Source organism: Camelus bactrianus, chromosome 16 (genome assembly GCF_048773025.1).
Source record: "Camelus bactrianus isolate YW-2024 breed Bactrian camel chromosome 16, ASM4877302v1, whole genome shotgun sequence".
NCBI lineage: Eukaryota > Metazoa > Chordata > Mammalia > Artiodactyla > Camelidae > Camelus > Camelus bactrianus.
Window position 1 is genome coordinate 1564953 of NC_133554.1, and position 114609 is coordinate 1679561.

At 47.8% G+C, this 114609-nt stretch overlaps 2 protein-coding genes across 11 annotated transcripts; both read right to left on the minus strand.

The window, feature by feature from the left end:
- Positions 1–1483: 1483 nt before the first annotated feature.
- On the minus strand, positions 1484–25922 carry ALDH3A1 (aldehyde dehydrogenase 3 family member A1). 4 transcript variants are annotated; one of them, XM_074342055.1, is made up of 13 exons: positions 21269–25922; positions 19203–19316; positions 9908–10112; positions 7440–7603; positions 5836–6067; positions 5295–5380; positions 4872–5080; positions 4036–4153; positions 3402–3543; positions 2653–2819; positions 2305–2404; positions 1784–1914; positions 1485–1704 (listed from the first exon to the last, which is right to left on the minus strand). In XM_074342055.1, exons 2-13 carry the CDS (start codon positions 19239–19241, stop codon positions 1690–1692), a joined length of 1608 nt encoding a protein of 535 aa, XP_074198156.1. In that variant the 5' UTR covers positions 19242–19316; positions 21269–25922; the 3' UTR covers positions 1485–1689. The 4 variants fall into 4 exon arrangements, with proteins under 4 accessions (XP_074198153.1, XP_074198156.1, XP_010944063.2 ...); XM_074342052.1 differs by having other exon boundaries at positions 1484–1704; positions 19203–25922; XM_010945761.3 differs by lacking the exons at positions 9908–10112; positions 19203–19316.
- A 145-nt stretch (positions 25923–26067) lies between these two features.
- Positions 26068–98061, minus strand: ULK2 (unc-51 like autophagy activating kinase 2). 7 transcript variants are annotated; one of them, XR_012499345.1, is made up of 27 exons: positions 97504–98060; positions 96478–96570; positions 95330–95371; positions 85340–85372; positions 84973–85009; positions 80857–81030; positions 79832–79905; positions 78020–78121; positions 76492–76550; positions 75047–75129; positions 71820–71867; positions 71402–71490; positions 66361–66529; positions 59118–59178; positions 55298–55435; positions 52095–52240; positions 48165–48451; positions 47133–47320; positions 46661–46764; positions 42638–42784; positions 41143–41333; positions 39338–39516; positions 38820–38938; positions 38311–38468; positions 29101–29236; positions 27350–28297; positions 26068–26671 (listed from the first exon to the last, which is right to left on the minus strand). XR_012499345.1 is itself a non-coding variant. In XM_074342048.1 (27 exons), exons 1-26 carry the CDS (start codon positions 97591–97593, stop codon positions 28239–28241), a joined length of 3006 nt encoding a protein of 1001 aa, XP_074198149.1. In that variant the 5' UTR covers positions 97594–98061; the 3' UTR covers positions 26068–26671; positions 28194–28238. The 7 variants fall into 7 exon arrangements, 6 of the variants coding, with proteins under 6 accessions (XP_074198149.1, XP_074198148.1, XP_074198152.1 ...); XM_074342048.1 differs by having other exon boundaries at positions 28194–28297; positions 97504–98061; XM_074342047.1 differs by having other exon boundaries at positions 26068–28027; positions 28194–28297; positions 97504–98061.
- Positions 98062–114609: the final 16548 nt, after the last annotated feature.

Here is a 114609-nt window from a genome sequence, read left to right on the forward strand (position 1 = left end):
AGCCACCTTGGGAAGGGATCGCTTCGAGGGGAGAATCAGGGGTTCTGCTTTGGGCTGCGTTCAGTTTCTGTGGAGAGGCCGAGTTCATGTGTCAAGTCGGCAGCTGGACGTCAAGGAGGCAGGGACCTGTCGCCTAGAGATTTCTTTAAAAGTTTGAAAATGAACCTGTTTGAAATTCACGTCTAGTTGGCCTCAGGGGACACTTCAGCTCAAGTGACAGAAAAAGCCACCCTGGAGGAAGGACCACATAGTTCAGGGTCCCTGGTCGCACGATCTTGTTTTTGCAGAGTGATGGGTCCACGGAGCAGAACAAGCTGGAAAGCAAGTGGGAAAAAGTAGCCAGTGGAAAGAGGACAAGACGCACCAACGGAGACAGATGGAAGGACCCCGCCGGCCGGGGGGGCCCCCACAGCGGGAGTTCTTACATCAGGCCCCCTGGGCTCACGTCTGCCCCCCTCAAGCGTCTTTCCCTTTTTCCCTTTTTCTGTTCAGGAAAGCAGCTTTCACTCTGCCTCTTTGCCTCTGCTGTGAATTCCTTCACGGCCAGAAGACAAGAACCCACTCTTTGGGGTTCTCCCCCTTTTAGGGGGCTTCTCTGCCCCCTAACAAATGCGTGAGTCAGGAGCTCAGGGCTGGGGCCAGAGGCTTCCACTGGGAGGAGAAGGAACTGGGGATGCAGAGGAACGGAAGCTCGGGGTCCCAGGAGCCCAGAGATGAGGGGTGGTGCTGGAAGGAGGGGTGGCTGGGCAGGGGACTGGGGAGGCTGACGCCGAGATGGGCCCGCCCACACAGGGTCTGCGCCCGGACAAAAGCGGGTCCAGCAATGGGGCTCACCCAGAGGGTGAGGAGGGGAGGAGGGGTCTCTCGCTGGGAGGGAGGGAGGGAGGGAAATGAGGCACAGGTGGCCGGTCTTTAGAAGATTTTGATTTTATCCAATTCGTTGGATATTTGCAAAATAAGTAACGGGCACATGGTGGACATCCTGTGACACAGAACCTTTCACTCTCGACCTGGCCCCCTCCCCTCCCCCTCCTAGAGGGGAGGAAGCACAGGTAACAGCTTAAGGGCTTTGGGGGCTGCACTTTGGCTCTGGGGGATGGGGTTAAGTAAGATGTGAGATAGACTAGGACCGGTCCAGCACAGAAGGGACTGAGGATGGAGGAGGGGCGGTCATGGGGGTGAAGGTCTGGAGCAGGTGGGGCTGGGGGCAGCGACACAGGGGGGGTGGGGGGCGGGGAGGGTCCCGAGGCTGGGGCTGGTGCGCCTGGGCCGGCAGCCTGGGGGCCGGCAGCCTGGGGGCTGGCCGTGCTCTCACAGTGAAGTCTCCCGCAAGCGCCCTCCAGAATGGAGCTGATGTCCCCAAGCCTAGGGGCTCTGGAGGCTACGTGAGCCTTAGGGGAGATCTTTACTGCTGGCCCGCTGATAGGGGGCGCGGTTGGGGGGACAGTGGGCTAGGACTGGAGGGGAGTGGGGTGCAGGGCTGCAGAAGACACACACATTCCTTTGCTGCTTGGAAGCTTTTATTGGTCTCTATGTCTAGCTCAGGGTGGGGCTCCGGGAGGCGAGGCCCCCGCCATGGGAGCAGGGGCTGCACTGATGCACACAGAGCAAGGAGGGGGGACCCAGGAGTGACCATTCGAGGGCTGGCGTGCGGGCGAGGGTGCAGTTCGGCAAGGCCACGGCAGAGTTTCAGTGACGGGGCATCTGCGAGGGGACACGAGGGGCAGTGAGGCCCTTGCCCTGCGGGCCCGGCAGCTCCCAGGAGCCCCAGCCCGCCTCTCACCTTGGCCGGGCTCGGTGGGTATCTGGCTTTGAGGGACTCCTCGTTCAGCAGAGGCCTCACCAGGCAGGAGCGGCGGTGGGAGAAGGTCTTGAAGCTCTCCCAGCCGCGGTAGGACCCCATGCCACTGCTCCCTGCGGGAGAAGCCGGCTCAGGCCCGGGGTCCCTGAGACCCCAGACCTGCCTGGCAACACCCTGCACCCCTTCTCCGATCCCAGGGGTGTCTGCCGGGGCAGCCATGCCCGGAAGGACAGAGGAAGTTTCGTCCCAGCTCTGCCACTAGATGGCTCGTGACCTCTGCCCTCTGGCCTCTCTCAGGGCCTCCGTGAAGCAGGCCCCATGCTCCAGGTGACCTTAGGGAACCCTCTGGGGTCTCGAAGTTACAAGTGGCTGAGGGACGTGCCAGTCGGGAGAGGGTGGGGGAGTCTGAGGCCCAAGGCTGCTCTGGCCCCTCCTCAATTCCCGGCCCAGGGGTCGGGGCACCTGCTGGGGGCAGTAGGTGGTGAGCTCAGCCCCAGACTCACCCACGCCCCCGTAGGGCAGAGAGTGCACGGTGCTGTGGACCATGATGTCGTTGGCTGTCACCCCACCACTGGATGTCTCTGCGATCATCTTCTTAATCACCTGCAACGGCCCGTGGCCCACCTCAGTCTCCAGCCCCAGGACAGGCCGGCCCCTCCCCACCCTGCCTGGGGCATCCTGGGTCCTCAAGGACAACAGAGCCCTGGCCTCCGTCTGCTCCCCTGAGCCCCAGTCTGGGTGTCCTGCTCCCCCTGAGAATCAAGGACTTTTTGGGAAATGGCCACAGCAGCAGGCCCCACCCCAGTGCAGTCCTGTTTGCCCCAGGCCCCTGGAGGGGCCGCCGGGCCCACCTTGTCGTTCAGGGAGAACACGTAGAGGGCCAGGGCCTTCTCGCGCTGGTTGATGAACTGGATGGCCTCCTCCAGGCCGCGCACACACACGATGGGCATTATGGGCCCGAAGACCTCCTCCTGCATCACCTGGGACTGCGGGTCCACATCCATGAGGATGGTGGGGGCTGAGGCGGGAAGAACCAGGTCAGCCAGCCCCGAGACCCCGCCCGCTGGCACGTCCAGGCGTCTGCTTTCTCCTCCAGCTCCTTCACAGCGCAGCCAGGGTCAGGCACAAGGCCCTCTCGCCTGGGCTCCATCTTGGCAGATCATGAGGGGAGCCCAGGGTCCACCCTTCAGGGGCAGGCACTCGCCCCGCCAGCCCCCGAGCCCTGCTGCATGGAGCTCTTCAGCCTCCTGGCAAACTGGGGGCCAAGTGGGCCCCGTCGGCTGACCCTCAAGCCCAGGCTGGGGGCTCCTCCAGCCCGGCACCCCTGGGCTCCCGTGGTCTCTGCCGCTTCATCCCCTGCGGATGCTGCAGGGGTGTGGCGGAGGAGAAGCCCCTCTATGGGCCTGCTGGGGAGAGGGGCTTCCGGGCTGGGGAGGGGCTTCCCAGACCCCGCCCACCAGGAGCCCGCGAGCCAACCCTGCGGCCACTGGTGAAGGGGCTTCACAGCCACCACAGGGCCTGTCTGCTCATTAAGCCCCCGTACTCACTCTGCCGCCAGCTCGTGGGGAGCCGGGCGGCCCCCGAGGGCCAGCGCACGCACCTATGTACCGGGTGGCCGCATCCCCGGCGCCTCCGTGGGCGACCTTCTGGCCCTCCATCAAGCCCATGATCCTCTGGAAGTGCTGGCAGTTAATGATTCTCCCGTAGTCGCGGGACTTCTTGGCGTCCTCCCCATAGAACTCCTGCGGAGGAGAGACACGGGCTCCAGGTATGGACGGGGCCCCTCGTCACGGCCAAGGCTGCGAGGCGGCCCCGCGACCCCCAGCTGCCGACCCTGGGGCGCCCGCGGGCATCGCCCGGCCGAGTGGTGGACAGCGTCACAGCGACAGCGAGACCCGTGGGGCCGCCACACGTCTGGGCGCCCCACCACCTCCGGGCACATGGAGGCTGCGAGACAGCCTTGTCTGAAAGGAACACACGCGCGGCCGTCTAGACGCCGTGTACGGGACAAACAAGAGGGCAAACGGGGGGCACAGCAAGTTAGCTGCGACCGTCTTTAGGTGGTGGGGTTCCGGATGGAGCTTTTTCTCTTCTTTCTAATTTTTAATCTTTTCCCAATTATCGACAGTGAGGGTGGATTACTTTCACAATCAGAAAAAAAATCCAGTATTTTCTGAAGGCCACACCCACCTCACTGCCCTACAGCCTCATTCAGCCCAGGGGCCAACACTTACTTTCAGGGACTTTTTGAGCTTCTCCACGATTTGGTTCTGGATGGAGGGGTCACAGAGGATGTAGTCGGGGCCCACGCAGTTCTGGCCGCTGTTCATGAATTTCCCCCAGGCGATACGTCTGTGGAGAGCCCAGATTAGGCTGCACTCCGGGAGACGCCTGGGAAGCGCTCTGTTAGCCCGGGGTCAAGGCATAAGGGGCCGGGCGCTGGAGAAACCGGGGCTGTGCTTTCCCCGGGAGCAGGGGTCCCCTGAGCGCCCCACTGGTTTCTTCACGACCCTGGACACAATCACGGGCTGCGGACTGCGTGGCCTCACCGCATCGCTGACTGGCAGGGGCTGGCAGGGGGTGTCTGGGGGTGGGCGGCCTTCGTACCCTTCTTTTCGCACCCTTGAGCCCTGCACCACCGGGTGTCACTGTGCTCGGGGGTCCTCACCCCCTAGACGGCCACGTACGCACGTGGGATGTGAAGGCGGACAGAAAGCGGGGGAGGGTACTGCTCATCGGCAGAGCGCGTGCTTAGCATGCGTGAGGTCCTGGGTTCAACCCCCAGGCCCTCTGTTGAAAACATAAAGAAATGAAACTTATTTCCTTACTCCCCCCCACCAAAAAAAAACCCCTGCAGGAAAGAAAGTGGACAGAGCCTGGCTAGACCGTTTCCCTGCAGGAAGCCTCTCCTGTGCCCCTTTGTGAATGTGGTCCCCCCTCCCCAGTCCCTGCCCAGGACTGCAGGTGCCCCGAGGGCAGGAGATGTCTGAGTCACTCGTGAACCCCGGTCCTCCCGGGCTGGGAGGCAGCCTGCACAGCCACTTGGTGCAGACGGGCTGAGCCCCCTTACCTGCAGGCAATGTCCAGGTCACAGTCCTTGTCCACGTAGCAGGGGTTCTTCCCCCCCAGCCCCAGTGTGACGGGGGTCAGGTGCTTGGCCGCAGCCGCCATGACGATCTTCCCCACTGCAGTGCTCCCGGTGCACAGGATGTGGTCGAACCTCTCCTTGAGCACCTCTGTGGTCTCGGGGACGCCCCCGCAGATGACCGCGTACAGATCCTTCCACGCGAGGACAGAGGTGAGGCTCAGAGAGGGCCATGGCCCCTCCTCCCCACCACCCGGACAGCTGCCACCCAGCGGGCCCCCACTGCTGGCCCGGGGGCTGCGTTCACACCGACAGGAGAAGCCCGCTGCCCTCACCCCTGGCTGCAAGAATCCACTGCTTCTCACCTGGCCCCAGCCAGCTCTCCCTGTGCCCTGCACCGCATCTCACCTTGTCCAGGTACTGCGGGATGACGGCGGCCAGCAGGCTCGCCGTGTTCTCACTCAGCTCCGAGGGCTTGATGAGCACCGCGTTCCCTGCCGAGCACACAGGGTCAGGGCTCCTCCAGAGGCCACCCCAGTGCTCTGCCCGCCCAGTGACCAAGCCTGGGGCCTCCCTCCATCTCCCGTGTCCTCGGAGGGGTGGACAGAAGAGCCGCCGTTGCTGAGATGGGCGGGGAGGAGGGGAGAAGACGGGGCGGAGGAGGAGCTCGGGGCTGGTGGGAGTGCAGAGCTGCCCCGCCTGGTAAGGAAGCCCTGCTACGTCTTAGCTGAGAGCGACCCAGCCCTAGACACACAGGCAGGCTGCGTGGACGTGTGAGCTCGGCTGGGCCTCAGGCACCTGGCTAAACACTTCGGTCCTTGCAGCCTGCTGTGAAAGACAGACCCACCAAACCTGACCCCAGGCCCTGTCTTCTCCCAGGCCTGAGCCCCCGACCCCCAGCCCACAGTGATCCCTCGTGCTCCCTGCCCTGGAACAGCGCCTGCGGTACCTGCAGCAATGGCGCCCACCATGGGCTGGATGGTGAGGCTGAAGGGGTAGTTCCAGGCGCCGATGACAAGAACCACGCCCAGGGGCTCCGAGTGGATGTAGGGCTCATCCTGCTGGGTCTGGGGCGTCTTCTCCACGGGCTCGTCTGCAGCCCACTCGGGGAGCTTCTGGATCACATAGTCGATCTCCTCCAGGATGTACACAATCTCCTCGTAGTAGGCGTTCCACTCGTTCTAGGGCAAGAGGGTTCCCTGTGACTTGCTGGCCCCAGGGTGAGGGCCGCGCAGCCAGGGCTCCGAGCAGAGTCACCAGGGCTGGCGGTGGGTCCTGGCTCGCTGCTTCCTAGCTTTGTGACCCTGAATGAGCTTCCAACCCTTGGTCACCCGATCTGTGAAATAGGAGCATGATCTGTATTGCAAAGATCGTCAGCGCTCCGGGAGGGCACGCTGGACAGAGCCGTTCACCTTGGTCTCCCTAGTCCAGGGGGCTGGTCCAGGGAAGGCACTTGGCGGGCAGAGCTGAGGATGAACCTTTGGGGGCTGGGTCTGCAGTGGCCCCTTTCTACCAGTGCTGGATGCCCAGGCAGGTTGGGTATGTCGAGTTCAAGGTGCCGGAGCGGGTCTCAGACCCGGGCAGTGATGTGAGGGTCATTAGTGAGTGAGGGGAACAGAGGATGTCTGGGAAGGCTTATAGATTAAAATGAGACTTGAACCCAGGACAGAGCCCTAAGAGGACCACCCTGAAGAAGTGGGTACAGGAAAGAGGCCACCAAAGAGAGTCAGAAGAAAACGCAGGAGACCCTCGGTGAGGAGTGGGAGGGAGCGGGCAGCAGCGCCCAGGCAGCGGCGGGGAGGAAGCCAGCAAGCCGGGGTGGGGGTGCAGGGAGAGAGGTGCAGACAATGGAATAAGCAGCTCTTCCGTGAACTTTGGCTGCAAAGAGCAAGACAAAAGTTGTGAGGTCAACAGTGGGGTTTCTTGCCTTTCTGTTTTGTTTTAAGATGAGAAATCTTGAGAGATTTAAAAACCAAAAACAAACAAAAAAAACAGCAAAGGGCCAGGAAACAGTAGGGGGTGGGCTCCAGCCCCTCTGTTCCTCTCCCAGGCCAGACAGAAGGGCGGCCACTGTTCCAGGCGACTTGGGGGCAGTGAGGGGAAGGGGCTGAGAATTTGGAAGGGTCACATTTTGCTCTGGGAGAGGGATGGATGTGGAGGGAGGGGGGACACCCTGCAAAGCAGTACCAGGCTGTCCCCTGGTGTGGAGGACCTGGTAGCTGTGTGAGGCTGAAGAAGGGGGACCAGAAGCTCAGGGTGTCATGTTGGCAGGAGATGGCTGAAGCGGTGGCCTCCTGCTCGGGGCTGAGCGGAGGAGAGAGTGAACCCAGGAGCGCGGATGCGGACAGCGGAAAGGGGTCGAGGGCTCTGCGCTGGGGCGCCACGCGGCACAAGGAGAGGCCAGTGCGCCCAGCTCAGTGGCTGCGCCTTCCCCTCCACAGAAGGGTCCCGAGGTGCGCAGTGTGTGGGGGACTAAGCGGGTTCTAGGTAAAGAGCGCGGCGCGGAGCCCCAGGCGCGCAACAGATGCCCCGCGCGCCCGCACCGCACCGCACCTTGTGGAGGTCGGCGGTCAGCGCGCCCACGAGGTCCTTCTCGCGCTCGCGGATCATGCGCCGCAGCCCCTCCAGCTGCTGGATGCGGAACTGCAGCGGGCGAGCCTTGCCCGAGTTGAAGGCGGCTCTGGCCCGCTGCACGACCTCGCTGATGCTCATGGTGCCTGGGGACAGAGAGCTCGTTGGAGCGGAGAGGAGGATGCGCGCTGCCCACCGGCCCCTGGGACCTGGGGGTCCGCGGGCAGCACCCACCCTCAGTGCTCTCCGCGGTGAAGATTTCATAGGAAGAGGAAGATGTCTCCAGGAGCATTGAGCAACGGCATTGTTTTGCCTTCTCAGCTCCCTAACCCTGTTGTCCGGACTCCGGCCGCCGGGACACCCCCGAGCAGACAAGAGACGCCCTAAGTATGTCTACAGCCCCTGATGGTGGGCTCCTGGCAGCGTGCTGGGGCAGGCCCCGGCATCACTCAGCGGCCCCTCCCACCTCCACCTGCAAAGCTGGGATGCTCGCAGGCAAGCACTGCAGGCTCTCTGCACAGTCAGCCAGGCCACCCGCCAGGCCCCCGTGGCGCTCCACACCCATGCCAAATAAAGGAAAGCTGGCGTCAGAATACCTGCGCCGACTTTCTGGCTAAGCCGTCATTCCCCGGAGCACTGGTTGCTTCCCAGACGGAACCGGGCTTGGTTTTTGAACCAGTGTGTGCCTGCGACAACTGAGACACAGGGTGACTCACAGAGCCTCAGCTTCCCGCCTGCAGGTGCAGAGGGGATTCCTGCTGCCCAAACAAGAAAGCAGGCTGGCAGAGTGGGATGGCTCTGCTGAGGGCCTTTGGCCACATCGAGCAAAAGCCTTTAAAGCGTATTTCTCTGTGACGTTGTAGGTCCACCTGCAAGAGCTTATGGACGCTAAAGCGTTCCTAAACATTCATGAATAAGAAAGTTGATCAAGTCTGCGTGTAACAGCGGTGCTGGGAACGTCTTAAAGGGCCGGCAGCAGGAACGATCTCAGTGTGTCAGCTGCACGGTGACGGGCGACCGACCGTACAGTAGCTGGGAGAGAGACGGGGCAGGTGTTTCAGCACCTTTACAAGTTCTCTCTGTGCCAGGTGTGTCCTGGGCACGAGGGATAAGAAAGAAGACAGGTTACAGGACAAGAGACACACTAGGCGTTCAGTGTGTCCGCTCGCGCAGGAGACCTGAGGGGTGGCCGCAGCCTGGTGACCGTTGGTGGGTGTGGAGTGCTTGGCTTCTCTGCAATAAGCTGGCATTTTAAAAAAAAAATGTTAACTTTTTGAATATGTTATACATGCTTTTGGTAGAAAATATAAAAGATACAAGAGGGACACAGGAAAAGTAAGTGTCCCTCCTCCCTTCTCCCCCAGAAATCCCCACTGTCCTCCAGAGATTTCCACACACTTTCAGACAAGGCATAACCTCTGATGTCAGGAAAAAACCACAGTGAGGTTATTTCCATTTTGTGAAAAAATTGAACATACCATATAGATACTATGTATGTAAATATGTGTACATGCGGTATATACAATATATGGTATATGTGCACAAAGAATATATGTGGTTTACACAATTTTTTGCAAAATGGAAACAGCCATTAATACACCTGTGTATATATATATGTGTGTGTGTGTGTGTGTAGATAATCCTGCCTGAATTCCAGCAGGTGTCTCTGATCTCTTCCATTGCCTCCCCTCTCCACGGTGCTGACCCCCGCCCACCCCCACATCGATGATGTTCTGTACAGAGAGGAGGGGCCCTTCAGGCATCCAGGGCGCCCCAAGCCTGGGCTGCAGCGACTCCCTCCTGAGGTCTGACGGGAAGTGGGAGGGAGCCCTCTGGGACCTCTTGGCCCACTGCTGACAGTGACCCCAGCCACACAGCCCCGCAGGAGGTGCCGCTCCCCTCCCCCACCTGTGTGAGCAAAGCGAGGCTGGGGCACCGAGGCCAGGAGCCAGGTGCGAGAGGGACCGGGAGGGCTGGCTGTCAGCTCAGCGCTCAGAGCCTCCACTGTGGGCACTGTTACTGACAGTGTCACTTCACGGTCACTGCAAAGATTAACGGAGCTGCAGAGCATCTTACGCCGCACCTGACACCCCAGGAGCAGCTGGACTTCCTCTCCCAGGACCAGTCCCCCTCCACATCCCTGCGTCCTGCCTGCCACACCTGTGCCCCCCGACATCCCCAGGGGTGGTTCCCCCTCCATCATCCCCTCTGAGCCTCACAATCCTCGCTCTGTAGGGGTGCCCACGAAGAAGGAATTGTTACCAGTCCATTTTACAGATGCAGAAAGAGAGGCCAACAGACATTCAGTGCTCTGTCTTTGGTCTCACAGTTAGCAGGCAGCAAAGTCAGGTTTTGAACCTGCTTCTATCTCTGTCTGCCACTCTAGATTTTAGCTACAGGGCTCTGCTGCCTCCACATGAGGGAATCAGTGATTAGGGCTTCTCACCCACCGTGTCCCCTCGGTCCCCCCGCTCCGAGGATCCCCGGGGCCTCCGCCTCCTGGGGCTGGGGGTGGCAGAGCTGCCAGAGGTGAGCTTCAGACCCTCTGGGCACCCAGCCCCGGAGTCTCGGGAGAAGATGCTTGCCTCCCGGGATGGGAGGACCAGCCACGGAGGTGGACCTGCTTCTAGTCAGGCTGCATCTCCACAGTCCCACCTGCAGGGAAAGAAGAATGGGGAGAGGATTACCTTTGACACAGGCTCTCCTCGCGGCTGGAGCTCCCTGAATGGGCATCAGCCTAGGGGGCACGCATTTAAGGCCCTTCTCCCCGCCCACCGGGCCCTGGGAGCCCTTGCCCAGGAAGTTTGCGTCACAAGAAGGGACCAGCACTCAACCGTGGGTGTAGCAGTTCGGCCCTCCCCTTCCCTCCGTTCAGGGGCCCGGGCCTTGGGCTGTCTGCTTCTGTTCTCTTCTGAAATGCAAGAATGTGTCTGTGGAGGCTTGGGTGGGGCTCAGATCCAGCCTTCCGAAGGAGCCCATGTGTTTGCCCCGGGCGTGGGGGCTACTGATCCACTCAGCCTCACGTGGACTCTTCCAAATTTCCAAAGGGCCCTTGCCAGAGGCTTCCTCCTGACCTCCCTGGTTACATAAGGGCAGTGCGAGTGAGTGTGCACACAGCTCTGTGCCCCAAAAAGGCCCAGTCCCCTCACGTCCGGGGCAGCCTGTGCACACATGTCAGGGCCCCATCGAGGCAAGAGCTCCAAGCCTCGGGAACTGCGGGCCGGGGGCTTTCTACACGAGGCCCCACAGATACATGAGTCTCCCTCGTGTTGAACAGCAGAGAAGAGGGCCACGAATCAGTACTGACTGCCAGGAACCTCCCTGTCGTGATTGCCCAGGGAACCAGAGATGCTCACGCAAAAGGACTCTGGGGATGGAGGCAGGTGTGGAAAACGTATCTGGCCACTTCTCACACCTCCCGTGACACCACGGACTCTGGGCGCCCTCCCCCACCAGCCGCACTGGGGGTCCGCCCACCCCTAGTCCTCCGAGTTGCAGAGATGCGGAGAGGCTGCAGGCTTGCATCCTGGAGGAGTCTGCAGAAGGAGCAAGAGGGAGCTTCCCCAAAGATGCTGCGAAGGTGACCGTCCCCCTGACCCCGACCTTCCCTCTGTGCTGGTCTCCCAGAACGAAGGGCTGCAGCAAAGTGCAAGTCACGGTGAGTTGGGCACCTCTGCCTGGCCTGAACCCCGCCCAGAGCCCCCAGCCTGCTGGAGGGAGACGGCCGGGCAGGCGGAGGGCAGGCCTGGGCCCGCTGCCCGGGCTCCTGCCCCTCGTAGTGTGGGAAGCCGCACCCCGATTACTGACAAACGCATCGTGTGCACCCCATCACACACGGAGTCTGTTTACCTTCGAACGGCAAGGATCCTTGTGTTTTATTTCCGCACAATGCGCACACAGAGACAACTCTGCCAACTTGCATGAGTGTGATGCCTGTTTTTCAGACCAGTCTTTCACACTTACCCGGCCTGCCTCTCCCCTACCCCAGCACCCCGTAAAATTCCAGTGTGCATTACGTGTTTTCCCCAGCATTTGTAAAATATCCAATAAAGCTGAAATGTCCATGACATTTCATGTACGTTTCATGGACACCCGTTGGAGGTGGCTGTTTTCAAAGCAGGGTCTCCTCAAGCACCGTCCCGCACCTTCTGCTGCAGCTCAGGAAGGGGGCACAGTGCCCCTGACCAGGCAGCGGGGGGCAGGGGCCACTCCGTCCACCCCCTGGCTGTTTAGTATTCATATCAACAACGTGTGATGTGTGTGGGGCCATCCTGTCCCTGGTCCATGGGAAGCCACCTTGCTTCTGGTTTTTGACTGATGCTCCCGAAGCTTCCTTGAACTCACTGGTGCCTTTAGGTCTTTGTAATAGACTCCCAGGGGCGTTTGCTCTTCTGACGTGGTACGTGTCACCTGACAGCTTCCTGCAGAGGTGGTCCTCGGGGCCGCAGCCGGTCAGGGCTGGGCTGCTGCCACCTCTCGGCTGTTTCCCAGACCCCCGGGCTGGCCGGGGCACCCTCGCCCCGGCGCTGTCCCCTGGCGGCTTGGGCTCTGCCGTGTTCGCCACGTCCCCGTGTAAGAGCTGTGCTGCTGGGTCACTGGCGGTTTCCTCCATCTGCCCCTTGTCCGTGCGCTGGAGCGGTGGCTTCTTTCACTGTATGCAAGTTTCTGTAAAGCCAACTAGGACTCTTCCGTTTCCATGTGGATGAGGAGGGCCCTCCCCAGTCCTCCTTGGTTCATCTAATCTCCGAATTTCCTTATATGATTTGTACTATTTTATTAACTCTGAGCCCATCAAGACACTATTTTAGTGTCTGGATGTGAGTTCATTTAATCCTCACAACCGCCTGGGAGGGGGGAACTATTGTCCATTTTATAAATGAGGAGATAGAAGCACAGAGAGGCTAAGCAATGGGCCTAAGGTCACAGAGCCGGTTAGCGGCAGGGCCAGGGCTCACCCAGCACCTCCCGTCACGGCCCCCCTGGAGGCCCACACCCTTCCATCTCCTCCAGTCCCTCCAGGCTTTCAGACGTTGGCATCGTGTTGAGTACAGCTTCCTCAGAATGCTTCCATCTCCCTGGCTCCGCAGCCACGTCTCCGGTCTGAATCCAGCCTCGAGCGTCCGTGTCCCGTTCCTCCTTCACAAGGGAAGTGCCGGCCAGGGTGGGCTCGGGCCCTCCAGTCCACTGGCGTTTGTAGGGACCAAGCCACGCGCACCCTCTGACGGAAGCCGGGACGTGGTTTTCTGGCTGCTTCACTTCTGTTCTTGTCTTTCATCGACTCCACCTTCCTACTTTCTCTTGGTGCTTGGACTGAGTAAGCAGGTCCTCTGATTTTTGTCTTCCGACTTCAAGACTGAAGGCCTTTGAGTCTTTTATTTTCCACTGAATGTGGTTTTGCTGTGTCCCTGGGGCTTTGGGAATGAAGCAGCCTTATTTGTGCTGCTCTCCAATTGTTTTTATTAAAACATTTTTTTTCTTTTGAGGGGGGAGATAATTGGGTTTATTTATTTGTTAATGGAGGTGCTGGGGACTGAACCCAGGACCTCATGGGTGCCACTGAGCTGTACCCTCCCCCTCCAGTTGTTTCTAGTTTAACCCCTTCTTGACGTCCCCTCGAATCTAAGTGTTCCCTAGAAGTGCTTCCTCTCCAAGCAGCTGGTCCTGCGCTCACCACACGTGTCTTGACTGCCAGCTTTGTCAGATTGCGGTTAAAGTCACCTTCCTCTTCTTGTCTGTACTATTGCGCAGGTTTTCCTTGTGGTCAGATCATTTCTGTACCAGCTCCAGGGACGCAGGAGTGAGGTGTTCTCTGTCCATAGCTGTAAGAATCACCGCCCGTTAAATCAAAGGCACTGATCACACGTCTGTGCCGTTCCTCTTTATTTCCTTGGTCCGACTCCGAGACGTGTGTTAAAATCTCACTGTAAGCGTGTCTCTGTCCAGCCCCCCTGACAGGCCAGCACCTCCACTTCGTGTATTTAACCACACTTCTCTTTGCTCATGCAGGTTTACGACCGATCTTATCGTTTTTGCCTGTCTCCTTCGCGTTGCCTGTTTCAGCCCTAAAGGCTGGCTTCCCCGATGTTCACGTGGCCGCCCCTGCCTTAGTTGTGTGTGCAGCTGTCTGCACCCGATTACCTCCCGCCCTGGTCATCCTGCTGCTTCACGGGCACCTCCTGGAAACCACACAGAGCGAGGTCAGATCGCGTGCGGTGCGGCTGCCTGCTCTACTCTTAAGGGCTGGAACATTCCATCGGGGTCTCTTCATTTCCTTTGCGTTTACTCCTCACATCCGTCTCTACTCTCAGACGGTCTCTGTCCCCTCCCTCCTGGGAGCTCTTCTCCACCTTCCATGGCCTGACGGCCCCCTCCTCTCCACATATTCCTACAACATTCCAAGTTTCCCACCCTAAGCAGCTCTGCCCCTCCGCTGGCCCAGGAGGAGCTCCAGGACCCTCCCCTAACCCCACCCCGTCCTCCCCCCTCCTCCTCTCCGCTGCCCCCAGTCCTTCCACAGCATCTCCACCCTCTGCCCTTTCCTCTCTCCTTGGAGAGTTCTGTGCTTTTAACTCTGGACAAGCATTTGGACCCAGGGAGGTATGAATACAAAATGGCTTTTTAAATTTGTTTTCAATCCCTGCCTCCAGCTGCGCCTCCTTAAACCCCTCTTTTCTGTCCTCTCAAACACCCCTCCCTGGTCAGCTCCCGGGACCCCAAGCTCAGTCTGGACCAGTTAACGCTTTGCTGCCGCTGCAGGCTCCTCTGCTGGGCTCAGCTCTGGCCTGGAGTCCCCAGGAGGGGGTGGGTCTCACTCCCCACCCCACCATGTCCCTGAACCCCTGGGGCTGGCAGAAGGGACAAGGCAGAGTCTCTTTATGTACCTGGTGGTCCCCCACCTCTGTGGGCTCACAGGGCCCCCAGCCCGGGCGCCCGCCTCGGCCCAGACATAGCTCTCTGGCTCTTTCTGGCTCAGTCTGCTCAGACAACACGGAGGGTGGCTCAGCCAGTCCCCTGCCTAGCAGGTGCCCCGACCAGTCCCCTGCCTAGCAGGTGCCCCGACCTCTACCAGTGGCTCTCTCAGAGCTCCCCGTGGCCGGCTTGGAGAGGTGGGAGCTCCACCTTTTGAGGGAGTTAGGAAAAAGGCCACAGTACCTCCCTGAGGCTCACGACTCCCTCGACTTTTACAAATGCTGCAATTTCTCGTTTCCTGTTGACACGGTGGGGAGATGCTGGAGGAGAAACAAGGGGGGCCAGTTCTGGTGCCCTCACCCTTGATCGAGGTCTCCATGGGGGCGAAGGGCCCTGAGTGAGCGCACAAAGGAAGTGCAGAGCCCGAGGGGGCACTTCCCGCCACGGGGGCCTTGGCGAGCCCCACAGGCGACTCCAGACGGGCGCACACACTGTATCCATCCTGGGGATGCTGGGATACTGGGTGTTCAGAACCACCTGCACAGATGACACAGCGGGAGGTCACCCAGCCCTGAAGAGGGAGGAAATCCTGACACAGGTACAACATGGTTGAACCTGGAGAACGTGGTGCTGGCCCACTTACTGGAGGTCCCTGGAGTCGGCACATTCATAGACACAGAAGGCGGGATGGTGGTTCCAGGGGCTGGGGACGGGGCGTATGGGGAGTGAGGGTTTGATGGGGACAGAATCTCAGTTTGGGAAGATGGAAGAGTTCTGGATGGTGGGGATGTTTGCACAACAATGTGAAAAGAGCTTAATGTCACTGAACCATCCACTTAAAATGGCTAAGACGGTGAATTTCATGTTATGCGTACTTTACCACAACAAAAACATTTTAATCCCATCCACAGGGACCCAGTGAAGTGGCAAATGCATGGACATCTACTGCTCATCCCGCCCCCGCCCCCGGGCGCAGGTGCCCTAGACGTGGTGGGAAAGGGGCAGAGACGGCCCCCGCCCCCACTTCCCACCCCGCGGGGAAGGCAGAGGCTGGCGGGGAACAGGGTGGAGGCCTGCCCGTTACAGAAACCCAAGACGAGACATGCAGGGGGATCAGAGGAAGTGGCCCCAGCACTCATCCAGGTGCAAACCAGCTCCGCTCTAAGTGTGCAAGGCTGGACTTGCTGGAAGACACGCATGGAGCATGTCAGAGTGAAATCAGGACAGCAGTAACCTTTGGGGGCAGGAGGGGGTTAGGTCGGGGGAGAGATGCATGGTTCAATGTAGTTAATTTCTAAAGCTGGGTGGAGGGAACACAGGTGCTTGCTAAGTATCTTTATACACCTTTGTATGCCTGAAAGACTCCATTTAAAAAAAAATTAGGACTATTTTAGAGCACTTCCAGGCACAGCAAAATTGGGGCGAAGGCACAGGGGTTTCCTGTGCACCTCCTGCGCACCTGCCCCCGCACAGCCTTCCCCACCATCAACATCGCCACCAGGTGGTATGCTCGTTACAACCGATGAACCCAAATGGACCCGTCATCATCATCCAGAGTCCAGAGTTTACATGGGGGTCGCTCCCGGTGTTGCATGTTCTGTGGGTTTGGACACATGGAAAATGACACAGACCCACCGTCATAATATCACCCAGAATATTTTTGCTGCTCTAAAGAAGAAAGATGTAGATTTCGAGGTGTCTGCGGGACGTCCAAGCTAAGCGTCTGGTGGATGTGGAGAGTTTGCTGGCTCGGAGCCCCGGCGTCGGTGCGGACGTGGGCTGCCCTGCGGGGCGAGGCTGAGTGCAGCCCGAGAGCCACGGAGGGGAAAGCAGACTGAGTCACGGAAGCCAAGGGTGCGAACAAGGTGGGAGAGAGGTGCTGGGAGAGCGGCTTCAGTGGAGAAGTTTACCTGCTGGAACCGAGGAAGGCAATGACCCGAAGTGCCAGCAGCCTCACTGGGCATCACTGGCGACAAGCCCGGAACTGGAGCAGCCCCCAGGCCCGACAAGTCAGCGCCGGTTAAATGCAGATGAACGGAGGCGCAGCCACTCGCCAAAGAGCTTCGGATCCTTTAACCGTGTGTGTGAAGATGTTCTGAGCGTGTTCATACCCAAGAAAAGCAGGTTTTAAAACAGAGTATTTTCTGTCGTTCTGCTTCTGTAAAAGGTTTTGCTTGCATGGGAAGCAGCCTGGACAGGAAGCACCAAACCCTTACTATGACCCCTGGGGTTCCGGGGGCTTGTTTTCTTCTTGCTTATTTGCATTTGTGAAGGTTTCAGCCACAGACACAAAAAATGTGAAAAGGGGAAGGTCTTCTACGGGGAGGGGAGCTCCTCCGGGCTCCGTGGGTTCCTGGGACGTTGAGAGAGGAGAAGGGGGGCCCAGCAGCAGAGGGTGCTGGGCACTGAGGGCTCCGGGCAGAGTGCGGGCCGGAGGGGGGCCCCGTGGGGCTGCAGCCAAGGGATCGACACTGGCCAAAAGGCATCTGCTGCGCACCCGCCGTGCCTGTGTGCGTGTCCGTCTGCGTGTCCAGCGGCACCAAGTACTTCCCACCCGCAGAACTCTTCTACGAGCTTCACACCCATTAAACACTTGCTCCCCGCCCTCCCTCCGCCCCTGGCCCCCACCCTCCCACCCTCTGTTCTACAGATCTGACTCCAGGGACCTCATGCGAGGGGACCCCCACGTCTTTGTCCCTGTGACCAGCTTATTTCACTCAGCACCCACGTCGGCCAGGTTCATCCATGTTTTATCACGTGTCAGAACTGCCTTCCTTCCTAATTCTGAATAATATTCCATTGGATGGACAGACCACATTCTGCTTATCCATTCGTCTGCGGACGGACACTGGGCAGCTCCCATGTTTGGTGACTGCGAATAGAGCTGTTCTGAACGTGGGTCTAAAAATACATGCAAGTCCCTGCTTTCAGTTCTCTGGGGTGTAAACACAGGAGTGGAGCTGCTGGGTCAAAGGGCAGCTCGAGGTTTCATTTTCGAGGGACCTCCACACAATCTCCCACAGATGACACACCCCTTACATCCTCACCAGTAGTGCACGTGGGTTCCCATTTCTCCACATTCTTGCCAACGTTCGCTGCTTTTCAGGCAGACAACTTACTCATCACAATGGACAATGGGCCTCGTCCCTGCCAAAACCCACCCTTCTCTCCCCTCTGACCTGTGAGGTCGCTCTCCCCGGGTGGGTCCCATGACAGTCCTGATCACTCTGATCATGAATTGACAATCAATTTCAGGCAGTTAGGAAAATACCAGGCCAGGTAACCCTCGGCTTAGTTGTCTGAGGTTATGACAGCAACCCCTGCCCCCCCGCCGCCCTGCCCATCCCAGCAGCTGCAGGACCCAGTGGGGACAGGACAGGCTCTCAGCCTCCCTGCCTTGCTCGTCCCCTCCTCCCCAACACCCTGCTGACCACCAGCCCCCAGGATGGAAAAAAGGAGGCAGGCCAGGGTCCAAGGGATGGTCCTGTTTCTCCCGGGTTGTGGATTTGGGGGAGCTCCACAACCTCTCGATCCCTGGGGTCCCCATCTCTTGGGCAGACGGCTGTGCTCCTCCCCCTGCCCTTCGGCCTCTGACACCTACCCTGCCAGGACCCCAGCCCACCTCTCCACCCCAGACACTCCTGCGCATCCTTTGCAGACACTACAAAGTATTTGAGAGCAGCCGTCCAGATACAAACTCTTGGCTGTTGGGGTTTTCGGGTGTCAGACACCATCCAGAATGCCCCCGGTTAGAAGATGCACATGGAAGTTCCGCCATGCACGAGTCCTGCTGGGGTGGGTGCCTGGCCCTCCATCTCCAGGAAGAGGGGTAGTTCAAAGCACAGTCTTGGCCTCAGGTCCCAAAAGAGCAGAGCCCGAGATAGAGACTCCTGTGCAGGGACTGGGCTGGGGAGTGTGATTCCAGGCGGCCAGGGAGATGGGGAAGGGGCGTCCCAAGGGGGATGGGTGCTGAGCTGGTGACCGCTCCACCCGGACGCCAGCTTTTGCAGGACCACCTGAGGGCCAGCCTGGAGGTCAGTGGTGGGGCTGCTGCAAGCCGGGCATAGTGAAGTCAGCCTGTAGGCCCACAACAGCCTCCAGCGTTGCCACTGGGGCAGGCTGGTTGCGGCTCCTGGTCTAAGCACCAGGGGCCTCTGCACAGAGGCTGGGTGACCCTTGGACAAGTCATCCGTTCACTTGGTTTGTTCAGTGCCCCCTCTGGTGGCCACGGATGGGAACTACAACACTGTGTGCCCCCTCCCTAGGCTGTCCACACGCCTCTGCCCCAAAGGGCCTCAGATCCAACTTCCCACGCCGTCTGTGCAAACCCTTACCCCAGCCTCTCCCCTCCACACAAAGGCAATGACCCACCACAGGCTCAAGACTCTGCCCCTCTTGCCAATGGGGTTTTGCATGTGACCCAGCAGGAGCAAGGGGGCCGCAGGGTCTCCTCTGACACAGGAGTGGTCCCCAGAGCATCAAACCCCCAGAGCAGCAGGGGATGCACGGTTACAGCAGAGCAGGGATGTCCCTCCTGCATCAGTTCTGTGGCCTAATCTGACTTTGTTCCCAGGCCTCCCCGAATTCTTTTTTCACAAATAGTCATTTTATGAATTCCACTCTGCTTACATAAGCCTGAGTCCTTTCCACTTGTGGTAGGCTGTAGAAATGGCAGCAAGGATTCCTCCCACCTGTGTCCACAGGGTTTTGACACAGATCATTGCCACGCTTCCCCGACCCCCACCCCAAGAGGTGTATCTGTATCTTGCGGTGGTGGGTAAGGGCACGGGCTGGGGGCAAGCCTGCCCGAGGTAGAATCCTGTTGTAGGCACTTACCTCCTGTGAGAAATCAGAAAGCTGCTTTAGTCTCCTCATAGGTGGCTGCGAGTTCACACATATGAGATTCTTGGAAGTATGACAGCACAAGAGATGTGCACAATATATGTCCACCTGGGACACAGACAATATCACCGTCACCACCACCACTACCATCATCCTCACCACCACCACCAATATCATCACCATCGTCCTCACCACCACCACCACCACCAATATCACCACTACCATCACCAATATCATCACCGTCACCACCATCACCTTCGCCAGTATCATAACCACCACCATCACCTCCGTCATTATCACCAACATTCTCCTCACCACCACCATCACCATTATCACCACCACCACCATCATCCTCACCACCACCACCATCAGTATCATCACCACCACCACCATCACCAATATCATCACCATCACCATCCTCACCACCACCACCAATATCATCACCGTCACCACCATCACAGTCGCCAGTATCATAACCACCACCACCATCACCTCCATCATTATCATCACCAACATCCTCCTCACCACCACCACCACCATTATCAGTATCATCACCACCACCACCACTGTCACCACCACCACCACCAATATCATCACCATCATCCTCACCACCATCACCAATATCATCACCATCCTCACCACCACCACCAATATCATCACCGTCACCATCACTGTTGCCAGTATCATAACCACCACCACCATCACCTCCATCATTATCATCACCAACATCCTCATCACCACCACCACCATCGCCATTGCCAGTACCATCACCACCACCTCCACCATCATCATCATTTGCCACATTTGTTGAGGACCCACTCTGCCAGGCACTGTCCTAGGAGCTAGGGACAAAATTAACAAGACAGTGAGATCCCTGGTTTGAGAGAGCTGACATTTAGTGAGGTGAGTAGAATAATGAGTAAAAGTATAAACACAGTAACTTCAGAAACTGGCTAATGGGCTACAAAAAGCAAACTGTTGGAAAAGAGAATGACTGTCACATCTTTGTTGCCTCCACTGCTGCGTGTTCCTGCCACGGGGCCTTTGCACATGCTAGTCCCACTCTTAGAATACTCTCCCCTTCTTTCTTAACCTGGTCGATGTCCACGCATCTTTTCCTGACTTTGGCCCTGTCACCCCTGTCACACCACCCCCCACAGCAATAACATTGTTCATCTCTTCTGCAGCACTGATCACACTTGAAGTGTGTTTATCACAATCTTGTCAGCAGTGTACACCCCAAGAGGGCAGGGCCACGCCTCTTCCCCTCACTGCTGTATCCCCAGGGGTCAGCACAGTAACCATGTTCCTGCAGGTGCTTAACAGTCTTGAATAGTGAACAAGGTAGGAGAAAAGACCAAATTTGAAGCCAAACATGAGACAGTTACTTGAAATCGACACATCAGCCTCTGGTCTAGGAAACATCTCACAGGGAAGGAGACTCCTTCCTGAAACCGTCCCACACGAGATCCCCTTCCCGACGCTCCAGGCAGTTACCCCTAAATCCAATCATAGATCAGCTCAGGGGTTTACCTTCTAACTCTGGCTGGCTGGTGGTCTTCCCTTTTCTCCTATAAAAGCCCCTCCAGGGCGTCCTCAACACCAGAGCATGAAGCCCCCAGGGGCAGATAATAGGGAGATTCTAGAGCAGCCTTTCCCCCAGGGGCCCCTCTGTGTCTCCTGGGGGCAGCCCCATCCCCACCCTTCCCAAGGGAAAGGCCCATCTCACCAGCCCCAGAAGGGCTTGGGAGATCTTTAGGGCAGTTTCCCTGGAGGAAGGGGTTGCAGGACCCACCTCCCTGCTTCCCTCTGGACGGAGCCAAGCTTCTGGGGAGCTGGACTCAGACCTCTTTCATGGATGAAGATCATGGAGGCCCAGGAAGGAGAGGTGACCCGCCCAAGGCCATGCACTCAGCACGAGGAAGAAGTGGAGAAACTTGTCTGTCAAAGAACCAGAGAAACAAGTGTTCCCCCGAAAGCTCCAGAGCGAGAAAGGTGCACTCTGCACCACTGCATGCTTATTAACAGTTTAACGAGATATTTAGAAGCAGAACTGTCACCTGGTGAGGCCCGCTGACACCGGTTCACATCCACGGCATCACGGACGGCGAGGAGCGCGCCCCCAGCGGCCAAGGCTCTGCTACCACGTGCACCTGGATGCCGGCCACGTTGCAGCTCATCTGAGGCTCATCCTCCCCATGGGCCCGGTCCGGTCCATGGCCTACAGAATAAGAGTGGTTCTCACATCTTTAAGTAAGCAGAAAAAGTAAAATAAAAAATAAAAAAAAAAGAGTATTTTGTGACACAAAAAAGTTACACGAAACTCAACTTTTACTGTGGGTGACTGCGGTTGTACTGGGACGTGTTCACTGCACTTCCTGCCCAAAGGTCCTGCACGGAGACGGTCAGCACCTGGTGTCGTGGACTGTCCCGTCCGATTTCCTCTCTGACACGTGACAGAGGAGCAGATGATGCTTCCATGACCCCGTGAACGGAAGCGGACATCCTCACCCGTAAACAGGCCGCTTATGTAACGAGCATCTGTTTCCCAAATGTCCCCAGTTTTCATACCCCTTCTGAACTGACATGTGTTTGTCTCACTGCCGGCTCCTTCGCTGGCCAGTTAATAAATGCTGATGTGTGCTCAGGGTCGCTCGTCCAACCAGCACATCCTCAGTGGAAAGGAGGGGTCTTGTCTCCAAAAACCAGACACGACAAGAGAAGGGCAGAAAGACCGTGGCTCTGACTGCCTGGGAGCCGGCAGCCCCCAGCCCCAGGCCCCCTCGCACCACCCGGGCTCAGCCCACCTCTCTGTTCTCAGCCAGTGGCTTACGGATGCTGCTGCCCACACAAGGCTCCGTCTGGACTGGAGAAGGGCTTGGGGGCGGCAGGCTGCCAGGAGGTAAGGGAACTTGCATACTTCCTCCTGGCATTCCCCCACCCTGACTCCCTTCATCTGTTGTTATGTACTGCCAATGCCTTTCCTAGCTGGTTCGCTTTTTAGAGTTTTTCCAATACCTAAAATACTTCCTTACAGATCACTTAATTACATGAGCTCACGGCCCCTGGCAAACCTGGCGGGGGGGGGGGCCCTCCCAGCCAGGAACAGGCAGCTCCCCGCAGGGCAATCTCACCGGCGCACGTGAACACAAACCAACCGGGAAGGTGCAAAGTGCCCACTTCCTGGCGTGTCCCCCGGGCCCCTCCCCTGGGAGTTCTAAGGTGATTTCTGAACCTACTGCTCTTAGGCCCCGGCTCCTGTCCCAAGGGTGGCAGAGCTGCTAACCTCACCCGTGTCTGGGAACTCGCTGCCTCTGCTGGGCAGGCGGGTCCAGTAGGAGACACCCGGACACCAAGTGGCACAGAATTGCCCTCTCTGCCCCTTCCTGTGCATCAGCGGAAGGGGGTCAGAGGAGCGGGGTGAGCAGGGTGGGGCTCCAGGAACACGTGTGTGAGAGAAGCCAGGCCCCGGGCCCAGGCCCACAGCCTAGCGGCCTGGCCATCCAGTACCAGCCCTGGTCTTTCTCTTGGCCTTTCTCTGCTTTTTCCATCTGTGAAATTAGGCAAATAAGGGTTGGTATGAGGATCAAACAAAACAATAAATATGAGGTTGATACCAACCTTTAGTTAAAAGGGCCAGATTGGCCTAAAGAGAAAGCTCATCTGTAAGCAGGTGCCCAGGGGCCGACAGGGAGGGCGCTGGGTCCACTCAGAAGGTGTCCAGCCACAGCAGACGTGGTTCCGGTGAGCCCGAGACCCAGGCCTTGCCCCAGACTAAACAAAACAGCACGGAGCTGCACGCCGCGGGCACTGAGGACGCACACCGCCCGGGGCTTAGAACAGCCTCACGCCTAGTGCCCTGCGTCCCGCTTACCACCTCTGACCAGCTCAGGGCCAGACACGGACAGACTGGAGTGGTCCGGGGAGGAAGGTGTCCCAGGATGTACCACTGTGCCCGGAGAGGTGGAGAACAGCCTTCCACGACCAAGCGCTCAGCTGGCCCCTTGTGACGTGGGCAAGCCCTCAAAGGCCGGATGGCCTTGGGCAGGAGGGTGAGAGGAAGCCCCTGGGCTCAGTCCCACTCCCGGGGGTCATTCAAAGAGAATGCCTAGGAGAGCCTTCCCCCTAGGAGTTTTATAGCATCTGGTCTTACATTTAGGCCTTTAACCCATTTTGAGTTTATTTTTGCATATGGTGTTAGAGAACGCTCTAATCTCAGTCTTTTACAAGTAGCTGTCTGGTTTTCCCAGCACCACTTATGAAGAGATTGTCTTTTCCCCATTGATTATTCTTGCCTCCTTTGCTGTATGTTAACTGACCCGTGTGTGGGTTTACTTCTGGGCTGTCTACCCTGTCCCACTGGTCTGTGTCTGGTTTTGTGCCAGCACCACACTGTTCTGATGCCTGTAGCTTTGTGGTATAGTTTGAAGTCAGGGAGCGTGGCTCCCCCAGCTGTTCCTCCTCATGGTTGTTTTGGCTATTTGGGGTCTTCTGTATTTCCATATATACTTTAAAGTTATTCTAGTTTAAAACTGTTCTAATTTCTAAAGTAAAGGAAATTAAAACAAAAATAAACAAATGGAACCTGACTAAACTTAAAACTTAAAAAGTTTTTGCATGGCAAAAGAAACCACCAACAAAATCAAGACAAGCTACTTACTGGAAGGAAACATCTGCAAATGATACGATCAATAGGAGATTAATATCCAACAATGTAAACAGCTCACACAACTCAACATCAGAAAATGACCTGGCCAGATGTGCTATACCTATACAACAGAATGCTATTCAGCCATGAAAAACAACAACAACGCCATCTGCAGCAACATGGATGTCCCTAGAGAAGGTCATTCTAAGTGAAGTAAGCCAGAAAGAGAAAGTAAAATACCATATGAGATCACTCATACGTGTAATCTAAAAAAAAAAGAAAGAAAAAAAAAGACAAGACAAAGAGAAATGAACATAAATATAAAACAGAAACAGACTCATAGAATACAAACTTGTGGTTGCCAGGGGGGAGGAGGGTGGGGACAAACTGGGAGTTTGAAATTCACAGACACTGACAAGCATATGCAGAACAGATAAACAAGATTATACTGTGTAGCACAGGGAAATATATACAAGATCTTGTGGTAGCTTATGGTGAAAAAGAATGTGACAATGAATATACGTATGTTCATGTATAACTGAAAAATTGCGCTCGACACTGAAAATTGACACAACATTGTAAACTGACTATAATTCAATAATAATAAAAAAAAAAGAATACAACCTGAAAAATGGGCAGAAGACCTGAATAAACATTTTTCCAAAGAGGAAACGCAGATGGCCAACCAGGCACGTGAAAAGGTCCTCAACATTACTAATCATCAGAGAAATGCATTAAAACCACACTGAGCTATCACCTCACACCTGTCAGAATGGCCATCATCAAAAAGACCACAAATAACAAACATCAGCGAGGGTGTGGAGAAAAGGGAACCCTTGTACACTGTTGGTGGGAATGTATATTGGTGCAACTACTATGGAAAACAGCGTGGAGGTTTCTCAAAAAACTAAAAATAGAACCACCATATTACCCAGCAATCCCACTCTTGGGTGTCTATATCTGAAAAAAAACCACTCAACTTGAAAAGACACATGCACCCCAATGTTCACAGCACTATTTACAATAGCCAAGATGTGGAAGCAACCTAAATGTGCATCGACAGAGGACTGGATAAAGAAGTTACGGTGTTATTTATACAATGGAATACTACTCAACCATAAAAAAGAATGAAAATTTGTCATTTGCAACAATAGGGATCGACCTGGAGGGTATCATGCTTAGTGAAATAAGCCAGACAGGGAGAAAGGCAAGTACTGTATGATCCCACGTGTATGTGGAATCTAAATAATACAGCAAACTGGTGAACGTAACAGTGGGAACATGCTAAACGATGACAAAAACCTTCATGGCACGATCAGAACTGCGCTGAGGCTCCTGTGAAAGGGGAACCCAGAGCTGGGCACACTGTTCTGCGGGAGGCTGAGCTGCTGGCAGTCTCCAGAATGGTCTGGGCACTGACTGCACCTTGACCCTTTGCCTCCTTGGCTGGGCCTCCTCCACGAAAGCTGAGACCTCAGGGGCTGACTTCTCCACATGGATCGCTTCTGACGTGGTTTCCCTCCGACTCAGGTGAGGACAACACTGTCTTGGCCCGTCTCCCAAGGAGAGCGTTCTCACCAGAAAAATGAGGAGACTTGGTCCCAGGAGCCTCCACAGCTGGAGACGCGGGTTCCAGGACAGAGGTGGCCATGCCCGGTCTGCAGAGGCGGGCATTGACGCATCCAAGCTGCACCCGTCAGTGGAGGGGAGATGTGAGCTGCGCGGGCAGCAGGCAGTCCCTCTGGAACAACACAGCCTCGCTCTGGTCCAGCGGGAGTGTGAGGTGCTTACGGGAGCTGCTGGGAGCCCTGTGCTCAGCTCGCTGCCCTCACCTCAAGGGTTCTGGAGCTGAGTCAGTGACTTCACATCCACTGCGTCCAGCTCAACTCCCCCCCTCACTACGTGTGGGGACGCAGGTGACGCGGGCTCCCCTCATGGACCCCAGGAGGGCGGAACCATGGCTGGTCCGGTTCTTCCTCCTGAGGAGAGGGAGTTGGGGAGCCATCGGGTCCAGCACAGGCGCATTTAAAGGAAACCCGCACGACAGAAACAGCCACTCAGCAAATTCGAGGATCACTACTCTGTGTGCATCTGTGTGGTCAGTAGCTTCCCAGGTTATGGCCTGAATACAGGTGTCAGCCCATGAGTATGTGGACTGGTCCATTTCTACTTTATGAACTAGATGATACAAAATTAAAAAGTACTCGTGGAAACAGAAAGCATTTGTTTATTATTGCTATAATCAAGGCAAAATCTCTCAAAACAACTGGCCTTGATAATGGAAGTATAATCAGAACCATTATTCCATTACTCATGATTTGCAGTCTGTTGTTCTCTGCTGTTCAGACTTGACAGTTTCACACAGACCACCCTGAACAAGAGGAGGGATTCCCTTGGAGATTGGAGGGCAGGCCTGACTACTTCCCCAGGTTCTGACTTCAGACCAAGCATTTCCTCGCTCTGAACCTGCTTCTCCTGTGTTTAAACGACAGGCAGGAGAGGGGAGAAGGGGCTGGGAAGTACCCCATCCCCAGCAGGACTGACAGGCATACCACGGGTGGTAACTGAGCGAGCACACGTGAACTTGCCGATTACACTCGAGAAAAACCACACTAAACACGGTATCACGAGTAGCAGTGCCCGTCGGCCCACAGGGAGGGTGGGGGTCCTCACCACGCAGTCCATGTCCACGCAGCCGGCACGGCAGTCACAGAGGACCTGAATCCTGCAGCCGGGCAATGGAGACTCGCACTCAAGCCGCCCAGCGCACTGAGGACGGACCTGGCCCGACAAGCCACACGGACCCAGCTTCACCCTAGAAACACGTGGTCAGTTTTATTTACCTTAATATACATCTGTACAGGCAATAACAAAGAGGCTCTTACACAACAATTCAGTGAGTTTTACCTAGTTTCAGGAGTAATGCATGCGGTTACAAATAAGAGGTAGAAACACTGTATTAAAGACCTAAACATACAAACATCATATAAATAAATGTTCAGATTAACTGCTGGGATTTCATACAGATAAATAAGGTAAAAATTACATTACTTTGTCAAAGTAAAGGAAAGCCATGTTCTTGTTTTCACCAGTACACTAAATTAGATGAATGCCAGCGCCTCTGTGTGGCTGGCCAGAGACCAGGTTATACTATCTAGGAGGGTTAAACTAGAGAATGGCTTATTCAAGTATTCAAGCAGGTAAGTAAGAGAAACCAAGTAACACACAAAGAAGGAGCCATTCCTGGAGGGACGCTCGCTGCCCGTGTTCTCACGACCAGCTCTTCAGTGAACTGCCGGGATTAACGTGAAAACACACATTAGGCTGGAGAGAGCGGCCCGTTTTCCTAAGAGAAAACAAACCTCATTTTCCACCAACTTCATGTAAAACTCCACATCACTAACAAGCCTTTAGATCACCGATTCTGTTTTGGCCTACTAAAATTCTTAAGCGTCTCTTGATTGATACTTGTTCTAATTCTGCCCAAACACACCTCGCCTTTAACGAGCTGGACGTCACGGGCATCTGCTCGTTCTGCATGCACAGTAAAAACGCAAACAAAAGCAAAAGCCAGCAACTCAAAATACCACTGAGAAAACCTGTAGGTGTAGATGAATAGGTTAAAAAAATGCAAAGGTTCACATGAACACGTTTTTACCACTTGAAAGTCCAAAAGAGATTACATGAAAATTCTGGAAAGGGTACGTATGTATAATCAAGTAAAATATTTCAAACAAGTCCATTGTGCCTCAGTTAGTTTTAAACTGCAAAATCCAATACATAGTTGTTTTAATAAATTAGTGCAATATGAAAGATTTGGAAGATTATTAATATGTGTCCATATTAGATCAAATTGAGGATTTCACAATTTCTTCCAAGAACCATCTTCCATTTCTTAGGCTATTTCTTCCCAAGCCATTTATGGACACGTGCTCAGATTCAGAGACTCACCCCGAGCATCAAACTGCCTGGACGCGATGCAGTTCTTACTTCTGTGCCCTAGTGAGCACGCGGAACTTCACACTCTGCTCTGGTGAGCGTGTGAAGGGCCACTCTCTGGCTCCCTCTCAATCATCCTTAAGAACAGCTGTGCTGACAACTAGTGCTAAGTAAGGTACGTTTATTTACCAAGTTCAGGCTGCGAGCCAAGTGGATACTCTTGCTTCTGCTTCTACAAAGAAAAAGGGGAGGGGTGACTGCTCCGCTAAGGCAGACTTCCTACAAGTAAGTAGTTTGAGGACTGCTTTTCCTTTTTGAAATCACTGCTTGCTCTTTGGTAGTCACCTACAGCTTCCTGGGGTCGGGGCAACGGGACCCGAGCTGTGCCCCCCACGCACCACTGCACACCCCACCACTGGTCCAGGGGGCAGGCCTGCTGCTGGTCATATGGTCGAGGTGCTGTAGCAGAGTGCCGACAATCTTCTCTCAATACTGGATTTATCTGGAAGTAACATAAATTCATAATACAAATCATTTATAGTTTCCAAACCAAGCAAAGAAGAACTAATGAAAAAAAATCACTCTCTACTGACATCCTCACCCCGAAGTTAATAGTTCTGAATACTGTTTCTCCTTTCCACTCGGTGATTGTTTAGATCTGATTTCTAGCTTAGGGTTGCGCAGTGGTAAACTATCGATTAGCACGTCAAATAAGGAACATTTTGGTTGTAACAGCTGGTTTGCTCACAACTGCAAATTATTTCAGAATTGCTAACTCCTTGTGGCTCTTCTAAATGTGGCATGACCACATCTACCCCAAGAGGTCCACCACCTCCTCCTCAGAACACCTCACCGGGCTTGTATTCGGCAAGTGGGACACCATCCTGGTGCCCGATCAGGCCCCCTCCGCTCTCTGCACCAAATCTGCAGTCCGTGGGGTCTCCACAGGGCGCCTTGGTCACTAAGCCCACAAGGCTTAAAACAGTTCCATCTATTACGTAATAATAAAAACAAAGTTCCCTGCACGCATGAACACACACCCACCACCGGGGACGCGGTGCAGAAGTCTAAGACCAATGACGAAAGTCATCAGCGCCTCACAAGTGTCTCCAGCCCTCACGACAACTCTGCAAAGCAGGGCATGGTCCCTCATCTCGAGGGAGAAGGCCAGAGACACCAGGAAAGGGCCGGGACTTGCCCAAGGTTGGAAAGCCAGGACTCAAGCCCAGGCAGGGTGGGTCCAAGCTCCACGCTCCTCCCACTGCACCAGCAGGAGACATTAAACTGCTTCCTAAGTCAACTTACATTTATGCACGTTCTCAATGTCTGCAGGGTCCTGGAGGATCTTGGTCAGGCCTTCCAGAAGAAGGGCCGCCTTGTGGTAGCGGTACACAACGTCTTCAGTCTGCTGAAACATCTCATCCAGGGCCGCAGCTTGAACCTGGCGCCAGGCGACAAAAACGAGAATAGCCCCAACTTTCCAAGAAAATATGAGTCCATCTGGGCAACAGGGCTTTAATGGAATCTGTCTAAAATCAACAACATTTTGACGAAATCATATAATCTATGAGGTGAGTGAAATAAAGAAAGAGCTTCTTGACAAGAGTTATCCTGCATTCCAACACAGCCTTCTTGAACCTGGAGACTCATAACTTGTAAGATCTGTACTTCCAAACTGGCTCTTCCATGACATCACTAAATAGTTTATTTTAAATATACACTTCCACACTAAGCTGGCATTTCATTCAAGTGGGTTTTGTTACTGTGAAATAGTCAAATGATATTAAAAGCCACTTATCACCTTCATTTAGTCAAAGAATTTCCTGGTGTGTGGGATTCATCATTCAGAGATATTTACTGGGCACCTACTCAGGGCGGCCCCTGAGTATCTGGTGAAGGTGAGCTCACAGTCTGCAGGGAGACATGGGCTGTAAAACTAACCGTCCGATTCCAAGGGACATGTGGAGTTACAGGAGGAAGCCCCAGATGGCACAGAATCCATGTGAGGTGCACCCACGTGACTGCGGGAGGAAGACAGGATTTGGGAAGGCCTCCACGGAGGGCCGTCCAGGTGTCCAGGCTGAGTCAGAAGCAGCAGGAGGGGGCTGGGCGATGGGGAAGGTGGTGGGAGCTTCCCAGAAACTGGGGCAGTGGTACTGTTCACCAGGCACGAGTGTTTGTTCTCCCAACAGCATTCTGATTTCCTCTTTCCTCATTAAATGCAAGACTGTCAGAACCCAGTATCCTAATTTGTCAATACGCTCCGTGTCTTTAAAAAAAATAACAGCACTTCTAACAAGATAAATAAAATGGGTAGAGAAGATCAAAACCCTGAGAAGGCAGGAGGAAGAAATAACTGAACCCAGGCGCAGGGTCCCAGGGCCCTCACTTCCGGGAGAGAAAGCAGCCCCACAACTCCTCGTGAGAGAACTTTCTTCTCGCACAAATTTCTAAAAGAAAATGTGTCACGTGAAGTCTTAATTTGGTACAGAATGATACAATGCGTATTATTCAATAGTTTAGAGCAATATAATGTAAATTATTCTCATCAACAGTTTATATTCCAAGATTATTTTCATATGCTTTTTATTATAATGGCTTCAAAATAAGGCCTGGATGTAATATAACAGTACAGTTCAAAGGAGACAAAACTGGGAGGAGAAGGAAGGCCTATTATCTTCATGTAGTAAAAATTATAAGGGTGCTCAGTAATTAAATTTCTTCCCACTTAATTAACTTCCTTAACAGTCCCTAGTTTCATGTAGACTTCAGAGCAACTTTTCCTCACAAGAGAGAAAACAAATTATTTCCAGTAATATAAGCAGACGGCCAGAAACGCAGGCCTGACTTTGTGTCTCTGCTGAAGTACGGTCAGCAGGACTCTGAGCCCATCAAGTTTCGCAGACTGGCTAACAGAGCAGTAATTTTTCTAATGTGCTATCAAACCAAATTTCTTAAAAAGTAGAAAATGAAGAAACAGGTCCAGCTAAAGCTTTTGGATGTAAACTATTAAAAATATTAGATCACGCCTAATGCTAGCAATTTTTAAGTGGTATATAATAAATGTTGACCAAATGTGGTAACCAGTGGAACTTATGTTGGTTACATATTAAGCCCAGTTCCTCCTTTAAGAAAAGGGAGGAAGACGGAGAAGATGGCGGAGTAGAAGGACGCTCGCAGGTCACCCTCTCCCACAAATACACCAAGACCCACATCTACAGACCCACTCAGCCAACCAGAGCACCTGTGGAACTCCGACAGAACATCGCCCTCTTCAAAAGATAAAGACGCCAAAAATCTGGTAGGAGAAAAGGAAAAAAGAAAGAACAAAAGGCAAAGCAGCGCGGGACGGGTCCCGCGGGGAGGGAGCGGCAAAGGAGGACTGGCACTCGCTCGCTGGGTCTCCCCTCTCCAACTGAGAGGCCAGAGGGACGGAGGGGGAGCCTCCGAGGCTCCGATCTGTACAGAGCAGCCCTTGACTAACAGAACTAAGTTAAAGGGGCACAGAGCATCCCCCCGACACCCAGGCTGAGACGCGGGCGGGCAGCCGCGGGCAGGGCCAGGCTGCCCAAGCCGGGCGGAGGACGGGGGCGGCTGCACGGAGGCAGCCCCCGGGGAACGCAAGGGGCTGCGCGCCGTGGCTGTGGGTGCACAGGGCAGAACAACCTGGGCCCTCCATAAAACAGCAAGGTTGATGTGCTCTCGGGGGAAGGGTGCACACCCCCATCTCTGAAAACCCGCGGAAAGTTTTCGGGGAAGAGAGGCGGGGCTCAGGCACAGCCGCCATATCCTCCGCGCTGAGCACTCAGGCGGGGGCGGGGGCGAAACCTGCATCCGCACCAAAGGGCTTAGCAGCCTCAAAGGCCAGACTGAGACTGGCCTGCAGCCCGGGGCAGACAGGATCCTTCCATCCTGGTCCCTCAGAGAACTTGCTCCACAAAGACAAACAAGGAGCTGGGTGTTGGCTCGGAGCAGGGACAGGGCTGTCCCTCGGTCTTCCCTGAGCCCACCCGCGGAGCGCCGACCAGGGCGGAGCGCCGACCAGGGCTGAGCGCGCAGCCGCACAGAGCAGCGGAGCTACCGGCGGCGCAGGTAGAGGGAGAGCGGCCCCCCACCCCCACCCCCGCCTTTCGGGCAGGAACACAGCCCCCGACCGAGGTGCTGGGAGGGGGCACGACCCGCCCTCCTACCCGGCCAGTCTGCAACATCTGACTGCGGCATCCGGAGGGGCAGCGACCCGCCCGCCCACAGCAGAGGAGAGCTGCACCTGACCCAGTGTTAGGAGGAGGCGCGATCTGCTTGCCGACAGGTGCTGGGAGAAGCACAGAAGAGGGCGCCAACAGAGGGCCTCTGAAAACAGCAAGCTGAGCTTCCAAAACAGGACGAAGACAGAAAGACTTCACAGTAAAAGCACACAGACTCCAGGAGAACACCGTCAAACACCCCCCCCCTTTTTTTTTAAATCTGTTTTTACCTGTTCTACTTTCTATTACTCTCTTAATCTTTACTTCTTAATTCTTAATTCATTTCTATTTCTCTTGGGTTTTGATGTCCTGCTATTGATTAGACACAGGTTTCAAATACATCTATTCATCTCCCCCCCCCTTTTTTGTAAAGGTTTTAAAAGGACGTCTCAACCCGATTAATACTCTGCTTCAACTCACTCTTCTATTATTCATTATACACTGTTTTCAAACCCTCTTTCTCCCTTCTTTTAAAATTCTTTCTCTCTCTCTCTTATGTTTTTTCTTTTTTTCCTAAGTTCTATTCCTAAATAGGCATCAGATAGATAAAATCCTTGAGGACCAAAATAGACAACTGATACTCCATAAACCACAGTGCCAGAGAGGTATGAGCAAGATGAAGAAGCAGAAAAACCTTTCCCAATTAAAAGAACAAGAGAAATCCCCTAAAAGAAAGATCAACAAAATAGACATCGATAGCCTACTAGATCAAGATTTCAAAAAAGGAGTGATCGAATTGCTGAAGGAATTAAAAGAGATAGTGTTTAGAGATATAAAATATGTCAAAAATGAAACTGAAGCTATAAAGAAGAGCCAAGTAGAATGGGTAAACTCATTGACAGAGATGAGGAATGATCTAATAGCTGTGCAAAGCCGACTAGATAATGCAGAGGAACGAGTTAGTGATCTAGAAGACAGGGCAATAGAAAGCACCCATTCAGAAGAACTACAAGAGAAGCAAATAAAAAATAATGAAAATAGCATAAGGGACCTATGGGATAATATAAAGTGTCCCAATCTTCGCATAACAGGGGTCCCAGAAGGAGAAGAAAGATCAAAGGGGATTGAAAAGGTTTTTGAAGAAATCATGACTGAAAACTTCCCAAACTTAAAGAAGGAATCAGATATCCAAGTACAGGAAGCTCAGAGGGTCCCAAACAGGAAGAACCCAAATAGACCCACACCAAGACATATCATAATCAAGATGGCCAGAGTCAAGGATAAAGAAATGATTCTAAAGGCAGCAAGAGAAAAGCAAAGAGTAAGTTACAAGGGAACCCCCATAAGGCTCTCAGCTGATTTCTCTACACAAACACTACAGGCCAAAAGGGAGTGGCAAGATATATTCAAAGCCCTGAATGAAAAAAAAGATGCAGCCTAGGATCCTTTATCCAGCAAGGCTATCCTCGAGGATAGAAGGAGAAATAAAGAGTTTCACAGACAAAAAAAAAAGCTGCAGGAGTTTAGCAACACTAAACCCATGCTAAAAGAAATATTGAAAGGGCTATTCTAAATAGAAAAGCAGCAGGATGCTACAGAAATGAGAAACACACAACTGGAAAGGTGATAACTCATGAATTACAAATAAAGTAAACATGAAATTATAAAAGAAGACATACAAATCACTGAGAGTGGGAGAGGGAGGCAGGGAAATATAGAATATTTTTTTCTTTCTTTTTTAAATTTTTTTAACAGTAGGATGGGTTTGAGATCATGTTACTATCAGTTTAATAAAAACAGTTATAGTAATGGGTTGATAGATTTACAAAAAAGGGTAACCACAAGCCAAAAATTTACAAAGGAGTCACAAAAATTAAATAAAATCCATGATAATACAAAGGAAAATTACCAAACCACAAAAGGAAGAAGAAAGGAACAAAGAGGATATACCAATTCAACTGCAAAGATAAGTTCAAAATGGCAATAAACACACATCTATCATTAATTACTGTAAATGTTAATGGACTAAATGCTCCAGTCAAAAGACACAGAGTGGCAGACTGGATAATAAAGCAAGAACCTTCAATATGCTGCATACAAGAGACCCACTTTAGGGAGAAGGACACATATAGATTGAGAGTGAAAGGATGGAAAAGGATATTCCATGCAAATGGAAAAGCCAAAAAAGCAGGTGTTGCAGTACTGATTTCAGACAAAATATAGACTTTAAAACAAAGGCCATAAAGAAAGATAAAGAAGGACATTTTATAATGATTAAAGGAGTGATACAAGATGAGGATATTACACTCGTTAATATATATGCACCCAATATAGGAGCACCTAAGTACATACAAGAATTACTAACAGAGATAAAGGGGGATATTGATGGGAATACAATCATAGTTGGAGATTTTAACACTGCATTAACATCACTAGACAGATCTTCCAGACAGAAAATAAACAAGGCAACAGAGAAATTAAATACTACAATAGAAAAACTAGATTTGGTGGATATTTTCAGAGCATTACACCCCCAAAAAATAGGATATACATTCTTTTCAAGTGCACATGGAACATTTTCCAGGATCGATCATGTACTTGGGCACAAAAGAAACCTCAACAATTTTAAGAAGATAGAAATTATCTCAAGCATCTTTACTGACCACAATGCCATGAAACTGGAAATCAACAACAGAGAAACAAAGGAGAAAAAAAGGAAAGCATGGAGATTAAACAATATGTTATTGAAAAAACAATGGATCAATGAGGAAATCAAAGCTGAAATTAAAAAATACCTTGAGACAAATGATAATGAAAGCACAACCACTCAAAACCTATGGGACACAGCAAAGGCAGTGCTAAGAGGGAAGTTTATAGCGATACAGGCCTTCCTCAAAAAAGAAGAACAATCTCAAATAAACAATTTAACCCACCACCTGAATGAATTAGAAAAAGAAGAACAAAAAGCCCCAAAAAGCAGCAGAAGGAAGGAAATAATAAAGATCAGAGAGGAATTAAAAACAATAGAGATTAACAAGACCATAGAAAAAAATCAACCAAACCAAAAGCTGGTTTTTTGAAAAAGTAAATAAAATCGACAAACCTCTGGCCAAACTCACAAAGAAGAAAAAAAGAGAGAGCACAAATTAGCAAAATAAGAAAGGAAAATGGAGAAATTACAACAAACAAAATAGAAATACAGAATATCATACGAGAATATTATGAAAAACTATATGGAACCAAACTGGATAACCTAGAGGAGATGGACAAGTTTCTGGAAACATACTGTCCACCAAAACTGAATCAAGAAGAATCTGAACACTTGAACAATCCGATCACTAGAAAGGAAATAGAAATAGCAATTAAAAACCTCCCTACAAATAAAAGTCCAGGACCGGACGGCTTCACCGGGGAATTCTACCAAACATACAAAGAAGAACTCATACCAGTCCTTCTCAAACTCTTCCAGACGATTGAAAAGGAGGGAATAGTCCCAAACTCATTCTATGAAGCCACCATCACCCTGATACCAAAACCAGGCAAAGACACTACAAAAAAAGAGAATTATAGGCCAATATCACTGATGAACATAGACGCCAAAATCCTCACCAAAATTTTAGCAAATAGAATCCAACAACACATAAAAAAGATTATACATCATGACCAAGTGGGGTTCATCCCAGGGACACAAGGCTGGTTCAACATACGCAAATCAATCAGTGTAATACATCACATCAACAAGAGAAAGGACAAAAACCACATGATCATCTCAATCGATGCAGAAAAAGCATTTGATAAAATTCAACACCCATTTATGATAAAAACTCTCGCCAAAGTGGGTATAGAGGGAACATATCTCAACATCATAAAAGCTATATATGACAAACCTACAGCCAGCATAGTACTCAACGGTGAAAAACTCAAAAGCTTCCCACTAAAATCTGGGACAAGACAAGGATGCCCACTATCACCACTCCTATTCAACATAGTCCTGGAAGTCCTAGCCACAGCAGTCAGGCAAGAGAAAGAAATAAAAGGGATCCAAATTGGAAAAGAAGAGGTAAAAGTGTCATTATATGCTGATGACATGCTACTATATATAGAAAACCCTGAAAGGTCCACACAAAAACTAGTAGAAATAATCGAAGAATTCAGCAAGGTAGCAGGTTACAAAATTAACGTTCAAAAATCAGTTGCATTTCTTTACACTAACGATAAATCAACAGAAGAAGAAAGTAAAGAAACAATCCCCTTTAAAATAGCACCCAAAGTAATAAAATATCTGGGAATAAATCTAACCAAGGAGGTGAAAGAATTACACACAGAAAACTATAAACCATTGATGAAGGAAATTAAAGAAGACTTTAAAAAATGGAAAGATATTCCATGCTCTTGGATTGGAAGAATCAATATTGTTAAAATGGTCACACTGCCCAAGGCAATCTACAGATTTAATGCAATCCCTATCCAATTACCCAGGACATATTTCACAGAACTAGAAAAAATCATAATAAAATTCATATGGAACCATCAAAGACCTAGAATTGCCAAAGCATTACTGAAGAGAAAGAAAGAGGCTGGAGGAATAACTCTCCCAGACTTCAGACAATACTATAGAGCTACAGTCATCAAGACAGCATGGTATTGGTACCAAAACAGACATATAGACCAATGGAACAGAATAGAGAGCCCAGAAATGAACCCACAAACTTTTGGTCAACTCATCTTCGACAAAGGAGGCAAGAATATACAATGGAATAAAGACAGTCTCTTCAGCAAATGGTGTTGGGAAAACCGGACAGCAGCATGCAAAACAGTGAAGCTAGAACACTCCCTTACACCATATACAAAAATCAACTCAAAATGGATTAAAGACTTAAACATAAAACAAGATAAAATAAACCTCCTAGAGGAAAACATAGGCAAAACATCTAAAAAATTTTCTCCTAGAAGAAATAAAAGCAAGAATAAATAAATGGGACCTAATGAAACTTACAAGCTTCTGCACAGCAAAGGAAACCAGAAATAAAACAAGAAGAAAACCTACGGAATGGGAGAAAATTTTTGCAAGTGAAACCGACAAAGGCTTGATCTCCAGAATATATAAGCAGCTCATACGACTCAATAAGAAAAAAATAAACAACCCAATCCAAAAATGGGCAGAAGACCTAAACAAGCAATTCTCCAAGGAAAACATACAAATGATAAAAAAGCACACGAAAAAATGCTCAATATCACTAATTATCAGAGAAATGCAAATCAAAACTTCAATGAAGTATCACCTCACATCAGTTAGAATGGCCGTCATTCAAAAATCCACAAATGACAAATACTGGAGAGGCTGTGGAGAAAGGGGAACCCTCCTACACTGCTGGTGGGAATGCAGTTTGGTGCAGCCACTATGGAAAACAGTGTGGAGATTCCTCAAAAGACTAGGAATAGACTTACCATATGACCCAGGAATCCCACTCCTGGGCTCGTATCCAGAAGGAAATCTACTTCAGGATGACACCTGCACCCCAATGTTCATAGCAGCACTATTTACAATAGCCAAAACATGGAAACAGCCTAAATGTCCATCAACAGGTGACTGGATAAAGAAGATGTGGTATATTTATACAATGGAATACTACTCAGCCATAAAAACTGACAACATAATGCCATTTACAGCAACATGGATGCTCCTGGAGAATGTCATTCTAAGTGAAGTAAGCCAGAAAGAGAAAGAAAAATACCATATGAGATCGCTCATATGTGGAATCTAAAAAACAAAAACAAAAACAAACAAACAAACAAAAACAAAGCGTAAATAAAGGACAGAAATAGACTCACAGACAGAGAATACAGACTTGTGGTTACCAGGGGGGTGGAGGGTGGGAAGGGATAGACTGGGATTTCAAAATTGTAGAATAGACTACACTGTATAGCACAGGGAAATGTACACAAAATGTTATGATAACTCACAGAGAAAAAAATGTGCCAATGAGTGTGTATATGTCCATGAATAACTGAAAAATTGTGCTGAACACTGGAATTTGACACAACATTGTAAAATGATTATAAATCAATAAAAAATGTTAAAAAAAAAAAAAAAAGGGAGCCACAAGACTTGGGACCTGGGAGTGGCAGTGCATAAACTCGTTTTGAAAGGACCATGTCAGGTAGGTGTTGAGTTCAAAAGCTGCCCTTAAAGACAAGCACAGTATTAAACCTGAAAGGGGTTGCCATCTCCAGGGCACAGTAATCGATGAAGGGTTACCATCCCTATGGCAGTGACAGGTGATGGGCTACTGTCTCTACAACGCGGTGACAGTAACAGACAAGAGGTTACCGTCTCCACGGCGCAGTGATAGATGAGTGTCTCCGCGGTCACGCTGTTGATCTCATCAATAAACCTCTGCTTGTCAGAGAAGAAGCGATTCAGCTTTTCTGTAAGTTTCTTGCACATGGTGATGCAAAATTTATATCGCTCATTCAGATTTTTGACAACTGGAAAAAAGTTGAGGTGACAATTTTAATTTTTCTCCAGAAACAGTGACAGTGACATGCAACTTTCCTGCTGATTTCAGGCAAGTGACCCTAAATGATCATTGGAAACAATGCCTGGGAGGCACTCCTCCACGTGTGCTCTCTGCCAGTTCATTAAAGATTGAGAACAAAGTTCTTCTGACTGCTCTTCGTATCAATTAAATGCCAAAAACAAAGAACAGAAAAGCCAGCATCTTTTCCCATTTAAGAATATTTAATAGCACAGTGATTTCCCGTCAAAAACGTCCCTCCCAGTGTCATGGGGAAAGGCGCTCTCGAGTCCCCGGGATCCACGCTCTGCTCCACCCATACCTTGTTTCACACCCGCGGACGGGCTCAGCTTCCCGGACTTGATCTGCTCTTTGGCGAGGTGGAGAGAGGCTGCCAGCAGCTGTGCGGCCTTCATGTACAACACCAGCTGCTCCACCCGCCTGTAGGGAGACAAGCTGTCAGTGCGGCACCCTGCGCCCTGCAGACCGCCGCCACCACCACAGCGTGTCCCCGGGAAGCTCATTTCCTTCATGCTTTCAATGCACAAAGAACTCCCAGAGGAAGAAGGTTCAGCATGGAAAAAAAATGTGAGCTTTGAATACAATGGATACACTCAGATAAAAGTAAAATATCTTCAACAGTGTAATTTACAGGAAAGGCAACACCAAGGCTGCAGACTCTCCAAGGCTTGGCTGGCACAGCAGTGTCCAGCATGGTGAGATAAGGAGAGATGCCTTGAAGCTTCTGCTACTGGGACCTGACCTCCAGGGGAGGACGAGGCCGCCAGCTCAGACTCACAGAGTGGGAAGACCCTGGAGATGAACGCCAGGGGCACCTACCCCCAGTCCTTGCTCAGCTGGCTGATCTGGTCCACCACCACACTCTCCTGGATCTGGTACAAGGAAACGGCGGACGTGCAGAGCTCTGGGCTCCCCCCACGCACGGCGGTCAGGTCCAGCACACACTCCGTGAACATGAGCATCATGTTCAGGTGGCGTAAGGTGTCTGTGTGTTCTCGCTGCGGCAAAGTCAGTTTGTCTCAGAAACTTGCTGGTCAAGGAGAGGCGCGTGCTCTGCACACAGACCACGGCCACTGCTAATGTTTTCTATACTTATGAATATGAGAACGCCCAAAGGAGACTGAAATCTTTAAATTCCAGAGAACTAGCGAGAAAATACACACACATGCACCCAGACGAAGGTGTGTCATGCGTGTGTGTGTGGATGTATGAGAGGGCCCACAGAGTTAAGCTTCAAAGGTATGAGGTCACTGTGCTCTCACCGGAAAAAAATGGAACACCAACAATGAAATCAACATACACGAGACAAGCACATGGCAAAACAGACGCTGAGATTATAAGGACCCTCTGTATACTAAACCACACTTCTTGGTAGTTCAGTTAATTCTACTGACTGACCGACAATTTCAGACATGCTTTATTTTAATTTCTGGTGGTTTTTCAGTTAACATTGATTCTTAACACTAAAGCTCTAAATTTTCTGTGGTCTTTTCAGTTAAAGAGGGGAGTAGAGAAAGACATAATAAGTAGCATGCAATAAAAATGGGTATTCTAAAATTAATGTTGTTTTGAGATTTGTTTTTAGCTAAAAATGTATTTTGAAATCTCAAATAAGACTAAGTTTCCCACTCTCCTTTTATGGCTAAAAAGGGATGAGAATCGGCTCAGTTTCCTAGAGACAGGAGAATAAACCAATCAACTTTTGAAAGACTCTCTGCTCTATGACAGCATATTAGACTGGATGTTCCAATACGTATTGGAACATAATTTATGCCTAATTTAATGGAGATTGAAAAAACTCTGAAGATTGCTTTTCCAATCTTAGATTATATTTTCAAAATTATAATTTAAACTTACTACAGAATCACTATTAAAGTTTTACATGTAATATCTCATAATTGCTATTCTCATTCACACAGAACAGAAATATTAGAGGTCCAGCACGGAGAGAGAATTTTTCTTCAGTTGATCTGAAGACTGTTCATTTTAGTCTGAAATGCAGGCTGAGCTGCACCGTGTCAGGGACTAAGGTCCCAGTGGAGCCCCCCAAATGCCATCCTAGAGGTGGTGATGAGGGATGGAGCTGGCCCGGGCTCTGGAATCACAAAATTCTTCTTGTTCTGGATTAGTGCTCAGTACGCTTCACATGACGCTGTGTTTTCCCTGCAGAATTGGCTCTGAGGGGAAGAAGCTGGTCTACACTACAGACAGGAGTGTCCAGTCTGCTGGGCAGGTTTATTCTTCAGCGTTATGGACTAATCTGGCATTATAATTTTTTTAAACCTAAGTTTAAGTGTATCACTTCTGTCTTATGAAAAAAAGTAAGATTTGAGAATAAAAGTTGTGGTTTTAGGACAAAGATTATGCTTTAAAAGTCCTATAAGTAGTAAATAAATTTCAGATAAAAAAACAAAGAACACAAAAATGTTCACATCCCTCCCTACCAACCAGAGTTGTTACGCACGCCACTGTCAACATTATTCTGAAAAGACACCAGCAATGTTTTCCAAATAGAAAATGAAAGGGAAAACCCGCCAGGCCTTGCTATCGGATTCTGCTCTTTTGTCCCCAGACCACTGTCCTCTGCAGCCACGCTAAATGTCACACCACGACAGCTGTCCCACCTCCATCAGCGTCTCCTCAGGCAGTTCAGGGGCTTCAAAGGTGATGAGCCCCTCCAGACTGGGGGGTGAAGCACCATAAGGCATGTGTCTCAGGCCAGGAGCCGCCTCTGCTCCCGGAGGGGAGGCCCCCGAGCAGGGCCCGGGTGGGGAGCCTGTGCACACACGGCCGCACAGGGAGCCTCCAGAGCCGGCTGCGGAGAGAGCACACAGGCGAGTGAGTGCCGGGCCAGGGCACAGAAGGGCCCAGGGGAAAGCCACCGAGCCTGTCCACGCACGTGAAGAGGTTTTATCTTCCCTTTACTCCCTGTCTGCATGTCTGTGTTACAGAAATCACCACAGCTACTTTAAAAATATTCCGTTCTGAAGAAATTTACAGCGTACATGTCTCTCCCTGCTGCTCCACAGTCTTCACAGCTGTAAAACTCTACTTTTGTAAAGCCGCTACAAAGTGGCTCACTAAACTTATATACAGAATGCTTATCTGGAGGCTTTCATGCTATTTCTGATTTTTCATATCACAAGTAACCCTGTGATGAAACCTCCCCGTCTTTTGAGTCATCTACTTGTGATAAACACTCCAAAGCAGTGTATCAAGAGGAGTGGGATGACCACAGATCAAACGCTGCCATGAGCGCATCAGCAGCTCTCTGTAAGCCGCTGCGCCACATTCTGAGCAGTGAGCACAGAGGGCCCACTTAGCTTCAACGGCAGTGCACATTATGGTTTTTAAATCCTGGCTTAGTTAGCAGGTATAAAATGTTATTTTCTTAATACAGTTTTTATTTTCTAATACTTTTAATAATCCCAAAGTCAAGATCATTGGCTCTTTTTCTTCTCTCGTTGACTATTTATAGCTTTTGCTTATCAATCTACTTATTAATCTACTGGTGTCTCAATTAGTAACTGACTGAGCATAAGAGAACTTAGGGGACACCAGGTGCAACATACGGGATGATGTCAGATGATCACTCCTGTCAAGAACAACTGGAAAACACTCGTAGCGTTGGTGTTAACTACCTATCTACAGGGCAGATAAAACCAGGCTACCGGCCTGTACACAGGACTAAGGACAAAGACCAGAGCTCAAAGTAGGAAACTAAAACTTAGAGTTCTTAAAAAAAAAAAAAAAAAAAAAAAGATACAACAGTCTATGATTTTCAAAAAATGTACTGGTGTAGGAGAATAAGCCTTCAGCACAAGCTGTGCAGCACCAACGTGCACAGCTGCCTCACATTTACGTCACAAAGCTACAGCGTTATACACTATTACAAACGTACAATACAGTACCTTTTATGTTATAAACTTTTTCCCACAAAGATTGCCTCATTTACCCTTTATAACCCTTTAAGGTAAAGAAAATCATGATCTCCATGTCAGTGGTAAAGAAACTGAAGTCCAGAGAAGTTACGTGACTTACCTAAGTCACACCACTAAGTCATCATCAGAACCCACACCCCAAGCACAAGCCGAAGACGGTACTAAGACAGCTCCTCACCTGAGGGTCTTGCTCGGAGGACTGTGTGGGCACAAGTGGGGGCTGCAGCACTGTGTGGAGGGGACCCCACGGTGAATAGGACAGCCCTGGAACCTGCCGCCGTTCCCACAGGAGGTGCCAGGGCAACACCACAGGCTCCTGCGGGGGCTGCAATAAGACGTTTATAAAATGTGTTATGCATCTGAGGGTGGGACTACAGGGAGACCTGTATTTTCATACAAGGGGTTTTTTTAAATTAAACAATAAGCGTTTATTACTCTTAAAATCAGAAAATTCAATACAGATCTCCATTAAAAATACTTTATGGTCATCTCTTCACAGCTGTGAATCTTCTCTAACACTAACGCCTAGAATTCAGTTACTTCTGTATACTTCTAAAATATGTGAACTGCAATCACACTTGAGAATAATTTGACAAAGTGGAAACCAAGAACTGGAAATAAACATGTGAGTTAACGACCTGATTAAAAAATGGGCAGAGGACCTGAATAGATATTTTTCCAAAAAAGACATACAGATGGCCAACAGGCACATGAAAAGATGCTCAACACTGCTAATCATCAGGGAGATGCAAACCAAAACCACAAGATACCACCTCACACCTGTCAGAATGGCCATCATCAAAAAGAACACAAGCAACAAAAACTGGTGGGGATGTGGAGAAATGGGAACCCTTATGCACTGTTGGTGGGAATGTAATTTGGTGTAGCCACTGTGGAAAGTATGGAGGTTCCCCAAAATACTAAAAATGGAACTACCGTATAATCCAGCAATTCCACTCCTGGGCATGTATCTGAAGAAAATGAAAATGCTAATTCAAAAAAATACACGCACCTCAATGTTCACAGCAGTATTATTTACAACAGTCAAGACATGGAAACAACCCAAGTGTCCATCAACAGATGACTGGATAAAGAAGACGTGGTGTATATATGTAATACACACACACACACATTGGACTGTTATTCAGCCATAAAAAAGAATGAAATTTTGCCATTTGCAACAATATGGATAGACTTGGAAGGTATTATGCTTAGTGAAATAATTCAGACAGAGAAAGACAAATACTGTTATCATTTACATGTAGAATCAAAAAAAAAAACAAACAAACTAGTGAATATAAGAAAACAGACACAGACTCACAGATACAGAGAACACATGAGCAGTCCCCAGCGGGGGGGGGGGGGGGAGGGGAAGGGGCAAGACAGAGGCAGAGGATTAAGACATACAAACTACTATACACAAAATAAATGAGCTACGAAGGTAGATTACACAGCACAGGGAATATATCCAGTATTTTATAATAATAAATGGAGTATTAGCTATAAATATTTTCTATCGCTGTGTTGTGCACCTGAAACTAATACTGTAAATCAACTGTACTTCAATTTTAAAAAACGTGAGGTAAACTGAAGGGAAATCAGGAGTTTCTCCTCAGCAACAGAGCTTGAGAAAGATACAGAAAGTTGAGTCTAAGTACATATATGCCTTAGAATCACATCTTCACATCTGTCAGGAAGAAAGGGAGGTGGGACAGGGGTCAAAGGGGCCTGAGGGACTGAGCCTGGGCTAAACCAAGAAAAGGTAAAAACACCCCCCCATCCACCAAACAATGCAGAATCAAAGTTGTCCAAAGCTGTTTCAGACTCAAGCGTCACATTACATCACATTACCACAGAATGGAGGCAGGAGTTAACATAAATCATGAATGTAAAACTAGAGAGATACTGAACTAGATGCAGAAAAAATTTACGTCTAAGTGTCCATCTTATCTGCAACAGAACATAACAAACTTAAAACATTTAACAGCAGAAGAGAGCTCACAAAAGTCTTCCAGGGAGCAAGAAACGGCAAGTGGAAGTTGATTAAATAGCACCTGTTGTCACACAAGATGTATCAAATGGCACAGATTGCTCCTTACTTAATATTGTTACGATTTTATTTTAGTAAGTATAAGGAAAGAAGATTGTCATGGGTGTATCTTAAGAGTCAATGACCCTATTTTTTCCCTAAGGTCTTGAGGTTTTATACTATCAACAGTTTTTATTTTCAGACACTGAAACTTCATGATTAGAAAGAGAAATTTGTGACTTCAAATGATGACAATGAAGTTCAAGAGGAAGAGAGAAAAGTAGAAGTGTAAATTATCAAAGATGCATTTTATGCCTAAATGCTCTTTAAGAGAAAAAATCTGGTTTCATATCCATAAACATAAGCTAAATCAACAGCAAGCAGAAGGAAGGTAATAATAAAGTTTAGAGCAGAAATCAATGAAATAAAACAGGAAAACAATAGTGAAAAAAAAACAAAAGTTCATACTCTGAAAAAGATCAAAACTCACAGCCTTTAGCTAGACTGACTAAGAAAAAAAAGAGAAGACTCAAATATTAAAATCAGAAGTGAAAGAGTGGACATCACCACTGCCCTGAGAGAAGTGAAAAAGGAGTTTAAGGGACTACTACGAACCACCGTGTGCCAGCAAACTAGGTAACCTGGACGAAGGGAACACGTTCCCAGAAAGTGACTCAAGAATTTAAGAGCACGAACAGGTGTGCAACAAGTAGAGAGAGTGAGCCAGCAATCAAAACTTCTCACAAGGAAGACCCCAGGCTAAGCTGGCTCAACAGGTGAATCCACCGAACATTTAGAGAAAACCAATTTTTCACAAACTCTTCCAAAAATCTGCACACTTCTCAATTCACTCCATGAGGCTAGTCTTACCATGATACCCAAACCAGACAAGGACATCACAAGAGAAGCACAGGCTCTCGTGACTACAGATGTGAACATCTCAGACACCGTGAATCTGGGTCTGGCAAGAGGACTGTATGCAACATAGCCAGGCGGGATTTGCCCCTAGATTGCATCAGGCTTCTCTGCAGAAACCATGCGAGCAAGATGAGAGTGGAGTGAGGCATGAAGCCCCTAGCACACTCCCTTTGGGTTACAAACTGCACTCAGCTAGACATGTGCTGGTCCAGATCTCTCCTCCTGAGGAGGCTCATGGGAGAGTCAGTAAAGAATTACAGAGAAAATAAGAACACAGAGGTTACGACAGTGACTCAAATGTAAGTGCACATAATAAGCACAAGGGGAGCTTGTTAAAGACCCAGATTCCTATAATCTCCTCCCAGAAAACACGATTAAACATGTCTGGGTTAGGGTCTGGAACCTGCCCTTGGCAATTCTTGACAAGCAGTCCAGAGTAACCGAGATGTGGGTCTGTGGACAGAAAGGTCCCGGAACAACCATGAAAGAGTCGGGATCCCCCAGTGGCCTCCGGTTCTATAGGGAACGGCCTGCTACAAGAAATGCCAGAGTACATGTGTGTTCAGGCTAACTCTGGCCAGTATTAGCCTATGATAAAAACAATTCTGGTCAGAGTTCCTTCTAAACCTCAGGCTGCTGATTATCATGATAAAAAGTCTCTATCTCTCAGCTCTTGAGAAAGAAGGTGAGAGGACAGGGGCTGGATGGAGAAAGCTGGGTCAACAGGTTCCTAAAAGTAGACGAGTGGAGCAATGAGGCCCCAGCCCCAAGCCAAGATATCCACGCCCTAACCCCTGGCACCCTTCCACAGGCTATATGTATCCTACAGGGCAAAGAGGAATTAAAGTTGCAGATGGAACTACTCGATGACTTTAACATAAAGAGATTATCCAGATTATCCAGTGGGTCCAATGTAATCAGAAGGGTCCTTTAAATATAGGCAGAAGGTCCGAGTCTAGACTGGCCATTGCTGGCTTTCAGGATGGAAGAGGCCACGAGCCAAGGAAGGAGGGCCGTCTCTGGGCTGGAAAAGGCATGGAAATGCATGCTGCCCTAGGGCCTCCGGGAGGGGCACGGCCCTGTCAGCACCTTGACTGCAGCCCAGGGAGGCCCATGCTGGACTTCTGACTGCAGAATTATAAAATAATACATCTGTGTTGTTTTAAGTCACCAAGCTTGTGGTAATTTATAGCAGCAACAACAGGAAACCAACAAACAAATAACCTGCCCCAAAAGAAACCAAGTTTCTCTTACCGATATCCATCGGCCGCTCTGCATTTAAACTGTCTGTGCTGCCCTGGTGTCCACCTAAAGGTGCCTTCACTTGCTGATCTGATAACTTCCCAGTACTGACAGATCTAAAAAGAAGAATGATGTTAATAAATGTATACTTTAAAAAAAATCCAGACATTTAAATAACAAGGGTGATTTAAGCCAACCCATAAAAGGGTTAATGGAAAGGCAGTGAACAAGGAGACAAAAAATGGAGACCAAGCAACTCAAGGCAGAGATAAACTTCAACAACCGAAATAAAGCAAAGACAGGAGCAGACAACTCAGGGAGAAGAGCTCTGAACGCACACAGGGATGGGCAGCATCTACGGTCTCCTTAACAGTAACGGATCAGTATCACTGAGCATGAGGCAAAAAGCAGCCACTGAACTATCTCGGTCTGGCTGTTTTTGACGGAAACATGTTGAAGGCTGGAAGGAAACAGGGTTCCGTACCTGCCAAACGGCGCCTTGATCTGCTGCTCCAGCTTCTGCCTCTCACCTCCTTGTGCTGAGAGACAGCGAGAACACCCCCGTGGGTCACTCCCATCCTTAGACTGCCCCTCAGAAGGCCCTGGACGAGTGACCAAGGCTAGCAGGTTGGAAGACGCTTGTGTTTTAGGGATTTTGAAAGGAGCTGTGGTCTAAAGAAACACGTAAGCCAGTTACCAGATGTCGGCAGCGTTCAGAAGCGTGGGGCCGCTCACGGCACGGACACGGGGAAGGGACAGAGACGCAGGCAGACCCGGGTTCCCATCCCGGCTCTTCTGCTTCCTACAAATGACCCTGACGGCTCACTCACGTTGAGCCTCAGCTTCCTTTTTTCAGAACTACACAGGCTACCACACACAAAGCACTCAGCAGGTATCTGCTGTGCCGGCGCACCCCACGTGCCCGTCAAACTGCAGCCCTTCTCCTGAGTCATTCCCACCAAGGGCTCACTACGCTATCTCAGGACCTGCTGTCCCACGGTACTGCTGCCTCCACGCCCACTCTGGCCACATAGTCTGTGGGAACCTTCAACTGGCACCAGCCACTGGACAAGCACGTACCCCAGACGGCCGCCCAGCCACAGGTAAATGGACGTTCCGGATACGACTCCCCACCTGCCCTTGATCTGCAGTCCCCCCGTTTCCCCAGGCCTTCCCCCGTGTGCCCTCAGATCAGACCCTGTGGAGCTCACCAGAACCCCAGTATTCGGTTTGCACTGACCAACCCTGCCTCAGCCCAGGAGCCCCCAAGCACTCCACCCATGGATGCTAATAAGGCACGTGCCCCAGGTCCACACTCTGACCTGATAGCCTGGTGTGGCCCCTTGAGGTGTGCTGGGTCCTTCTTCCGGGACCTGGGCATAATCAACTTCTCTAGTTCAATTTCTCTTGTGGTCTGTTGTTGGACCTCAGCTCACCATCCAGAACAAGATGCCCCGCTTAACAAATGTTAACTTAACAAAGTTGTAACATCCACAAAAGGGTTTAAGAAACACACCTTAGTAGGAGAGCCAATGATTGTTGGTAAAGGAGTTTTAAAGAACCAGTCAGAACTCCGTGGAGAGGACCCCATGTGCTTGGTGGGATAGGTCCCGAGGCTGCCGGGCCGACTGGGCTGAGGTGAGGGGCTGCATGTGGCCCCGGCGTGGGACGGGCACAGGGGGTCAGAGTGCTGCTTTCTGAGCTTCTGCTTGTTCTGGTAGATGTCGGTGAGGGTGGGGGCGCTCTGCAGCCTAGCACCCAACAAGAGAGATTGTGGTGAGGGAGTCTGCGGCCCTGGAGAACCTGCCAAAGAAACAGGCACTGTTCACCAAAGTAGACAAACGCAGGGCACAAGCTGAGGAATTAAGACAGTTCTTAACATGAGAACCCTAATGAATGTCTTGTTTTCCATGAGATATTCCAAAAGTTGTCTACCTGGCAAGAGACAAGTTCTGGCATCTTTTACAAAGCAGTGACAAGCACATGGCTGCTGGTGTCCTCAGGGGACGGAAGTTAAGGAGGATGTAAGTGTCAGCTGTTTTTAACAGCGTCAAGCCAGTAACTCAGAGTAACAAAGGTCTAATTAGCATCAAAGAGAACCAAGTAGCAAATGGTTAAAGTTAACGCAAACAACAAAACCCGACACTGAGCAAGACGACTCCTGCTCTGTACCTGAACACACACCAGTGCATCATCAACATAAATACTCCCTTTTCTCACACAGCAATTTAAAGAAACTTTTCAAACTAACCTAGAATAACCCCTTTTCTTTGCCCCCCACCAAAAATTTTGCAAAGAAAATTAGGAAACTAATATACCTTTCCTGGATTTTATTGTCTAAAGATAACAAACATATGGATATTTATTTTTGTCAGTTTAATGAAGTTCATTTAAAACCTGAAGTATCATATTCTCTAAAAAGAAAACACTTATCCACAGATATTCTTGCCTCTTAAGGGGTCCCCGTATCAAGAACCTGGGAGGGGTGTCCTGACACAGTGCACATTTGGCTACAACAAGGGATTTCCCCACACAAATCCTGTGGTTGCCAACCTAACATTCACTAAGCCTGGCGCTCCAGTTACAAATTCTTCAGAGCAACTTGCAAGCCAAACTACCACCAATAACATTAAAAACACATAAATCTTCTCAATGACTAATAACAATCATCGTTCCAAAAACAGACACCGCTAGGAGCTTTTGCTGCTGACCACTCCCGGCTTAATCTCATCCTAACTCTAGCATATTATTCTTCAGAACTGGGCTCTGCCATATGTATGCCCACACACAATAAACACTGACAACATGTTATGATCTGGGGAAAGTTGTCCAAGCTCTATTGTTAAGGAAACACAAAATTTGGAAAACTAACCCTAAAAAAGAGTTCTTTTCTAAGTAACACAGCTTAAATTCCTTTAATTTTGACAATTAAATTTAACCCAGTTAAAATTCCTTTAACTGGCCAACTCCTCAAATGCACATAAGGCTTATAAAAGTGTGATTTACGCGTATCTTTTCAGGCATATATATTTTATATAATAAAGCAAATAAACATCTCTTTTTTATCTGATGCTAACTGGAAGCTCTTATCAAAAACAGTACTGATCAAAGTAATGAAATTTCATTTTCTGGAGTAATTTTCATTATCTGAGTAACAATAACCAAAATTTAGCTAAGTTACATTAATTCCTAAGTCTTCGTTTCATAAAAGAATCATAAACTCAGAAGATAACTACAATACATAAAACAGATAAACAACAAGTTTATACCGTACAGCACAGGCAACTATATTCAATACCTCGCAGTCACTTATGATTAAAAAGAATATGAAAAGGAATATAAGTATGTTCCTATATGACTGAAGTATTGTGCTGCACACCAGAAATTGACACATCGTAAACTGACTATACTTCAATAAAAACATTAAAAAAAAAACCTGTCAGAAAAAAAAAAAAAAAACTCAGACAATAACTGATTGGCTGTGCTATGCTAGAGCACATTAAACCAAGACCCTAAACAGGATAGCAGAGAAAATATTTCATATAAATTGTTATTTTGTTAAGACTGGAAAAACGTAACTCAAATGTACTTATGGCAGGATCAAAATTATTAAATGGCAAACACGTCTCTGACCTGCCGGGTCTCTGCGCCTGGCCTCGCGGCCCCGAGGGCGCCCACAGCAGCGCCGACTGAGCTGCTCAGGGGTGGTCCCAACTACGAAGAGGGAAACAGCAAGGGACGGGGAAATGGCTCAAAACCAATAAAGGGGGGAAACAGGCAACACGCACAGACCGCACACCTCCGTTCACAAAGCGTAACCAGCGAAACCTGAGCCCAGCTCACGTGTACTAGGCGACCGAGGCGCTGGGTGGGGGCAAGAGGTGGAAGGACCCCAGACCCGGCCCTGAAGCTGAGAGCTGGGGCAGAGCCAGGGAAGCCCGCAGCGCCTGTAAAGGCACGTTGTTAAGGCCGAGAACAGAGACCGTACCGAGGGTCGGGGCCTGCGGAGTGCAGGGCGCAGCCGACCCACAGCCTAGCCGCCGTCCCTCCACCCGCCACGTTCCTGCCGAGCCACGCTCCCCGCTGCGCGCAGCCCTGAGTGTGTGGGTGGGGGGTGGGTGACTTAGTGCTTGGGGACACTCTCTGGGCCAGGCTGAAACGGTCTCAGAACTCACTGCGGTCAGAGTTCTCGCCCATGCCTGCCCTGCCCCCTCTCCATCACAGGAGCTCCCAGCCCCTCTCCCGCACATCACCGCATGGACCTCCTCCGTATGCACCTCCGAGAACCCAACTAACAGGAGGGAGAGTCAGGGAGGCTTCCAGGAGTTCAAGCAGACAAGAGACATGTATCTACAAAAGGAGGCACTGACCAAGTGGTGGGGTCGGTAGGTAAAGACCGGACCCCAAGGAAGGGCCTCTTTCTTGAGAGCAAGGATAAGGTTTGGGCCTCCTCTCTGGAGGCCCTGAAGAGCCTCAGGAGCCGCTGATGGGTGAGGGAGGGCCAAGATTTTGTTTGAAGTCTTTCAGCTAAAAACAACTTCAAAACCATTGCAACAGTGGGAGTGGTTATACAACCTTTGAAAAAAAAATCATCATCCTTGTGGTTTTTGCTTTTTTGAATTGGGGCTCCTGGGCACTACTTCAGCCCTTCTGGCTCTGCCCCCTCCTGAGACGTCTCCCCACTCCCTCCAATTTCTGCTCCAGGGGTTGTGATGGAGGGTGGGGGCCCTGTCCTTTCTGAAGCGTGTGCGTGCGTACGTGCGTTCTGTTTTGCCAGCCTGAGACCTGCCACTGCTGGGCCTCGAGGGCTGCAGTCGGCCTGCGCAGCAGTCCCCCATCGATGCTGCGGGCTGTTTCTCACAGACTCAGCTGAGATGTTGCCACGGCCTCTCTCACACGTGTTCTGCAAGTGGAGCATTTTGTCTTAGTTACACGGAAAATGTGGTTTTAGGTTTGTCTTTCTGTCTGGTTGGGATTTGTTGTTGCTGCTGCTTCTCTGACTTCGGCTGGTTGGCCTGAGAGTCCTCCCTGCTGCTGTGCGGCTTCCGGGAGGTGTAGGGGCCATGCAGTGGGGCAGCACCACCTTCCTCCCGCAGCTGGGAGGCCTGACGGACGGGCCCAGGGCTGAGACTGCTCTGCGGGCCTTCAACCTCCTAAGTCTCAGTGCCAGCAGGGCAAGCATCTTACACATGTTAACCTAGTGCTTCTGACTTTACATTCAGAGCCCAAACCCAATGGAGACACTTTTTATCCATAAGATCCATGTCTACTATCACATTTTCAGTAGAGAGATTCTCAAGAGCCAACGAGGAGCTGGGTGGAGCTGGAAGGTGGGCCATGGCCCCAGGCAGGGAGACTCCCCACCACCGCTAGCCAGTGCTTGTAAAGCCAGTGTCAGGTCAGTCATAATGAAAAAAGCCTGGAAATAACCGCTTTAACTTCTCACCCAAAGGGGAAGGTGAATAAGGCCTGGAAGACCCAGTGGAGAGTCTCCGTCCGACGGTCTGCGCCGTGTCTGCTGGTGCTGGGGAGCAGGATCCCAGCCGGGGGAAGCCCAGGGGGCTGGTGTTGGACCTTCGCACCGCCGCAGATCTACAGAGGAGAACAGCATTACGCCCTTGTTCTCTGGAAGGTTCTAGGGCTCTGTCTTTACTTCTGTCTTTTTTCCTAAAACTTTCTAACAATATGCCACGTGGTAGATTTTTTTTTAAATATAGAACACAGTCACACAGAACAAATATAAAATGGATAAAATTACACAGAGTGAGGTCTCCCTCCCATCCTGGTATCTCAGTCTCAACACTTTCCCAGTCCTACTCAAAAGGTTACCATTCTTTCTGGTTTCTAATGTATCCTTCTAGAGTTCCTTAATTCCAATATAAGCAAAGTAGATAAACCGAATACGTATTATGAATACGTATTATTCTCCTCTTGTTTTGATAAATGTAGTAGATAACATACCAACCACTGTCACATTTTGCTTTTAGGTCCCCTTTATATTATTAAAGTTACTGAAGACCCCAGAGAGTTTTGTTTATTTGACTTACATCTATTGATATTTACTGTATTAAAAGTTAAGACTGAGAAATTTTTGTAATTGTTAATTCACTAAAAATAATAACCTTATATGTAACATAAGATTATGAAAATGATTATTTTCCAAAACACCCCCTAAATTACTGAGAAACGTGACACAGTTTTGCATTTTTTCAAATCTCTAATGTCTAGCTCAGGAGATGACAGACAGTTGGGCACTCAAACTGTTTCTGCATCCAATCCACTATACAACATGCTACTTTGGGTAAAGTAGCTGAAGAAAATCTAGCCTTCAGGTACGTAACTGGAAAAGGGAGGAGTATTCCAATAGCCTTTCCAGACACTTGTCACACTTTTCTTTGCTGCTACACCAACACTCAGCAAGAGGTCATTTCTAAGATTAGCTGCAGTGTGGGATCTGAAACCACATCAGTGAAGTTTGTATTCGGTTCCATTAAACTTCACTCTCTGCAAAGCACCTTGTACCACAAATGGGTCTTAGACTACCACGGATGATTTTTTTTAGTGCTTGGTCCTTTGGAACGCATTGTTGACTGAGCTGTGCAAATGCTGACACATTACAACATCAAAAGGCCCCTTTCATATCAAAATACCACCACCTCGGTTCACTTTCAGCAGAACAGCTGCCAACACCCACAGCCAGCTGGCCAGCGTCCTCTCAAGCACCAGCGGTGCTGCGAAAAGGGGCCAATTCAGCTGGCAGCCACAGCAGCCAGGCCAGGGCTCCCCTGGAGACAGCTGCCCAGCGCGCCCACGTCCACCCAGGGCCAAGACTCTCACAGAGGAGCAACGCTTTCACCGCTTCACTGACGACACTCCTGGGCGCCGCGAGTGTGTGCTGGCGAGGAGACAAGACTAACAGCATAGCTGAAGCTGCCACCCTGATGCGTCCTGAGGCGCCAGAAGCTCCCCCATCGCTGCCTGTGCACCGTCAGTGCACACGTTGTCGCAGTGAAGGGAGCAAACGACACCCTAGGACTATGGTGAAAACGGGTTCGACCTCACGGACCTTCTGAAATGGAGCCACAGACCACACTTAGAGAACCACTGCTAACGCGCTGTTACTCACTTTGCTTTCTTCATTTTATAACATACTTTGGAAATTTTCCTGAGTACACAGAGAGCTTCCTTACTCTTTCTGGAAGGTGTCCTCCTGTCACAGACAGAGCATAATAAACCAGCCTCTTACGGCAGGCACCTGGCTCAGCGCCCAACCTCTGCCATCACGACAGCTGACCTCTCCGCACACACGCAGCGTCACACACAGGCAGGGACTGTGTCTGCAGACCAAGTTACCAGAAGCTGAGTGCTGGGTCACAGGACACTCGCATCACTGATTTTCACACACATTGCCAAATGCCCTTCCTAAAAGTTTTCCTAATGATAGGTGTTTTGCAATGGCCCTATCTCTGTGATGCGTAGGCTTGGCTGCATCGTGTAGTATGGTGTGTGGATGTTTGTCCACAAGTATAATTATATCACATCCTGCGGGACAGTGAGGCTCCTTTTCCATTCACTGAGCTACTCGTTTGGTGGGTCCTTTAACCTACAATCTTGTCTCCTCCAGTTCTGGGAAAACTTCCTTGATTATTTCCTGGAAATTCTCTTCCTTGCTATTCTAATTTTCTCTCTAGCATGCCTGTATCAAATTACCCTGCAAGAGAATTTTTTTATTCGTATTTTCCATCTTCTTTATTTGATTCACCTATTTCAGATATTTCCTCAACTTTGTCTCTTAGCATTTTTTAATTACTATTATTTTTGTAGGTTTTGGGAAGGGGGAATTAAGTTTACTTATTTATTTTTAGAGACAGTACAGGGGACTGAATCCAGGACCCTATGCATTCTAAGCACGTGCTCTACCACTTGAGCTGTACCCTCCCCACTCCAATATTTAGTTTTATTTCAGTTACTATATTGTGTAATGTCCAAGAGGTCTTTTTTGCTTTGGTTGTTTTCAGTAGCATTTCGTTCTCATTTACGGCCGCTCCTCCAGCCTCCCTCTGGGAGCGAGTCCCCTTCTCCCCGCACTCTGGCTGTTTCCTGCAGGCGGTTTTCCCGCGGAGCCGTCTGGCTGCCTCCACACGCCCCACCGAGCTCACTCAGATGCGTCAGCATCTCCGACAGCACGCAGCCCACCCTGCCCGCGACGGCAGGTGGCCCTCTTCCATTCTGTCTGTCTTCCAGAAACATATGGTGTCTCTCACCCACTGAGCATCTGTTCTCGTTTTACTGCCTCTGTGGACTCACACCTTGGCCATGCTTACTACTTTAGTGCGATGCAGAAGGAATAAATCATATGCACGCAGCCTGCTGGTGAGATTTCATCTTTTAACAAGTTCTTCTTCAATTGTTAAATATAATTGTACTTGTGGACAAATATATACAAATCATACTACATGATGCAGTCAAGCTTACACATCACAGAAATAGGGCCATTACAAAATACCTATCATTATTCAAGTTTGCACACCTCCATCAGACACGTACGCTAGACAGTGAGCCAGCCATGGAAAGTCACAGACCTCTCAGTAACGACGACACTTTCAGAGGGAAGGAGAAAGCACCCGGAGAGGATGCGAAGGGGCTCACCTCGGGGAGCCCTGGGGGTGCGTGCCGGAGCCCGCCGCGCCCATGAGGTGCTGCTCCAGGCGCTGGTAGTTCCTTATCTGAGTCGGGACTGGAATGGGCATCGCTTCACTGTGAGGAGACACAGTGGGCTGACATGGCCTGCAGACATAAGTCATCGAAAAGGGAAAGAAATCCAAGTCAGAGTGTTTTCTTTCATTTACCCACTGGTGAGTTTTAGAGAAAATTCCAGAAGCCAAATGATCACTTCTTGTGAATAAGAAATGATCACCTTAAAATACATATAAAGCCAAAGAAATCCCATGTGTCACTGAAGGAGCGCTCCTGGCAGTCACGTGCGTACTGAGACTTGTACAAGGCGCGCCGACGCCCCCTGCAGCAGCAGGAAGAGCCCGCAGGCTGGCCCGACTCCACTGCAGCCCCTCAGCCTGCTCTCCCCGCTCATGGGAGGGAAAAGCGTCTCCAGGAAGGTGCGCTGGGCACAAGAACAGGAAGTTCAAGAGCAAAGATGTCTGGAATATTTACAAAGCTATGACGGCAGGGAGCGTGCCCAGGGATCTCTGACTCGCATGAAGACTGAGAATACACTGTGCAGCTCTCAGAGCGCGCAGCTGAGCTGTGGCCCACACTTGGCAGCCTCCTGGGTTTCTTTCCCTGCTCTTCACAAATTCAGGAACTGTATGTCCTTAGACGATTTTCAATCCAATTTACAACATATCTTCGAACATCAGGGACAATACTGGGCCTTAAGAAAGATGACTTACTTCATTCTTCTGCCCTTCCCTAATTCTAACAAAGCCACAGAATCTCCCACTCTTCCTCAGTACAACATTACAGATAAAGAGGTTATTACATAGTTATCTAAACAGCATTATTATCTTCTAAAGTATCACTTCAGAACTTTTCCAGCCACTAGAGGATTTCATATTGAAATAAAAATAAAATACCATCTGTAGCAAAGATCTTAGTTGCTTTCCCAATATCCACTCAACCACTGTTTCTCACTAGCAGCACTCAAAGGTTATGGGCGGCATGATCCGCCCAGCTGAGCGATGACACAGCCGGACTCCCCGCGGCCCCGAGCCGTCGGAGGTCTTCCTTGGTCATGAGATGTGAGTCTATTCATCCTTCCTCCTACCGGGAGTTGGGGTGCCTACTGCAGACTCAGCGGCTGCCTTGAGACCAGAGTGAAAAGGCAGAAGGCTTGGAGACATTTTCCTTGAGCCCCAGAAATGAAGGTAACGACCAGTACTCTTGACTTCTCTCCACATGCGAAAGCTAAAGCTTTGGTGCCCCACCCACACTTGGTGCACCCCGCTGTCCCCAGCCAAGCGGAGCTCCTCCCTGACACGCCCCCCGGAGCTTCCACAAGCCTAGCGCTCACTGAGATAACTCCAATAAACACAGCGATCTAAGGTTTTAGATTCTGCACCCCTGACTGTGAACTTTGTCTACAACCTGAAACCAAAAAAAAACAAAACAAAAAACTTCCACGACTCAAGACCCAACAGCTGTTCAAGGCTTCCCTCCAGGCAGCCCAGGCGCCCCGTGACAGAACCACCGGCACAGCCACACGCCGCACAGCCTGCAGGACAATGCTGTCTCCCTGCCACTGAGACCTGCTGAGCCATGAATAGGTGGCAGAGCAAGCACTTTTTTAGCCACATATTGTCAAGTTCTAGTATTTTTCCTGAACTTGTTAAATCAGTAAAAGGAAGTTAAGATGCTGGATAAAGATACCCTACGGAGTAAACCTAGCAACCTCCTAACTCAGAGCACTTCTCAGGGGATCCCAAGCAGCCAGCTGGCTTCTCTAAGGACCCGGGGCCTCCCCCGCCGGCACAGCAGGCGACGGCCAGCCATGGCCGATGTCCTGTTAACATGTCTCCGCCGGGCTGTGGCCCGACCTTCCAGCAGGCTTGCTCAGGCCAGAAAGCCTTCCATGGACACAGCCCCAGAGCCCTAGCTAGCTAAGACCGCTGCAGCCACTCTTCCATCTAGCTTTATGCTAACAAGGATATTTAACTATTCCCCGACTCCTCAACTTCCAGGGGAGGAGGGGGAGGGTCTGTGTCTGCCCTGGGCACCCCTTCCTCAGTTCAGGGCGTTCTCTCCTGCACAGAGTACGAAGAAGCCTAGGCAGCTGGCACACACAGTGCCACCGCCACACATCCCTTGTCTGTAGTCACAAATGCTGAGAGGAAGACACGGAAGGGCTGATGACTGGCTGCACGGCGGCTTCCTCAAACTCACAATCTTTACAGCAGGAGATCCTAACTGCTCCCTCTGTTTTAGGAGGACTCGGTGAGAAAATCCTAGGACGTCACACTGATCAGGATGGCATGACTACAGCTAGACTGTGAGGCGAGGACAGAGGGAGATGAGGAAAGGGTCTGTACGGAGCTCCCACGGCGCCCAGGCCCTGCACCTGAACGTGGAGCCGGGCCGCGGGGAGCGAGGGGGCAGAGAAGTAAGGGCTGGCCCGGCCTAGGACCGCAGCTGCAGACAGACAGCACAAGGTGGGTCCAGCCAGAAGGGGTGAGTGCCCATGGAGAGGCAAGGACAAAAGGAATGCACTCAGAGATGACACACCCTAGGGATCATGGGCCGCACACACAACTGGCCTCCATCTACGGCCAGTAACTCCACCTTCAAAGGCTGATATTCTAAAACTACTGAAAAAAAAGAGAAGAAAAGAAAGAAGAAATAACAACAAAAACCAAAGTAAAACCAAAAAACGTTTTTAGTTAAAAAGATGTTCTGATATCCTATCCCCTATGCCTGTGTGTACTTTTGGTCTGGGCGCAGAGAAAATATTTGTAAATCATATATCTGATAAATGGTTAACATCCAAAATATATAAAGAACTTTTACAACCAGCAACAAAAAAATAACCTGATTAAAAATTGAGCAAGGACTTGAACAGATAATTTCTCCAAAGACAATCTACGAATGGCCAACAGGTATACGAAAAAATGCTCAAAACTACACTAGAGAAATGCAAATCAAAACTGCAATGAACTATCACCTCATACCCATTAGACTGCAGTTATCAAAAAACCAGAAACTAACATGTGTTGGTAAAGATGTGGAGAAACTGGATCCCTTGTGCACTACTGGTAGGAATGTAAAATGGTGCAACTGCTATGGAACTCCTCAAAAAGTTAAAACAGAATTACCATATGACCCAGCAGGTCCACTTTTGGGTATTTGTCCAAAAGAACTGAAAGCAGGCTCTTGAACAGATCTTTGCACATTCATTTTTCACAGCAGCATTATTTATAACAGCCAAGAGTCAGACGCAAACCAACAGATGATGGATAAACAATGTAGCATATACATATAATGGGTAGTACTCAGTCTTAGGAAGGAACTCTGACAGGGATGAAACTTGTGGACATTATGCTGAGTGAACAAAGCCAGTCACAAAAAGAAAAACATTGCATGATTCTACTTAAATGAGGTACTCGAAATAGTCAAATTTAGAGACAAAAAACAGTGTGGTGGCTCCCGTGCCTGTGGCTGGGGAGGGGGGAGGGGGTGCTGTTACACAAGAGCACAGAGCTTCAGTTTTGCAGGAGCAACAGTCCTGGAGATCTGGCGCACAGCACTGCGAATACACTTAACACTAGTACTGAACTCAAACTGAAAAATGGTTGCAATGGCAGATTTTATGTGTTTTCTACCACAGTTGAATTTTTTTTAGAAATAGTAAATTGTGAAACAAACTAAATTTTAGAATCAAGAACATAAAGTTCTATAACTTTACTTAAACAAAAAGCAAAGTATGTAAAATCTTTTAGTTAAATATATGCAAACATACCCTCCACACACCAAGAACTCACTGGACGCATGTCTGCCAGCAGCTCCCACTGGCGTATCATCTAAAGGAAAAAGAAAAACAGTCAGTTCTGCTATACCACCTGCTTTAAAATGTACATTGTTCCAACGTGATTATTAGGGAAAACATTTGAGCACAGTACAAATTTATCATTTGATTATCTTGTGTTACAGCAGGTGAACACAGAACACTGCACCCAGCTGAACTCACAGACTACAAGCACCAGGCCTTTCCAAGGTCAACTGTCATCACATTTATGAGGTGTGTACGTATTTCTTCACCGTTTAACGTGTGCGGAATCGGTGCTACCGTTTTTATCATGTTCCTTTTAATATATCACTGACAAAGGTTTTGAGGGTTGTGCCCCGATCCCAATCTGCCCATGAACTCTGGTTTTTACTGAACAATTCTGCAGGGTGTGGTGATCTCTAGGAAGACGTTATGTCACGTTCTAGCATAGCTGCCTGTAAACCGAGTCTCATTCACTCTAACCCTGGGGCACCCCATTCTCCTGCGAGACCCTCTCCTGGGTCCTGCGTGGGTTGCTGAACAAGATGCCATGGAAGCGGGGCCTCTCAGACACAGATGCCCCAGGCCACAGGGCATATTCCTCTGCTCAGACATCATCCGTTTATGGGAACAGCACAGCTCAGAACGCAGGGGCCCTCACCCGGTCACTGCTATACACTAGGTCACAATGCCCTGTGTGGTCCTTAAATGGCTGCAAAGGTATACTCAGTGTGTGTTGATGTGAAAAAGTAGTGTTAATCAAGTAATACAAATTTTAAAAAATAAAATAAACCATGCTAACCTCAAAACACTCAAAAAGGAAAAAACAATCACAAATGTCCCTTTGAATGGGCCCTACGTGAGAAGTGAGAAATGTGTTTACTTTGGCGTACAAGGTCCTTGCTCTCATGAAGCTCACACTCCAGTAGGGAAGGAAGGTAATAACACCAGGGAGTGATGAGATGTAAAAAGGAAAATAAATCAGGGTAAGGGGATGAAGGCAGGAGCAAGGAAGGAGTAATTTTAAAGAAAACAGCTGCCTACGGGGAATGGAGGAGACGGCAGAGTGGCAGGGTTGAGAGTGCCGGCTCACTAAGTGTACCTCTGAGTTTGGAACCATACATCATTATGAAACAAGATTAAATCAAAGGAACAGAACAATCCCTAGGAATCAGAAATAAAATTAAGTGAAGAAACCTCATCACATATGAACTTGGAAGCATGAGCACCGGAGGGGAACACTTTCAAGTGACTTTAAACTGGGCAATGTAATGGGACATCCCTAACGAGAGCATCCAGAAGACAGAGATCTTGCATGGTCGTTAGGGACCCTAGCGTCACCTCCTTACCACACTGTTATCGGAAACTACAGGCCAAGAGGGAAGGAGAGAAAAAAGGCAAAAGAACAGAGAAGTCAACAGCCATGAACACCTGCAAGCTAGAAAGTCGATGCAGGTGCTGTCTGACAGGGCAGGCCCAGGAACACGGGATCCTTAGCCAGCAGAAGGAAAGCTCAGAAGAAAACCAATGTATACCAGAGGTCCCCAAAAAGCTAAGTAATTAGCAGTGCCAGGTAACTTTCAACGTGGCACTGAGCCCAAGACCGAAAGGATTAGGTCAAACTTGGAAGCAGGATTTCTTATCCTTTCTCACCATTTCCGTGCAGACAGGCAATGCCAATCCCCCACTGCAGGAAAAGACGGATGTTTACACTTGGGACGGGGTCTCTGGATTGCGGAATCCTGGCCGAGGTGAAGGCAGTGGTGAACAGGGAGAGGTGGCTGGGGGAGGGGCTGTAAGTGACGGCTTCTTCACACAGACCACTGAGACGTCCAGCCTTCTTCCCCTGCTCGGCCCTCACAGGGAATCAGGTGTATACTCTTCACGCAGAAGACTGGCTGAGTCTTCACTGGGGATCTGAGCAGCCCTCCAGAAAGGAAGCATTCCAATCCAAGACAATCACTCAGCCATGTCACCCAGTGTAGACTGCCATTAGACCCACCTGTACAAAGCTTTCAAATGTTTTAATTGTCCATTCTTAATTATGAGCATCTAACAACCACCAAACATCCAAGGAAAGAATCCAAAATGAAAACCAGACTCCAAAACAAACTGGGGGGTATAAAAAAGAACTAAACAAATATTTTTCAAGGAAAAAATAGAAAAAAAATGTATATATTTAATACCCTTAGAGATAAAACACTGCACCTTGAAATAAAAACAATACTCAGAGGGGGATAAAAAGTGCTTCTGAAAAGTAAAAATATGAGAGCATAAGTGAGAAACTCAATAAAAGAGTGATGAAGTAAAATATATATTTTATGGCAAGATGAGTAAATTTTAAATAAAAATTTCCTCTGCCCATTTGGGCCTCCTCCCCTTTCTAGTGTGTGGTGCATCTGCATTAACCAGACCTCCTTAGGAGATAACCCTCCTCCTAATCTTGTGAAGGGTCACAGTGACCCCTGTTCACTCTGTACGTACAGACCCAGACTGTGCAGTGGTCAGTATGTCGTCTGATGTATAACCCCACATCTCAAAAACTTATACAACTGTGCTTTCACCTCTAATAGGAGGAAAGGTCCTCAGAGCTTCTGAAAGACAATCTCATCAGTTAAAAATCCTCAAGTTGGCACAAATAAAAATTTCCATTTCTTTCTTAGGTTGACTACTGATAACTTTTTTGTCAACAAGAGTTAGAAGAAAACATTAAGGAAGTTTCCCTTAAAGTAGAGCAAAAAGATGGAAAATCAGACAAAAAAGATAAGAAAATCAGGAGTGTACTCAAGTGTTTTCTACTAGCATGTTTTGTACCATGTTGCAAATACCCCTTCTGGGGACTCAGCCCTGGTTTTGCGTGTAAGGAGCGCTGAAGTCGCCATGCCATCCCAGCAGCAAGTGAACAGCGGGACAGACCAGAAAATCCACGGCTCTTCTGGGATCCACAGGAGGGCGGAGGGCAGTGGGCTGACCTCTGCCCCCAAGACCAAAGAGACAGGCAGACAGCAGCTTACCAGAGAGGAGCCGCCGGGGGCCAGGCAGAAGCACTGGAGACAGGACTGACAACTTGCTAGACGCTCAGTGCGCACACCTTTGGGAGTTAAAGGCACCAGGGAGACGCAGTCATAGGAAGGCTCACAAAGCTGTCAGACTGGCCTCCAGGAGCTCATCCCGGCTCCTACAGCTCCCACAGCAAATGCTGGAGAAAACCCTTCCTACTCCGGGCATGGGAGGGGCAAGGAGCACTCCCTTCTGCTTCACAAGGCCCAACCTCAGGGAAAAGGGGTTACCCAGAGCTCAATCTGCTGGGGTGAAACTCAGAGCCTAACTGACCTGGGGGGTGGGATATACCCAACTGCAGCCGCCTCTAGCCATCCTGTTCCACCTAAGGCAGGAGGAAGGAACTGAAACACTGGTGATGGTCACAGCCCAGAATCACCGGGAAGAACAAAGCTGGAGGATGGACACTGCCTGACATCAGGACTGACTGTAAAGCTGTGGTAATCAAGACAGTGCGGAATCGGCAACAGAACAAAGATCAATGGACCAGAACAGGGAGCCCAGAAACAGACCCCCATAAATAGTCAACTGATCTTTGACAGAGAGAACGACAATACAATGGAGCAAATACGGTCTTTTCAACATTCACATGCAAAAACAAAACAAAGCAAAATTAATCTAGACAAAGACCTTACACCCTTCAAAAAAAATTAACTCAAAACAACTCACAGACATAAATGTAAAACAAAAAATTATAAAACTCCTAGGCGGTAACAGGAGAAAACCTAAATGAACCTGGGTATTGTCATGCCAACACCAAAGACACAATCCATGAAAGAAAGAAATTGGTTAATAAGCTAGACTAAATTAAAATTAAAACAACTGCTCTCTGAAAGACAGTATCAAGAGAACTGGAAGAGAAACCACAGACTAGGCAAAAATATTTGCAAAAGACAGAGCTGATAAAGGACTGTCATCCAAAATATGCAAAGAACTCAACAAATTAGGATAAACAATTAAAGACCAGTTAAACCCAATTTAAAAATGGGCCAAAGATCTTAAGAAACACTTCACCAAAGAAGATACGTGGATAGTGAATCAGAGACACGAAAAGTCCGGCGCGAGGCACCACCACGCACTCATTAGAATGGCGGAAACCTGTACCACGGACAGCACTAAGCCGTGCTGAGGGTGCAGAGCAACAGGAACTCTGCTGGTGAGAATGCAACATGGTGCAGCCACTTTGGAAAGCAGTTTGGTGGTTTCTCACAAAACTAAACATAATCTTATCATACCATCCAGAAATCACACTCCTTGGTATTTACCCAAAGGAGCTGAACACTCATATCCACACAAAAATGTGCACATGGATGTGTATAGCAGATTTACTCAAAACTACCAAAACCTGGAAGTAATCAAGATGTTCTTCAGAAGATGGATGGACAAACCATGGTCCATCCAGACAATGGAATATGACTCAGCCCTAAAAAGAAATGCACTGGGAAGAAGGGTACAGCTCAGCAGTAGAGCATGTAGTTAGCATGCATGAGGTTCTGGGTTCAATCTCCAGTACTTATATTTAAAGAAAAAAAAGAAATGAGCTACCAAACCATGAAAAGACATGGAGCAATCTCAAGTGCATATCACAAAGTAAAAGAAGCCAATTCGAAAAGGCTACATATTGTTTAATTCCAACTACATGATATTCTGGAGAAGGCAAAACTGTAGAGACAAAAAAAAAAAAAAAAAAAAAAAAGTGGTTTCCAGAAGAGAGTGGGAGAAAGAGTAGGTAGAACACAGAAGATTTTTAAGGCAGTGAAAAAGCTCTGTTTAACAGTACAATGACGGTTACATGTCACTAGACATTTGTCCAAATGGACAGAATGTACACCAGGAGTGAAGGCTAAACCAAGCACTTCGGGTGATGATGACATGTCAATCAATGCAGGTTCATCCTTGGTAACAAACGTACCACCTGGTGAGTGAGGCTGACAGTGGGGAGGCTCTGCACATAAGGGGTCGGGGTACATGGGAAATCCCTGTGCCTTCCTCTTAGTTTTGTTGTATAACCTAAAACTGCCCTAAAAAAAGTAACACTTTAAACACTATCTCAGGGAAGGGTATAGCTCAAGCGGTAGAGCACATGCTCAGCACCCAAGAGGTCAGGGGTTCAATCCCCGGTACCGCCTCCAAGCGGAACTCAACGAAGAAACCTAATTCCCTCCTTCTCATAAAACAAACAATACAAGCCAAAAACTCTCTCATGTGTATGACACATTTCACAATAACATGTTTTTAATAATTAAATGGAAAGGTGTGGTCAACCCTAACAGATGCTGTGGACACATCAAAATGGACTGAGAAGGGACCCCCAGGATTTGGCAGCACAAAACGACTTCAAGAGGAGTAGTTTTGGGGGAAAAAAAATTTAAGACAACATTTACACAACCACAAAAAGCCAAAAACAAAACAAAACAAAAAAAACAAAGGTAACTAGAATAAAACAAAAGATGTGAAAGTCCTTTATGCAGAAAAGTACTAATATGCATCCAAACACACTGAGGAAGCCTAAATAAAGGGAGAAACACACATTTTTGAGTAGACAATACTGAAAAGATTCTAGTTCTCCCTGAATACAGGGTCAATACAATTCTGATCAAAATCTCCAAATGGTTTTCTGGAGGATCTGTCAACTTGAAATTAAACTGTATGGGGTGGGGATGGGGGGGTGGAGTAGGTAAGGGAAACAGGACCAGGAATAGCCGGTGATTCCAAAGACTTCCAGGATGCCCTTCACCACTGCCTCCCACCCCCACGTCACACAGTAAAACAAATCCTTTATACAAGCCCACAGTGACAAATCTGGAGTTGCACATCTATGACGAAAGGACAGAATATTCAATAAATAATGCTGGGGTAACTAATTCCATCTACAAAAATGAATTCCAGGTAAAGTTAAATACAAAAAAAACCTGAAAAAGATAAAAGTAATTCAAGCCACAATCAAGTTAGGAAATGGATAAAATTACGGTTTAGCTGTACTATAAAATTCATATACTAAAATGAACGAGATACACATCTCGGTATGTATCTAGATACATGGCAAAAATATGAACACAAAAGCAAACTACAGAAACGAACATTCTATAGAACATTTACTTAAAACTGTAAAATCACAAAAATGCTGTATGTTATTTATGGATACGAGCATATCGGAATTATTGTATCTCTGGCAAGAGCAGAATGAGGTGAGGGACTCTGGCTGTACCTGTAGAATTTTATCTTTTAAAAGACAGAAAACATGGCAAAATGTTAACATAAATAAAATTAGCATGGTGGATGATTTGAGTATCTGCTGTATTATTATTTTTAACATTTCACAATTTTTAAAGTTTTAATTACCTTTTTTAGCAAAGTAACTACCACCACCATACAGGACGACTTCTAAAGGCCGCTCCTGAGGATAACCCGCCCTGCTGCGATGCGGTGCGTGCTTCCCCTGCCCCGCCAGCGAGTCCTGAAGTCTGTGGGGTCTGGGGATCGGGCCCGCACAACAACTGCACGGCGGCTGACACGGCAGCCACCACACAGGAGTCTGACAAACGACAGAGGCCCCAACACAACCTTCCCCACCATTTGGACCTGCGCACTGTCAACCTGGTGTTATTCGGTTATTAAAGTAATCAAATTTCCAGCTTTTCCGATCTACTCCGTCTCTTTTTTTGAGGTTTTCCAGTACCCCTCACGATTCCACAAAACCCCAACTGTATTTAGTCAGCATGGATTCTGCATCCTTTATAAACATTCTTCCTGTGTATTTATGAAGCACACTCCTGAACTTAGGCCAGTGCCTCCCATTTTCAAGACCCTTCGACCCCCAGTTTTTTCCAAAAGAGGTCTTCCTTTAATTCATTTCCTTGAATTTAACTCCTCTCATTCTGCTGGCTTCTCTTCTCCTTTCTGTTTGGATACAAAGAGAATCTGAGATCATTTCCTATAGCATTCTCATCTACCTTCAGAACCCAAAGTTACTGTTTTATGGAAAGTGACTGAGCAGATTGCAGGAAGGTAGGTATATAATTCTGGGAATTCCATCAACTAAATAAAATGTCCATTTGAAAAAGTGTCCTACACAAGAGAGCGTGATATAAAAGTTAAAAAATGCTAGTCTAGTAAATTAAGAAATATAACGTGTATAAGCAGAAAAGATTCTCACATGAGTGGTCTGACGAGATGTGTGGAACCAAAACAAAGTCATCCGTGTCACAAGAAGAGTTCTTGCTACTAGTACTGGCAGAATCTTTGGACACTTGTAGGTAGTTGGGAGGACCCAATGGTGGGGAGGATAAGTTTTCTTCCTGAATATGCTGCATATCTGGAAGGGACTAAAATTAACAACATAAAATTAAAAGTGGCCTAATAATAAAATGCAAGTCAGAATAGCCTTTAGACTAAGGAATATTTTCCTCATGAAAGTGGGCATAGAGTTCAATTTCATTTAAAATTTTAAAATATCTCTTTGGAAAAATCTTTCCCTTAGAAAAGCATAGCTTACAGTGTCTTTGCATAATGACTTCTAAAATGATACTTAAAAACATATCACACCACTTATTGCATGTACATGTCTGCCTCTCCTGAAATGTCTGCGGGGGGTTTTCATCATCTCAACGTCCCCTGTTTCAGCTCGTGGCCGAGCAAAGCAGATACTCAATAACTGCTCGCTTAATGACGAAAACAAAATGTCTAGGGACTTTAAATTAGTAACATCCTGCACACACACAGTTTTAAATCTCCAAGGAAGAAAACATTTTAAGAGGGAAAGCAAGAGACCATGTAATACAGAAATGTAAACAGATCAGTAAGGATAGCTGCACGTAAGCCTAGAGACTTACTTACATTCCCAGAAAGAAAGACACAGAAAACCTTGCAGGTGTGGGCAGTGTTCCTTGTGTTTTCTGTTTTGTTGGTGGGGAGTTGGTTTGGGGGAGATGGGACAGGAAGGGAAGAAGAGCATATGAATATACCTGATCAAACACTGGGGCATAAGCAGCTGTGACCCCCTTGATACTCGCCTAGTTCAAGGACACCAGTGACAACTCTAGTTGAATGTACAACGGTGTCCTAAAACAATCAACTTCATAACTTACTGTGTTAGGCTCCCACTGCCCTGTTTAACCTTTGTTTCTATTTAAGAAAAGGAAAAATACTGCATAATGCTCTTTAAACCCAAGTCTGAATGTCACTGCACAGTGAAATCAATCTCAAATCTCCTTATTACTCCTGTGGGTGTGTGTGACATACACATAACATGAAATCGCCTTATCTCTTTTTGAAAAGAATTTATGCAACAGGGTTACAAAGGGAAGAGAAGGTGGAGGGACTAACATTACAGAGCATGGGCCAGGCACTGCTAAGAACTTTCCATGTATTATCTGACTTCAGCCCTATCCTGAAATCCATTTCACATACAAATAAACAAAACTTGGAAGATTAGGAAATTTGCCCAAGATCACACAACTCAAGGGCAGTGGAGCTGGTGGGATTCCAAGTATCTAATCCACAATTTCCTTCCAGGCAGGAGCTCTTTTGGTTTCTTCTTTTGCTCTTTATAAAATCGTCTCCATCCACGACCACTCTGGTGGGGGAGATGCTCCTCGCATTCTAAGCCCGTCTCTCCGCCTGTGCTCTATTTCCACTCTCCCCAGCTCCTAAGGACTCAGATCGACTCCCTCTGCACCTGACACTTTCACCCTCTCCCTTTACTCAGGCTTCTCCGCTCTGCACATCAGCATGGTTAACTCTGCCACATCTCAATTCCCTGCAGCCCTCTCAAGTGCCATCTTCTCACTTCTTCACTTAACAACGTCTCCTGAAATTTCGATCCCCTCTGACCCAGATTCCGCACTGCTGAGAACCCTTAGCCCAGCACAATCCACTTCCTGCCTTCAAGCCTCCACTAAAACTGCCGTTATTGAGGTGACCGATCACTCCCACTGCCCTGTCCCGTGGACACCTCTCTCCGCTCCCCCTACGCGGTGGCTGTTCTTCCCCTGACCTGCGGCCCCTCCGCTCCGGGACCGGCTCTCCTGTCGTCCCTCCTACTTCTCAGTCTCATGTACCCCTCAGAGGAGAGGACTGGAGTATGGATTCCTCAGGGCGCACCCTGGGCCTCCACTCCTCACAGCTTCATCGAAGGCCACCCACTCAGGCAAGCCCCATCAAATCTCCCTCTTCCTTAGGTCCCAAGTTCAAGAAATGTCCAAGCTCCACAAACTGCTACCTTTCTCTTGCCTGGCCCCCCGTCTTTCTCTGCCGTACTGCTGACTTAGTTCAGGCCCTCATTCTCAAAAAAACAAAAACAAGACCAAAAACAAACCAAAAGCTCTGCAGTGGCCACGGCTGATCTCTTTGGTCTACTCGTCTCCAACCTAGCCCTCCCCCTGCTTACAGAAGACTCAGTAACATACAGTGGATCGGAGCATGCCTCCACTTAAAATCATTCAAATGGCTCAGCACGAACGTGTCACCTCCTCTGCTCAGGGCCCAAATTCCACTGAGACGCAGCCTCTCCGGCCCCTCTGGCTCTGTCGTCCCCTCACCCCATCCCAGCACGCCACACACCTGCCAGACTGGACTGCCAGAGATGGACGTCCTGCAGTGACGGGAAAGTTCATACCTGGCTGCCCCGTGTGGCCGCCGCTAGCTACACACGGCTGCTGAGCACCTGAAACGTGGCCCGGGAGACGAAGGAACTGAATCCACATTTCACTTGGTTCTCACAAACTGAAGTGACCAAGGAGGGCTCCAGATTCCTTCAGTGGGTCATGGGTCCACGGGGACTCCTGTGCTTACAACACCATTCTTTGACCAATTCACCTTGCTCTTTCCTCAAAACTCAGCTCAGTGCCCTCTTCTGAGCATGCTTCCAAGTTCTCAGTCTGATTTCAAGTCCTCATCCACACCCCTACAGGCAATAAAGCCATGACTACATATGCTCCTAACAGTGCTGGTCGATCTGCCTCTTCCCCACACAGTTAGATTAAAACCTCAGTGCAAGGGACCCCACCCTCTCTTTCACTGGTATCAGCCAGAACTTCACATAAAGCAGGCATTTAACAAATGTGATTAAACCAATAGCATCCAGAGCCATTACCTAAACAGCACGTGGCCTATGGCCAGTATCGTGACTAAAAGAGTGATGTGAACTTCTGGTTACAGTGGTTTTGCTTCTGCTTGTCAAAGACTTCCCTGGGATAGCAAGCAGTTGGATGCGTGTGCCTGCAGGGACCGGCCCTCAGCAGCAGGGGCTACTCCAGCCCCAGGAAGGGCCGGAACGCATGTAGGAAAGCATCTCACTCTGCAGATTATGGGAAAGGCACGGCTCTCAAACATCCCATTCTCCAGCCTCACCAACTGGAAGTGATACAGAAACATCCTGCTCGCCTTTTGTTTTCACTTCCCTTTTTATTTCCACTTCCCTTTTTATTTCCACTTCAAGCATTAGCTTTTCATAAAGGCCTTCAAAAGAGGCTTTTCCACCAAAGTTCTGAGCATTTAAACATGTCTCCTCCCTCCTCCCAGCAGCAAGCCTCACCCCATCTCCCTCTCCTTTTCAATGTGTGCCCTCCAGTAAAAACCCCAATGTGCTCCCCCATCAAAGCGATCCTCAGGGTGTCTTCCTCATCCCTTGGTCACCCTGCCATCCACGTGGTTCCCACAGTCAGGACCCCCCCCATTCCCCGCTGTCCTTTCTCCAGCAGTCCCTGCTGCCCGTACCACGTGCCAGCTGGTGGCAGGCGCAGGTGTGGCAGGTCACCCTGGCTAGTTTCCCCAGTGCTCACTGTGGTGCACCTTCCACACGCTACTACCTACCCCGCTCCAAACAAAGGCTAATCAGACCTATATGACGATGAGGAAGCCAAGGATCCACTCTGGAACTGTCCTGCCCTAAGTCACAGTGGGCACATGGCAGGGCCAGCACCGAGGCCACTCCTGCCTGGCTTCAGATAAAGCCTAGAGTCTTCCCATATCAGTACACTTCCCTACACCTCTCCCCAGGCACTGTAAGCCCAGTGTTTTTCTATATTCCAGACTGGAACAGGAAATCTGCAACATTCCCTCTTTGTTTTACCCATTCATGGGAACGTAACGTAAGTCTGATTAGTCCATCTGCTTTTTCTGTTTGGTTGTAGTCTGCAGGGCTGTGCAGGAAGGGTTTTTTGCAGGTTTCAGGACTCATCTGTTTACAACAGGCTGCTCTGGCATCTGCTTTAACTGTGGGCTCCTGGGTTTCCCTGGACTGTAATAACAACAGCGCCTACAGCTTACTGAGCGTTTACTATGTGCCAGGCACCGCAGGGCTTTTGCTCATCTATCCTTAAAACCCCTATGAAGCAGGTAAATTATGCTCACTTCATATATGAGAAACAGGCTCAGAGAGGTTAAGTCACTTGTCCTAGTTAATTTGGCAAGTGAGGCTCCCACACCTCATCCTCTGAAGCCTCGACCTGCTAGTCACACAGTCGCCTCCCTTTACAGCTCCCCAACCCTTCTGCCAGTAAACTTCAAGAAGCGCAGCCCTGCCAGGCCGATGTGGAAAATGCCCGCAGCGGCTGACACAAGAGCCCTTGGACTCTGGCCTATGACAACCCTCTCAGGCGGGGAGAGAGGTGGGAAAGTCTAGAAAAGCACAGAACAGGGTGAGGTAAAACCTGGGAGAGAGGAGCAGGAAGAAGTCGTGTCGGAAGCGACCAGGAAGAAGCACTGAGACTGGAGGGAAGATGGTCACGAAGGACACAGCGCAGGAACCCCTGGGGAGGGAAGAGGCTGAGGCCAGCGACCGTGACGCAGGGGGTCTACGGCAGTGAAGTCCAGCCCAGGGCACCCCTCCACCGCTGGGAATTCTGTGTGCGATGCATACCCAGACTGATGTTCGTGACAGTCAGACCCAGGAAACACGGACTACCCAACCCTGTCACAGGGTCACTCTCCCCAGCCGCACGGGCGTGGAAAGGTGAGCGCGCCGTGCTCCCTGCTGAGAGGGGACGGCTCACACAGCCCGTGAGAGCAGAGGCCCACGTCCAGGACCCAGCGGCCCAGCAGAAGCGCTCCTGCCGGCAGCCTCAGCTGCGCCGGCCAACGCCACACACCAGAGGAGCGTCCACACCGCGGCCGGCCGTCTGCGAATGCCCTCAGGCTCTGTGAGCAGGTGCAACAACACAGACTCTAATGTGATTTTTAATAAAACCAGAACTTACTGGTGGAGAGGCAAAACGGCAAGGCGGAGAGCTGCCGCAGGTGCTTCTAGACACAGAGCCGGCGCACGCAGGCACAGGGACCGGGCAGGCTGTGGAAGACACAGCGGCGGAGGGCCGCGGTTAGCGCAGTCACGTGACCTGCCCACCAGAGACCCTGTCGAACCCCCACAGCTTTGTGCTGACCCTCACCTACTGCCTACAGCCACCATGGCTGAAACTAAAAGTGCACCAATGACTGAAACTATTTCAACTTAGATTTAGAAGGAAAAACAAACTGGTATTAAATAAACACAACTACAAGTATTTAAGAAAAGCTCAATGACATTTTGAGAAGTACATAAAAAAGGAATACCAAATACTATTTTTTCCTTAAGCTTGTATTTATTCTTCAAGTAGAAATATAAAAAGTGATACTCACATTTTTTTACCGGAACTTGCTCAAGAAAAGGATGGCTAAAAAACGCCTCTGTAATGGAAAATGAGAATGCAGTCTTTAAAGTGATGTGATTAGCAGACAGGTTAACCCTGTCCATGTAGACAACGTGAGATCATACACAGTTAATATTAACTTCTTTATATAGACTCCATTTCCTTCAAATGTAAAAGCATATTATTTTTATAACTCCTCTGTAAAAATCATCAAGTTATAAGTAATTCTCAATGAAAAATTTAAATGGAGGTGAATTTTCAAAAGGTCCATTACCAACACAGCACCCCCGAGGCGACGTCAGGTGGAGGCGTCCTGGCATGTGCCGTCCCCGGGCAGACAACCGTATGGGGAACTGGGACCAGGCCCTCCACAAGCACATCTGTGAACAGTGGCTGTCACCTGTCCTAACAGGGTATCTCCAGCAGCTGATTTGTGCATCAAATTCCAGCCCTCTATCCCAGAAAAAGTATTCCTATAGCTAAGTTTCTCATTTCTAAGGAAACTATTATTTAATTTCTATCCACCAAGGATAAAACCTACACAATATACATGCTACTTAGATAATGATAAAGAAGTAGGTGAATACATGGCAGTTCATTCCTTTAATCTTTATTTTCTTGTATCTGCAACTTATTTCATTATTTCTTTACAAACCCATGAAGCCCATCTCATTTATCGATGCGTCTCTGACTTGCACGCTGCTCAGTAGCACGGAGTGGACGGATCGGTACAGCACTAGCGTGCAGGCTGACCAGGGGACACAGGCTCAGGAATGAGCCTAACTCAGGTTTCGTCTAAATTACACTTGGAAGGACCCCACGAGTTTCACCAAAACAAATACCCAAAGTCAGAGTAAGCATCAATCACGAGACTTGCTAAGAAACGGAAGTGTGGAGGATTCTGAAGAGAGACCTGAGTTTTCTACCTTAGATCTTTTTTAGAACAAAAGTTAATTTATATATATACAAGATGTTTTTATGCTGACTTTTACAAAGCACATAGAAGGGATGAAACAGAAAAGACAAAAATAAACTAGATTGACTAAATACAAACACTCAGAAACGAGCTTCCGAATCCATCGTCATGGTATGGAAAGTATATAAATATTTAACACAACCGATAATCTTGAAACTGTGAACCTGTACGCGTGTTGTCTCACTACTGGCCCACATTTCTCATGGTACAGAGCAGCTCTCAGTTTAATTTCTCCCTCTGAAAGATAAAAATACTTACCAACTACATGAACTAAAGTTTAATTCCAATCTTTACAAAGCTTTAAGAGGTATATTCAGACTCATCTTTCCCCTGTGCAGAAACTACTAGAGCTGTCTCCACTGAGAACATTTACTGGGACGTCAAGTCCCTGCTCTAGTCCTCACCAACGTCCTGCACCGTATCCCCTTTGTGTATAAGAAAGTTAACCCACATGAGGTCATGTATCCTCCCCAGTGTCAAAGAGCTAATTAGTAAGTTGAGGGCCTAGAATTCAAACCCCAGAATGTCTCATCCATAAACCCATGTGAAATTCTATAATACACATTAACAAGCCAAAATTCTGGAAAAAATTTGTGCAAATCTCTATTATTATTATTACAACTATCACTACAGGAAAAATCACTTTTTTCCCCTAAAAATTTGAGGATGAGGGTTAATTTGATAAACATTTTCATTAAGCATGGTTTACAGTTTTTCTGGCCTGTTATTTTCAAGTCTTGCTGTTTTTATGTAAGATTGATAAGAATAACTTAACAAACTGTGACCCAAGAGAGGAGCTGAGATCCAGTTTCAGGGAGGAATGTTCTTTCAAAACCTTCAAAAACTGGGCAATCCCTACAATATTAAGCATTCCAAGTTCTTTCATTACACATGAAGTAGCAAAATATTACTTGAAGACAGACTGTGCTAAGTTGGAGCACTTAGAGGCAAATTTTTAGCTTTAAGTGCTTATGTTATAAAAGGAGAAAGGCTCGGAATCAGCAATACAAGCTCTCGCCCTGGGAACCGTAAATGCTAAGACACGGCCTCCAAGAACCGCCCACAGCCCACCCTCCTAGTTGTGGTGATCTGCCCCTCCCCAAACCGCATCTTACAGTTATCATTCTTTCTATCAGAATTCTGGGGGGCTTCTCCTCCATTTCTTCCTCCCAGATCCTTCCCCAAATATGTCCCCAGCCTAGACCTCTCTTCTGAAATCCAAGTGCCCTTCTGACATCTACACTGAGATGTCAAATGGGTATCTTAAATGCAGCGTGTCCAATCTAAACTCTCAATCCTGCCTGCTGGCCTGCTTTAGGGCAGGAGGTCTCTCCATCTCTGACGGACAGTCCCACTTCCGCTGGCGCTCAGGCCAAAAGTCTTGGCGTCACCTTTGACTTCTGTTTCTCTCACACCCACATCCAATCCACCCTTAAATGCTGTTGTCTCCACCTCCGAAAAGATGTGGAGTGCAATCACTTCCCGGCACCACCTCCACTGCTGTGCCCAGTCTCTCACCTGGGCCACGGGGCCCCAGCTTGTCGCCCAGCTCCTGACCCCCACCCCAGTGCCCCTCACCACAGTCTGCTCTCAACAAGCAACCAGACTGATCCTTTTTAAAACACTAATCAGGTCATATCAGTCCTCTGCTCAAAGCCCTCCAACGGTTCCCCCCACACTTTGGGCAAAGGCCCGAGTCTTAACTGGCCTCCCAGCTGCTTCTCCAGCTTCTGTGGCATCTCCTGGCTCTGGGCACTTGTACTGGCCTTTCACATGTCCTGAACGCTCTTCCCACAGATAGCCACGGGCTCACAACCTCCACCTGCCAACCAGGTCTCTGTCCAAATGCCATTTGTCAGAAAGGGCCTCACTGACCACCTTATTTAAAATCTCAATCCCCTCCACGCCCATTTCTCCTCCTCCTCCATTTTCCCCACAGGTGATAAATCACCTCCTAATACAGTATGTATTGCAGTTTCTAATTTGTCCCCCCCCTACTAGAATACACGCATCATGAGGACTGAGATTTTGTTTACTTCTCTATCCCCTGCATCTGGAACACAGTAGATACTGAATAAAAGTTTACAAGATATGTGAAAGAAAAAAGAAAAAGAAATAGAAAGAAAAAAGTGAAACTGATATTCATTTTCTTCTGAAACCTCTATAGTATCTCTTTCAAAAAATCTTTTCAGAATACACAAAAATGAAATTAGCATACAAAATTTGGAAACATTACTTACCAAAATCCATTCTATCTTTCTGGTTTCTCTGCAGCAAACCCAAAAGGAGATTAGTCAAATAAGGTGATGTTTCTCTGGGAATGCTGGGGGAAAGAGAAAAAAAAGAACCTAAGTGGTGAGTTGATATGTATTAACTGCACGACTTTTGCCTTCATTATGGTAAATGAAAATGTATATGCAGTTTCACAAATACCACATTTTATACTAAGACGACCATGGTAAAGCCTCATTTTTTAAAGGGGAAAAAAAAACCCCACTAAGCAACTGCCTTTAACGCTGCACCACTTTGGGAAGACTCTCATTTTGTGCTTCTTACTGCTGTTCTGGGAACAGCTGTAGGAATAAAGAACTTCACAAGCACAATCTTGAGTTTTAACACAATTTCAACCTTGCACTAATAGTTGCTACAGAATTCTGTTAGAAAAAGAGCCACCTCCAATTCTGCCTGGAAAGGCAGAGCTTAAATAAATACGTGAGAAATAACACAGCTTCCTGAAATCCAATTTAAAAAAAAAAGGGCAAGGCAATAAAAAATGAGTAACAGGAATACACAGTTCACAGAATAAAAACTATAAAAGGACATTTAACAAATAAGAAACCAACCTCACCGGCAAGGAGAAAAATGCCAGTTAAATTAATGGCTAATGGGCCCTTTCTGTGAGGCATCAAGACTGCTAACAGCCCACGATGGTGAGAATGGGGGAAGGAGCACTCTCTTGCTCTGCTGTGCGAACAGGGACAGTCCATCTTGGGGGGGGTGTATCCTTCAGCCCAGCAATACCACGGCTAGGAGTCCATCCGGCAGAAACGCACGAACGTGTGTATACACACACACAGTCTCTCCACTAAAGCCTGTCTGTAGTACCCAAAACAACGAACACAGGGATCTGTTTACTGATTAAACAAAACACGATGCACCTAACTTTGGGACTCTCTGCAGCCTCGTAAAAGGCTGCAGGAGTTCTCTGCACACTGCCTCCGAACAGCGTCCATGCTACACTGCAGAGAGAAAGAGCTGCACAACAATTCGCAGAGCAGTCTGCCCTGAACTCGTGTGTGTATAAATGTACAATCACTCAAAAGTATTAGAAGAACTCACACAAAACAGATATTGAAAAATACACAGCAAGCTCTTGCCATCCCTAGTGAGCCTGGGGATCTATCTCCTGCTTCATCCCATCTACTCTGCATCTCCCGCCCCTCAAAGAACACACTTAACTTCTGTAGTTTTTTCTTTTAAATATACTTAACATCTTTAAAAAGAAAGAAAATGGTACGGCACACCGGCCTCTATGATGCACTAGTAATTTTCTAACTTCCAGTTATAATGAATTTCCTGTCAACTGAAAAAAGATTCAACAAAAGAAATAGATAAAATGCACAGGATTCAAATAAATAACACCGTATTGACAAATAGTAAAATCCAGTGTAATGAAAAGACATACCTAGGCATTAAGTTCCTGTTTTTTTCATAAAACATCCTTAGGTCTTGAGGACTATTGGCCTGTTTAAAAAAAAAAAAAGGTTTAATTTCCTAAACAACCAGGGGCAAAAATTCCAAATCATTTGCTCGACGTTCATGTTCCTGCTACAGAACACAGACTCTGAACTCGGGAGCCAGGGCCTGCTGTGGGAGCCACAGATGCCCACCGGAACCTACACCACCTGTGTGCGAATTCTGCACATCTGGGCCAAATGCATCTTTCCTGAGGTCAGACTCCCAGACAGGCCTGAAAATTAGGAAAGAGCCACTCTTCTGGAGGTCACACAGCCTACCCAACAGGTCTATTTTTATTATGTAAAATCATGGTGTATTTTACCTTCGGGGGATTCAAAGAAGAAAACTAGGATCACTGCTACTTCTCAGTCCCCCGTCCTAGTCACAAGCAGCACGCAGTCAGAGCTGCGGAATTAGTGAAGCTGCCTCTACATCCAAACCAGATCGGGAAACTGTTTCATCTGGGAGTGTCACCAATTTTTTTTTAATACCATTTTGGGGAAGTAATTTTGCTATTTTAGTTTTCAGATTCAAAAAACTTCTTTGTGGGGAAAGGGGTCAGGGGAAGAAATAAATCGGGGATTTGGGTTTAGATACAAGCTACCATATACAAATTAGATAAACAAGGACCTACTGTACAGCATAGGGAACTATATTCAGTATCTTGTCATAACCTACAATGGAAAAGAGTCTGAAAAAGAGTATGTGTGTGCATGTATGGGTACAACCAAATCCCTTTGCTGTACACCTGAAACCTTGTAAATCTACTATACTTCAATAAAAAATAAAAGACTAAAAAACCTCTCTCTAGCTGGGCAGTATGAACCCGAGAGGAATCACCATGATTCTATTCTAGAAGGCCTCTTCTTGACAGGATGTCTGGGAGAGGAAGACTACTGAAAATAGTTCCCGTAACGCCCGAACAATTAGCTCTCTCATCCAGCAGTGACAGGCGCAGAGCTGGACGCAGTCCCCAGGGACGCTCCCAGGCCAGCCCCAGCCCTCACTTGGACTCCACGTCCCCAAGACCTGGCTGAGCAGGAAGCGCCGACGCCACCATTCACACCTGTTCCCCACCGGCTTGTTACCCTGAGCCTCGCTGGCTGCCACCAGCCTGGAAACCCTAACGGGCCTGCGTGCCAGGTCCAACTACCAAGGGAGGCAGATAACAATGGCAAAGCAAAAGATGTTCTGGCCTATTAGCAAAATCAGAATAAATCACAAAGGAACCAAAACCACTGCCTTCAAAGTACAAGTGACCCTTGGACAACACGGATTTGAACTGTGTGGGTCCACTTGTTTGAGGATTTTTTCAATAAACACATACACAGGATCTGAAGTTGGCTGAATCTGTGGACGTAAAGTTACACTGTGCCCCTAACCCCGACATTGTTCAAGGGTCAACTGCATTCCCAGTTTTATAGGTCAAAGGGGACTGTCCCCAGACTGAGCACATGAGAAAAAAACGGAGGTACCTGAAAAGGTGGTTTTCCCACGAGGCACTGATATATCACTGTCCCGATGCTCCACAAGTCAGCCTTGGCGTCGTAGTGCTGAGACATAATAACCTCCGGGGCCTGGGGTGGGACAGTTCAGGGCACGGCGTTACGTCATTTACATAATTCATACGCACGTGTTAATCAACTGGAAAAGGTCACACTCCTCCCAGAACTACCAAAATAAAAACCACACACTGTGATGGTGCCCAAATCAAACGATACTGCAACAAAGACAGAACTGCATCCTTACACTGAGATATACTGCAAATTTCAAAAGCAACGCTGCATGAAAAGAAGTGAGCTTAGAAACCAGCATTTCTGTATAATATTATGGACACATAAAATACAGAAAGAGTATTAAAATAATAATAAAGGCAAATACACACCAATTACAGGACAGAGATTACGTCCAGAGCATGAGAGGAGGAGAGGGAAACGGGAGAGGGACTACAAAAGGCACGCGGGACTGTCTCTGGAACATTATTTCTTTCTTAAAAAAAAAAAATTAAAGCAAACATGGCAAAATGATTACTTTCTAAAAATGGTGAGTCCATGAGTGTTTGCTATATTATTCATTTTTCTGTCATTAGAAAACATTCAAAATAATGGAAAATCTATTATGCAGAACACAATAATAAAAACTGTCTTAAAAGCAGAAAAAAAATTTCTGTTGCTTTATTACAAGTATTTTCCCACTTCTCATGAGATGCTTTTAAAAAACACCATCAGTCAAGACAATCATTAGATAGAAATGTCAAATGTCCTTAAAGACAGTAAAACTTTATTTTCCAGGCATAACATTTTTATTTATTGTCCCTTGCTTCTTACTGTATCAATTTCCTTTACTAACCAGCCCAAACATTCTATCCTCAAGGCTATTAGTTCAAGGCTAAACTAATTTCATATTCAAGAAGTGCAAAATAGTATTTAAATTCTACTAAATTATAACATTTATTAAATAAGCAAAAAAATTATGATGAAGAAACATCAATCCGGGAGACACTGCTTTGGGAAAGACCCCCAGTGTTCCCCACTACTCGCTGCAATTAATACATCCTTCCTTCTCCTGAAGGAAAAGAAAAAAGAAGAAAAAGTAAATCTAATGGAACAGAAAAACTCTGAACTTTGATTACTAGCCTTGATCTCTAAGTTGAGTTTAGACTAGAGGAAATTCTGCTTGAATATAAACCCATTGTAATCTTAAAATTGAAGTAGTTACATTTATTCAATTTGCAGGGTTCTGAAGTTCCAGAATTAAGATATTTACAGGCCTAATACTTGGCATTAGTTCAGAAGTTGCACAGCCTCACCCTATCACACCTGATAATATCCATATGAGAGGATAAAGGGGAAAACGAAGATTGTTCAGCCTTTAAGGCACTGATGGAAAACTTCTACAATACAGGTATCTTGTTAAAAGAAACAACACGCAACAGGTGACCACATCCTATAGCTGAAGAGGTGACCCCCAAAGTTTTTTCACATACTCCTAAGATCACACATCAGGTACAGCACGACCACACTGCAACACTGTCTATTTTCAGTGTGATCTAAGAGGGGATTTCTACCCTAACAACTAATCATTTAAAAAATAAATGCCAATGGGCAAAGATGACTTTTACAGTCCACTGTGCTAAACTGAAAGATGTCTGTATCAGTAAGATTAATGCTCCTAATAATTCAGTCTAGATATAAAATCACATCTTACTTGGAAACAGGCACTATATTTAAATCCCAATGCTTACAGCGCTGTACCCTACACACATGAGGACGCACACACCTACTCACCATGTACATTGGAGACCCACACAGTGTTGCAGCCATCATGTTACTATGTAGGTAACGAGCAAAACCAAAATCCGCTATTTCACAAAATAAAAAGGAGAAAAGAAAATGATACCTTTGCTCACATTTAACACAGATTATACGATTCTTTAAGATATAAGAGAGCACAAAAGAACTGTGAGAAATTAAAGCTTATTGAATAAGACTGTCTACCAAAGAAAAAAGTAGCTACTTCAACATCAACAAGCTGAGAAATAGCAGTGATCACAAGGCACTGCTCTGCCAGCTCCATAACCAAGATGGGAGAGCCAAGCTTTGCAAGAGACAATGCTAATTACAATAAATGATTCATGAATACTGCTCTCATTAAACATCAATATCAGCTATAGAATCTGAACTGTTTTTGTCCTCCTCTGGATACCAAATGTAACCTATATAATATCAGAGATTTCTTAAAATACTGCTAAAAACTTATTTTTCTACCAAGAGAAGAGCTTTAAAAAAATCTAGCATTACAACCTGTTTCAAATAATCTTGAAAGCTCTAAAAAAAACTGCTGAATAAGAATCCTGAACAACATAATCTCTCAGATCCCTCATGTTAAAACCCCATAAACTGTATTTTTGTGTGTGTGGCAGTACTGGGGACTGAACCCAGGACGTCGTGCACGCTAAGCATGCGGTCCACCACAGAGCTATTACCTCTACCCCTATAAGCTGTAAAGAATAAGGGTTATTAATTTGTTGCCAGCATCCGTAACACATTACCTCCCTCCGAGGAGGAGCAGCAGGCTTTCCCGCTGCGATTCAAGCCAGAGTACCTAGCAGGAGCCCTTTGGCCCTGTCTGAAATTTAGCACCTGCCGCCAGTAATGTAAAGGGTTCCCATATCCATATGTACCTCCCGAACTCAATAAAAATGTCAAAAGCCTATCAACAAAACTCATCATTCTAACAAAGCTGAACTAAAATTATCTAAAAATACAGTCTCAAAAACGTTCTTTGCATGAAATGATACATGGCCATTTACCTATTTTGATGCGAATACCACTGACACTTGACTTCCTGCGATTGGCGTAAGACAGCAAGATGTTCTGCGGTTTGAGATCCCTGTGGATGACGCCCTTGCTGTGCAGGACCCGCATGGCAGAGGCGATCTGATGCAGGAACACTCTGATGGTGTCTTCGCTGAGAGTTCCTTTAGCTGGCGGGAGAGGAGCCACACAAACATTTAACATGCATAGCCAAGTATCACCTGTGTATTCCAGCAACAGAAGCGAGTTGTGAAGGAGAACATGGAGGGAGTAAGGAACTGGGATTCGTATTTTTTCATTGTTTCTAACAATTTAAGTCTATGAAAAGATACCAGATATCTCAAAATTTTTAACCAATCTGTTGTAAAGAGAATGGATTTACATGGGCATCTTTTGTTTTCACTTGTGTTCCTTTTTGGTTTTCCTTTCCCATTTTTACTGGCAAGAATGAGCACACAGGTGCTCCACAAATGTGAGTCTCCTCTACAAGCCAAAAATAAGTCCTCTTCACAGTCAAATACCAGGGATAAAGGTCCAACTGTTACCTGAGCACAAATTAAAAACAGGTGAAATGCTTGGCTGGCACGACTAGGGCAATGCCACCACCTAGACATGTCAGGGGTCCGTGGTCCAACACTGTCTCCTTTAATCTCCCCACTCTGTCCTCCACAGCATCTCTCCTGACCAAAGACACCTGTTAAGAAGACATGTGCCCACCAACACAGAGGCAGCAGGAGCACAACTCGAGGGTGGCCGTTGCTCAGTGAGCAGCAGTGTGCCTACGTGCGCACCAGGGCCTGCAATGGTCAACAGAGCTGGGTCTGTGGTCAGGCTGCCTTTGTTTAAACCCCAGCTCCTGCACCCACCTACTGTGTGACCCTGGAAGATGACCCCTCTGAGCCCACTCCTCAACTATGAAAAGCTGAAAATAGACTAATCACAAGACAGCACATTTAATAAAGACCTTACTAAAAGGCCTGGTACATAATTAGTACTCAGTATATATACACAGTGTACATTTTATTCCAATGGATCTAAAAATCTTGACTCTACATTAGGGACTTAATATCCATGACCCCATTTAAATCCTTTGTGAACACACTTCTGCCCAAACAACTCTAGAATATGCTCTTTATAATCTTTTCAAATGCAATTAAGATTAAGACAGACAGAAATAACATCATCAGTTGGAACAGGTGAAATACTATAGTTTTAAAATCATTTTAACGACCATGAAGTGACATTTTATGTCCTTAACATCGTCAAATAAACTAACTCCCATGGTTTAAAAATTATCAAATACTTTCTTATGTGAGGTCTATTCTTAACTGATTCCCTTTTTTAAAATTCTTTGAGGTTCTTTTCCTGATGCTCACTGTAAAAAAAAAAATCCGAACACACTAAAACATATAAAAAGCGAACTCTTTCATAATCCTACCCCTGGAAATGAGTGAGCATCATCTAACTCTGGAGTATACTTATGTTCTTGCAGATCCACTTTCTTGCAGATGGCAACACAAATTCCTGCACATTAGCAGGTGGGTCAAATCAATAAAACTAAACCTTTATTTTTGCAATGCTTTACTTAAATTCCATTGATATGGATAATACGGATCAAGTGGATAATGTGTTTTCTCCATTTCATTCATTTGCATTTTCATCCTAGGGTTCAAAAGTTTTGCTACTTTAAATGACTGCAGTCACTTAGAATTTGCAGCCTTGCCCTACGACACACTACTGAACTGAACAGAACAGAGTTTATCTGATTCAGAGTCCAAACTCTAACATTGTTCCTGTGGAGAAAAGTAATGATCTAGTTTAGGCTGTTTCTGGATACAAACTGTAGTAAAAATTCACGTTTCTATGAACACGGGATGTATGCTCAACACAATCCCATAAACTGAAATTTTCAAGTTAAAAACTTAATATTTTAAAGGCATAGCTACCATCAAAACTTGTTCAAATGAATGAACAAGTGGGCTGGCTCAGCTGTAGCTGCCACACTCAGTGTGTCTGCTGCAATTAATGCCAAAATACAACCTACCAACTAATTTAGATTTTATTTTAAACTTGCTATTAATAGAATGTTTTCCATTTTTTGAAAATGTGAAAAGCACTGTGTTTACCAAAGCAGATAAGAGAACTAAACAATCGAGCTGTGATATAAGGGCATTGGACCTTCAGGACTGGACGTTCCAGATCTTCCAGACCAGTGCTCTCCAACAGAAATACAACGTGAGCCACGAATGTACTTTAAATTTTCTGATAGTTTACATTTTAAAAAGTGAAAAGAAACAGGTAAAATTAATATTATATATTTAACCTAATACTTTTGAAATATTATTTCAACTTGTAATCAATATAAAAAGCCTAATGAGATATACTCATTCTTTTCTTCCTATGAAGCGTTCAAAATCCAAAGTATGTTCTCCACCACAGAACTTCTCAATTCAGACTAGCCACATTTCAAGAGCTCAACAGCCCTGCGTGGTCAGTGGCTACCACATGGAACAGTCCCGCTCTAGATAACTCCCTGAAGACCAAATTTATTTCACACGTCTTTTCAAGTGGCAGACAGGGACCAGGGGAGGTTAACCAAGTCGACCAAAATCACATAGCAATTAAGTGATCTACACAACGGAACGGTTCAAACCAGCCTGCCTGCCTCCAGCATTCAAGGAAGCCCTTCATTCCTGGTCCCCTGTGCTAACACTGCTGCTCTGGAACATCAAATACGGTGTCCAACCTCATGGACAAAACTGCTGTCGCAGCTACACCTGCGTATCAATGCCTACGTCTTTCTGTTAAAGAGGGAAACTGATATTCCAGTGAGGGCTCTAAACTGATAAGGTGGCCCTCAACCTGACCACAGGGGAAAGGTGCCTTTATCTGGATCACTGCCAACGTAAAGCATCTCAAGGTTCAGAGACTGACTGGAAGGTGGAACAAGGTGTCTTGGAGCTCCAACTCCTGCCCACCCGTAGTGAAGAAAGTGCCTGTCTCTGCATTCCACTAGTAATTGACATTTTGAAGAATCTTTTTACCAAATTAACATAATTTGTTAAAAAAGAATCTCAGGAAAAATACAAACACACGCATGGAATAAACTACCAAATTCAGGATAACGGTTGTCCCCAAGCAGGAGGGACAGGAGCAGGACCTCAGAAGGGCCTACGTGGAGCCTCAGCTTTATGTGGAATTTCTTTTTTAACCTGGAGGGAGGAGTAATACAAGTATTCTTCACATCATTCTCTACACAGCTTTTGAAATCTCCCCAATATTTTATACTGGAAAAGTTTTTAAAACCTCATTTTTAACTGCACTCTCTGATTACCAGGTGAACACTTTAAATACGCTATTCCTCTTCTGTGAGCTGTCCAGACCCTTGGTGGGTGTACCTGGTGATGTCTTAATGTTTTTACCATGAGTTGCCATGATCTATTTCCAGGCTGGGTTATGAACTTTTTACTATTCTTTTTGTCTGTTTCCCTTGCATCTTCAAGGGGCCAGCAAGTAGGTGCTGGCCTCATCCAACATCATTAAAAAAATACTTTTGAGGGACATAACCTGATCTGAATGCTTATTATCCTATGTGGATATACTTACAGATACAGAATTTCAAAGCAGCATCTAGTACTAAAATCTTACCTTTGTGCCACAAAATAATTTGTTACCCTTAATCCTTAAGAACATTTTTAAAAATTACAAAAATCATTCACATTAATAAATACATTCTTAGATACAGTCTTCCATTATGTTTTATTTTTTAATTCTGAAAGAAATGAAAGGACAAAGGTTCACTGATAGCAAGCCACTAGAGTCTTTTGAAGAGAAAGCCTATTGGTTTTTCTCTTTTGGGGAGAGGACCCACCTCTCAAACATTGTGGGAGAGGGGCACACGTACATAAACACTCATACACAATTAAGGCTGAGAAGCAAGACCACAGCAAACAAGAGTCAGTCAGTAAAGTGACCACAGTCAAACAAATACACAAATATTTACTGACTGTTTCTATACAAGTACAGAAAGCAGGGGTAGCATACTTCAGAAGGAACTGGTGATTAAACAGACTACAGTACTATACTAAACACTGGCGAAGACAAAAACTTACCTTGCAAATAATCTGCCAGGTCTCCACCATTGCAATACTGATATATAAAAGAAAAAGTAATTAAAATGAAAATACTGATTAAGATTAATTCAATCCATTATCATTTAATTTTAATTAAGAGTACACTTGCATATAATGTAAATCTGGTCTGAAACAAACCATTTTATAGAATCTACATTTTTAGAAACTACATTATAAAGAATTACAGAATCTACATTTTAAAATTTTATATTCCTTATAAAGTAGGATCTAAATCACTGAATCAACTTTATTAATTCAAATTTTCAAATAACCCAGTCACTTTTAAAGTACATATTAATCAAAAGAAATATGAAGCTAATTAAACAAGAACTTGTATACCACCTACCTCCATCACCAGAAAGACAGAGTTGGGTAATTCCTGAAAAATAAACATATTAAATATGATTTAGATTAGAGAAAAAATTAAGCACAAAATTTAAAAATCACAATAGTTAATAAAAACAGTACTCATGTTCATTTTAAACAAGTAAAGTGAAATCACAAAATCCTTCAGAAGTGAAATTTAAAATCCTCCAACGATATAAACATCTCATCCTCAATGATACAAACATAGTTATCAGGAAGTTCAATTCTGTTCATGGAAAGCACTAAAGAAAGATTCAGCGTTTGGTTATGGTTATGGTAAATTTACTACTTGTGAAAAAAAAGATTCTCTGGCCCTCAGGGAAGGACTCCCAGTTTGAAAAGTTTATGATTTGGAGCAATGACTTGATAAATCCTCCCTGGCAACACTAAATGCACAATCTGATTTCTGGAATACATGCTCTAGGACGCTTAGTTCTTTTGTTTTTCTTGTTTTTATGTGTATTTGGAGGCAATCACATTACTTGGGAATTTCTGGCAAAGGGAAGATTTCTTATCACATGTCTTGGTAGCAAATTGATTTTAAGGAACTGATTTGAGAAATTCTACCCAGTCTCTCAGATTCTTTTAACTCCAGGTCTGTTGCCTGCGTAAGTAATTCAAAGGCTGATTTCTTCAATTTTTATAGTGTTAATTAAAATTTAAACTGGGCTTCCCTACAGCTTAACTTGAGCCGATGTTCAAATGTGATTCAAGAGATAACCCTTCCAGTAGCACTTGGCTTCACCAAGACCCCGAATTCAAGGGTATGGTGTCTTATGGGAAAACACAAGGAGGGGAAGGGCAAAAAGGGGCAGGTCTAGGGCAGTGCTCCTCAGTGTGCAGGTCACGGGCAAGTGCCAGTCAGCACACTATTCTGTACTGGCCACAATGAGATAATTATAGAAATTAGGAGTCAGAACTTTAAAGGGTTTAAAGTAATTTGACAAAGTAATTTTATGTCTGCTGAAACTAATAATAAAAACTCTGGACATCTGTTTATAGGTCCTTTTTTATTGTGTTACTGTGTTTATAACGCTGCATTTTTACTAGATCTTATAAAAGCATCAGTTCACACAGATGAGAGACAAAAGCTGGAGGCTCACAACAGCTTGACAGAGCACATCCTGCAACAAGGAGCAGCATGCAGGGCTGCCACAAAGGACTCGGCACGTTCCCAAAAGTCTGGACCCGAACTGAATTCTGCACGCCAGAAACTTGGCGACTTAGGTGATTCGCTCCACCCATTTCTCCAGAGGACTAGATAAGAAATTAAAACACAGCACGCCCCATCCTCTCACCCCCTCAGAAGAACGGCGGTGCCTTCTGCTCCCTGCCCCAGCAGGACCCAGTGCACGAGAGCCAGGCCGCCTGCTTCAATAGTGGCTCACCTCCCCCCACACTCCCACCAGGAGCCAGGAAAGCAGCAGAGCAGGCAGCGCCCGCAGGCTAGAAGGGCAAGTCTGCCAGAAGTAAATGCTCTTTTCTTTTATCATAAATAAAAATGGGGGTGTGTGTAGCTCAGTGGCAGAGCATGTGCTTAGCATGCACGAGGTCCTGGCTTCAATCCCCAGTCCCTCCACCAAAAATATAAACAAACATATAAATAAACAAACTTAATTACCCTCCCCCCAAAAAGAAACAAAAAATAAAAACAAAAATATATTTCTGATTTAGTCATCTCCACTGGGAACTAGTCATAATCACAAAACCTAATCAAATCCAAACCAAACTATCCTATCATCCCTAAAAACACAGAGAAATCACTAAACGTAACATTCAACAAAAATTTCCTCTTCCCAAGTATAAATGACAAGTATGTTATCTGGAACCAGTGTTGTTTAGTCACAAAACTGCCCCACATCCTGACTACTGAGGAGAAGGGACAGGGCGCAGCTGCTAAGGGGGGGCCGAGGAGACACGGAACTGCTGTTCCCTCAACACGATGAGATCCAGTTCCCTTTCGGTTTCCACAACCTGGCGGGGTACGTGCAACCACTTAGCTTCCCCACACGTTCATTCACTCATTCAATAAGTAGTAAGTAAGGCAGAAATACTTCAACCCTTGACTTCTTGGGCGGACCTTCTTTTGTCCACTTCTAAAGCAACGAAAATCTCAATAGGCTCAATCATTCTCTCTTAGGAAGGCCCTCTTTTCAAAACAGAGCCCATCCTTTAAACGAAGCCCTTGAGTAACCCGGAGCAGGCATAGCCGCAGGAGCCAGGGAAGAGCCAGCAAAGGAGACAAAAGGTCCACTTCTCAATAAAACCGATCAGCCACCTAGAGACAAATCATAACTCAAACGGTACTGGAGCACCAAGGAAGAACTCGAAGAGACACCTGGAGGGTTAGAAAGGATGAAAAGTGAGGCCAACAGACCTGGGAGTCAGACCACGGAGGGTTTTCCAAAGCTGAACATACATTTGTTCTCCTTTCTAAAATCGAGACATCCTCAACTGACTCCCCAGCACGTCCACCAGCGAAGCTAAACATAGTGGGTTTCCCTACTCAAAGTCCTTATCACCTAAGATAAAAAACCTATTCTCTAAAAAGCAGTGGAGAACGGAAAAGAATCTGAAAAAGTGGGTATGTGTGCATGTGTATAAATTAACTGAATCACTTTCTTGTACATCTGAAACATGGTAAATCAATAAAAAATAAAAATAAAAAAGTTATGAGGAGGTCTCAAGTTGAAAAGATGCCCTCAACACAGGGCCAATTAAAAAAGAGTGTTTGCTTTCAAAAGTAAGTTGACTGTATGCAAACACACACATATATGCATTAAAAAATTAAGTTTTGAAGGACACACAACTTCCGGAAAAAGGAAACAGAGGCATCAGAAGAGGGTGTATCTGTACACACTGTTAGATCATTGGAACTGTTTTTCCACTGAGAGCTTGTTACTTTCGTATTTTAAAAAATAATAAGTGTAAAGTGAATTTTGTAAGTCAGATAATATGAGTAGATAGTTCTCTTCAGCAGAATTCAAAGAAGCAGAAGTGGAGAAATACAAAATAATAAAAGAGTTAAGCAAACAGTAAGAGAAAGAGAGATTATTAAAGATGATTAAGTAAATAGCAAGAGAAAGAAAATTTTCTGGCTCCTCAGACCCAGACCTCACATTTCTCTGCTACTTTTCCTGATCTGTTCTCTACCCCTCAGGAAAGAGGAAAGAAACACCATTCCTGCGGTCCCAAGACTCGCTCCCCTTGGGGTCACCTGGTCCGAGAGCCTCACAGCATCCTGGGAGTAAACAGGGCCGGGTGGACATCCCCGCTTTACAGAGAGGTGCTGTTAACAAGGAAAAAGCGGCTTGACTGACACTGTAAAAGGAGACTGACAGAAACAGTTTCCTTACTCCCATGAGGACTCTTCCTCTTAGATCACACTCTGAAAAACAGAGACGCAAAGTACAATCCATGGAAGCCAGTTCTAGCTCACTGACCTGACACAAACCAACGAGGGACTGCAGAAAACTTTTCCTTAATCCTTATCTCATTAATACTAATTAAACAAAAGGTTTCCAAAACATTCCGAACACATACATAATGCTGAGGTTTATAATACGGAATACATATGTGGTCTATGTTCCTCTTCCTGGCACAGAGCTCCTAGGCCTTTGGGATTTCCTGAGAATGATCAAGGTCTCTTACGCTAATGAGGTGACTTTTGGAAAGACCCTAGGCCATGTAAGGACAGGAGCTGGTGGCCAGGGGGACCAACCTTGTGATTAGAGGGTTGGAACTTTCAGACCCAAGCCCTGATCTCTGGAGTGGGGAGACAGGCTAGAGGCTGAGTTAGTCATCAGCAGCCAACGACTTAGTCTCGCCCATGTAATGAAGCCTCTGCAAAAACCCAAAAGGACAGCTTCCAAGAGCCTCTGTGATTGTGAGCACGATGAGATTTGCTGAGTGGCACACCCAGAGAGCATACCCTGCCCTGAGCATCTCTTCACCTGGCTGTTCCTGTGCTATATCCTTTTACAATAAACTGGTAATCCGGTGAGTGACATGTTTCTCTGAGTTCTTTGAGACGCTGTAGAAGGAGGGCCTGAGAAATGCAGATCTATAGCCAATCTATAGTACATCTATGGTCTATCTAGAAGATTGGCCACAAGCACCGGTAACAACCTGAATTTTCAGTTAGTGTCTGGACAGGGTGGGAGACAGTCTTGTGGGATTGAGCCCTTAACCTGTGGGATCTAATGCTAACTACAGGGAGTGCCAGAATTGGGTTAACAGCTTCGTGGTGCTGGAAAAAACATACACTGGAACGCAACACTCACTTCCAATAAATTTCTAAGCTGATAACTAAGTACCCACTTAATCTGAACCTGATTTACCCATAATTCTTCACATTGTTAAAGTCCTAACTCTTTTAAACAGTCCTGAAGAAGACAGCATCCTCTTCTACAGTTATACTCAAAACCAGGGAAAAGCTTGGGATAACTTTCCGGGAAAAAACCTCAGTCACTATATCACTCTTTCGCACATCAATAAATTGCAGAGATCAAAGATGTAAATATCGAAAACTCCTAAGTACTAGAAGAAAACGTGGAGGATCATTTGTATAATCTCGAGGTGGAGAAACATTTAACATGATACGAAACCTAGAGGTCATTCAAAAACAGATGGGAACATTTTACTATGTAAGAACTTCCATGTATCAAAAAGAGGCTAAAATAAAATACGACAAAGAGCTGCCAACTGTGACTCCCTCTTCTTCACCTGCTACAGCTCACGTACCCAAGTCCTAACAACCCTATCTCCTAACCATCTCGCCAACCTGTCCACGCCTTTCCAACTCCTCTGGTGACATCACCCACCCAAACACCTGCAACGTGGTGACCCCATAGCCAACCTTGCCCACTTTCCCCAAAGCAGCCAGTGTTTTAACATACTTTCACAAGCTCCTACACCCTTTCCTTTATAATGGAGAATCCCCTTTTCTCCAACCGTAACTGTTCGGTCTAATGCCCTGCATATGTTCTCCCTAACTGGCATGGAAATGCCCGGAATGCTAATAATCAGAAGCCTGCCCAAAGGCTGCAGAATGCAAGCAAGCTAAGCTGGGTTCTCCCTCTTCCCCTCAGAAAGAAAGCTTTTTTTTTCTTGAGTATATAAAAAAAGTGCCTACTGCAAAAACTCGATCACATTAAAATCTGAAGGAAGGAAGTTAAAGAGTCACTTCAGTCTGAAAGAAGCCCCACTAGCGCGCCAGCGCTCTCATGCAGCTCTTTACAGTCACACCCAAAGGAAGCCTGCGAGTTTAATTTTAATATAATTCATTTCCATCTTTCTGCTCAATTATCTTCACCTCTCCAAGCAGCCAATGTGTACTTCCAAGCCTTTCTCCTACTCATACAATCATAAGGTAAACACACACACATTTTACTTTGAAAAAATGGGATGTCATATATAAATGTTTGACTCTTGCTTTCCTCATTCAATAATACACTAAAGAAACCCCTCCAAGTCAACTGCACATAGATAACTCTTTTTAATAATGTGATACGTCACAGTGTGACCACATTGCCATTTACTGAGCCACTCCCTTAGTGAGGGACGTTCTCTGGTCTCCAGCTTTGCCCATTCTAAGCAATGCTGCATTGGTTCTGGGACATCTATCCTACTTCTCATGCATTTATGGCTACGGGATAGATGCCCAGGAGTCTGGGCTGCTTAGTAAAAGCATATGTACTTCTAATGGTGACAGATGTCTCATCTCATTGAAATATTTAACTACCTTCTATATACAAGACACTGTTCTAGGCACTGAGGATATAGCAGTAAGCCAACAGAGTTACACGCCCTGTTCTCTAAGCTTAAATTCTCAGAGGGAAGGGTCAGGAGAGAGATAATAAGTGAAGTAAGTATACAGAGCATGTTAGAGGGTGACAGGTGCTTTGGAAGAAAAGTAGGAAAGGAGGATAGACAGTGCTGGGGAGGGGCTGCAGTTTTATTTAGGGCAGCTAAAGAAAGCTTCATTGGCAATGCGTTGAATAAGACCTAAGGCAGGCTGAAACTGTATCTGTGTACACGACAGAGATGCCACATTCTGTGCGTACACTGTACACACAGTCACCAGGAGGGGGGAAAGCGGGGAAGGGCCCACAAGGAGGCCCGAGTGGATGGAACAGAAGCAGGAAGGTGCATAGGAGGGGGTAACGGGTTTGGATTTTACTCACAGAAATGGGGGGGGAGCACTGCAGGGGTCCAAGCAGAGAAGTTAGGATGCCCTAACTTGCATTACCAAGAGCACTTTGACGGCAATGTCAAGAATACTCTTTAGGGTATGGAAGCAAAAGTATCGCCAGACATCATTCCAAAAATATCCTAACAACTCACATTTTTACCTGTGATACCTGGGAATCGGGGATACCTCCCCAATTCCAGCAGTGAGAACTGCTGCACTTCTTAATGTTCCCATTTGTAGGGTGGGAAGTGACATCCATTACGTTAATTTACATCTCCCCACTTGTTCATGAATGTCATTTCCTACACTTATCAGCCGTTCTTACTGCTCTTATGAGAACCACAATTTATATCCTTCACTTACTTTCTCTTTGGGTTGTCTTTTCCTTCTCAATCTGTGAGAGGATTTATATGCTTTAGATATTAGCCTGTTACCTGTTGTATTGTAAATATTTTCTCAAGCTATTATTTACTCTTGCATTTTTTTTGCATTTCATTGTGGTATAGATTCCAGTGTATAGGTCATGAGTTGTGACAAATGTATACACCTGTGTAACTACCCTTCCAGTCAAAACAAAACACAGCATTTCCATAGCCCCAGAAGGTCCACACTCGCCCAGACATACCATCAGCCCCTGATACCAAGTTGCAGCCTCTCCTCTGCTTTCCCCGAGTTCTGTCTCTTCTTGAAACGCACGCACGCAGACAGAATCACACAGTAGCTGTCTGTAGCTAGCTTCTTTTTCTCAGCTTAATGTTTGAGATTCCTAACACATTACGGTACTTATCAAGTTTGTTCCTTTTTATGGCTGTCAATTTGTTCCCGGTATTATTTGTCATAAAGTAAGTTTTAAAAAATTTTCTATGTCCCTACTTTTATGGCTTCCAAGTTTCTCTTGATTTAAAATAACTTTCTAGCTCTTAGATTATATACAGTCATCTAAATATTATTCTAAGGTTGTTATTGCTTATTTTATATATTTACATTCTTAATTCACTTGAAAATCACTTTGGAAAATGATGAGAATAGAGATCCAACTTTATTTTTTCTCAGATGTCTCAATTTGCCAGTGTCATCTACAGAATGACTCTTTTCCTCACTATACTGAAAATTACCAACAGGTGGATGTTCACCCAGATCACTGACATTCATGCAGGTAAGTATTCCCAACTGACTATACCTATCTCATGCTCAGGACACGAAGATATGCATCTTTTGAAAAACAGACATGACATCACCCTCCTGCTTTTAAAACTCTTATAATGGCTTTGTACTGTCCTTAGAGTAAAGATCATGCATGGCCCCTACTGAGCCTCCCGCATCACCCATCACCACATCCCCACTCCCCCTGCGTCCCCATCACATTCCTCCTTCCAGCCCTTCAGACCCATCTCTTCACAGAAGGCTTCGTCTGCCTGGGAAGCTTGCTTCCTCTTCTCCCACTTGATTAAATTACTACAGAGCCATATATGCATTTAGACATGTATGTATGACTCAACCACTTCGCTGTACATCTGAAGCGAACACAACACTGTAAATTAATTATACTTCAATTTTTAAAAAGGTTAAAAAACCCTCTAAAACAAATGTGACAAATTATGGTTATACCTGGGAATTACCATTTCCTTTCTAAGTTATTCATTTCAACAATGTTGGTGCATTTTAAGGCGGGCATGTATTATTTTTGTAATTAGGGAGATGTGTTTCTTTTTAAGCGTCATCTAAACTGAAGCCTGATTATTACAGACAATGTCAAAAGTTCTCAGTTTATAAAAGTGTACACATCAACTTCAGATGGATGTCCACGAATGAATGCCAGGGAAAATGGTGCTCGTTTCCAGTGGATGAAACGACTACCAGTCTCTGTAAGCATCCCACCCTCCTTGGTGAAGTCAGAATCAAGGGAGCAAATCGCAACTATTAGATCCAGATTCTGTTTACTCTATATCCCAATGCTCAAGACTATGTTTATGTGGCTAATAGTTCTTAAGTTTATTTTTATAAATGAGTTCCACTAGTGCACAATGCACAAAACAAACATTTTAATGTAGTCACCTTGAAATTTCCAACAGTTTCATAATTCAGGTTTCTGAGTACATGTTCTCCTTAATGGTATCTCATTCTGCAGCCAAAACCAGGACTGAAAAACGTTTTTCATTCTGATAGACAAAATCTAAGTAAACTCTCTACTCTGAAGCAAAGTCTACTCTGCAGCTGACAGGATTTCCTGTACTCTCAAACACGGGGGCATTAAGAGTTAATACGTAACAATTTTTGTACGAGGCACTGACTCGTACCACTTGGTGCCCTCTGTCTACAGAGACTGAGACAACTAACTACACAAACAGCTCGGAGGAGAATCGACATTTCAGTAGGGTTTTGACTGGAAACCTTTCCCCTGTTCTTTCTACGCTGCTTTGAATGTCTCAAGTGGAGGAGGGAGCTGCGCTTATTTAAATGGGTAAGAAAACACACCCACAGCGCGCACCTTCTGTGCACGACTTCAGACTGCATTGTTTTGGGAGGGAAGTCACACTACTGTCAAAAACTTTACAACCGTTCATCCATTTGTCCCAATAGTTCCAATTCTAGAAGCTGGACTTACACGAAATAATCAGATATCTTCAGAAAGTACGTATTATCCTCACAGCATTTTTGTATAATGGGAAAAACCTAAACATAACATGGGTTTAGTCACATCAATACTTTGTGGTATGATATGACTCCATGAAAAATGGCGATATATTTTAAAAAGCACGCACAGGCCAGTCCACTGAAAACAAGCAGGCTGAGAGCAGGGACTCTGCTTTACTCACTGCTTCTCTCCTAGCCTTAGAAATGCCTGGCTCACAGCCGCTGCTCTAACCTCACAAAATGAATGAATCTGAGTAGAACAATTGTATACAGAAATGGTTTTAGCTAGAAAACATACAGCAGAATCACGTAACATGTTCACTTCCTTACTGGGATTCAACTGTCCAGACTAAACAAAACAAAAGAGGGAAACACAGTAAATCGGGTACCCTGGTCGCTCTGGAGCAGAGTGGAGGGAAAGGCTGATGGGCTGTCCCACCAGCAGCAGGTCCGCAGGGCTCTCGGGGTGAACACACACTAGCCAAGTGTGACCCCACTATTCAAGGAGGATTTGTTTAACACAATATGGCCTCAAAATATAAGCCAACTACTTGCTCTGGTGCTCCACCCCAAAAACAGTACTTTTCTCCCAAACTGGGCTTTTTAAAAGGATCTCCAGTAGAAACGCTGCCTTAGAAGAAGGTACCTTCAGAACCCAGGCTTCTGACTCTACTGTATGCCACGGTGATAACCACAGAGAGATCTAGGTGATGAATATGCAGTTTCCTTGTTTTTATTTCATTTATTTTCTAACATCTCTACCGTTAGCAAATGTTGCTTTCACAGTAAGAAGAAAGCCCTACGTGATTTTTGAATAGCCCACAATAGTCCTTTCTAAATTTATCACAGAAATGCTAGATTCAGCACCAATATTCCTCTACTAGACCAAAAACAACACTAGTCTTGTAGCATATTAACATTTGTTAATAAGTTTACTCATGCAGTACATTGTTTTATCCTACTGCCCTATGCTATTTTAAACAATTTCATTAATAAATATGGAACTCAAGCTATATTATCTTTTCAACAATAAGGCAATTTTCTATTTCTATTTAGATTCACTTAAAACTTGTATGAAACAGAAAAAAATTTTAAGTTCTTTATTAACATACAAATATTTTTTAAAAATCCAAAATAAGGTACCTGAACATCATAGAGTGCTACAATATTTTCATGCTGAAGTTCCTGTTAAGAAAATGGAGAATTCAAAATATTTGCATTTATTCTATTTACAACATTTCCATATGCAAATGAAATTAATTTAAGCATATGCACACACATGAATACATATCCATTTATACTACTTCTAGTATCTATACTTCTGTTACTAGATTAGAACAATTCAGTCTCCTAAGAATAAGAAATGTGGCTGATCAAACTTCACTTGGGGCCTATGTATTTTTTCACTGCCGTAATTTTTTAGACTCAACAAGGTGAGTACTCTCATTTACAAAATAAACATCACAGTATGATCACAGGCTTTCTGCTAGTCTCTTAGATTTAATATACAATTTCTAACAACAAAAGAGGCATAAAGTTCCACAGTACTTTTAAAAAGCAGGATTTTACAATGCCTGAAAGAAAACGAAGTCAACAAAGTTCAACAAACTGTAATTCTTACCAAAGAGCTGTCCACAGCATAGTAATTTTGATGAATGTTAGATGAGGGTTCTCTGTTTATGCTGGTTTATGAAACACTGAGTTAAATACACCTAAAGCAGTTTCTTCACTGCCTAAGTCTTTGACTTTTTTTAATGAGTCAAGTGCTTTGTGACTCTCCAAGAAGGATTTAGTAAACAGGATTTTCCACACTGACTTGACCATGGGACCCTTTTTTGCCTCAAAGTGTCCCACCTGGATGACACTGCTTGTGGGTGATCTAAAAAGACCACTTTCAAGGAAAATAACTTTGTTCAATTTATAAGGAAAAAAAGATCCTGATGCACCCAGTTCTCCAAAAAATACTGTACCATGAAACGGATCAACAGAGGAGATAAATCATGGATAAGAAAGGCCTTCCTCTTCTCAAACAACAATACAGTAAGTAGGGAAAAGGAATTATGAGAAGCTAAAATCAGTTTTCATCAATCTCTCTAAGGACTGGCCAAGAGCCACAAACATCTATTCTTAAAATAGCTTGTAAGTACTCAATGTTTCAAAAAATTGAGCAAAAAATGAGAACAACAGGTGAAAATTCTCAAACTCGGGTCCAACTACCAAAACGGCAATGGATGTCATTACATATTCATTTAAGTTTATTCTAGTATGAAACACCACATAGAGAAACATACCTTTAAGATTTTAATTTCCTTCCCAAGCAGTATCTGTGATTTTGACAGGTTCTTTTTATTGATACTTTTAATTGCTACCTCCCAATCAGTTTTCTGGAAGGGAAAAACACAGTTACTCCCAGAAATTACTCCACAGGAATAAGTCAACAGAAAAAATATTTCTAAGTATGAAGATGTTTTTAGCAAATTCATGTATAGCTCTGAGAAGAAAAATGAACAGAACCTAAATCTCTAATAAGAAAATGGCTTTATAAATTAAAAGCTGCAGCAAGCTAATGTCCCACAAGAGCCCCGGTAAAAATAACAAATATGAGGACCGCGTAGTAACAAGCATTAAGTGAAAACAGAACACAGTGTACAACTACTTAAAAGTTATGGAGGATAACCTGGGAGGTGGTATGGTTAACTTAAAACCGTATTTGACAGCCTGGCAGGATGAAGCCGTGTTCCAGCTACTTTTTTCTTGAGTTTTAAGTTATTCTCATGATAAAGGAGAAGTAGGTATTACTTTACGGGACAAGCAAGAAGGCCAGCCCACTTCGGACATGACCCCCGGCAACAATCAGAACTCTCCAACCCCTTTATGATTATTTCCACTCCCGAGGTGCCTTTCCAAATTCTTTAGATTCTGAAGCCTCGTGTGACCCTGTTTGCGAAACAGCAAAAATCTTTAAAAAAAAAAAAAAAAAAGCTGAACCTGCTTTCCGGTTGATTTGGGCTCCGCGTCCCCGGCCGCCCGCCGGCCCAGCCCCGGGGGAGGACGGGCGGTGGGGCCGTCGGGGGACCCGCGCTGGAAAACGCGACGCCCCGAGTCGGAGGACGCCCAGGACTCGCGGGAAGCCGGCCGGTTTTCCGCCGGGTCTGCAATTACCGACCCCAGGGGGTGGGGTGGGGGTGGGGTGAGGGGTCCGCCCCGGGTGGGGGAGGGGCCTCCGGAGGGAGGTGCCGCCCCGGCCGCCGCCTCAGATCCGCCGCGGCCCCGCCTGAGGCGCCGCTGCCCCGCCCGGCCCGGCCGGCGGGGCTCACCTGGCGGTGCCGCCCCCGGAAGACCACGGCGAAGGCGCCGTGTCCCACGAGGTCCCGCTTGCTGTACTCGAAGTCGCCCACCACCTCCATGGCCGCGCCCCGGGGCTTGGCGGCGGCGCGGGCGGATCAGCACCGCGGGCCCCCCGGCCCCGAGCGCGCCCGCCGGCCGCCAGACTGGGGCAGCCGCGGCCCCGGGCCCCGGCGGGCGCTCATGCCGAGAGGCCGGGCAGAAACGGGGGAGGCTGCCGTGCGGGGCCGGGGTCAGCGAGGCCTGGCCCGACCCCGGCCGCTCCTCATGCCGGCCCGCCGCCGGCCGCGGGCTCCTGACGAAGCCGCCTAGGCGCCGCCGTCACTGGGCGCCCCCGGGGCCGCGCGCGCGCCCGGGAGAGGTGCGGGCCCCGGTGCTGCTCATCCCTGCCCGCCGGCGCCTCAGCCTCTCCGCCCGGGGCGCTGATGCCGCGGCGGCCGCCGCCCTTCACCGGCCCGGCCCAGTCACCGCGCGCCTCTCTGCCCCGCGGGAGTCCCGCGCGCCCACGCCGGCCGCTCCACGCCGACTGCCGGCCCTCCGCGACGTCAGCGCCTCTTGTAGGACGCAGTGCGCCTCTTGGCCGGCGCTCCCTCCGCCGGGAAAATGAGTGCCCGGCCGTCTGCAGAGGCAGGGAGCGAGCGCGCGAGCCTCGCGTCGCGGGCGGGACACGCTGGGAGGCGGGCTTCGCGGAAGCGGGTTTTGGAGTCCCGGGAGGGAGGGACCCGGGCATCCCTGTGCAGAGTGGACCCTGGGGATGCGGTGAGGGCGAAGGAACATCTCCCAGAGCCCGGCCTTTCTCTCGCCCCCCAAAGCAGAGTTCACGCTGCCAAACTGCCAGTCTTCCGCGACCCTTCTGCGTTCACCGCTCAGGGTCCCTCAAGAGATGGTGTGGGGCAGGGATCCTGAGCCTTCGGGGTCGCTTGGCTTCTGGGAGAAGCCGATGACAGCTCAGGACCGTCCTCCCAGAAAAATACTTACACACGCAGACTTCGTTTTGCAGGCTTTCAGGGCTCTCGAGAACCCGTGCTTCCCAGCCGCCGGTGTGACCTCACACATACCTTGCATGGCTTAAGGGAGCTTTTTTTTCCACCTAATTATTAAAGTTTAAGCCACAAGGAACTTATTTGTCAACTTTCCCTCAAGGAAATTGTCTTACGAAACCATTCTATAAACCGAATGCTTGAAAATGTCATAGAAAACTCGGGCCTCGTACCTTTCCCGCGCAGTGGCCTATTCCTTCAATCTGATCTCTGAAGACCGGACAGGGACCCTAATAACCTCCAACTTTAGGCAGTCGGCCCCCGGAAATCTCTGGAAAGGAATTCCGCCTTCCTCAAACCCTTAAAATGCGGGGTCCTGGGCTTATCCCACCTCTGTGCCCCTGCATAATTCTCTCTCTGCTTCAACATCTGACCCAGGTGACTGTTAGACCCTGGGCAAATCTGCAGACTTCAAAATTAAGAGCAAATGAAGCAAGTTTGCACATACACACAAAAAATCATTTGGAGGTGATTCCTTACCCCTTTGAAAGATTCTTTATATTGTGTCTTTAACTATGACTATTTAAGTAGGATATAGGATTTAATGTGCCAACATTCACTGAAAAGCAGTTCTTTGGGAGATGTATCTTACAGGCCGTAGGAACCTGAACCAGCCACTCCATCTCCCTGCCTAGGATTCCTCATCTGTAAAATGAACATATAACATCAACGACCTCATTGGCTTGTTAAAAGAGGCTTAATGAGTGAGATGTAGAAAGAGCTTAGACCAGTGCCTGGCTTGTACAAAGCACTGTTTGTGGGGTAGGTTAAATGAGGTCGAAGCTGGCCTTAGGCAACACTTACCCAACGCCAGACCAGTGCTGGGATCTTTCCCCCTTCCTCCTCTGTCCTCTCCCCAGGTGGTGCTTGGGTGAACAGAATCAGAGCTTTTCGGTTCCAGGGTTGGACCGCTTACACCCCATTAAGGGCGGTTTATCTAATAGTCACCTGGAGAATTCACTGACTAGAACTTTCTCTGCAGAAGCAATGGATATAAAATTTCTGGAGGGCAGGGAAGCCACAGGAGGGCTGACACATTGGAACTAAGTCTTACAGCCTTTCCCACCCGCTGTCTGGCAACAGCTAACACCCCAGGGAGGGGAGGAGGAGCTGTCCAGAGGCACAAAAGTTGCTGGTTTCAGGGTTGTCAGCTGAGGTGCCTCGTGGGGCCTCAGTCCCCTCTGGGACCTTCCTGCTGGTCACCTCACGATCCAGATGAGGACAGGTGTATCCTCTGTCAGCTGAGTTCATGCATAAGACATAATTCATAACCCAGCGCTGTTCACAAGGTCGCATCCACTAGGAATTGACGCTAATTGAAGCTAGTCATTAATATACAATTTTGAGCAGTTAATATTTAATATCATTAAAATGACATCCCCACAGGACATTATGGAGACATTTTTAAGAAGCCACCAGACACCCTTAATTCAGACTTGCATCCTGTCCTTTGTATGCAGGCTGAGCACGGGCCCATGAACACTCCGCTGCTTTGAAAAATAAAGTTTGCAGCTTGCACACAGAAGGATTTCTTTTCTTTGTCTTGTTCTTGGGGGAGGAGGGTGCAGAGGGTTGGTGGAGCAGGTTTATTTATCTGTTTTGATGGAGGTGCTGGGGATTGAACCCAGGACACACAGTACCCCTGGGCTAAATGCCTTCCCAACCCCAGAGGATTTCTGACCTCAGAGCTCAGTACTGAAGAGAAGTGGTTGGGGTGGGAATGTTTAGAATGTTTAAATAGGAATGTTTAGATTGGTAAGCAAATAACCCATGCCGAAGGCGAGAAGGCAAAAAGGCGAAAGAGGAACGGAGAGCGCGATGCAGGTGTGGCTCTCAGGTCCCCTGACACAGCCTCAGAAGCACACAGCCAGCAGGGCCAGGGGCTGGAAGAGACATGTGTCTTTCTTCACTCTCAGTGTTCTTTCAACAGGGAGGGAGGAGAGAAGGGCTCACAGCCACCGGCCTCAAACCCTGACTCTTAAGGAAGGGGCTCTGATCGGCCCCTCTTAGGCGAGAGGCCCTGAACGATCATCGCAAGCCAGGGACTGGGCCTCCCTGATACTGGTCTGTTGTTACCAAACGCACATGCAAGCGGCATCCTGGGTTTGGTAAACTGACTACAATGTTTAGCGCCTCTCTGCTAGTGTCAATCTCAGTTTCTGTGACAATCCTGATTTGAGGATTTTCAAATGTACCTTCTCTGACTCTATCTCTGAAGGTTTGAAATCAGTTGATAGAACAGTAGACAGGCATGTAATCGCAGTTTCCACCATCTGTTCAAATGTCCTATCAAATGTCTTCTTCCCTTTTTTTTTTTTTTTTTCCCCCAAGGAAGCTGGTTAACTCAGTTTGTTTCACTTCTGCTGTGGCGGTTTGACACCACAGTGGTGACCTGCAAGATCGGTCACTGAGGGCAGCTGGTGGCATTGTACAAGCCTGCAGGGGCCAGAGGGAAGGACAGGGTTCCCCAGGAATCCGGGGCTGCATGTGTCGTTTTGAATTATATTTTTCTCCAGATACATGTCCAGGAGTGGGATTGCTGGATCATATGGTAAGTCTATTTTTAGTTTTTTAAGGAAACTCCGTATTATCCTCCACAGTGGCTGCCACCAATTTACGTTCCCGCCAACGGTGTAGGAGGGCTCCCTTTGCTCCACACCGTCCTCTAGCATTTATCATTTGTGGACTTTTTAATGATGGCCATCCTGACCTGCGTGAGGCGATGTCTCAGTTTTGATCTGCATTTCTCTGACAGGTAGTGATGCTGAGCACCTTTCCATGTACCTGTTGGCCATCTGCATTGTCTTCTTTGGAGAGATGTCTTTTTAGGTCTTCTGCCCAGTTTTTGACTGGGTTGCTTGTTCTTTTGGATATTAAAGTGCATGAGTGGCTTATTTTTGCTATGGCTATCACTGTTGGATCCAAGCCGTGTTCAAAACTTGAATCATTAAAAGTTAAAACTGCTAAGCGTGTAGCTCATGGGACTGGCCATCATGTTCTGTTCCTGCTAATGGTTGAAATAAAGAATATTTGCAAACATTACAGGGATACACTTCAGGGTACATCACGAGTCAGTTGTCCAAATAAAGCATCTGAAATAGCAAAACTCCTAAAAAGTACATTTGTTTGATGTGACGATAAAGGAAATGAACAATTTTTTATTTCAAACAATTTCATTCAACAACTTAAACAGAATCTACTGCGTTTATAAGGAACAGGACTTCTTCAACCACAATGGATTCACTAGAACTTCAGAAAAGAATAGGATCAATATCAGCGTGCCACCGCAGCCTAGTTTTTTGCTTCCCTTGCAAATTACATATCTATGAAATGCAAACACAGCTGTCCCCGCTGGGTTCTCCAGAAACGTCGCTGACTGGAGCTGGGGTGCAAGATGATCGTTAGGGATTGACCAGTGACAAGAGGGGGTGGAACCAAGACTGGCCCAGGGAGGACTGTGATGCCTGGAACCACGCCTGGGACACCCCAGCAGAAAGCTCTGGAGCAAAACAGAGTTGAGCTCACTCTGTCACCTGCTGGGGCTGCCCAGGAGCACGTGAGACTGGGCAGGCTCATGCCCTGGAGGAGCAGGGGGCTGGAGGCTGACTGTACTTCCCCCACGGGGCTGCGCATCCTTCCTCCCAGGGGAGTCTGGGTAGCACGTCTCCTCTGCGACTACAACTTACGAGTCAGGCTGGAAAATTTCTATCATGAGCAACAAGTCTACCATTTCGCATACAAATATCCTTGCTTTGTTTAGTTTTTTGTTTTTAAAGAAAAATACAATTTCTTTTGGAAATGTTCAGAGTACCACTGTCTGTCCACTCCTACCAGGCTGCTGGGGTGGGTCCAGAAACGCTCCCTCGCCCAGCTCCCCGAATGCTGATTCCTGGGCTGCTCGCAGGTCGAGCCACAGATAAACAATAAGATATTATTTATTAAGGTCTTAAGCCTCATCCCTGAACTTGGGCTGGATGAAGAGTTTGGATAAAGAGCTTGGAGGAGACAGAAAACAAAGCCCAGGTCCCCCAGTCTGACCACCGGGCCAAGGTCTTAGACTTCCGGAGGGAACCCAGGGCTGGAGGCTGAGCTGCAGGAAGGGAGTGTTTCTGGGAGGTTCCAAGCTCTGGGCAGGGTCAGAGCGGCTTGGTGTGCTTGTATCTATGGAAGTGCAGCGGGGAGGTGGGGCCAGGGAGGTCGGGGGAGGGGGAGGAGTTGGGGGAGGGGAGGAGGAGGGGTGGCGGGCAGGATGGGTACCTCACAGTTACTTTCCTTCACATCTTCACATCTTCACACTCGTCGCCCTTCCATCGGCACGTTCACCTCACCAGTCCCAGCCCAGCAGGCGTCTGGGTCTCTGAGGCTGAGTACGGGTTCTCTGTGGGCCCTCCCACCTGCCCACTGCCAACCAGCCACCCCCACACCCCTCACCCCTCCCTCATCGCACGGACTGCACCCAGGAGGGCTGTGCTGGGAAGCCGGGCCTCATGACTCAGGTGGCAACAAGGCCCAAGGGATGAGGTGAGCGAGGTCCCAAACACCCCAAGACCGGGGACTCCGAGGCCCTTCTTCGCCTCGAGGGAGCTGGAGAATGGAGGGGAATGGAGGAAGGGTGTGGGTGGAGTACCCAGCCCAGACGCCCACAGCCTTACAAAAACTCCTACAAACGTGTCAACCAGCAAACAAAGGCCCAGACCATTTCCAGCCATATCATTTCTTTCTCCGGACTGTGGGCCGGCCATCCTCCACCATCTCCTCTTCCTCAACAACCCCGGACCACTCGGCCTCCTCCGGGCTGGGCAGGCCCCCAAGGCATTCTCCACTGCGCCCTGCAAGGTGCACCAGGCCTCCAGCACCCCACCGTCACTAGGCCCCAGAGTGCCTGAGAATCTTCCTCCAACTGGCCACGAACCCACATACAAGTGGAAGAGTCTCCGTAACCACAGGGGATGGATTTTAGGCCCTATCCACGGATGCTCCAGTCATTACCTAAAATGGGCAGCTCAGTCCACGTTCTGCATCTTGCGGGTTCCCGTCCAACCGAACGTGCATTCGCGGATACGGAGGGCCGACTGTACTGTGCTTAAAATGCAAAACTGAAGACTTGCAAGATCTTTTGGTGGGCTTTGCGGGTTATGTGGAGCTAGTAGAACAGCATCTAAAATCACACATCGGGGGCGGAGGGCATAGCTCAAGTGGTAGAGCGCATGCTTAGCATGTACAAGGTCATGGGTTCAATCCTAGTCTTAATCTAAAAAAAAAATGAACCTAATTACCTCCTCCCCACAAACAAATAAAAGTTAAAAATAATATAATAAATAAAATATTAAAAAATGAAACCATACATTAAAGGGAACTATATTCAGTATCTTGTAATAACCTATAATGAAAAAAGAATATAAAAAGGAAGAGAGATATATATAATGGAACCACTATGCAGTACGCCAGAAACTGACACAACATTGTGAATCAACTATACATCAATTAAAAATTAAAAAGTGAAATCATACCTTAAATTTGGTGGTCACTGCTCAAGAAAAACGGTTTCAATCAGAAATACATATGCCAAAATTTTATTGGATTCTGTACAGATGGTGCCAGTGTAACGCTGGGGAGAAAGTGTAGCATTTCAGCCAAACAGCCAAACACAGAAACTTTCAGATGTTTTCATCAGAGGCTTAGTCACTGTGGGCCGTCATCCTTGGATGATGCAAGAGATCTGAATCAATTAACTGAAATCAATTAACTCATTTAAGACTTTCCTTGATAAATTTTACATTTACTACCACATGTCAAATAAACAGCAGGGAGAATGAAATAAAGCATTTGAAAGCTAGGATTGAAATAACAGAACTTGGAAGAAGTCTTCGACCTTGATAAGCAGCCTGTTAGCCCAGAATGATAAAGCAGTTAGGAATTTCTATCGGTCCTGCCCTACAGAATTTAATAAAAGCTGTAAAAATGGGAGTGGCTAGATAAATACTAAGTAAATGAAAAATTTTAAGAGTTTGGATTGAATAAATGATATTATATATTATCTATTATGTGTTATAATAGAAAAGTCAACACTTCACTTTTTAAAGATATTGTTGAAGCTGGTAGATCAATTCAGTGGTCCTCAAAAGTGGTCTCCTGAAATGTTTCTGAAATGCTTTCAGAGGTCCCGGTGAGGTCAAAACCATTTTCATAAAAACACAAAGATATGAACTGCCTTTTTTATTGTATCACTTGTTGGCTTTGATGGTGCAAAAGCCAGTTTTCTAAATTTGTTTTTGAAAATAGTTATTTTTCTTAATAATATGTTATTTTTATTAACCATAATGGGCTTACTGTTATCTTTCAATAAAATCAGAATAAACATATTTTGAATTTCTTAGTTTTAATTTTTAATACAGTAAATCTGTTAGGGGTCTCTTGAGACAAAAGTTTGAGAACTGTCGGATTAATTAAGCAAATGATAAAAGTGACCGAACACAGAAAACTAAGTAAACGAAACTATGAAAAATGAGTAGACGAAAGAGAACTGAAGAGGTATGGTATGCCTCCAGAAATAAAACAAAGAACCGATTCTGAGAGACTTTTAGATTATTTAATTATATGATAATGGATTTATTATTTAACGACAAAAGTGAACATTATAGTAAACTTCTAAACCTTTCCATTTATTAAATTCTGAAATTCATCTAAGTGACGTTTTAGCCTCATGGACTGAAGAGGAGCTAAAATTATGCTAACTAATTAAACAAGATGTACCAGTGAATTATTTTATATACACTTGATAATAAAGATGTTGAATATATTCAACTGAGATTATTATAAGGATGAAGAAAGGATTCAGAGCCATGGACAACCTAGATAATATTAAGAGACATTCAGTATTTATTAAGAATACTGAAGTTATTCTCAATTTAAGAATACTGAAACACTTTATGACTTTAAATTTCGTAGAGAAGTCTTAAAAAAGAATTTGCTATTGTTCCTTATTGTTACATCATGCTTCCAACAGAGCCCTCATTAGTGACAGCCACATCGGAGAAATGATTGTGCAACAATTTCAACATATTAACAAATTATTCAGGAATTAAAGTAATTTAATAAGTAATGTATGCTGCATCTTATATACGTTGGTAAGAAGCTTCATGGTTTATGCCGTTTAGTTTACTCAGAGAATCAAAAGAATGATTAAAATTATTTGTGTATTAATATACAATATTATTTGTATTAAATATCGTTAAATATTTTTAACATCACTCTGAATACAAAAAAGAGCTGGCCCCTGACCTCAGAAGCCCCTCAAGGATGAAAATTGTTTCAGTAATTGATTGCTGTCTTGCGGGTGTCACTGGTGGAGGACCAGCCACTTGGTTAACACCTGGACTGAAGAGAGGTGTGGGAGCCATCGGGGGACCTGCAGGAGGCTGAGACAGGAGAGACAGCACAGAGGAGGATGGAGGTGGGGACCGCGAAGCAGCTCATGAAAGGCGGCAGGCAGGCGGTGTTAGGAAACCTTCCCTGATCTTGTTTACAATATTATCTCTACTTATAATAAAAGCTGTAGCAAATTATTGCAGAAAAAATTGAAAACCAAGGGATAACCAGTCTCGGCGTACTCGTAGTCTCTCGCTCAGTTTATTTCCAATTATAGAAAACAAGAGGAATATCGGTAGTGTGTCTGTTCTAAAGTTCATTTGTGTATTCACTGGTGTAGGTTTTCAAAAAGAGTATAAATGGTATTATCCCATACGCGTCGATCGTATGACGCAGGCTTTCCTGCAGTTAATTGGGGCAAATCTAGTTAACCTTTTCTTGTGGGGGGTAATTGTGCTTATTTCTTTTTACTTTTAATGGAGGTACTGGGGATTGAGCCCAGAACCGCGTGCATGCTAAGCACGTGCTCCACCACTGCGTTAACCAGATATATTCATTCTCTGTTGTTGGACATTGACTGTTTCCTGATGTGTGTGTGTATTAGCCACTGTGAACTCTGCTATATCACATTAATTCTTTATCTATTGGTGAATTTTTTTAAATGGTGTTTTTTGGGGGGCAGTAATTAGGTTTATTTATATTTGGAGGAGGTCCTGGGAATTGAACCCAGGACCTTGTGCGTGCTAAGCACACGCTCTACCACCGGAACTACCTCCTCCTCCCTACCGGCGCCTTTTTTTCTTGGAATAGATCCCAGGAGTGGGACTGCTTGCTCTAAGAGTATAAGGGTTTTTAAACATAATGAATTTTCCCAGGTTGCTTTCCTAATATGCTGCCGCCGTTCCCACTTCGACCTCCCGTTTTCCCAGTCTACTGGCAATAAAATGATGTTTCATTTTCTTTAATAGGCTTTTCCCTGGAAGCTAAGGAGCATACACAGGTTTTCATATGTTTGTAGGCCATTTGCATTTGCCCTTTTGTGGTTTCCATTTTAATATTTGGAATGTGTCGGAGATCTTTATGGAACTACGTAGTACCCGCACTTTGTCATTTGTTTTGAAAACAGTGTTTTCCCAAACCCATAATTTACCCTTTGGCTTAGTTTATGGCATCCCCCAGGACACATTTGTAATTTTCAGACATGTATTTCTGTTTTCTCCCTCCCTAGCGTCCAGATTTCCTGTGTTAGCTGGGAAATTCTTTTTTTGTTTCACATTCAATTTTTAATCTATCTGAAATTTAGCTTTTCCCAAGGTACAAAAATAAAACTCTTTTAAAAATTGCTGTTTCATTCTCCCAGGATAATGGGTTAAATGAGGCACCTCTGTTTCGTGATGTCTCCATTGTTCCTCCAGCCCCATCGGCTGCGTTGGCACCAGGGCTACCATGGTGGAGGTGGAGGTAACAGACTAGTTACTGGAGGAGGTGCTGCACGGACAGAGGGTTGGCTCTGGGAGTCAAAGTTCTAAATCAGCACTATGGCTCACAGCAAAGTTTATGCACGATGTTGTAGAGGGAAAAAAATATGACTCCAGGTCAGTAAGTCCTTAACGCCAAGCATCTCTTAAGAAAGCCAATCAGAAAGGGGCTGGGAACCTGGGAAGAATGAAAAAGGGCCGTGATCCACACAGACAGTGAGAGGGGGAGCTCTCCAGGTGGAGGAGTCCCAGGTGCACACGCTCTGAGGTGGGAGCTCGCCTGGAACTCAGTGAGGCAGGGGCTGAGTGGATCCGGGGGCTGTGGTTGGAGACGAAGGGTCCCCCAGGTCCTTATAAGGACGTGGACTTTGCCCCGGGGTCAGGTGACAGGCGTTTGTAAGGTTTTTAACAGAAGAACATCATCTCAGCAAAACTGAGCAGAACGTTGTTCTCACCACTGGAAGAAAGAATGATTATGTGATGTAACCGAGGTGTCAGCTCATGCAATCATACTACAATATAAATACTTCAAGTCAATATGTTGTGCCTGTTAAACTTACACAATGCTCTACATCAATGCTATCTCAACTACAAAACTGGGCAGAAAGCAGATTTCCCACATTCCCCCGGCCCCCCCACATGCAGTTTCCCCACCAGCAACATCCCCACCAGATGGGAACGTTTATCACGACTGATGAGCCTCCACGGACACGTTGTCACCACCCGGAGTCCCCAGTGTACACGAGGATTCCCTCCTGGTGGTGTACGTTCCATGGGTTTGGACAAACGTTCCAGTTGAGGGACATTTCCCTTTCTTCCGACTTTGCTGAGAGGCTTTCTCTTTAATGAGAGTATATTCAATGTCCAACACTACATAAGTTACAGGGGTACGATACAGCTATTCGCAACTTTCAAAGGCTCTGTTCCACTTACAGCTACTGTGAAATACAGGCTGTCCCTGTGTGTAGAGGGTAGCCCTTTGGCTTATGCTGCTGAGAGGTTTTAACAGGAATGAGCGTTGGATTTTGTCAAATGCTCTTCCTGGTTTGCTTTTCGACAGTTGAACTTTTCCTCCTAAATCAATAAATTGGGCCTCTGGTGGATAGTTGTGTCCCATCCTGTGGGAACTTGATGGATGTAATGGTCCCTGGATCGATCACCTGGACTCCTGGGGGCTCCTGAAATCAGATTCCCGTGGATTCCCAGCGGGGGACAGCGGGCCCCCAGGGCCCCTCCTGCCAAAGCCAGTCGTGCGGAGCTGCTGACCTCGCCCGGGTCTCAGACGTTCCCTCTGCTGTGCTGACCTCTGCTTTGCTGCTCCGGACCATGTGCACAGGCTTGGTTCCTGTCACCCATGGGTTCTGCTTCTCTGTTCCTTTGGCTCCATGAGCCTTCTCCCCAGGAGGCTGGGGAGCCGGGCTGGGTCCCCAAGGGGCAGGTGGCTGGGGGCCCTGTGGTCGGGACAGAAGGCTCACTTCCTCTTGTGTTAGGTGAAGTCATCAGATCAGCAATTCTCACCGCAGTGGGGAGAGGAGGAAATCTCCGTTTCCCATCGCCGGCAATTACCCCACCACCACTAGAAGTGAGCCCTCGTGACTAGAGTGGAATCTCCGGAGGAACCCAGGGCGGCACACACAGCGCTAGGTCTGCACTAGGAGGGCAGCCGTGGACGGAAGATGGTCAGAGTGGGTCTTCTTTGTCATAAACCAAAGAAAACAAACACCCTGCCCCTTCTTGGCAACGCACCATCAAAAACTTCTTTTTTTTCTGTAGGGGCTGTGTCGGGCCTGTCTTGACACATGCCCTTCTATGAACCAGTAATTGTTTTTGCTTTTTTATATTTTGTTTAATTTTTTTTTTTAACAGCGGTATTGGAAATTGAACCCAAGACTTCGTCGTGCATGCGAAACACGCGCTCGACCACGGAGCTGCACCCACCCCCGATGAGGCCGAACTGGACGCTGTGCGAGGACGTGCTTGGGGGACTCAGGTGGACTGGATATCAGGGAAGGTTTCTGGAGGAAGGGGAGGTGCGAGCCTTCAAGATGAGGACTTCCTACGGTGGAGTGTGGGGAGGATGCCTGCGAAGCCCACTGAGGAAGAATGTGGAGAGGTGGAGCTAAAAGCACAGGGGTCCGAGGTCTTGGAGGCTAAGTCAGCTAAGGCATTAAATGCTAAATAAATGAATTTGGACTTTATTCAGCAGACCACAGGGAGTCCATTCAAGATATAAGTGATCCTACATTTAAGGCAAATCCCGATTTTCCTAAAGAAAAATATTAAAAAAAATCAAGGTATCTGGGGAGGGTACAGCTCAGTGGTAGAGTGCATGCTTAGCACGCATGAGGTCCTAGGTTCGACCCCCAGTCCCTTCGTTTAAAAAAAGAAAAACTAAAAAAGTTAGGGTTTCAATATGAGTATTTAAATTTTTAGGAATGTTGACAAAACAGTCAGATGTCTAGTTATAATATCTAATTTATTAATTTACTTACACATGCGTATTTAAAATAACATTGTCTGCAAGAATACGTCAGTACAAAATATTGCTTCTTCCCCCCACTCTCACATTTCAGTTAACAACCTTGTTCACGCTCTACGAGCCTCTGGGACATCAGTGTCTTCATTGTATCTAGAGCCACGGGTTCTCAAGGCGTTTCCCCCTCACGTGCGTCTAAGGTGTTCGGCGTGCGGCCCTAGACGCTGGGCTGACAGCGGCCCTGGGAAGCTTGACCCAAGTCACCCCGCGAGGACGGCCCTCCTCCTGCCCCGCAGTGCCATCTATGTGCAGGTCCGTGAGCCTTCCCACAAGACGCCTCACTTGCTGCTTTTGAAATCGCTCTTTGAAAGCTGGTTTGCAAAACCCACCTCTCGGAACAGCAAGGGAAGCCCCCGGAGTAATTCCCAAGTGGCCCCCCTCCCCTCCTTTAACCTGTTCCAGCCGGAGGGACTGGAAACCTGCAAAGCCTGCACCACGTGCGGCTGCTGTGAACCGCAGCGGAGGGGGTGCCAGAGGCAGAGCGGTTGCTGGAGATGATGAAGCCTGGTGACGGGTGTCTGCAGAGTGAAACAGTTCTTGGGGACAGAGAAGCCAAAGAGCTCAGGCCGGGTGGTCACCACGGACAGGGCGGCTTCTCGGGGCAGCAATGAGGGGGCTGGGAGAGCTCTGAAGAAAGGGAGCCAGTGTCATGGAGCCTGGCAGGACCTACGGGGGCTCCCCTGGGACAGACCCACTCCTGCGTCCCCTGCCTCTTGTTTCTAGAAAAGGACTCTAGCCTCCAAGGCCTTCCCCAAGTTACTAAAAGCAAATTTAATCAGAGAAGTAGCAAAGGAAAACAGTCCAACAAGACAAAATAATCGTAGTTTAGAGACCGTTGGTTCCTCCTCAAGGGCTGTAGATAATGTCCTGAGCCGCATCCTTGAGCTGTTTTGCAGATACTGAAACGGCCACCAGGTGGAAGAAGTTAACTGCAAGCTGACCACCAGCAAGTAGACCCCAGAACACTTGGAACCAACAGGCTGATGACTGAGATTCCTGGAACACTGCCCTGTTATCTCACCACCAGCCAATCAGAGAATTGTGCAGGAGCTGATCACACACCCCTTGACCCTCTCCCTCACCCCTAAAGTTGCCTTTAAAACCCCTTCCCTGAAAGCCCTGGGGGAGTTCGGGTCTTCTGAGCCTGAGCTGCCCATTCTCCTTGCTTGGCACCCTGCAAACAATGCTGCACTTTCCTTCACTACTACCCGGGGTCAATGGGATGGCTTTGCTGTGACGCAGGTGAGAGGACAGTCCCCCGGTTGTGGAAGCAGCATTGGCCAGGGTTGGGCAGTCACAGACAAGGCCAATGTGAAGTCCTGGCCCAGCTGGGGGAGGGGACGGCGTGGCCAGCTTGTGTTGGGACTGTGAAGAAATGGTATCTTGGGGAAAAGACACACCCAGTGGACATGTTCTGGGGAAAGTCTGGGACGCACAGGGGTCTGCGAACCGCCTAGAGAGCCCCCAACAGGTAACACTCATCCTAGGAATGCACCCTGATTTGGTTCTGAGACTGCAAGGAGGTGGGCAGCGTGTCCCGGGGACTTCGTATCCCAGCACTGAGGACAGGCACCCCTGGAATTGGGCTGAAGGGAGAAATGGTGGGGAGGGAGGATATGAAGGAAGGACAGGAGAACGAAGTGCCAGTGCCCCAGGGGAGGGACCTGGAAAAGCGCGGCGAGGGAGGCAGGCAGGATGGCCTGGCCAGGGCCTCAGAGGGCCGCAGTGAGGACCTGGGGGACAAACTGGAAGGAAATGGGCCAGGCTGGGTTTGTGCCAAAGGTTCCACTGGGACCTCAGGTGTGACCCCAACAGCCCAGCCTCAGACCTGGAGGAACATGTCAGGTGCACTGTCCCCAGCTAAGGCACTGGGGGCCGGGGAGCTAAGACTGGAAAGCCGGGACTGGTCTGACCTTACCCCAGGGGGCGACGCCCACCTTGATGGCCCCAGACCCACCCAGGTACTGACACAGACGGTGGACTGGTGTCTGGGGACTCTTGGCCTTGACAAACATCCAAATACTGATAAAGGATTTCTGTACTTGAAGGTCTCAAATTGCACTGCTGTGTAGCACGGACACTTCCAATAAAAGGGAGTGAAGACATTCCTTTCCCAGTTACGGGGAAGGTTTTAAGGTCGAGCAGTAGCAGCAGCAGCAGGGCTGGGAACTGGCTACCATGCAAATTCTCAGGTCAGGCCCCACCCCAGATCTCCCAACTCAGTGACTCGGTGGGGGAGGGGTGGTTTCAGCCCGTTCTCCGGGGGACCCGGATGCACGTGAAGGTTTAGGTAATGGATGGAACGCTTTTAATTTCAAAGGCACAGCCCCCCACCTTTTTGTTAGACCCTGAACATCTGCTCTCCTAGTCTGTAGTGAGGTCCAAGTTGCTGCAGAATGAGAGGCGGGCCCACAGGACGCGCGGAACAGCCGGGCAGCGTGGGAGATTCCTGGCACCAGGGAGCCCGGAGAACTCCTTCACCTCCGAACCGCCAGCCTCCTCGTCCATGGGGGAGGCTCGCCCTCACAAGACCGCACGCCCGGCACATACAAGTGCTGAACGTGATTCCTGTTAAAGTGGGACTAGGGAGGGGCTGTCACCACATGGCATCAGCTCAACACAGTATTTGTCAGGACTTTTCTATCACACGCACAGAATAACCCTTCCCTGGTCTCCTCATTTCCAGCTCCCAGGGTGCCCCAGGGCTGAGATGGCCTGGGCAGCCTCAGGCGCCCAACCCCGCTGTCAGCAGGTGCTCCACACCTGAGTGTGTCCCGCATCAGGAAGGAATGGGGCCGTGCCGCAACCAGTCCTGGGGGACTGGGGGGCCGGGCTCAGGGGAGGGTGGCACGAGAGGTCACAGCAGCCTGGAGACTTTTGGCAGGACCTTGGGAGGAAGGGGTGTTAAGTCAGGTTCGAAAGGCCATCCTGAATCTGAAACAGCAGCGCCCACTTTGGAGGAACTTCCAGCTTCTGTCCCCTAAGTACAAAGCAAGCTCTGGGGTCAGGAGTGTCCCGCCCCTTCCTGTGTCCCTGCACCATCGACATGCCGTAGGCATGTTGGGGGCACATGGCTCACCCAGCAGTCCTGTCACTAGAAGGAACAAGGGCTCTTTGCTGGGAGGAACCGCTGGGTCTGGTGAGCATGGGGGCCGGAGGGCCAGCCCGAGCCTCTCCCAGGGTGCAGGGACCATGGGGTCCTGACGGGATGGAAGCTGAGGCCTGTTTGAGATCATTTGGGGCTGAGCCTGAAGGCACAGTCAAAGAGGGGCTCGGGCATCCGAGGAAGTGCTACCGTCACAATCCTTACCGGCTCCTGGGCAAACCCCAGCTCCCCTCGGCTGAACCAAAGCCCCTCTTGGGGCCCCCGCCTGGGGTCCCAGTGTTCCTCTGGGGTGACTGAGACGTGGCCCTGGAGCTGCTCAGCCGTGTCCAGGCGGCGCACTAGTGCTCTGAGCAGGGTCGGGACTCCAGGGGCCAGGGCTGGAGCAGAAGGTCCGAAGGGGGCCGAAGAGGGCACACCTGTCACAAGACCCCATGTGACAGGCAGCGGATGGGATGCGAGCACCCTCCAGGTGATGGCTCGCAGGGTCCCTGCAATGCCCCTGCAGGCCACCCCCACCCACCCCTGCCCAAGCTGAGGCCCCTCAGGGCCCAGGGGGCTCGTCTGTAGGGGGCCCCGGATGGTCGCTGTTCCTGAGGGTCTCCTAACTTGTAACCTGACGTCCTGCTGGAATCCACTGCCACTGACGGCTCAGCCAGAGGCCAGGTCCCTGGCCCAGGACAGAGGCGGTCAGCACTTACAAACCCCGTGACCACCACGCCCCCCTCGTCTGGAGCTTTCACTGGCTCCTCACTAGTAGAAACTCCTGGGTTCTAGGTGCTAAGTGGGAATGGTGTTCACCCTTCAAAGGGCTGCTGGGAAGAGGACAAAGGCCTGGTCCAGGAGGCGACGCCCCCACAACAGGCCAAAGCCCTGCCCTTCTCCCGGCCTGAGGGACTCCTCCCTGTAAAAGGGAGGGTGTCTTTTAGCGCTGAAAGCATACACAAAATGACCAAGGAAGGCTTACTGAAGACAAGTTCTCCAGAATTCTGCAGTGCTTTGCAAACATGCTGCGCAGGCACACCCTTAGTGATCAGAGCGGTCTGGTCGAGTTTTAGTCAAGGTTCTTTGGTTACACGTAATAAAAACGCACTTCAGACTGACTTTTAAAAAGGCAGAATGCACTCTGAGGACACCTGAAGGGTGACTGGCGTCCAGGGCAAGGATGCAGGACTGGACCCTGGGACCTGCGCGTCCTCCCCAGCAGCGGCTCCCACGCCCACCGGCTCTCCCGTCTCTGGTCTCCAGCTCCACAGATGCCCGCCTGTCCTCTGTAGGGGCCCGGGCGAGCTGCAGCCCCAGGCGGGGACCGGTGTTTCTCCTTCCCCTTGTACAATTCTTAGGATAAAGAATTCTCTTGGGCCTGTTTGGATCAGTTCAACCCTGTCCAACTGCTGTGGGCGGCGGGGAGGGAGGGGAAGGTCCTCCCGTACACACGTGGCCCCACAGCAGTGCCAGCAGAGCGCTCAGCGCTTCAGAGGGGCCTAGCCAGCAGCACTTAAACACACAGGACAGAGGTCTGCTGTGTCCTATTCGGAGTGATGCTCCCCTCC

Coding starts and splice junctions, on each gene's coding strand:
- ALDH3A1 (XM_074342052.1), bottom strand. CDS start 20,012: ATGTGGCAAATGATGATGATGGTGGAGGTGGTGGTGATGGTACTGGCA. Junction 5,081..5,294: donor TCCCGCAGTACCTGGACAAG/GTGAGATGCGGT, acceptor CTCGCGTGGAAG/GATCTGTACGCGGTCATCTG. Junction 2,405..2,652: donor TGTTCTCCCTGAACGACAAG/GTGGGCCCGGCG, acceptor GGGCCGTTGCAG/GTGATTAAGAAGATGATCGC.
- ULK2 (XM_074342051.1), bottom strand. CDS start 97,593: ATGGAGGTGGTGGGCGACTTCGAGTACAGCAAGCGGGACCTCGTGGGA. Junction 47,321..48,164: donor TCATTGGCTCTCCTACTAAG/GTGTGTTTCTTA, acceptor GTGTTTCTTTAG/ACCACAGCTCCTTTCAAAAT. Junction 28,298..29,100: donor CATTGAGAACGTGCATAAAT/GTAAGTTGACTT, acceptor TGTTACTTCCAG/ATAAATCCAGTATTGAGAGA.